Genomic DNA, 121,896 nt, shown 5'->3' on the forward strand with positions numbered 1-121,896 from the left:
GATGGTTCTGGAAACTACTCCTGGTGCCCTTCCCAGGAAAGTTCACTCATGGTTCCTCCCTCTCGGGGCACCCATGCTGTCCCAAGGCCTTGCTATGAGCCAGGACGTCCTCCCAGTGACCCTGGGTGTGCACTCCCTCATCCAACACCACACAGGGGTGGAGAGCTTGGGCCACCATCCTCCAGGGAGTGTGGTGCAGGGTGAGACTGTCTCCAGGCCCTGAATCTGGTACTCTGGGTGACACAGGTGATCAACCTGGAGAAGCTGCACACAGGTTTCGATGGTCTGGGTGACCTCCTCACATTTTGGGGGCCTGAAGGTCAGGCTGGCAGAGTGGGTGGGAGATCCCCTCTATGGGGTAGATTCCCCAGCATGCTCTGAAATGATGGCCTTGCCATGGTCAAGGGCCCTGTCTGCTACTGTTAGGAAGTCTCTACAAAGGAGGTCATGTTGGTGATGTCAGGAAGACCAGCGGTCTTTTTCTGGCTCTGCCACTTTCTAGCTCTGTGATCTTGGGCAATTTCCTTCACCTCTCTGAGTCTCACTTTGCCCTTCTGTAAAATGGGACTAATCCCAGTCCCTACCTCTTAGGGCTCAATTGGGAATCGATTGAAAACCCATATGTAAAGCCCTGAGGGCATAGTAAGTGCTCGATAGACGGTAGTATGAAGGACCCTCACAGACAGATACATACCAGGCATGCCTCAATGCCTCTGCAAGGCTGAGAAGGAACACTTTTTGTTGTATGATATCTCTGCAGAGCTGGGGAAACTGAGTCACTGGGCCAGGAAGTGCCTGAGCCCAGGCTTCAGCCTGAGTCACAAGCCTAATTCTGGTGAAGCTCCCTGCAGCCATCTCCAGAAATGCTTTGGGTCACTGTCTGCTGGCTTAGTGCCTCCTTCGCTCCCCGCCTCATCAGCCAGGCAGGGCTGGGTCCCCTAACTCTGTATCTGATGAGTGAAGGATGCGCTGAGATGAACATTTATTGCCCCTTACAGCTGGGGGCCACACAGCTGTGTTGGGGTAGGAACCTGACTGGCCCCTGGGGTCATCCATCAGAAAAAAAATGCTTTGGTGGCTGCATTTCCTCAGGGCTGGCTCACACCCCCAGCTCAGGCCTGGGATCAAAGGCGACGCTGCAGGAAGCCCTTCCCAGCCCGACTTCCCCAGAACTAGGACACGCTTTGACGTCAACACGTCCACATTCCTGCCCTCCAGCCCCAGGGCGGGGGCACTGATTTCCTCCCACCAGCCTTGGCATCCCAAACAGGAAGCTGGGTCATGTGGGCGGGTCGGGCCAGGGCACCGGCAGGAGAGGGGCGGGAGTTCAGTCCAGGCGTCAGCTCCCAGCGGCACCTACCGGGCTTGGGGCACCCAAGAAGGGCCAGGGAGTCATGTTATACTATATCACCAGGGTCACAGTTGTTCCTAAGGCACTCATGAAGGGTCGTCAGTGACTTCGTCCCTTTTGGTCTTCACAAACTATTGCACTCATTGATTATGACTATCTTACTGATCAACAATAACGGCTACCCTAGGTTGAGCGCTTACTCCAGCCGTGAGCTTTACGTGGATTCTCTCACTTAATTCTCATAATTCTCTTATTTTCCTTTAACAGATGAGGAAACTGAGGCATTGGCAGGTTAAGTCAAAAAAAAGTCTGCAGCAGTGGGGAGTGGGCAGGGCAAGGATTTGGACCCTGTCTGGCCTGGAGCTGGTACTCGGAGCCCCAGTGGGTGCAGCAACCTCCCCAGCTCAGCCTCTGCCAGTGTAGTGTTGGAAAATGCAAATCTGATCGTGTCTCTCCTGGGCTAATCCCTTCCAAGGCTCCCGTTTAGCCCGGGGACAAAACTCCATGCTCTGAGGATGGCGCTCTACGCCCTTTTCCTCCTGCTGCCTCCACCTACCCAGCCACGTCTGGTTCCCAGAACTACTCTCGTTTTTCAATATGACCACATTTTATACAGGAGGAATCCAAAGGTCGAAGAGGGGACAGAAAGTGGGTCAGGTCACAGAACCAGTGAGGGGCAGAGTCAGAATTTACACCTGGTCTGGCTGGTCCAAATCCTTCCACGCCTGAGGTTCCCAGTGTCACAGTGCAGAGAAATGGCGGCGGCCCTGATGGCAGCTTCCTGGGCCCAACTAGGGATGCAGGGGGGAGGCCTAGAGATCATGGTCAGTGATCTCCCCAGGGGGAGTCTGAGCACCTCCTCCTCAGCCCTCTGAAGCTCCAGGGCTGTCTGAGTGGTCCCACTTATCACAGAAGCTGCAAGACACGCTATGGGGCTTTTCCTGCTGGTGGGTCCTGCCCTCCCAGGGTTCACGTGAGCCAGGGGCTACGTCAGCTTCCCGCTCCTCTTTCTTGGAGTCCCAAAGTGGCCCTCCACGCTTTCTTCCTCACTGTCCTCCCCTGCCCTCTGGGCAGGTGCGTTTCCCACACCGGAGGAAGGGCTGCAGCAGCCTGGGGTTCCCACACTTGACTGTGCTTCAGAATGCCCCAGAAGGCTTTTATTTATTTGTTTGTTTGTTTGTATTTTTGGCTGCGTTGGGTCTTCGTTGCTGTGTGGGCTTTGTCTAGTTTTGGTGAGAGGGGGCTACTCTTCATTGCGGTGCGCGGGCTTCTCATTGTTGTGGCTTCTCTTGTTGCAGAGCACGGGCTCTAGAGCACAGGCTCAGTAGTTGTGGCTCACAGGCTTAGTTGCTCCGCGGCATGTGGGATCTTCCTGGGCCAGGGCTCGAACCCGTGTCCCCTGCATTGGCAGGCGGATTCTTAACCACTGCCCCACCAGGGAAGCCCCCAGAGGGCTTTTAGATTGCCAGGCCCATTCCCAAATCTCTGGTTTGGCGGCCTGGGTGGGGCCTCAGAGCATGCATTTTTGTTTGTTTGAAGTACAAATTCTCCGAATATCTAAACGAGGAACTTTAGGTTTGTTGTATATCTTTAGCAATACCCGATCACCAATTTTATTGAGGATTTATTTCTGGGTCTTTTCTAGAATTTTCTTTCTTCAAACTTTGATGTTTTACATACATTCAGCCCTTCTCATAGCGAGTGTAGGGACCCCTGCTGCCCTGCCAATGGGAGGATATTATCCCTGATGGCACAGAATGAAATCATTCTGGGTCATTCAAGGTTACCCTTAATATAGGACTCTTTGGGTTAGTTTTAAAATTTCATTTGGAAAAATGAACAGAGGATCTGAATAGAAATTTTTCAAACAAAGACATACAGATAGCCAATAGGCACATGAAAAGATGTTCAACGTCACTGATCATTAGGGAAATGCAAATCAAAGCTACAAAGAGGTACCACCTCATGCCTGTTAGAATGGCTATTATCAAAAAGGTAAGAAATAATAAGTGCTGGAGAGACACATTCCTCCACAGTGTGGGAACCCTCCTACACTGATGGTGGGAATGTAGATGGGTGCAGCCGCTATGGAAAAGTTTGGAGGTTCCTCATAAAACTAAAAATAGAGCTACCATATGATCCCGCAATTCCACTTCTGGGTATCTATCCGAAGAATAGGAAAACACTAATTCAAAAAGATATATGCATTCTTATGTTCATAGCAGCCAATAACCAAATATGGAAACAACGTAAGTGCCCATCGATAGATGAAGGAATAAAGAAGCTGTGTTGTGTGTGTGTATATATACACACACAACATAATATTATTCAGCCATAAAGAGATGAAATCTTGCCATTTTGGGTAATGTGGATGGACCTTGTGGGTATTATGCTAAGTGCTGTAAGTCAGATGGAGAAACACAAATACCATGTCATTTCATACATATGTGAAATAAAAAGAAACAAACAAAATAAGCAAACCAAACTAAATAAAAACAAACACATAGATACAGAGAACAGAGTAGTGGTTACCAGAGGGGAAGGAGGGTGGGGGGGAGGGCAAAATGGGTGAAGGGTGACAGATGGAAACTAAACTTTTGGTGGAGAGCACATTGAAGTGTATTCAGAAGTTGAAATGTAATTGTGTACGCATGAAACCAATATAATGTTATAAACCAATGTTACCCCCCAAAAAACCCAATTCACTTGGTATCATAATGTATCTCAGAGGTCCTACACGATCGCTAGCAATCACTGAGTGTATCACTCAGACAGACAGTTTGGGAAGATGGATGGTTCCAGGGGGACTGTATACCTCTGGGTGGAGGCGTGGATTTCTAACACCTGCCAGGACCATGCTTCTGCTGCCAGCGGACCACACTTTGAGAAGCACTGGCGTGGAGGAGGCCAGCTGGAGGGGTGGTCAGCTGGCAGGCAGGGGGTGAGCAGGGGCTCACCACGCTCCACCCGGTACAGCTGCGCCTCGGTTTCCTTTTCCATCACACATGGGGAACAACAAGACAGTCCTTTTTCAGGCTGGTTTCTTCCACAAACGTTTTGGAGCAAATACATCTGTTTCCGCTCCCTGAGGTTCTTGGGCTCTGGTTCTCACAAGGGCAGCGGGGACTTCTGCCATCACCCTGAGGTCTGTGCGAAGGGAAGCACCAGCTCCGTGGGGCGGGCGCTGCTGATTTTCCAACCCCACCTGACAGATGGGGACACGGAGGCTGAACGTCCACTGCTCACACAGCTGGGAAGCCGCAGGGAAAGGAGTCAAACCCGGTCTTAGTTTCCAGCTGCTCTAAGTGCTTCTTGGGGAGGCCACCGCGCTCACCCCTGAAGGAAGAGACCCCAGGCTGCGGGGCCGACCTGAGTCCGCTGGGCGATTTCTCAGGTGACAGCGCCCTCTCGTGGTCGGCGTGCAAAGGCGAGGAAGACCCGGAGCCCGGCCCCAGAATCTGACAGCCCCTCTCTGCCAGGGATTGATCCTTTGGTTTATTCATCCCTTCAATTCTACAAACACTTTCCGAGTGCCTACTGAGAGCTCGCCGGCGACACGCTGGGACCAACAAAGACACAGTGGTTGCTCTGGCCTCACTTACAGTCCATCTGGAACAACAGAGAACATATCCACGCTGATGTAGAAATACAGCTTGTATTAAAAATGCATGGAGGAACAATTCAGGGTGTGTGGGAGTGTGTGCCTGAGGCACTGGCCTGTGGCAGAGTCAGCCAAGGCCCCTGGGAGGAGAGGCGTGATTAGGAGTTAAGTGGGAGAAGAGGGTGGAGGGGGAGTGGGCATCAGTGGGGAGTTTTGCGCAGAGGACACAGCATGTGCGAAGGCTCTGAGCGGAGAGGAAGCCTGGGGAACGTTCAGGTTGGAGGACTCTAGCCAAGCGGGGCGGGTGGGAGGGGGTACCGTGCTGGGAGGAAAGCTGGGGCGGTGGGCGGCCGACCTCACAGGGCCTTCTGAGCCTCAGCCAGAGGGTTTCTTGTGCCCTGGGGGCATCAGGATGGTGTCAAGGTTACAGGTGTGGGCTGTGGCCCCAAGCTGCCTAGGTTTGAATCTTTTCTCTGCCTTTTGCCAGCTGGGTGACCTTGGGCAAGTTGCTGAAGCTCTCTGTGCCTCAGTTTCCTCCCTCTGATAATTGGGATGGTGGCAGAGCTCCCCTCATAGGGCTCCGGTGAGGAGTAAATGAGTCTGCACCAGGAACATGCCTGCAACAGTGCGCGGCCCTTGAGTGCTGGCAGATATTATTGTTGTTGTCATTGTTATTGGAGGGGTCTGGGGTGGGGTGACAGGATCAGAATCTCAGTGACAGGAGGACTCCAGGCTCTGATGAGGACGGCTTGGAGTGGCTGGAAGCAGGGAGACCAGGGAGGGGCTGCTGCAGCCTTCCTGAGGGGAGCTACACTTTTGATTATTGTTTGCATGATGTTTTTCTTTCCATATTTTTACTTTCTACCTTTCTTATCCTTATATTTAAATTGTGGGGTTTTTTTAAAGTTTTAATCTGATACTCTTTGTATTTGGTCTATTTAAAAATTTTTTTAATATACTTTTTAAAATTAATTAATTAATTAATTTTTCGGGGCGGGCTCTGTTGGGTCTTCGTTGCTATGTGTGGGCTTTCTCTAGTTGTGGCGAGCGGGGTCTACTCTTCATTGTGGTGCACGGGCTTCTCATTGCGGTGGCTTCTCGTTGCAGAGCAAGGTCTCTAGGCATGCAGGCTTCAGTAGTTGTGTCTCGTGGGCTTAGTTGCTCCGCGGCATGTGGGATCTTCCCGGCCCAGGGGTCGAATCTGTGTCCCCTGCATTGGCAGGTGGATTCTTAACCACTGCACCACCAGGAAAGTCCCTGGTCTATTTTTTTTTTAATAAATTTATTTATTTTATTATTTTATTTTATTTATTTATTGTTTCTGGCTGCGTTGGGTCTTCGTTGCTGTGTGTGGGTTTTTCTCTGGCTGTGGCGAGTGGGGGCTACTCTTCACTGTGGTTCGCGGGCTTCTCATTTTGGTGGCTTCTCTTGTTGCGGAGCACGAGCTCTAGGCGCGCCGGCTTCAGTAGAAGTGTCACGTGAGCTCAGTAGTTGTGGCTCGCGGGCTCTAGAGCGCAGGCTCAGTAGCTGTGGCACACGGGCTTAGTTGCTCTGTGGCATGTGGGATCTTCCCGGACCAGAGATCGAACCCGTGTCCCCTGCACTGGCAGGCAGATTCTCAACCACTGTACCACCAGGGAAGCTCCCTGATCTATTTTTATTTCATCAAATTACTTAATGTATTTTGAGTTTATGTCTACCATATTAGTATGTGTTTTCTATTTCTTCTAATTAGTCTATGTTCCTTTTTCTATCTTTTTTTGCCTTTGTACCAGTTTCCTAGGGCTGCCATGACAGAGTACCACAAACTGAATGGTTTTAAAACAATAGAAATCTATTCTCTCACAGTTCAGGAGGCCTTCTGGAAAAGCAGGGTGTCACCAGCATTGTTTCCTGCGGGAGGCTCTAAAGGAGACCCCCCCCCACCCCTTTCCCCATGCCTCTCTCCTAGCTTCTGGTGATGGCCAGCAAGCCTTGGTACTCCTCGGCTTGTAGATGTCACTCCAATCTCTGCCTTCGTCCTCACCTGGCATTTTCCTGGGCCTCTGTGTCTTTACATGGTCATCTTCTTATAAGGACACCAGTCTTATTGGACTAAGGGCCCACCCCACTCCAGTCTGTCTTACTTAATTATATCAGCAAAGACTGTTTCCAAACGAGGTCAGATTCTGAGGCACTGGGGGTTAGGACTTTAACATATTATTTTTGGAGGACCCAATTCAACCCCTAATAGCTTTCTTTTGAATTAAATACTTTTTATTACTCCATTCTGCTTCTGTTAATTTCTTAGTTGCACATTCTATTACTATGTTTTTGGTGATTATCATAAAGATTGCAATATGCACCCTTTAAGTATAATATTAATTTAGTGTTTTTGCCATCTTGGACAATGCAAGGACTTTGGAGCACTGTTAACTGCATTTTCTGTCACACTTTTTGTGCTGTTGTTGCCAGATATATCTTAACTCTACATACATTAAAAATTCTATGCAACATTATTATTCCTGTTTTATATAGGCAAGCTTCATTTACACAAAACCATATAATTATCTTTTCCATGTGTATCTTCCTTCCTCTGATGCTTCCGTCTGAACTTATTTTCTTTCTGCCTGAAGACGCTCCTTTCGTAAGTCCTTTACTGGGCGTCTACTGGTGACAAGTTATATATTTTAGTCTCCCCTGCAAAATTTTGTCTTCATTTTGGAAGGCAATATCCACAGCATATCAAATCCCAGGTTGCAGGTTTTTAAAACATTTCACCTCTGTTAAGATATTTCATTGTCTTCTATTTCTATCATTACTCTTAAGAAGTTAGCTGTCGGTTGAATGCTCTTTTGAAACTAATGTGTCTTTTTTCCTTCCAGCTACTTATGAGATTCACTCTTTGTCTTTGATTTTCAGCCATTTTTCTGTGAATTGCCTAGGTGAGTTTGTATTTGTTTTGCTTGGAGGTTCTTGGCATTTCTTGAAACTTTGGCTTGAGGTCTTTCATAACTTCTGTAAAATTTCAGCTACTATCTTTTTGAATATTGCTTCCACTAACCCCAAGTACCTCTGAATGCGACTGTATTTGGAGGTAGGGCCTTAAAGAAGACATTAAGGTAAAACAAAATCAATAAATGGAGAATCTGTCTTATAGGAGCTCCCAGGAAGGTTCCAAGACAACTACTGTGCGTAGGCAAGAATGAGAATGGCACACAGTAGGAGCTCAGTAAATGGTAATTGGACAAGTGATCGAAGGTAGCAAAGAAGCATGGAGGGGGAAGTGTGAAAAATCACTTTGAAAGGTAAAGTTAGATTTATACTTTAAGAGTTAAAGCAAAATAAATTCTAGATGATTCAATTATCTAAATGTTAAAACTGTATAAATGTACTAGAAGATAATATAGGTGAATATTTATATAATCTTTGAGTTGGAAAGTTAAAGCTTCACAAAAAAGGCAAAAAACATAAAGGAAAAGACTGATAGCTTTGACAACATCAATTAAATTTTTTTCTTCTATTAAAAACCATCTAAACAAAACTTGAAAGTCAAATAATAAATGATGAGAAATATTTTCAACATATACAGCCAGCAAAGGATTGTTGTTTTTGCTAGCACTCTTACTAATCAATAACACTTTGCCAGAAAATCAGCAAGGGATAAGGAAAAGCAATTCACAATAAGATAGCCCATATTCAAATAATAAAATGTATATGCTTGCCAATAATGAAATAACGGTATAATGCAACATTAGTGAGATGCTATATATTTAAATATCTAATTGATCAAAGATGAAAAATAAATAATACCCAGAGTTGGTGAGGTTACAGGGAAGTGGATATTCCCACATTGCTGGTGAAGTTGTAAACTGTTTCAATCTTTTCGGAAAGCATTTTGGCAGCGTGGATCTAACAGCTTAAATCTTTGCATATTTTTTTGACCTAACAATTCCTCTTCAAGGAATTTATCCTGTGGAAGCAGTTGTAAGATGAGCAAAAACTTCAAGGACCTACATGACAGTGCTGCTAATAATTGAAAGAATTTGCATACAATCAAAATGCTCTTTAATAGAGGGATGATGAATAAATTATGGGTCATCCAATCAATGGAATAATGTGAAATACTTAGACTTGATGATGAAAACATCCAGTAGCAATTCAGAAGATGCTAATAGCATGCTGTGGGACCATGAGGAGCCGTTGCCCTAGAAACCAGCACTCACTTAGGGCCACAGGAGTTGAACGGGGTCAAATCCATTCCCCCACCCAGGACCCTCAGGATAATCCCCTCAATGCCTTTAGTCATCTTCCAGACTTTCTCTCATCCCCGTCCTGCCCTGTACAGCCCCTCAGCTGACCCAATCCTGTCCATCTTCCCTCTTCTCCCTCCCTCCCTCCCTCCCTCCCCCCTTCCCCTCCCCTCCACAAGAAACAAACCAACCCTCTCTCCTGTTCACTCACACACACGTACTCACACACCTACACACATCCACACTCATTCACAGGCCTTCCCATACGCTCACCTTCCCCCCACACTCACACTCACCCACCCACAAGCACACACTCACACTTACACACAGTAACCTTCACCACTCCTATGTTCACATGCACCCACACTTTCACTGTACCCCCAACACTCACACTGGACACATCCACACTCACCCTCTCACACCCACACACGTTCACTCTCACACTCATTCATGCTCTACACACTCATCCCCATACAAGCACACACTCACCCACATTCACCCACACACCTTCACTCACTGACGCTCACACACACTAATACCCACCCACGTATCCTCACACACACACTAACGCACACCGTCCACACACACTCCTACGCTGACACTTGACACATTCACACTCACACTCACCCATCCACGATCACTCACTCACACTCACTTACACATGCCCCCCACACCTCCTGTTCTCTCTGAGGTCCGCAAGCCCACCTCTGCCCACGGCTGGCGGGCAGCTGCTCTGAGCCGTCCCTTCCCTCCTGCCTGATGGGACTCGGGCTGCCCCGGAGGATGCGGCGCCCTCTAGGTACCCCAGGTGGAAGGTGTTTCCACCCTCACACCGGTGCCTGGGGGCCCGGGGATGGATTTACAGGTTCCTGGCTCCCTGTCCTCCTTGGAGACTCTGCCATCTGGCTCTGTCAGACGCTGCCTCGGGGCTGCCATCGCCAGTCCCCTGGACGCCCCCTAATTCGCAGATGGCTGAGGACACCTGGGGAGACCTGATGCTCCTGGGAGTGAGTGACCCACCCCGACCCCAGGCCTTGCAGCTTCGCCCCCTCCACCTCCAGTGACCTTTCCGTCCCTCCACCTCAGCCATCCACCCCGCTGCACGGGACTCTCATCTCAGAAACCGCATCGCCATCAACCCCTCACAAGTCCAGGTGCCCAGCTCCTGGACAACGCTTCCCGTCCTGCCAGCTCACATACCCAAGAAGCTCACTGTCCCCATTAACCCAATGGCCTCAGCCTGTCCTCACTCTCCTCCCCCCCCGCCCCCTCCCTCCTTCCCCAGCTTAGATTTCAGGGCCCATCATTTACTTCCCCGCCAGCACCCTTTGCGGCTTGGCCCCCTCCTCTCCAGCTTGCTTGCCTGGCAAAACCCTAACCCTGGTGAACCCAACCCTTTGCCTTCTGTGGGCCTGTCCCTGAGCAGCTGATCAATCCCACCACCCAGCTGACGGAGCTCACTTTCAATTTAGTTTTATGATCCGAGCGGTCAGACGGTCCCTCGCTGCCATGCCACCCACCGTGGCTCTCTAGAAGGTTTCCTGTCCCGTTCCCCCTGGGTCTCTTTCCTCAAAGCCCTGACTTCTCTCACGCTCTCAACTGGTGATCTCAGCTCACTCCACAGAGTAACAGAGGTCTCCGGGGGCCAAACTCACATCGCCGCCACCGCACCTACCACCTTCCTGCATCTGCCCCACGGAAGCACACGTCCTCCCCACTACAGCCACTATGCCTCTGGGGCTCTGGATCCCTGCTGGCTTCCTCAGGAGCCTTGTTTATTTGGTTTTCTCTCCCTTCAGCATCACCAATGCCTTCTTCTTTAACTGGTCCCCACCAGCATGCAAAATGCCAGCGCAGGGGTCCACAAACCTTGGCCCATGGGCCAATCCTGGCCTGTCAACTGCGTTTGTAAATAAAGTTTTATTGGCACAGCCAGACCCATCTGTTCAGGTACGTCTATGGCTGCTCCTGCACCACAGCAGCAGAGTTGAAAGGTTGTGACAGAGACCTGATGGTCTGTAATGCTGAAAACTTCTACAGTCTGGCCCGTGACAGAATCAAGTTGCCCACCTCTGAGCTACAGCATTGGTTTGTGGCTGTGTTTTGGTATTGCACATGAGGGGGCTTTTGGAAATAGGGGGATGGTTTTTGGTTGTCACTCTATTTGAGGGGCTCTACTGGCCTGTATTGGGAGGAGCCAGGGTTGTTCAACATCTGGTGATGCCCAGAATAGTCCTGGGTCACAAAGAACTCTCAAATGCCAAATACCATTAAAACAAATCCATCCATCCATCCATCAATCGTTGAAACAAAAATCTCATGATACTATACACTCCCTGCTACCCTATTTCTCTACTCACCTTTACAGCCAAACTTGCAGAAAGATTGGCTGCGCATTTTCATCTTCCTTTCCCCGGTCTCTTTCCAGGACACTTTCATCAGACATCTGTGTCCACCGTTCCACTGAAATTGCTCTTGTCAAGCTCGCCAGGGCCTCCCCATTGCTAATCTAATGGCCCGTCCCTGTTCTCATCATAAGAACCTTCCAGCAGTATCTTCGCAGTTCACTTCTCTCTTTGAGAAGCTCCGCTCAGCTCAGGACACCACGCCGGCCTGCTTCTCTGCGGGCTGCTCTTCCTCTCCTGCTCTCAGATCCCGGGGATCCTCAGTGGTCCTGAGCTCCCTCCTTCTCTCCACTTATATCGTCTCTCCAGCTGAGCCCATAAAATCTAGATTTCTATTTCTATTTCAAATCTAGACTGTTCCCCCAGCTCTGGATTCATATGTCCAGCTGCCTAAGCAACTCCTCCTCTTGAGTGTTTCACAGTCAGCTCAACACAAATATATCCCAAACATAAAGTGTAGGCTCTCCCCTAAGACGTGCCCTCTCATCCCAAGTCTACTGGCACCACCAACCACACAGTTGCTCCAGCTGGAAACTTAGGGGTCATCCTTGATTCCTCCTTTTCTCTCTCCCAATTTATCAGCATATTCTGTTATCTCTGCCCCCAAAACACATCCTCCCTCTGTCCATTTGTGTCTACTGGCCCCGTACCCCCTGAGCGCAGACCGCCTGCATTTCTGCCCTGGATCACTGCAGTAACCCAGCACGTCCGTCCGCTCGGCTCTCCCCCACCTCAGGTCATCGTCCAGAGCCCCCTTCAAAGACTGACTGAACACCTACCATGTGCCGGGTGCCGGGGATAAAAAGTGAATGAGATAAACTGTCTCTGCTTCCACTCACCTCTGATAGGGCGAGGGAGAGAGAGTAAACCGACAGAACGTGGTAAATGCTATGGAGAAAATAAACAAAAATCCGCATAGCATGGTCATGAAGAGTATTCTGAGTAAATGACATTCAAGCTGAAACTTTGAGGTGGCAAAGCCTTGTGGGCCCCCTGTAAGGAGCTTTGGGCTTCATACGAAAATCTTTGAAGGATTTTAAATAGAGGAATTATATAATCTGGTTTAAGTCTTAAGAAAATCCTTCCAGCTGCTCCGTGGACAATGGATCAGGGTCGGGTGAGGTCAGAGGAGGTGGAAAGCGCTGACTGGCCAGGCCATGTTCACAGCTCTCAGCCAAAGCAAGGAGATCAGCCAGCACTATCCACATGGATGGGGTGGGGTAGGGTGGGGTGGATTGGAGTGGGGTGGGTGGCTCCCCTGAGGAAAACTGAGGTGTTGTTTCCAAAATAAGGGGAAAGGGACTTCCCTGGTGGCGCAGTGGTTAAGAATCCGCCTGCCAATGCAGGGAACACGGGTTCAAGCCCTGATCCGGGAAGATCCCACATGCTGCAAAGCAACTAAGCCCGTGCGCCACAACTACTGAGCCTACGCTCTAGAGCCCGCAAGCCACGAATACTGAGCCCGCAAGCCACAAATACTGAGCCCGCATGCTGCAACTACTGAAGCCTGCATGCCTAGAGCCCATGCTCCGCAACGAAGAGTAGCCCCCGCTCGCCACAACTACAGAAAGCCCACGTGCAACAACGAAGACCCAACGCAGCCAAAAAATAAATAAAAAATTTTTTTAAAAATTTAAAAAAATAAGGGGAAAGAAGGCTGGGCAGGAAAAAATGTAATAGCAGCCCACTTCAGGGACTCAGGTGGAGTGTTATCAAAGGGAGTATTCTGCAGATGAAGAGCTTAAGAAAGTAAAGGGCCTTCCACACCTGGGATATGTGGGGACTCAAGAAAACTTTACTGAATGAAGAGCTAACATGGGTCTAAGATATGAAGGGCTGTGCAGGCCAGGAAAGAGAAATCTCTTCCCTTCCGCTGATTCGGGAGGAGAGTGAAAGAAGAGGCAAGAACTCTCTATCGGGGTTTCTCAAAGATGTAATGCTTATAGAGCTGTGGTCCATGTGGTCCAGTCTGAGAAAATTGCTGTGGGATCAAGACCAGAGTCCAGCAAACAAAAAAAGCAGTGTCAACATAGTACAATTCTTCCACTTGTATCTCTCAGTCACCATCAAAAGGATTAACTTCCTACCTTCCTCTTCCACCCATAGGTTCTCCGACCCTCTCTTCCAAATTCCTCCTGCATGCCTCTTGTGCTTCCCCCCACTCTGCGTTTCTTCTGAGAATCTTCCCAAAAAGTGGGCAGGGGGGAAGTAGGACAGAGTCAGCAGGTAGGAGGCAAGAAAGGTTCAGAACACAGTCACAGAGGGGCCATGGTCCCTGGGCATGGCCCAACCTTCCCCAGGCTTGTCTCCCTCACACACCATGTAGTCATTTGTTTAAGTGAAGAAGTATCTGTGGGATGCCTACCAAGAGCTGGACGCTGTGCTTAGCATCTGGAATAAAAGATGAACTAGACATTTCCCCGGCCCTTGAGAAGCTAATGGTTTACTGAAGGTGATAGAGAAGTAAGCAAATTATCGCAGATTAACGCAGCCTGGTGGTGTCGGGGTAAAGGGTGGGATCTGCCAGGGAAGGCTTTCTGGAGGAGGTCATATGGAAACTGTGAGGTTTCAATGGAGAGCAGGTAAGTAGGCATGATCCAGGCAAAGTGTGTGTGAGTGTGTGTGTGTGAGTGTATGCACTTGGAGTATGGTGGGGGAACATTCCAGACAGAGAGAGAAGCATGTGTACATGACCCACTCCATTAACCCAGGCATGTGTGAAATGAGCTGACTTTCCCCACAGCTTCATTTCTATTTTGAGACCCCATTCCACTGGGGTTCTCTACCTTTCCGCCAAGGTCATGGCCGAGTTCCAGGGGTTTGTGTCATGCCAAGATGTTGATGGGAGTAGCTGTACAACACAGAGCCAATTCTCAATTCCATCTTTCCACGTGGTAGCCCTAGATTGGTACTAGAGCATCTACTGTGCACTGGGTCCTTGCACCCTAGTTGCTTTCTGCCCTGTGGCATCTTTCCTTTGAGTATGGAGGGAGGGAGTGGTCCCAGGTAAGGGAGGGAAGTGCCGGGGGTCAGGGAGACTCAGTTAATATTTAAAACGTACAAGCCTTCCACATTTGTAAGGCAGTTTACTCTGGCTAGCGCAGAACAAAGTGGGGTGGCAGGGGTCGTGGGAGTGGAGGAGCAAGAGGGGGGCATGGTCACGGTGGACCCCACACATCCTCTGTCCTTCATCCATGAAGAAGGGGGTGGCCTGAGCCTGACACATGTCACTGCTCTCTCCAGCGGAGGTGGGTAGGCTTTTTAAGGCCACATGGGGTCTCACAATTTCACTCTACCCAGATCATGCAGTGAGAAGTCTTCTAGGCTGTTTGGGGCCATCATGTATCTATTCAGTTCCCGGAGAAACTGAGGGTAACAAGCGCCAACGACTCTGCTGGGGTCACGGAGCCAACAGAGCCCACATGTCACCCCCAACCCAGGGCATGACTTCTTCCCTGGCAGACAAGTAGGGAATGATATACAGCCCTGGAGATGCCCCCTTCTGATTTAATCAAACTTAGCATTAGCTGGGCAATTTGCAATTTCTCAGGGAAACCACAGCTCTGGGGAGTGGTTTAACAGGTGAATCAGAGCTCAAGTGTTTTCTATTCTATGTTAAGTAGGAAGGAAAAATAAAAGGGACTATTTAAAAAAATATTCAAAAGCTATCCTCAAGGTGGAGTATACCATCCTTTCCAAACTGGCTCCTTCTTATACCTTTGGTGGTTTTGTTTGTTTGGTTTTTGGCCGCACTGCACGGCTTGCGGGAGTTCCCTGACCAGGGAGTGAACCCGTGCCACAGCAGTGAAAGCGCTGAATCCTAACCAGTAGACCACCAGGGAACTCCTGGTTTTGTTTGTTTGTTATTGGCCTGATGAGCCACCCAGGCTGGAATGAAGCTGCCTCAGGGCCTTTGCACATACTGTTCCTTCTGCTTGGCAAACCGTCCATCCTCTTCTGCACCTGGAGACCATCTGATCCCCCTTCAAGATGCTCCTCAAGGGTTCCCTCCTCCTGGAAGCCTCCCCCACCTTCTCAGCCTTGATCAGAGCTCCCACATTCTCCTGAGCTTACCCCAGTCATAGTGCTGGTCACTCTTGTACCATTTGCTTCCATGTCTGTCCCTGCTCCCTGACCATGAGACTGGTGAGGGCAGAGACTGCGTTGTGTCAGATAAATTGGCTTACTCGCTGGACTCCACTTTGCTCACCTTCTTTAGAAGATCATCTTGTCTTGCCAGCTGTCTTTTTATGCCCACTGTCCAGACCCTTCTTGTATTAGACAACTACAATAATATTTTTCTTATTATAACAGCAGTATATGTTCCTGATAGAATTTTTTTATTTTACATGCAGAGAAGCCAAAGAAAATAAAACCACTCAGTTCACCACCATCATCTCTCCATCACAATAACCACTGTTCACATTCTGGCGTATTCCTTCCAGCTTTTTTTCTATGTCAATTATTCATGTATATTTTAATGTTATCAAGTTGTTTATAGATAGGATCTGTAGCTCTTTTTCTTCCCTTTATAATTTGTCAATATTCTCATGTTAAATGTGTTCCAGTGAGATGGAATCGCAGGTCTTGAGCTGTAAAGATGGAAAGAGGAGCTCTGACTAGAAGCTGAGCGGATATGTCTCTGGGTGGTGAGGGCTGCCGTGTGCAGAGGCAGGGATAGAGCTATGGCGCTGTCATTGACACACCCCATCCAGCCTCACCCACGGGCGTTCCACTCCACACCCGGCCATCAGTACCATCCACTGCTTCCATGATGCCGGCTACTCATGCTGGCATTCTGCCCCTTCTACCCAAAACATGGTTGAGTTTACTGTCTGCAGAGCTTGTCACAAACCCAGACCAGACTTCCTGACTGGCTTATTTCACTTAGCATAATGACTCGAGGGTTTCTCTTGATTGCATTTTCCTTGTTTTGTTTTATTTAATTAATTTATTTATTTCTATTAATTTTTTTATACAGCAAGTTCTTATTAGTTATCCCTTTTATACATATTAGTGTATACATGTCAATCCCAACCTCCCAGTTCATCACAGCACCACCACCCCCCTCCACCGCTTTCGCCCCTTGGTGTCCATACGTTTGTTCTCTACAGCTGTGTCTCAATTTCTGCCCTGCAAACTGGTTCATCTGTATCATTTTTCTAGGTTCCACATACATGCATTAATATACGATATTTCTTTTTCTCTTTCTGACTTACTTCACTCTGTATGACAGTCTTTAGATTCATCCATGTCTCTACAAATGACCCAATTTTGTTCTTTTTTATGGCTGAGTAATATTCCATTGTATGTATGTACCACATCTTCTTTATCCATTCGTCTGTCGATACGCATTTAGGTTGCTTCCATGACCTGGCTATTGTAAATAGTGCTGCAATGAACATTGGGGTGCACGTGTCTTTTTGAATTATGGTTTTCTCTGGGTATATGCCCAGTAGTGGGATTGCTGGGTCATATGGTAATTCTATTTTTAGTTTTTTAAGGAACCTCCATACTGTTCTCCATAGTGGCTGTATCAATTTACATTCCCACCAACAGTGCAAGAGGGTTCCCTTTTCTCCACATCCTCTCCAGCATTTGTTGTTTGTAGATTTTCTGATGATGCCCATTCTAACTGGTGTGAGGTGATACCTCATTGTAGTTTTGATTTGCATTTCTCTAATAATTAGTGATGTTGAGCAGCTTTTCATGTGCTTCTTGGCCATCTGTATGTCTTCTGTGGAGAGATGTCTAATTAGGTCTTCTGCCCATTTTTGGATTGGGTTGTTTTTTTTAATATTGCACTGCATGAGGTGTTTATATATTTTGGAGATTAATCCTTTGTCCGTTGATTCGTTTGCAAATATTTTCTCCCATTCTGAGGGTTGTCTTTTCGTCTTGTTTGTAGTTTCCTTTGCTTTGCAAAAGCTTTTAAGTTTCAGTAGGTCCCATTTGTTTATTTTTGTTTTTATTTCCATTACTCTAGGAGGTGGATCAAAAAAGATCTTGCTGTGATTTACGTCAAAGAGTGTTCTTCCTATGTTTTCCTCTAAGAGTTTTACAGTGTCCAGTCTTACATTTAGGTCTCTAATCCATTTTGAGTTTATTTTTGTGTATACTGTTAGGGAGTGTTCTAACTTCATTCTTTTACATGTAGCTGTCCAGTTTTCCCAGCACCACTTATTGAAGAGACTGTCTTTTATCCATTGTATATCCTTGCCTCCTTTGTCATAGATTAGTTGACCATAGGTGCATGGGTTTATCTCTGGACTTTCTATCCTGTTCCATTGATCTATATCTCTGTTTTTGTGCCAGTACCATATTGTCTTGATTACTGTAGCTTTGTAGTACAGCCTGAAGTCAGGGAGTCTGAGTCCTCCAGCTGCATTTTTTTCCCTCAAGACTGCTTTGGCTATTCAGGGTCTTTTGTGTCTCCATACAAATTTTAAGATTTTTTGTTCTAGTTATGTAAAAAATGCCATTGGTAATTTGATAGGGATTGCATTGAATCTGTAGATTGCTTTGGGCATTATAGTCATTTTCACAATATTGATTCTTCCAATCCAAGAACATGGCATATCTCTCCATCTGTTTGTATCATCTGTAATTTCTTTCATCAGTGTCTTATAGTTTTCTGTATACAGGTATTTTGTCTCCCTAGGTAGGTTTATTCCTAGGTATTTTATTCTTTTTGTTGCAATGGTTAATGGGAGTGTATCCTTAATTTCTCTTTCAGATTTTTCATCATTAGTGTATAGGAATGCAAGAGATTTCTGTGCATTAATTTTGTATCCTGCAACTTTACCAAATTCATTGATTAGCTCTAGTAGTTTTCTGGTGACATCTTTAGGATTTTCTATGTATAGTATCATGTCATCTGCAAACAGTGACAGTTTTACTTCTTCTTTTCCAATTTGTATTCCTTTAATTTCTTTTTCTTCTCTGATTGCTGTGGCTAGGACTTCCACAACTATGTTAAATAATAGTGGTGAGAGTGGACATCCTTGTCTTGTTCCTGATCTTAGAGGAAATGCTTTCAGTTTTTCACCATTGAGAATGATGTTTGCTGTGGGTTTGTCATATATGGCCTTTATTATGTTGAGGTAGGTTCCCTCTATGCCCACTTTCTGGAGAGTTTTTATCATAAATGGGTGTTGAATTTTGTCAAAAGCTTTTTCAGCATCTATTGAGATGATCATATGGTTTTTATTCTTCAGTTTGTTAATATGGTGCATCACATTGATTGATTTGCATATATTGAAGAATCTTTGCATCCCTGGGATAAATCCCACTTGGTCATGGTGTATGATCCTTTTACTGTGTTGTTGGATTCTGTTTGCTAGTATTTTGTTGAGGATTTTTGCGTCTATATTCATCAGTGATATTGGTTTGTAATTTTCTTTTTTTGTAGTATCTTTGTCTGGTTTTGGTATCAGGGTGATGGTGGCCTCATAGAATGAGTTTGGGAGTGTTTCTTCCTCTGCAATTTTTTGGAAACGTTTGAGAAGGATGGGTGTTACCTCTTCTCTAAATGTTTGATAGAATTCACCTGTGAAGCCATCTGGTCCTGGACTTTTGTTTGTTGGAAGATTTTTAATCACAGTTTCAATTTCATTACTTATGATTGGTCTGTTCATATATTCTGTTTCTTCCTGGTTCAGTCTTGGAAGGTTATACCTTTCTAAGAATTTGTCCATTTCTTCCAGGTTGTCCATTTTATTGGCATAGAGTTGCTTGTAGTAGTCTCTTAGGATGCTTTGTATTTCTGCGGTGTCTCTTGTAACTTCCCCTTTTTCACTTCAAATTTTATTGATTTGAGTCCTCTCCCTCATTTTCTTGATGAGTCTGGCTAATGGTTTATCAATTTTGTTTATCTTCTCAAAGAACCAGCTTTTAGTTTTATTGATCTTTGCTATTGTTTTCTTTGTTTCTATTTCATTTATTTCTGCTCTGATCTTTTTTTTTTGTTTTTTTGTTTTTTTCGAGTTAAGCTTTCTTTTTTTTTAACCTCTTTATTGAAGTATAATTGCTTTACAATGGTGTGTTAGTTTCTGCTTTAAAACAAAGTGAATCAGTTATACATATACATATGTTCCCATATCTCTTCCCTCTTGCATCTCCCTCCCTCCCGCCCTCCCTATCCCACCCCTCTAGGTGGTCACAAAGCACCGAGCTGATCTCCCTGTGCTATGCAGCTGCTTCCCACTAGCTATCTATTTTACATTTGGTAGTGTATATATGTCCATGACACTCTCTCACCCTGTCACATCTCACCTCTCCCCCTCCCCATATCCTCAAGTCCATTCTTTAGTAGGTCTGTGTCTTTATTCCCATCTTGCCACTAGGTTCTTCATGACCTTTTTTTTTTTTTCCCCTTAGATTCCATATATATGTGTTAGCATACTGTATTTGTTTTTCTCTTTCTGACTTACTTCACTCTGTATGACAGACTCTAACTCCATCCACCTCATTACAAATACCTCCATTTCATTTCTTTTTATGGCTGAGTAATATTCCATTGTATATATGTGCCACATCTTCTTTATCCATTCATCTGATGATGGACACTTTGGTTGCTCCCATGTCCTGGCTATTGTAAATAGAGCTGCAATGAACATTTTGGTACATGACTTTTTTTGAATTATGGTTTTCTCAGGGTATATGCCCAGTAGTGGGATTGCTGGGTCGTATGGTAGTTCTATTTTTAGTTTTTTAAGGAACCTCCATACTGTTCTCCATAGTGGCTGTATCAATTTACATTCCCACCAACAGTGCAAGAGTGTTCCCTTTTCTCCACACCCTCTCCAGCATTTATTGTTTCTAGATTTTTTGATGATGGCCATTCTGACCGGTGTGAGATGATATCTCATTGTAGTTTTGATTTGCATTTCTCTAATGATTAATGATGTTGAGCATTCTTTCATGTGTCTGTTGGCAATCTGTATATCTTCTTTGGAGAAAAATCTTTTTAGGTCTTCTGCCCATTTTTGGATTGGGTTGTTTGTTTTTTTGTTATTGAGCTGCATGAGCTGCTTGTAAATCTTGGAGATTAATCCTTTGTCAGTTGCTTCATTTGCAAATATTTTCTCCCATTCTGAGGGTTGTCTTTTGGTCTTGTTTATGGTTTCCTTTGCTGTGCAAAAGCTTTTAAGTTTCATTAGGTCCCATTTGTTTATTTGTGTTTTTATTTTCATTTCTCTAGGAGCTGGGTCAAAAAGGATCTTGCTGCGATTTATGTCATAGAGTGTTCTGCCTATGTTTTCCTCTAAGAGTTTGATAGTGTCTGGCTTTACACTTAGGTCTTTAATCCATTTTGAGTTTATTTTGGTGTATGGTGTCAGGGAGTGTTCTAATTTCATACTTTTACATGTAGTTGTCCAGTTTTCCCAGCACCACTTATTGAAGAGGCTGTCTTTTTCTCCATTGTATATTCTTGCCTCCTTTATCAAAGATAAGGTGACCATATGTGCGTGGGTTTCTCTCTGGGCTTTCTATCCTGTTCCATTGATCTATATTTCTGTTTTTGTGCCAGTACCAAACTGTCTTGATTACTGTAGCTTTGTAATATAGTCTGAAGTCAGGGAGCCTGATTCCTCCAGTTCCATTTTTCGTTCTCAAGATTGCTTTGGCTATTCGGGGTCTTTTGTGTCTCCATACAAATTGTGAAATTTTTTGTTCTAGTTCTGTGAAAAATGCCAGTGGTAGTTTGATAGGGATTGCATTGAATCTGTAGATTGCTTTGGGTAGTATAGTCATTTTCACAATGTTGATTCTTCCAATCCAAGAACATGGTATATCTCTCCATCTATTTGTATCATCTTTAATTTCTTTCATCAGTGTCCTATAATTTTCTGCATACAGGTCTTTTGTCTCCTTAGGTAGGTTTATTCCTAGATATTTTATTCTTTTTGTTGCAGTGGTAAACGGGAGTGTTTTCTTAATTTCACTTTCAGATTTTTCATCATTAGTATATAGGAATGCCAGAGATTTCTGTGCATTCATTTTGTATCCTGCTACTTTACCAAATTCATTGATTAGCTCTAGTAGTTTTCTGGTGGCAGTTTTAGGATTCTCTATGTATAGTATCATGTCATCTGCAAACAGTGACAGCTTTACTTCTTCTTTTCCGATTTGGATTCCTTTTATATCTTTTTCTTCTCTGATTGCTGTGGCTAACACTTCCAAAACTATGTTGAATAATAGTGGTGAGAGTGGGCAACCTTGTCTTGTTCCTGATCTTAGTGGAAATGGTTTCAGTTTTTCACCATTGAGGACAATGTTGGCTGTGGGTTTGTCATATATGACCTTTATTATGTTGAGGAAAGTTCCCTCTATGCCTACTTTCTGCAGGGCTTTTATCATAAATGGGTATTGAATTTTGTCAAAAGCTTTCTCTGCATCTATTGAGATGATCATATGGTTTTTCTCCTTCAATTTGTTAATATGGTGTATCACATTGCTTGATTTGCGTATATTGAAGAATCCTTGCATTCCTGGAATAAACCCCACTTGATCATGGTGTATAATCCTTTTAATGTGCTGTTGGATTCTGTTTGCTAGTATTTTGTTGAGGATTTTTGCATCTATGTTCATCAGTGATATTGGCCTGTAGTTTTCTTTCTTTGTGACATCTTTGTCTGGTTTTGGTATCAGGGTGATGGTGGCCTCGTAGAATGAGTTGGGGAGTGTTCCTCCCTCTGCAATATTTTGGAAGAGTTTGAGAAGGATAGGTGTTAGCTCTTCTCTAAATGTTTGATAGAATTTGCCAGTGAAGCCATCTGGTCCTGGGCTTTTGTTTGTTGGAAGATTTTTAATCACAGTTTCAATTTCAGTGCTTGTGATTGTTCTGTTCATATTTTCTATTTCTTCCTGGTTCAGTCTCGGTAGGTTGTGCATTTCTAAGAATCTGTCCATTTCTTCCAAGTTGTCCATTTTATTGGCATAGAGTTGCTTGTAGTAATCTCTCATGATCGTTTGTATTTCTGCAGTATCAGTGGTTACGTCTCCTTTTTCATTTCTAATTCTATTGATTTGAGTCTTCTCCGTTTTTCTCTTGATGAGTCTGGCTAATGGTTTGTCAATTTTGTTTATCTTCTCGAAGAACCAGCTTTTAGTTTCATTGATTTTTGCTATAGTTTCCTTCATTTCTTTTTCATTTATTTCTGATCTGATCTTTATGATTTCTTTCCTTATGCTAGCTTTGGGGGTTTTTTGCTCTTCTTTCTCTAATTGCTTTAGGTGCAAGGTTAGGTTGTTTATTCGAGATGTTTACTGTTTCTTGATGTAGGCTTGTATTGCTATAAACTGCCCTCTTAGAACTGCTTTTGCTGCATCCCATAGGTTTTGGGTCATCGTGTCTCCATTATCATTTGTTTCTAGGTATTTTTTGATTTCCCCTTTGATTTCTTCAGTGATCACTTCGTTATTAAGTAGTGTATTGTGTAGCCTCCATGTGTTTGTATTTTTTACAGGTCTTTTCGTGTAATTGATATCTAGTCTCATAGCATTGTGGTCGGAAAAGATACTTGATACGATTTCAATTTTCTTAAATTTACCAAGGCTTGATTTGTGACCCAAGATATGATCTATCCTGGAGAATGTTCCATGAGCACTTGAGAAGAATGTGTATTCTGTTGTTTTTGGGTGGAATGTCCTATAAATATCAATTAAGTCCATCTTGTTTAATGTATCATTTAAAGCTTGTGTTTCCTTATTTATTTTCATTTTGGATGATCTGTCCATTGGTGAAAGTGGGGTGTTAAAGTCCCCTACTATGATTGTGTTACTGTCGATTTCCCCTTTTATGGCTGTTAGTATTTGCCTTATGTATTGAGGTGCTCCTATGTTGGGTGCATAAATATTTACAATTGTTATACCTTCCTCTTGGATCGATCCCTTGATCATTATATAGTGTCCTTCTTTGTCTCTTGTAATAGTCTTTATTTTAAAGTCTATTTTGTCTGATATGAGAATTGCTACTCCAGCTTTCTTTTGATTTCCATTTGCATAGAATATCTTTTTCCATCCCCTAACTTTCAGTCTGTATGTGTCTCTAGGTCTGAAGTGGGTCTCTTGTAGACAGCATATATATGGGTCTTGTTTTTGTATCCATTCAGCCAGTCTATGTCTTTTGGTGGGAGCATTTAATCCATTTACATTTAAGGTAATTATCGATATGTATGTTCTTATTCCCATTTTCTTAAATGTTTTGGGTTTGTTATTGTAGGTGTTTTCCTTCTCTTGTGTTTCTTGCCTAGAGAAGTTCCTTTAGCATTTGTTGTAAAGGTGGTTTGGTGGTGCTGAACTCTCTCAGCTTTTGCTTGTCTGTAAAGGTTTTAATTTCTCCATCAAATCTGAATGAGATCCTTGCTGGGTAGAGTAACCTTGGTTGTAGGTTTTTCTCCTTCATGACTTTAAGTATATCCTGCCACTCCCTTCTGGCTTGCAGAGTTTCTGCTGAAAGATCAGCTGTTAACCTTATGGGGATTCCCTTGTGTGTTATTTGTTGTTTTTCCCTTGCTGCTTTTAATATGTTTTCTTTATATTTAATTTTTGATAGTTTGATTAATATGTGTCTTGGCGTGTTTCTCCTTGGATTTATCCTGTATGGGACTCTCTGTGCTTCCAGGACTTGATTAACTATTTCCTTTCCCATATTAGGGAAGTTTTCAACTATAATCTCTTCAAATACTTTCTCAGTCCCTTTCTTTTTCTCTTCTTCTTCTGGGACCCCTATAATTCGAATGTTGGTGCGTTTAATGTTGTCCCAGAGGTCTCTGAGACTGTCCTCAGTTCTTTTCATTCTTTTTTCTTTATTCTGCTCTGCAGTAGTTATTTCCACTATTTTATTTTCCAGGTCACTTATCCGTTCTTCTGCCTCAGTTATTCTGCTATTGATCCCATCTAGAGTATTTTTAATTTCATTTATTGTGCTTTTCATCGTTGCTTGTTTCCTCTTTAGTTCTTCTACATCCTTGTTAAATGTTTCTTGCATTTTGTCTATTCTATTTCCAAGATTTTGGATCATCTTTACTATCATTATTCTGAATTCTTTTTCAGGTAGACTGCCTATTTCCTCTTCATTTGTTAGGTCTGGTGTGTTTTGACCCTGCTCCTTCACCTGCTGTGTGTTTTTTTGTCTTCTCATTTTGCTTATCTTACTGTGTTTGGGGTCTCTTTTTCACAGGCTGCAGGTTCGTAGTTCCCGTTGTTTTTGGTGTCTGTCCCCAGTGGCTAAGGTTGGTTCAGTGGGTTGTGTAGGCTTCCTGGTGGAGGGGACTAGTGCCTGTGTTCTGGTGGATGAGGTTGGATCTTGTCTTTCTGGTGGGCACATCCACGGCTGGTGGTGTGTTTTGGGGTGTCTGTGGCCTTATTATGATTTTAGGCAGCCTCTCTGCTAATGGATGGGGCTGTGTTCCTATCTTGCTAGTTGTTTGGCATAGGGTGTCCAGCACAGTAGCTTGCTGGTCGTTGAGTGAAGCTGGGTCTTGATATTGAGATGGAGATCTCTGAGAGATTTTCGCCGTTTGGTATTACGTGGAGCTGGGAGGTCTCTTGTGGACCAGTGTCCTGAAGTTGGCTCTCCCACCTCAGAGGCACAGCCCTGATGCCTGGCTGGAGCACCAAGAACCTTTCATCCACACAGCTCAGAATATAAGGGAGAAAAAAATAGAAAGAAAGAAAGAAAGAAGATAAAATAAAATAAAATAAAGCTATTATAATAAAAAATAAGAAAAAAAATTATTAAGAGTAAATGTATTCAGAAAAAATTTTTTTTTAATTTTTAAAAATAGATTTATTAATTTTTATAATAAAAAATAAGAAAAAATTATTAAGAAAAAAATTTTTTAATTTTTTAAAATAAAAAATATGAAAAAACTTATTAAAAAATTTTTTTAATTTCTAAAAATAGAAAATAAGGAAAAAATTATTAAGAAAACATATATTAGGGAAAAAAATTTTTTTAAGTAAAAAAACAAAACAAAAAACAAACAAAAACGGACGCACCTAACCCTAGGACTAATGGTGAAAGCAAAGCTATACAGGCAAAACCTCACCCAGAAGCATACACATATACACTCACAAAAAAAGGAAAAGGGGAAAAATTAATATATCCTGCTCCCAAAGTCCACCTCTTGAATTTGGGATGATTCGTTGTCTATTCATGTATTCAACAGATGCAGGCACATCAAGTTGTTTGTGGAGCTTTAATCCGCTGCTTCTGAGGCTGCTGGGAGAGATTTCCCTTTCTCTTCTTTGTTCGTACAGCTCCCAGGGTTCAGCTTTGGATTTGGACCCGCCTCTGCGTGTAGGTCACCTGAGGGCGTCTTTTCCCCGCCCAGACAGAACAGGGTTAAAGGAGCAGCTGCTTCAGGGGCTCTGGTTCACTCAGGCCGGGAGGGAGGGAGCAGTACGGAGGAGGCGGGGCGAGCCTGTGGCGGCAGAGGCCGGCGTGACGTTGCACCAGCCTGAGGCGCACTGTGCGTTCTCCCGGGGCAGTTGTCCCTGGATCACGGGACCCTGGCAGTGGCGGGCTGCACCGGCTCCCGGGAGGGGCGGTGTGGAGAGTGACCTGTGCTCGCACACAGGCTTCTTGGAGGCGGCAGCAGCAGCCTTAGCGTCTCATGCCCGTCTCTGGGGTCCGCGCTGTTAGCCGCGGCTCGCGCCCACCTCTGGAGTTCGTTTAGGCAGCGTTCTGAATCCCCTCTCCTTGCGTGCCGCGAAACAAAGAGGCAAGAAAAAGTCTCTTGCCTCTTCAGCAGCTGCAGACTTTTTCCCGGACTCCCTGCCGGCTAGCTGTGGTGCGCCAACCCCTTCAGGCTGTGTTCACGCCGCCAGCCCCAGTCCTCTCCCTGCGATCCGACCGAAGCCCGAGCCTCGGCTCCCAGCCCCCGCCCGCCCCGGCGGGTGAGCAGACAAGCCTCTCGGGATGGTGAGTGCTGCTCGGCGCCGAGCCTCTGTGCGGGAATCTCTCCGTTTTTCCCTCTGCGCCCCTGTTGCTGTGGGATCCGCGCTGATAGCCGCGGCTCGCGCCTGTCTCTGGAGTTCGTTTAGGCGACGCTCTGAATCCCCTCTCCTTGCGCGCCACGAAACAAAGAGGCAAGAAAAAGTCTCTTGCCTCTTCGGCAGCTGCAGACTTTTTCCCGGATTCCCTCCGGGCTAGCACCGAAGCCCGAGCCTCAGCTCCCAGCCCCCACCCGCCCCGGCAGCTGAGCAGACAAGCCTCTCGGCTGGTGAGTGCTACTCAGCACCGATCCTCCATGCGGGAATCTCTCCGCTTTGCCCTCCGCACCCCTGTGGCTGCGCTCTCCTCTGTGGCTCCGAAGCTTCCCCCCTCTGCCACCCGCAGTCTCTGCCCACGAAGGGGCTCCTAGTGTGTGGACACCTTTCCTCCTTCACGGCTCCCTCCCACTGGTGCAGGTCCCGTCCCTATTCTTTTGTCTCCGTTATTTCTTTTTTCTTTTACCCTACCCAAGTACGTGGGGATTTTCTTGCCTTTTGGGAGGTCTGACGTCTTCTGCCAGCGTTCAGTGGGTGTTCTGTAGGAGCAGTTCCACGTGTAGATGTATTTCTACTGTATCTGTGGGAAGGAAGGTGATCTCCACATCTTACTCTTCTGCCATCTTGCCCCTCTCTGCTCTGATCTTTATAATTTCTTTCCTTCTACTAACTGGGTTCTGTTTGTTCTTCTTTCTCTAGTTCCTTTAGGTGTAAGGTTAGATTGTTTATTTGAGATTTTTCTTGTTTCTTGAGGTAGGATTGTATTGCTATAAACTTCCCTCTTAGAACTGCTTTTGCTGCATCCCAGAGGTTTTGGATCGTCGTGTTTTCATTGTCATTTGTCTCTAGGTATTTTTTGATTTCCTCTTTGATTTCTTCAGTGATCTCTTGGTTATTTAGTAACGTATTGTTTAGCCTCCATGTGTTTGTGTTTTTTACGTTTTTTCCCCTGTAATTGATTCTAGTCTCATAGCGCTGTGGTCAGAAAAGATGCTTGATATGATTTCAATTTTCTTAAATTTACTGAGGCTTGATTTGTGACCCAAGATGTAATCAATCCTGGGAAATGTTCTGTGCGCACTTGAGAAGAAAGTGTAATCTGCTGGTTTTGGATGGAATATCCTATAAATATCAATTAAATCTATCTGGTCTATCGTGTCATTTAAAGCTTGTGTTTCCTTAGTAATTTTCTGTTTGGATGATCTTTCCATTGGTGTAAGTGAGGTGTTAAAGTCCCCCACTATTATTGTGTTACTGTCGATTTCCTCTTTTATAGCTGTTAGCAGTTGCCTTATGTATTGAGGTGCTCCTATGTTGGGAGCATATATATTTATAATTGTTATATCTTCTTCTTGGATTGATCCCTTGGTCATTATGTAGTGTCCTTCCTTGTCTCTTGTAACATTCTTTATTTTAAAGTCTATTTTATCTGATATGAGTACTGCTACTCCAGCTTTCTTTTGATTTCCATTTGCATGGAATATCTTTTTCCATCCCCTCACTTTCAGTCTGTATGTGTCCCTAGGTCTGAAGTGTGTCTCTTGTAGACAGCATATATATGGGTCTTGTTTTTGTATCCATTCAGCCAGCCTGTGTCTTTTGGTTGGAGCATTTAATCCATTCACGTTTAAGGTAATTATCCATATGTATGTTCCTGTTACCATTTTCTTAATTGTTTTGGGTTTGTTTTTGTAGGTCCTTTTCTCCTCTTCTGTTTCCCACTTAGAGAAGTTCCTTTAGCATTTGTTGTACAGCTGGTTTGGTGGTGCTGAATTTTCTTAGCTTTTGCTTGTCTGTAAAGCTTTTGGTTTCTCCATCGAATCTGAATGAGATCCTTGCTGGGTAGAGTAATCTTGGTTGTAGGTTCTTCCCTTTCATCACTTTAAATATGTCATGCCACTCCCTTCTGGCTTGTAGAGTTTCTGCTGAGAAATCAGCTGTTAACCTTATGGGAGTTCCCTTTTATGTTATTTGTCATTTTTCCCTTGCTGCTTTCAATAATTTTTCTTTGCCTTTAATTTTTGCCAATGTAATTACTATGTGTCTTGGCATGTTTCTCGTTGGGTTTATCCTATATGGGACTCGCTGCGCTTCCTGGACTTGGGTGGCTATTTCCTTTCCCATATTAGGGAAGTTTTCGACTATAATCTCTCCAAATATTTTCTCGGGTCTTTCTCTCTCTCTTCTCCTTCTGGAACCCCTATAATACAATTGTTGTTGCGTTTAATGTTGTCCCAGAGGTCTCTTAGGCTGTCTTCATTTCTTTTCATTCTTTTTTCTTTATTCTGTTCCACAGCAGTGAATTCCACCATTCTGTCTTCCAGGTCCCTTATCCATTCTTCTGCCTCAGTTATTCTGCTATTGATTCCTTCTAGTGTATTTTCCATTTCAGTTATTGTATTGTTTATCTCTGTTTGTTTGTTCTTTAATTCTCCTAGGTCTTTGTTAAACATTTCTTGCATCTTCTCGATCTTTGCCTCCATTCTTATTCCGAGGTCCTGGATCATCTTCACTATCATTATTCTGAATTCTTTTTCTGGAAGGTTGCCTATCTCCACCTCATTTAGTTGTTTTTCTGGGGTTTTATCTTGTTCCTTCATCTAGTACATAGCCCTCTGCCTTTTCATCTTGTCTATCTTTCTGTGAATGTGGTTTTTGTTCCACAGGCTGCAGGATTGTAGTTCTTCTTGCTTCTGCTGTCTGCCCTCTGGTGGATGAGGCTATCTAAGAGGCTTGAGCAAGTTTACTGATTGGCTCCTTGTTTTATTTTAATGTGCCTGACACAGGGTTTCATGTGTGGGTTAAACAGAGCCTGTCAGGTTAGTGGCCTGAGGTGGGAACCAGAGTTAGGAACCACGTACCATCCTCCCAGCATTGTGGGGTCTTGGGAAGGAACCTGTCCTGGTCCCAGCCCCAGTCCACCCTCACTGTGTCCCCCACCTCAGTGCCAGCCCAACCCCAGACTCAGATGTAACCTCAGCACAGCCTGTCACCCTAACATGCCCTCCTCAAGCTTACCCGGATCCGCAATGCCATTTGCAGGAGCCTGGCTTCTCAGGTCACGTGGTGACATCTGAGGATCTGCTGAGGGTGGGGTGTGGCGGGGCAGTAGATCCATCAGCACTTGGACCGTGACTATCTATCTGTCCAGTAGTTTTTCTGCTTTGGTTTTTGCCGCCTCTCACCAAAGCCACTAGAGGACGACAGTGCTCCATCTTCTAGAAAGAAACAGCCGATCTCTCCCAAGGAGGAGCCCAGAAGGCTACCTTCTCTGGACCTCAGGACTTCTAGGGTCACTGCCTCATGCTGGGAATGGGGAAAATGTGGTCCCAAGGGGATGGAGCCCTCACCCAGCATCACATGGCTATCCTCTCTCCTGACCCCCTGCCCAGGCTACTCCACTGCCCTTGGCCCATTCTTCTGTCCCTTCTGGAGACTGGCCTGTGGGAGGAAGCCTGTCCAGGAGCCACCAGCGAGGGGAGTCGTGGGAACCTCTGGAGGAAGAGAGGCTGGTTGTAGCAGAAGGAAGATGTCTCTGGGGACCTTTGCCCCACCCATCATGCTGCCCACAGCCTCTGTGCTCACGCCGCACTCTGCTGCAGACCATCCTTGGGCTGATCCCCTCTGCCGGCCAACCGCTGTCCACCCTCCGAGGCCCAGCTCTTGGGTGACCTCCCCAGGGAAGCCTCCCCCAGGACTGGCGCCCCCGAGAACAACTCCGGCTGAAACAACCCCGGGGGCGGGGAGGGGGTTAGACAGCAAGGCCGAGCTGGGAGGGACGGCTCTAGACAGCCTTGGGACCACATGTTGGGGGACAGGGGCTTGAGAGAGACCTGAATTGCTCAGAATAATGGAGAAGATTCCTTTTTTTGTGGGGTTGGGGATAACACTGGAAAAGGCAAATCAGCTAGCACTGGAAGCTGGGGTGTGGATGGGAAAAGCCAGAGACATGTCCCTGGGCACCTCCCTGCATTTCTTTCCTGTGGTGGCATTGGGCATCTTCTCCCAGACCCCCGTCCCTATCCCTCCCTGGTGGGGCAGGTTCCCCTAGGGGACGCCAAGGTGGGCGTGGTCCAGCGCCGAGGCTGCTGCGGGGATGAGCAGGCCGCAGGCAGCTCTCCGCTCAGCTCAGCCGGGGGAAGCCTGGCCCTTCCCACGCCCCTCCTGGAATGCAGGGCTGCTCCGGGAGTTGATCGAAAGTGTGACTTTCCCTCCGGAGTCTGAGGTCAGTCAGCCTCCCAGGCCCGGGCCAGCATTCTTGACAGGGAGCCAAGACAAGCAAGGGGCGAGGGGCCGGGGCCAGCTCAGAGGCCTGGGAGCCCCTGCCATTTGATTGCCCCTCGCTTTCATTCCTTGTGGGTAGGAGGTGTGCTAATGCCAGATATTCCACACTTGGGGGAGGGAGATGTTGAAATCAAGGTTCTACTATTTGGGAGACCTGTGCTGATCACCTGTAGATGCTGCTAGCCGTGTCACAGGCCCACTGCTTGAGGCAGTACAGGGCCTGGAGGGAGGCCCAGGGGACTGTGGGGCGACAGAGGTGGTCCCTGGCCCAGCTGGGACAGGGAGGAGTGGGATGAATGGGGGAGGTGGTGTAGCAGGCCTGCAGTACTGGTAAAAACCGTAACCACCTACTGAGCACTTCCTAAGTGCCAGCCATTTCCTGACACGGAGCGTCCTGAGCAGTCCACCATGGGGCTGACACCCTCTCGCCTCAAAGATGCAGAAACCGAGGCTCAGAGAGGGTCAGTAACTTGCCCCACAGCAGAGGCAGGCCTGGATCCCAGGCTTGTCTGTCTCCTGAGCCCGTGCTCTCATCCCCCTATGCTAGACTCCATCACAGTGGATACCCTGCTGGGAACTGACAAGCCGGAATGCATCCTCCTCAGGACCTGGGGAGTGAGTGGTTCTACAGCCCCACCTAGAGGCAGGGAAGTGAGGTGCATCCACACAGACTTCTAGATGAACAGCACCCCCAGAAGGCACCTTGGGCAGACCAAGTGCCCCAGTTTGTTGGGGTTTGAGTGTGGATGTGAACTCTGGCCTGTCCGGCTGACTCCTGAGCAGTTCCTCCAGAGTCCTCAGAGGATGGCTGAAGCCTTTCCCTGGCATCGGGGAGAGGCAGGAGGGGAGTCTGAGGCTCTCAATTGAGAGAGAAAGGTTTAGACCTGGGCAGGTCAGAGCCAGGAGGGGAGGGGGCTGAGGAAAGGGGACCAGCCTGCCCAAAGCACTCTGATGCAGCTGCCCCAGGGACTTCTGGAAGCTTCCCCTGGGTACATTTAACAGCCAAGGTTGGGGCTCTGTTCCCATAGCTGGATGCCTGGAAAGTTCATGTTTTCCACATCCCTGTGTGGGAGCCAAAACCAGCTTGCAAGAGCCAGGAGACTTGAGCCTGAAGGGAGAAGCAAAGATTCTCTGTCCCTGGAATTGGGCTAATAGACGTTATGTAAGTTGAGGACCTGGCTTGACAGCTTTTCTCTCCTTGCCCTTCTAGGTGCTGAGTCTGGTTCTCTCCCTTCCGCTTCTCTCCCCTTCCCTCCTCTCCCACCCTTCCTTTTCTTTCTTCTCTTTCCTCTTTCCCCTCCTCCTCCTCCTCCTCCTCCCCCTCCTCCTCCTCCCCCTCCCTACAGTTTACTCACAGAGAAGCCACGATGCCATGGAAGGAGCCAGATGTGGTTCACAGCCTGGGCTCCACAGCTCACAAGCTGTGTGATTCAGGCAGGTCATTGCCCTCTCTGAGCCTCTCTTCCCTTACCTGTAAAATTGGACAATAATACCTACCTGAATGGCTGTTTGTAGGGCCAATGAAAACACAAGTGAATATGTTCCGTATTCAAGGAACACAAGTGAATATGTTCCATATTCAAGGGCCCATTTGCCCTTGAAAAATCACTGGGTTTAGATTCTGGGAAATAATTACAAAAAGAAAGAGAAGAAATCCTTTTGTATTTGAGAGGCCATGCACAGTGGGATAAAGTTACTTAATTTCTCTGAGTCTTGGTTTTCTCTCCATAAATGGGAGTAATGATGGGATCTACCTCAAAGAGCTGTCATGAGGATTCAATGGATGTCCTTAGCACATAGTAAGTGGTCATTAAATGATTTGTTTATTATTATTATTACTATTAAGGATTGTTTGTCCTGCGGGAACCCAGGAAATGAGGGAAAGAGAAGTCTTTATATATATTTTTTGGCAAAACTCCTCTGAGGCTAGCTGCATCAGGGATGCTGAGGGTCAGGGCATGGGCTTTGTACACTGAAGCTTTAGACAAGAATATTATGTGCCTGGGAGTATGGCCCAGGCATTGGTAAAAGCCTGAACATCCAGGAGAAAGAAGGATGCTTAAATTACATCACTAAATGATCCAGAGCTTTTATGCCTTGGATTTGATCTGTCCCAGCAGCCTCAGAACTACACTAGTCTGAACATGTCTGTTTTGGGGTCCGCCTTCCCTTTCCAGATTGGTTGATTCTTGAGGGTAAAGGCCATGTCATACTTGATTTTGTATCAGGTGTGGGTGTGTGACAGAGATTGGTTCGGGGATTAAGCTTTTAGATTAAGTTCTGGGCAGACTCTGCCTCTGAGACCTAAGGGAAAGGGTGAAAATGTGCCTCTGAAAGATTTTGCCTCTTTACTCTGGAACAGGCACACCTGGGGTCTAATACTACTTCTACCTTGGAGGGAGCCTGGTCTCCTCCCTGTAAAATGAGGAGACAAATATTGTGGTGAAGTTTCATTGAGAGAATGTGTGAAAATCACGGTTTCTTCTGCTTGATAAATGCTGGTTCATTTCTCTTACCCTGTTGTTTCCAAAATTCAATGTCACCTAGCTGGGCTGTTCTAACAAGCCAGGAGGAACAGCCCTGGGCAGCAACTTCTCTTCTCCCTTCCCCCCAGTCCTGATACCACTGCAAGGCTCCACCCCAGAAATCTGGGCTCTAAAGCCTGGCCTGGAGGAAGCCCAACCAAACTGGTTAGCCTGGCCTGGTCTCCACTAGAAACTCACAAGCCCTTATCTCCACCGTGACTAAATTTGGATCTCAAACGCAGACAATCAGCCTGGGAATTCCTGATGAATTCTAGCAAGGGCCAACTGTTCCTGTTGGTTTTTGCAGAGTAGGGAGATAATTTTTCCAAATAAGTTTAAATTAAAAGTAATAACTGGTCATTATAGAAAAATTGGAAAACATGGCAGAAAAAAAGTTACCAATAATGCCATCACCCAGACACAACCCCCATGGACATTTTGCTTCTTTTCTGTTGGTCATTCCAATGCATGGTCAGGTTTTAGGGCTATTGGTTGTTGGTGGTGGTTTGTTTTGTTTGTTTGTTTGTTTTACATCCATCCAATCAAAGTGTATGTGCAGGGTTGTTTATGAGTTGTTTTTTTGTTTGTTTTTAATTTTTATTGGGGTATAGTTGATTTACAATGTTGTGTTAGTTTCAGGTATACAGGAAAGTGAGTCAGTTATACATATACATATATCTACTTTTTTTTTTCTTAAGATTCTTTTCCTACGTAGGCCATTACAGAGTATTGAGTAGAGTTCCTTGTGCTATACAGCAGGTTATTATTAGTTATCTATTTTATATATAGTAGTGTGTATATATGTCAGTCCCAATCTCCCAGTTTATCCCTCCCCCCACTCCCTTATCCCCTGGTAACCATAAGCTTGTTTTCTACATCTGTGACTCCACTTCTGTTTTGTAAATAAGTTCATTTGTAGCCCCGTTTTTTTAGATTCCACATGTAAATGATATCATATGATACTTGTCTTTCTGTGTCTGACTTACTTCACTCAGTATGACAATCTCTGGGTCCATCCATGTTGCTGCAAATGGCATTATTTTGTTCTTTTTTATTGTTGAGTAATATTTCATTGTATAGATGTACCACATCTTCTTTATCCAATTCTCTGTTGATGGACATTTAGGTTGCTTCCATGTCCTGGCTATTATAAATAGTGCTGCAATGAACATTGGGGTGCATGTACTTTTTGAATTATGGTTTTCTCTGGGTATATGCCCAGGAGTGGGATTGCTGGGTCACATGGTAGTTCTATTTTTAATTTTTTAAGGAACCTCCATATTGTTCTCCATAGTGGCTGTACCAATTTATATTCCCACCAACAGTGTGGGAGGGTTCCCTTTTCTCAACACCCTCTCCAGCATTTATTGTTTGTAGATTTTTTGATGATGGCCATTCTGACCGGTGTGGGGTGATACCTCATTGTAGTTTTGATTTGCATTTCTCTAATAATTACTGACGTTGAGTATCTTTTCATGTGCTTTTTGGTCACCTGTATGTCTTCTTTGTAGAAATGTCTATTTAGATCTTTCCCCATTTTTTGATTGGGTTATTTGTTTTTTGTATGTGCAGTTTTATATCTTGATTTTCCCAGTATTTTTTAATGTAAACATGTTCCTGTGTTATAAACTCTTTGCTGAGTACCAGATGCTGTGCCTAGCACATCACCCACATGATCTCAATAATGCTCACATCCATCCTAAAACCAGGAGCTCCTATTATTCTTGCTTTGCAGATGAGGAAACTGAGGCACAAAGAGTTTAAGTGTCTGGCCCAATGTGGAGGTGAGGACCAGGCTGTCTGGTTTCACAGCCCATACTATTTCCCAGGGATATATCTGTATCATGTTTTATTCAACCTTTCTTAGACATCTGTTGTTCCTCCCTGCCCAGCTTTCCTTCTACATTGCTCCAATTTTCCCATGGGGCCTCTGATTCCCACCCCCCAACCCTTAATTCAACAGGTGCGGTTATTGGGTGGAGGTGAGCACAGGTCCTGGGTCTGACCAAGCAGAGCCCCGGATCTCCCCAGCTTCCATGATTGGCTAAGGAAGGGGCACGTGATCCAGTTTGGTCCACGCAGGGATTGCTCAAAGGCAGGATGTAGCCTGGACCTGCTGCCAGCTGTCTTGAGAACTTGGGTGGGAAGGAGGGACAAAAGAGGGCAGAAGCAGAGGGGGAAAGACCACATCCTCTTGCAGCTTTTCAGATTCTGGATCGAAATGCACCCGAAGTGAGTTCTTGGGTTTTGATACTGGACTTCTCAGTTACCTGAGCCTTTTAATTCCCCAAAGCCTGCTCCAGTTGGGTTTCTGTCACTTGTAACCAAGAGCTCTTGGCAAGTACAGTTGGCCCTCCATATCCGCAGGTTCCACATCTGTGGATTCAACCAGACTCAGATGGAAAGTATTTGAAAAAAAATTCCAGAAAGTTCCAAAAAGCAAAACTTGCATTTGCTGTGCTGGCAACTATTTACATAACATTTGCATTGCATTAGGTATTATAAGTATTCTAGAGATGATTTAAAGTATATGGGAGGATGTGCGTATGTTATATGCAAATACAACACCATCTTATATAAGGGATTTGGGCATCCGTGGATACTCCAAGGCAGGGTGGTCCTGGAACCAATCCCCTGATGATAGAATGGTGAGGGACAACTATAAACCCTGGTTGTTGGTCATCAGGCTTGCTTCTAGTTTTTTATCATTATAAATAATGCTGCAATGAACATCTTTACATATAGAGCTTATCCTCAACAAGAATTATTTCCTGGGGATATTTTCTCTGGAGTTACTTGGCAAAAGGTTTGAATATTCTCAGGCTTCTATAGACATTTTTCAAATTGTCTCCTCAAGGCTGGCAATGATTTGTATCCCTCACCTCCACTCCCCAACTGTGTAGGCAACTGTGATTTTTAAAACTGAGTCCTGAAGAGACTTTCTTAACAAGCCAAAGTTGTATTTGTTTTTTTAAACAGGAAAATTATGTTAATATAAAACAGATAAAAACAGACAAAAATCAAAACACACAACACGCAAGAGCACAACACACAGGACCAGTGCAAACCCTTCCCCACCCATTCCCCCAGGTTTTGAAACCTTTATTACAGATCCCCAAAGATTAGACTGTATTGGAGAGGTCACAGTATTGAATCAGAAAGAGAGACATTTTTAAAAAGGTCTGTACACAGGTAGTGGTGTGGGGCGGGGGACGTACACTTCCTCACTCCAACATCAAATACACATTGCAGAAGGGTTTCAGTGATGAGCACAGATTTCTAGAACACTACCACGTATGCTAGTCCCCGGCCCACTTTTTAAAGTTGCTTTCAAAAAGGATTAAAAGTGCACAGACACTTTCATAAGGCACAGACAAATTGTTGCACGAGTCATCTCACTAGGGACTTGAGAAAGACGGTGAGAAAATTAAATACCGAGAGATGCCGGGAGGCCACGTGTTCCTGAGCCGGAGTCCTTCTGCCAGAACCGGGGCAGAGACAGGATTGAGAAGCGGAAGGTGATTGCCTCTCATTCGCCAAGAGTTTGCACAACCCTATTCTGGAACTGACTGGGGGTTCTCTGTCGACTTGGGGATTGATTTCCAGCCACCAGGCCCAAGGCCTGAAAGTAGCAGGTAGCTATCTCCCTGTGTCTCCCTGGCAAGACCTGAAGGCGATTATCGGTTGGTGGGGCTCTTGAGGGTTCTGCCCAAGGCCATTTCGGCAGCAACTCAGTGACTACAAGATGCCCGGCATTCCTAATGCAGAGAAGGCTTTCTGAAGTGTGCAGGGGGCTCTGGGTCTGGAAAGCAGCTGTGTACTCACTAAGATAGACCCCCGAGGCAACAGAATGGCCAGGAAAGCCCATGGACTCTGCCCCAAATGTCTCATAATGTCACTCCCTCTGACATCAGAGCTTGGGTCCTGTCCTCTCAGCTCCGTCCTCCCGGCACCCCACACCTTGTGGGCACTCAGCAAATGTTTGTTGAATGACTTTGTGTGCATGTATACATGGTGTTTTACCAAACCCCTGGAGACTCATAACCTGATTTCTGATTTACTCAGTAAACCTTTAATGAGTACCTACTAAGTGCTACCACAGGACCCAGCACTGGATGGGTCAAATACAAGTTTACAAATCTGCCCATCTCCTGCTCTGGAGTGCAAGCTCCCTACAGGCCTTGTCTTTAGACCCGGTTCCCATCCCTTTGTCCAGAACACAGGCCACACTGACCAGTGGTTGTCGGATGACTGAAAAAACATTGCTGTAGTTAGGGGAACAGCTGCCCTGGGTAGCTAAATCCCAGAAGACTCCCAGTTCTGCGAATGGGCTAGAAAAAGGAGTTTGTCTTGACTTGGAAACAGCTCAGTTTCTCTGGTGGTTCAGGATGAACAGGCACCAGACCACAACAAAGGCGGCATCCTCTGGTCTTCCTGTCCTCGCGCTGGGGGCCCTGCTTAGGGGGGTGGTGGTCATGAGGCCCAGGAAGGTGGTGGGACAAGTGTCTCCCCAAAGTTGCCCCTGATGGGCACCCCCATGTAACAGGAGGAGGCCCTGGGGTTGGACCCAAGCTCACACGTGGCTCAGCTCTGCCGGGAGAAGGTGGGCAGTAGGCAGATAAGCCTGAAAGGAAGGACACTTGTGCTCCCAGGGTTCCGGGCGGCACAGGGGCCGCAGTCTGGGGCTGGAACCCTCACACAGGGGCGGGTGCCCAGCTCTCTCCAGGCGCTGCCCAGGTGAGCTTCAAGGAAGAAAACTCAAGCAGTCTCGAGCTTTCTGGGCTCGGGGCCAGGCAGCAGAGAGCATGGGTTTTGGCATCAGGCACTCCTGGGTTTGAAGCCCAGTGCTGTCACCTCCTGCTTCACTTCCAGCACCTTAGTTCTCTTACCTGCCAACTGGGGATAATATCGTATTTCATTGATTCTAGGAGCACAGCTTTTCCACTTAACACGTCGGAGTAAAATGAATCGAATAGCTGTGGCATCTTACAGTTGAAATTGGCAGTGTTTTTCCCTTAGTGGTACATAAAATGGTGTGTTTTGTCATCAGTAGTGTCTTTGATACGACTCAATATGGTACTAAGACCTACCTCACAGGATTGACATGGGGATGCACCTCCCCAGCCCAGTGCCGGGCACACAGTGATGCCAAATAAAGAAGAGTGGTTCCCTTCCCTCTTCCTCCTGCCCCCTCTCCAGACAGAACCTAGAGGGCGGTGTGGGCAGCTCCTCTGCAGCGCTGAATAAATCAGTTTAGAGCATCAGGAAATGTCTGGTTTTTAGAAGATAAACACTCCCTTAATTCCTCTTGGAAACAGGGAGGCTATTTATAGCAGCTGCAGAGCATGTTAAACAGGCCACCAGCTCCTTTCTTCCCAGGTAATAGGTCACCAGGCGCATGGCCTGGTCCACCCTGGGTCCAGGCCCTCGATCCCTGGATTCCTGGCAGTGGTTGCACTGACCCTGGCTGGAACCCGAGGGGACAAGAGAGAGGAGCTGGCTCCCCCAGGCCGCCGAGACCACCGGGGCTTGTGACTATGGCTCAATCCAGTCAGGGGAGCTGCTGCCTGGAGAACCACCGTCCTGGGGGTGACTAGCCCTCTCACATGGGGCCTGTGCGTGGCCTTGCCCATACCCAGCACGTGGGGGAAATGGAAGGCTCCAGCAGACCAAATTCAGCTGGGTGCCGAGCGCTGCCTAGGTATGCAAACTCTTATCTTGGCAAATGCTGGGGTGCCAGTCACTCCCATAAAGATTCTGCTGCAAAATTAAAACCTGGGCGTGTTTCCCAAGTTCATAAGGGAAAAAGAACCAATCAGGGATCCTTGCAGGGGCAAGAGTAGGGTTTCTGAAGTTGAGATCAGGTCGGAATACCAGGCAGAGGAGAAGCAGATGGTCCAAGACCTGGAGCATCACAAGGGCACGGATTGACTGGCCTTATGGGCCTTGATCTGACGAGGGGGACCCCAGACAGGTAAGAAACAGTTGCTATATGAACGCAAAAACTGAATGTCCTCCCTTCCCTGCCTCCCTCAACAGAAGAACAGATTAAGAATTGGACTAAAAACGATACCTGCTCTTTGCAAGGTGTCCTGGGCCTTTTAAAATGTGCCAGTCCTACCAAGAGCTCTGGAGTGGGCAGGTACCAGGCTTCCTCTTGGACAGATTGGGAACTGAGAAACAGAGAGGCCCAGGGACCTCCCTAAAGGTACAGCACAAGACAGGGCAGAGGTGGGGCCCAGAAGGGAATTGCAGGCCTGCCAGCCCATCAGCCTAGGTGTGGTCCGGGAGTCTGCAGAGATGGGCCCAAGCAGGGGGGAGGGGGGAGGGGTTTGGGGCAGGGCCAGGGTCCCAGGAAATGCCCAGCAAATAACCCTGGGGAGGGGGAAAGTCCCAGTGTCAGCATTTTCAGCGAGTGTCTCAGTCCCTAGTTAACATCATCCTAATGATAAGTTAACATCTTAGTAATGACCAGGGGGAGATAAGCTGAGAATCAGAACAAAGACGGGTTGCAAAGCCCTGCTTCCTTCCCCTACTTGGCCAGCAGGTCATCCTGGTGATGCCCACAGCTGCTGGCAAATGCCAGGCCCTGTGTTTCAGCAGGAAATGTGGAGAGTTGCGGAGTGACCCTTTCCAACCCCAGGTGGCTCACTGGCATCTAGGATTCTTTCCCGCCCCCAGGAAAAGGGAACCTGTTGCTTGTCTTCTCCTTGGAGATGGTGAGGATGCTACAGACTAAAAGCATATAGGGATGGAGTCAAGGGGTGGTGTGCTTGTAATTAGGCTGTCTGGGGCTGAAGGGGTGACAAGGCTTCTGGAGAAGACACCACCCAGAGCTCTGGCCCCAGCACCCAGTCAAAACTCCTCTCCAAGACTGAGTTAGAAACTGAAAAAGCAAATTGTTCTCTTATGTTCTCCGCCCAACTACTCCCCAAGGAGTTGCCGCTTTGGAGCTGTAAACAATGAGCTATTTTTTCCTCGCCTTAGAAAATCTGAGTGTCCCTTTTCTATACCATCTGAGGGAGTTCTGTTTAGGTGCAGGCTTTGTACATTCAAAACCAGCTGACGTCACAGCCCCGTAAAGTGAACAACTTCTAGTCACGCTACCGTCTGGGCTCCGGATTGCACATTCCTTAGTGTTAAATAACCTCCTAGAGCCAGGATCCCTGGATAAATACCTACACGTTCTCTCTAGGTCATTCTCACACACTCGCCCTCTCTGGACTGTCTCCCTCCCTCCCCTCCCCCTCTCTCACACACACTCAACCCAACCCCAGCAAAAGGCATTGCACAGAGGACGCCATTTCTCAGCTGAGAGGTCACCGGGGGACAGGGCAGTCTGCCAGGCAGTTCCTGAGCTTGCTCTTAGGACGGCCTTTTGGGGGCAAAGCACTTTCGAGCCAGAAGCAACCCTCGCTTGGACTGAGACCCCCGGGGGCCTCGTGTCCACGACTGTCACGCCTTGCCCACCACTGGAGAGCGGCAGGCAAGACAGCTGCTGCCCTTGGACTCCCCGGCAGCCATGGTGGTCGCCCGGCCCGGGGTGGGGGTGGGCTTCAGAAAGGTGACCTTGCTCTGGTCAAGGCCGTTGGCGGGCCAGGCTACGGCCTGTAGATCTTAATGACGTCCTTGATGGGCCGCCGGCAGATGGGGCAGCAGGCCCGGGCCTGCCTCTTGAGCCGCAGGCCGCAGCCGTGGCACAGGCACATGTGTCCACACGTGTAGATGACTGTGTCCACTTCGCCATCGAAGCACACCGCGCACTCGCTGTTCTTGCTGCCCGCCAGCTCCGGTGGGGAGAACACAGGGGACACTGGTGGGCTCAGTGGGGAGCTGGGGGCCGTCACTGCAGAAAGGGAGAACAGGCAGACCTTAATCCGTGGTTCTCAGGTGGGCTCTGCTGGGGCAATCCCAAGAAGGCAGGGCTTCTATGGCAGAATCCGTGGGGGGACAACTTTGGGAGACACCAGTTTTGGTTATTCTCCTGGGTTTTGCCCCCTTTCCTATGCTCCTACCCCCAAGCATCAAGCACCATTATCACCCTCTGGGATGCCATATCCAGATGTTTCTCCTCCCTACAGCTGAAGAAGGAAAGGATGCGGGGGAAAGGCGGCCACCTTATTTAGCCCCAGGAAGGGCTGGTACAGCCACCAGGGAGAGCCCCTGTCTCCCTGCACCCTCCACTCCCCCATCCCTGAAGGTGTGCCCTTCCTTACCCAGGGATGATTCAGATGCCGAGGAGGACTGGTTGACACTGAAGGCCATATCGGAATCGCTATCGTCCTGGGAGCCGCTGAGGGATCCTGATGGGGATGTGGTCGCAGGGCTGGACTGCAGGGTGCCTGAGACCAAAGAGACTCCATCAGGGGCAGTGGGAGGTGGGCTCTGCTCTGCTAGTCCCTGGCTCTCCACTGCTTTGCACCTTCGCTTCCTCATGTATCTAATGGGAGGACAAGAACTGCCTCACAGGGTTCTGCTAAGAACTGATGGAATCGTACAAGTGTGATAGACATTTGGTCTTTGCCACCTAGCCTCCATTCTTGTTTATTTCAGAAACAGCACTGGAATTTTGTTTGAGACACTACTTCACCCTCACACACACGATCCAGGCCAGGCCAATAAGAACTTCCACCCTTGGTCTCAGTGGTGGTTCAAGCAAGGCCTGCAAGGCCAAATTCTGTGACTGTCACTAGAACTACTAGGAAAGAAGGCACCCATTCCACTGGGAGATGAGCCTGGTGCTGTAGGGCCTGCCTGAGAGTCAAGCCAACACAGAGCAAAGTACAGCTTTCAGATGGAATCCTGATGACATCCTTTCAACACCTAGATCCAGCTGTTCCTGAATCCATCCAATATACTCCCAGACTTCTGAGGCATGTGTGTACCCCCCAAATTCCCTTTTTGCTTAGGGCACTGTGAGTGGGGTTTCGTTACTTGCAACTACAAGACTCCCAACTAGTGTTCAACATGGATGGGTCTTCTTCCCTGAACTCACTGTTGGTTCAGACAATGATGGGTTATCTCTGATGTGAAGAGACAGGCCCCTTCCTTTACCCTACTTGAGGATGGATGGACAGATTACAGAACCAGGGCTGCTGTCAGACGGGGATCAGGAGGGCAAGTCCCTGGCCTCCAAAAGCAGTCACTTCCTTTCTACCTTCTCCTGCCTTCTCTTCCTGACCACTCAAAGGCTCATCCTGGTTCTTCTGGAGGTGCTGGGGAGGGGGAGAGAATGACTCTAGGCTTAGTTCTTGCAAAGCCCCAGTGGGAACTTGGGCAACTCATCTCAGGCTGAAATGATGACTATTGTCTGATGGTCCCTTAAAAAAAAAACAACAAACCCAAACCAACCAAATTACAACCACCACTACCCTGTTCCTCCTCTGTCCTCAGTCAAACAGCAACAGTCACTGTCGTTACTATTGCTACTTATTAAACATGCTGCATGTGGCAGACACCTGCTTAAAAACATTATATGCACCTTTTCATTTCATCCTCACAATAACCCCACGATGCAGGTCATCACTCCCTTTCTACACTGAAGGAAACTGAGGCTCAGGGATTCTCTGATTTGCCCAGCATCTTCATGGCTGACCAGCCACGTGACTGGGACATTTATTTAATCTCCCTGTGCTTCAATTTTCAGGAGGATAAAACTGAATGAGGTGACATATGAAATGTTCATCGTTTCTGTTATCGTTCAGACTTTACTTCTTGAAACACGAAAATGGAGCTGTGCTCTCTGGGAACCTTCCCTGATCACCAGCCCCCCTCCACCAAGTTGGCGAGAAGAGAAGCCCCTCTGCTGTAGCGAACACCACACCGCGCAAATCTCCATTTGGGTGTCTGTGAGGACGTGAGGGCGCTCCACGGTCTGTGTCCTCTCCTCTGCCGTGCCCCATCCCACGAGCTCAGGGCCTGGCCCACAGCTGGAGGAGGGTGCTGCGTGTCTATTTGTGGCAGAATGAAGGCAAGAAGCAATCTCAAAACGGGATGGTTCAAGCCTGCGTTCCACTTTCTGTGGACGGTGTTATTCTCATTTTCCTCTTTTAAATGTAGTTGTATTTTCTTTTTCTCCTACACTTAATATACATTACATGTGTAAAAAATATTTATAATAAATCATAATAATGGAAATAAAAATTGCACCGACAATTTACCTGCCAGGCCCTGACACCAGCGGGTACTTGGGTTGGTGTGGACAAAGTGTGGTCCAGGGAGCTGCGACAAAGGCATCCCCGGGGCACTGGTTAGAAACGCATCTTCTCAGGACCCACCCCCACTGAATGGGAAACTCTAGGTGGAGGCCAGGTGGTTCTGATGCGCGCTCAATTTTGGGGGACCACCGGCTGGGCTTCAGCAGCGGCTCCGGCTACCTATCCAGTGGCGCCAGGATTCCCGGGGCGAGCCCCGCATACGCGCGGTCGGGGGACTCACCGAGGAGGCGCAGCTGGCCTGCGGCGCCGCCGCTCACGGCGAAGAAAGCCCAGAGCGCCTGCGTGGTGTCCACGCACAGCAGGCGGTCGCGCGGGCGCCCGTTGACGCCCAGGAGCACGTCGCCGCCGGGCCGCAAAGTGAAGCTGAGCGCGTCGCCCCCGCTCGGCACGGGCCCGGCGCGCGCCACCACCCAGTACTCTTTGCGGTCGAGCAGCGCGTAGGGGTCGGTGGGCAGCTCGGCGGCGCGGAGCCCGCCCGGGTCGCATGACGTGATGCCGAAGGCCAGCGCGCTGGGCGCCGCCAGCCCCGGGCGGCCCACCTCCACGAAGAGGCTCTCGCCGGGCCGCAGCGGGCGCTCGGAGAAGACAAGCGTGCGACCGCCGTCGGGCCGCGGCGCGCAGGCCACCTTGCGGTCGAGCGACAGGCTCACGTCGGGCCCGCGCGTCGCGTGGAAGCGCAGGTCGGCTTCTAGCAGCGCCGGCGACGACGAGGGCCGCGGGCGCTCGCGGGGCCCGCACGGGATGGCTGCGGCCGCGTGGTCGGCGAGCGGCGGGCCCGGGGCGCGGCCCAGCGCCAGGTGGCCCAGCTTGGCCACCACCTGGTTGTTTTCGAGCTCGTTGTTGTCGAAGTTAGCCGCGTCGTGGCTGCTGGGCGGCAGGCAGGCGCTGAAGCGGGCCTGGCCGAGGCGCGCGGGCGTCAGCGTGTCGGCGAACCCGCTCTCTGCGCGGGGAGGGCAGAAGAAGGGCAGTGAGGGCGCAGCCGGCCAGGAGCCCCCGCCTTGCCCTCCCCGCGCCCCCACCCCCACCCCCACCTGGGCCCTCCCTTTCTTTTTCTGATTCCTTCGTGACGTTATTTAAGATCCCCAGGTGCACAGAATTGGATCAAGCATCGTCCCGAGAGCACTTGACTATTCTTATCTTTGGGACGGGCAGATGAGGCCCTTCCTCCCTTTTTCCTCCCTCCTTCTCTTACTCCCATCCCTCCATCCTTTCCTCTCCCTCTTTTCTGCCTTCTCGTCTTCCTTTTTTTTTCTTTCCCCCTTCTTCCTTCCTCCCGCCCCCCTCAGAGGTTTTCATACTTTTGAAGATTTTTTTTTCTTTTAATTGGTGTGTTCGTTTCTGCTTCATAACAAAGTGAATCAGCTACACATACACATATTTAAAGGGCATTTAAAAATCATTATTGTCTGCTTCCCCAACTAGAACATAAGCTCCAAGGGAAAGAGCAAACCCTTGGGTTTGTGGCCTTAATGTGTGCCAGGTTATTATTTTAAGCTCCTTTTCACAGGTTCTCATTTAGTCCTCATACAACCTGTGAGGTCTGTTATCACCTGTTATCACCCACCATTTGGTAAAGAAGGGAGCTGAGGCACAAAGGGGCTAGGGAGCACGACCAAGGTTGCACGGCAACTAAGTGGCAAAGTCAGGACTCGAACCCGGGGCTGTCTGGTTCCATGCTGCCTCTGAAAGAAGGCGGGGCATGGGCCTGTCCTCCTCACTGCTGTGTCTGCAGCAGGGAGCACCGTACCTGGGTGCCACTCCACCTTTGAATGTGTAAGGTTTCTGCAAGAAATGGCCTCATTGTATAGGACAGGAAACTAAGGGGGCATTTTTTAAAAGTCACAGTCATGAAAATATTTTTGAATAATTTTTAGTAACATGAAAAAATGCTCTCGATCTATATTAAGTAAAAAAGCAAATAAAAATAGTGTTTGTCATCCGGGTAATACAGGCCTTCATACTTTGGTATCAAGAGATTACTTGTGGACCGTCCCTAACTAGAATGTGAGTCCCTGGAGGGCAGTGTCTGTGACAGTCTGTTCACCACCAAGTTTCAGGGCTTAGCAGAGTGCTTGGCAGATAGCCTTCATTATTATGTAGTTTACTGGATGAATAAACGAATGAGGTCTCTAGCAGAGACTGACTGCTTCTCTGAATAACAAAGATATCAGGGAAAGAAAGTATTTTGAAGTTGTTTTTGTGATCAGAATATTCTTGTTAACCAAAGCAAGTAAAGGAAGCAAGAAAAAGTGTTACTCAGACTTTTTAAACCAAACCACTCTAGCTAAGATTTTGTTACCATTCTGTAATTTATATCATGGGGGAAAAATATTTCTTCCTCTTCAGTTTTCCAAATATAAAATTAAATCATAATAACAAACATGGTTTTGCAAAAAAAATGCCCTAACCCCTGGTGAGAGGCTCATATGTTACTCCCCACCCCCGCTCCATACAGGGCAGAGTTTGCAAACTGGCCATCCAAGTTCTGATGCTGGCTTACAGACCTGTCTGGTTGGCCTACTAGTGTTTGGGGTTTTTTTTCCTTTTTTTAACTTTTTATTTAAAAATAACCAAACATATACAAATAGTATAATGAATGCTGTTTACCCAGATTCAACAATTAACATTCATGGCCAATCTTGTTTCACTGACGCCCCCATCAGGTCTCCCTCCTATATTATTTTGAAGCAAATCCTAGACATGCCATTTTATCTCAAAAAATTTCAGTATGTCTCTCTAAAATTTAAAGACTTCTTGTCATATTGTGTGTGAGAATATGCTTTTTTCCCAGTTTGTTTGAATGAAGATCCAAATAAAACCCACTCATTGTCACTGGCCTCTTTTAAGCCATGGTTGCCTCTTCTTTTTTCCCCTTCCATTGGTTTGTTGAATAAATCACCCCTTGGTCTTTCAAAATATTTTTTGAACTTGTGGCCAGTACTTAAGAGTCAGGAGATTCACTTTACACGGGATTTATAGCCTCTCTTGGAAAATCAGGTCTAGTGACACAGGACCTGAATTCTTGCCTGTCATCAATGGGTTACAGCTTGCCCTTTTGCTGAGGTTGTTTGCTTTCCTTCCCCATGGCCCTGAGCTGGCCCCTTCACCCATCTCAACTACTTGCTTGGGATCTGTGGACATTTGAGTTTGTCTTGCATTAGAGGATGCTTCCCCACAACCTGAGGGAAGAAGTAGGATTTCGGTTTGGTCCTTTTAAAAAGTATATATGTGTGCATGTGTCTGTATCTGTCTATAATACTATATGTGCATAGGAAATCAAGTTCTAGAAAGACATACAACAAAATGTTAATGGTCATTATCTCTCAGGTAGGTGAGGTTATGAGGGATTTTCTTCAGATTTTTCTGTATTTTCCAACTTTTCTACAGTAAACATATACACTGCAAAGTTTTATCATCAAAAACCCCAATATTTTGAAAAATCAAGTTTTCAATTAATATTTAACAATGGGGGGAAAATGCCTGTGATATAATATTAAATGAACAACAGAGGATACAGAACCGAATATACGATTTGATTCTAATTATGTGGGAAATGTATGCATGGGATACAGATGAAAGATATAGGAAGGAAATACATAGAAATTCGAGGGTGGTTATCTCTGGGTGGAAATTTGCTTCTTTATGGTTTTCAGATTTTCTCATTTTTCGCTAATGAACATGCATTGATTTTGTAATCAGAAAAAAAACATGAATAAAAGTAGACTAAAACAAGCACTTTTTTTGAAAAGGCATTTTAGACAAGTGGATGTTTCTGGGAGCCTCTTGGCGTAATGCATTTTCCCAGGGCTCGCTGCCCTACTACAGTCATCCAGTGAGGCCAAGCCTGAAGGCACTGGCCGTGGCTTGCCCTGGGCCTCTGCTCTTGCCAACACACTCTGCTTCTGTCCCCCACCCCCAAAGCTCTTCCTCCTGGCCCCTAACAGCTCCACATAAGAGCCTGTCCTTCAGTATAGCATCCTAATTGAGAGCATGGCTTGGCCCCTAACAGCTCCACATAAGAGCCTGTCCTTCAGTATAGCATCCTAACTGAGAGCATGGCTTGGAGATGGGTACTTAGGTTCGAGTCTTGGCTTCAGCCCTTCTTGGCTATGTGACTTTAGGTAAGTCACTTTACCTCTTGAAGTCTCAGCTTCCTCCGCTTAAATATCGTATATTAACACATATATGTGGAACCTAGAAAAATGGTACACATGAACTGGTTTGCAGGGCAGAAATTGAGACACAGATGTAGAGAACAAACATATGGACACCAAGGGGGGGAAGTGGTGGAGGCGGTGGTGGTGGTGGGATGAACTGGGAGATTGGGATTGACATGTATACACTGACGTGTATAAAGTGGATAACTAATAAGAACCTGCTGTATAAAAAAATAAAATGCAAAAATTTTTTTAAAAATGGAATAATGATGATACCTGCCCCCCCCCCACTCCCACCCATGTTGTTATAGAGATTAAATTAGATGCTTTTATAAAGAGTCTGGCACAGGGGTCCCAACCCCTGGGCCACGGACGCGCTATCAGTCCCCATGGCCTGTTAGGAACCAGGCAGCACAGCAGGAGGTGAGCAGCGGGCAAGCCAGCGAAGCTTCATCTGTATGTACAGCCGCTCCTCATCGCTCACATCCTGTCAAATCAGCTCCGCCTCCTGTCAAATCAGCGGCAGCATTAGATTCTCATAGGAGCGTGAACCCTACTGTGAACTGCGCATGCGAGGGATCTAGGTTGTGCGCTCCTTACTGAGAATCTAATGTCTGAAGATCTGAGGTAGAGCCGAGGCAGTGATGTTAGCACTGGGGAGCGGCTGCAAATACACATTATCATTAGCAGAGAGGTCTGACTGCACAGAGACCATAATCAATCAATGCACTTGAATCATCCGGAAACCATCCCCCCACCACCCAGTCCATGGAAAAACTGTCTTCCACGAAACCAGTCCCTGGTGCCAAAAAGGTTGGGGACCGATGGTCTAGCACAGAGCATGGTACAAAGTGCTCAAAACATGGTAATTATCATTATTCCTTAAACATCTATTAACAAAATGTATAGCGCACTTGCCATGTGCCAAGCCCTGTGCTGGGCACTGGCTGAAGAGGAGAACAAGCAGGCATGGCCTCTGGGTCCATGGAGCTCTCATTCCAGTGGGAGAGACAGATTTTAATGAAGCAACTGACAGAAAACTAAGTCTTCTTCCAAACTGTGATGAGTGCCACCAAGAGCTGCCATCTCACGATGCTCTGAAAGACGGGCACGTTCCAGTGGGGAACTCAGACTCCGAGAGGCAAGGTGAGTGACTCCAAGTCACACAGCTAGGAAGTGATAGAACTGGGATTCTCTGTGTGTGTCAAAGGGGGACTTGGTCAGAAGTGGGGCCTGAGAGTGGGTCAGAACAGCCCAGTCTCTGACCACGGAGCTATGACACGAAGGCTGAGGGAGTGGTGGCTGGGAGGTGGAGTGTAAGCATTTCAGGCAGAGGGCACAGCATGTGTGAAGTCTCTGAGGCGGTGAAAGCTTGGTATGTTTTTGAGGCTGGTGTTACAGAGTATGTGACGGCACTTAACGTGGGACCTGGCACACAGTAGCCCCTTGGAGAAGCTTGGGTCTCCTTCCTTTATATAAGGAGTTCTGTCCCTATCAGGCATTGTCCCTGAGTGAGACAGGCCCAAGATAGCCGAGTGCTGACCTAGGCCCGACACTTCAGAATCCACCTCTCAAAGCTTCTCTATGGAGAATCAGCCAGCTGGCTACAGGCAGAAATCCAGCCACGTCAAGAGGCCATCAAGGAAGCTTATCAAAACTTCCTGGCTCTAACCTGTGACTCGTCTCCAAATCCACTCCCTGGACCTGATGAAAGTATACACAACCATTTACTTGAGCACCTACCAGAAGCAACTCCATGCATTCATTACCCTTATCAATCCTTACCACTATCCCATGCGGCTCTGCAAAATGGGCACATTTCACAGTGGGAAAACACCGAGGCTTTGAGAGATGAAGTGAGTTATTCAAAGTCACACAGCCAGTGGTGACAGAAATGGGATTCCATCTCAGGCTATGCAACTCCAAGGCTGGGCTCCTTATGACAAGCAACGCTGCCTCCAAAATTCAAGCTGTCCTTGTTTAGCTCTTACAGCTGCCCAGCATGGGGACTCAGCCTCAGGCCAAGTGGAGTTGTGGTCCCCAGGGACCTAATATCTCTGAGAGGAAGGGTCCAACAAGTGCCCCCCCCCACCCATGATCATCCACCAAGCACCATCACGCAGCAGCAGTCCGAGGCCAGGCGCGCGGAGGCTGGAATGGCTGGGATGGGCGCCCTGACCTCCCACTCTCCCTGGGCCACCTCCAGGGCCTGCCTCTGGCCTGGGATGGAGCTCAGTTCTTCCCTTTCTTTCTCTTCCCTGGCTCTCTCAGGTCAACTGTGTCTGGGCCTGGAAGTAAAGCAGAGTTTATGCCCCAAGAGAAACCATCTGTGTGTGAAGATGAAGATGAAGACTGGACGAACTGGAGACAGAGGGGACCATCCATCAGTCACTTCAGTGTCTCAGAAGGACTGCTTTGGGCCGTGTCCTGGAGGCAGAAGTGACAGGACACGCTGACAGAATGATTGCCAGGGGAGGAAAAGAGGAGTCCAGCATGACCCCGGAGGTTTTGGCTGAGGCAACACGTGGGTGGTGCCATCCACGGACAACAGGGATGGCTGTGTGAACGTGTTCCATGTGGGAAGCCTCTCGGACGCCAGAAGGAGGTGTGAGTAGGCGGAGGGAACTCTGGAGTTCAGGGGAGGTGTCAGGGCTGGGAATATGGATTTGGGAGCCAACAGCTTAGAGATGGGACTCAAGGCCCAGCGACAGGCTCCTATCATCTGGAGAAAGAGGGTAGATGAGAGAAATGGCCTTGCCTCATTTGTTTGTTAAATTCTACAGTTGTTTAGGCACTTTTCTACATGCATGTTGTATTATATGATTTAAAGGTAAGAAGGAGGGCTTCCCTGGTGGCACAGTGGTTAAGAATCCGCCTGCCAATGCAGGGAACACGGGTTCGAGCCCTGGTCCGGGAGGATCCCACATGCCCCGGAGCAACTAAGCCCGTGCGCCACAACTACTGAGCCTGCGCTCTAGAGCCCGTGAGCCACAACTACTGAGCTCACATGCCACAACTCCTGAAGCCCACGCGCCTGGAGCCCGTGCTCTGCAACAAGAGAAGCCACAACAATGGGAGGTCTGCGCACCACAACGAAGAGTAGCCCCCGCTCGCAACAGCTAGAGAAAGCCCACGCGCAGCAACGAAGACCCAACACAGGCAAATATAAAAACACATAAATAAATAAATTTATTAAAAAAAAATAAAAGTAAGAAGGAAAGAGAATGAAGAGGGCCTAGGACAGAATCCTGGGGCTCTCAGCATATGGAGACAGGCAGGGGAGAAGCCAGCAAGCGGGCCAAGGAGGAGAGGCTCAGGAGGTGGGAGGAAAAGCAGGAGCTTTGGAGGCCCGGAGCCACGAGCAGGTCAGAGAGGCGGGGAGAGGTGTCCTGCGGCAGCAGGGAGAGGCCCGGTGAGAGGATGGAGACGACAGCTCTGGATTTGGCAGCACGAGGCTGAAGGGTGAGCTTGCAGGCTGAAGTCCAGCGAAGCGGTGCGGACGGCTCTATCGCAGCCAGGTTTTAGCACATTAGGGAGGAGTTGGATAAAATTGGAGTGAGAAAGGTTTCTGATGGTCCACGAGCACTGGCCACCCCGTGTATTACTGCCACAGCTGGGAACAACTTTCTTCAACGCACCTGGTGGTGCCCTAAGCCAGGAGAAGATGAAGTTGAAGGGCTAAAACTCTCACTGGCCGAGATACTGGGGCATCAAGGTGAGTCCTGCCAGACTGGGTCACTGATGACTACATGGGTAACTAGTAGCGACCAAATGTTGAAACTGCTCAGTATCCATATATTCCTGCACATATTACAAAGCCTAAGGAATATAAGCAGTTGTTTTTGGTTTAACTTCAAGAGAAAGCCTTGTTTGCAGAACCTAAAAATTACAAGCTGGTAGCTGCCCCATTGTTTGAATTGATGATTCACCAGGCTACGGACCCACCATTTCTTGTCTCCCTCAGCTTCTGAGCGGGTTCTATTTTACCTACAACTGCAATCCTGTGCCAGTGCAGAGGTAGAAGAAGCTGTCTCTGGGAGCACAGCTATATGCAGTGTAGAATAAACATGGTAGAAAATGTGCTTTGGGTATATCTCTTCCCCAGTCCTTAAATTGCCAACTATACTTTCTGTTGTTTGAATAGTAAATAATATGAAGAACCAGAGGGTGGTGTAAACAAATGTGATAATGTTTCATTTCCTTTGGGGCCTACTCATACTTTTTTGTATAATGTTAAAGAGAATTGATTTCTTTCTATTTGTGTTTTCTTTTTGATTTCATATTAAACATTTTTTTTAATCAGAAAAAAATTTCACGGTGGCACAGTGGTTAAGAATCCACCTGCCAATGCAGGGGACATGGGTTCGAGCCCTGGTCTGGGAAGATCCCACATGCCGCAGAGCAACTAAGCCCGTGTGCCACAACTACTGAGCCTGTGCTCTAGAGCCCGTGAGCCACAACTACTGAGCCCATGTGCCACAACTACTGAAGCCCACGTGCCTAGAGCCTGTGCTCTGCCACAAGAGAAGCCACCCAATGAGAAGCCCACGCACCGCAACAAAGAGTAGCCCCCGCTCGCCGCAACTAGAGAAAGCTGGTGCGCAGCAACGAAGACCCAACGCAGCCAAAAATAAATAAATAAAATAAATAAATAAATAAATGTATATATATATATATATTAAAGAAATTTTCACTGGGATGAGCTGAAGAAGGAAATGGGAGGGGGTGGTATAGACAACACCTTTGAGAAAGTTTCTCTCTGAAGGAGAGCAGAGAAATGGTAGTAGCCCGTGGAAGAGATTGTCAAGGGCAGTTTCTTTTAAAGAAGGGAGCTACCAGAACCCTTGTGTGTGCTCATGGGGATGATTCTGTGGAGAGGGAAAGAGAGGCTAGAGAGAGGGACAAATGACAGGAGAATGTCCCTGAACAGGCAGAGGGGACAGGAGCAGAGCTCCTTCTACCATGGCCACAAGAGGGCAGGCAGAAAGGCAGGGGTGTTGGGGATGGAGAAGAGAAGGTGAGGATGTTGGGCACTGAGCCCGGGCTTTTCCAGATGCCTCCCTGCTGCCAACCAGAGAAGACTGGACCAGGGCAGACAGACCTCGGCTGGTCCCTGGCCAGTGCTGTTTGTGACCTCAGCTTCCTTCTGCAATTTGGGGAGCTTCACACCTGCCTCACAGGCCCATGGGGAGGACTAATGGCAGGGCTGTGGAAGGAATAACCACGTGCCGGGTGCCACGCCCGGCACAGAGTGGGCCTTTAGGGGCCCCTCGTACGACGTGGCCACAGAGTGGAGCTCTCACTCCTGACTGGGAAAGGATAAGCCTTCGGGGTACCCTACCAGGCAAATGCCTTACTGTGGGGCTGGGAGCTGGGCACTGATCTGGGCTGTTTGTAAAGAAAACATTAACTGCAAAAGCCGATTACCCTCTGCTGCTCCCCACTGGGGCTCCGGATGAAGCCAGCTGAAGCCGCTCCTCCCTGCCTGATGTGGTGCTCACAGGTCCCACGCCAAGGCACCTCTCAGGTCCTGGACCAAAGCCCCTTGCCCACCACAGCCACTGATCAGCTGGGTGACCTCAGGCAAATCCCTGCCCCTCTCTGGGCCTCTGTTTCCTTATCTGCAGCATGGAGAGGTGCACTCAGACCTGCAGGCTCTGATTTCAATCTACAACTTCAAGTCTTTATCAAACAGTTTGTTCATAATACTAGTGAACAAATACTGAACCACCAACTGTTAGGTGACCTTGGCCAAGTTATCCATCCATGCTGGGCCTGCCGATGGGGATGATACTATTTCCTATCTCACAGGGTTCCTGTGAGGACTAGAAGACATCACCCAGATAAAGCCCTCAGCGTGGTGCCTGGCACAGAGTAGGTCCAATAAATTAACGAAAGGGCTCAAGTCTTTCAAGGGGGGTTAATGACTCCCTTATGAGGCCTCTGGAGAGCCACTGTTGCTGGCTATCTGGCACCCAATCCCCGCTTCTTCTGGTCTCAGCACCCAACTATTCTTTTGAGGGAACTCCCCCTGCCCCATTTCCACTCATTGCCTTGAGGAGGGAGTCTTAACTTGGCCAGTCACTCTATCCCATCCCTCTGGCCATGGAGATCAACGAGGTTAGATCTTGAGATTTTAGCTAGACCTTGTGGGAAAGCAGCTCTCCTGCTAGAGTTGTTAAGTTCGTGGGACATGGGACTGGAGCTGCTGGTGGCCTTGCCCCCAACCCAAAGGGAGAGCCTGATTGAGGATGACACCAACAAAAAGTACAGCTGAGCAAGAAATAAAGGCAGGCCAATATTCTGGGTGCTATTTCTTGGGCCTCTGCATCAAGCCAGTCTAACAGGGAGCTGTTCCCTGGAATTTTCAGTCACAGGAGACATTAATTCCAACCCCCCCTTTTTTTTTTTTTTTTTTTGCTTGAGTGAGATTGAACTGGTTTCTGTCACTTGCAACCGAAGGTTTCTGATAGCATAGCCTGCAATGCCATGGCCCTGGGCTGGCGTTCCATGTTCAGTCTGACCAGCCTTCTATCGCTTGGCAGAGGAAGGATAATGAGGCCATGACACTGACCACTCCTGAGCTGCCTGGAAGTGGGACAGGGCTGCCTCAGGACAGCATGGGGCCTGCATTCCAGAGCTCTGGAAAAGGGCTTCCTTGGAGAAAAAGGAGCCGGGAGAGGTGTGCATGACCTGGCTGAACCTTCCTCTCCTGGGTCCAAGAACTACTAAAATCAGCAGAAAGTAACTTGTCTTTGGCCCAGAGGAGCATCCAGAGAAATCAAGGCTCTCAGGATGGACCACTCCAGGCCCCAGTAAGCCCATCCTGGTTGATGCCCCTGAGAACAGTAAACTAGCAGCCACAGGGCAGCCTTGTGGGAGAATGTATCCAGCAATGCAGTTTGCATGGGGGCAACCCAGGTGTCCATCAAAGCGGGAGGCCATTAGAGAACAAGGAAGCAGAGAGACAGATACAGATAAATCTTAAAATGGGGCAAGTGAACAAAGAAAAATAGAATAAGATCCTTAGCACAATACCATCTACCTATGCATACAAAACAGCTCTACATATTTTTAAAATATACACACGCCCAAGGGCTGCCAAACATCAGACTGATGCTTATCTGGGCAGGGGAAGGCGTGAATGGGAGTGGGGATTGGAGATGAAGCAGAAAAGTCAAAACAAGAGAAGGGGCTTGTGTGATGATACCATGCCCTGAACTGAGAGGTCTGAAGAGCTCAGCTTGGTACCAGGCAGGGCGGAGGGACAGGCACCCATGCAAAGAGGGCTACTGTGATCACAATCCTGGCTGCACCCTGGGATCACCCGAGGAGCCTTTAAGAAATCTGAATGCCTGGGAGCCAACCCCGCCCCCCCCCCACCTCCCTGAGGTTCTGATCTAATTGGTCTGGGTATAACCTGGGAAGTGGGGTTTTCAGAGCCCCCCAGGTGACCTCAATGTGCAGCCAAGGCCGAGAACCACTGAACTAAAGCGTTCTAATCCTGGCTCTGCCACTCACAAGCAAGTCACTTCCCTTCTCCAAGCCCTGGATTCTTTATCTAAAAGGGGCTAAGTTGCCCTATCTTGAGGAAAGACTGAATGTCACAAGAGGGGGCACCTCAGGGTCTGGCCACAGAGAAGCAGCGCTCTCTGCTGCAGCTGGACCCCCCTGCAGGAGGAATGCTGGGCTGAAAGCACAATTTCATCAGGTGAGAGAAATAGGCAAGGCCTATGAATCTCTTTTTGTTTCTGAGACTTAATTTTGGCTCAAGTTCCAGGGCAAATACAGTGCACCCCTGTCCCACCAGATGGGGAGGACACTTCCCAGATGAGGGTTGCCAGATAAAATATAGGATGCCATGTTGCATTTGAATTTCAGATAAACAACAAATTCTTCTCTACCCAATATTCTGTAATAACTTATATGGGAAAAGAATCTGAAAAAGAATGGATATATGTATAAATGAATCACTTTGCCTTACACCTGAACCTAACACAACATTGTAAATCAACTATACTCCAATATAAAATAAAAATTAAAAAAAGAAAACAAATTCTTTTATAACTATGTCACAAATATTGCATGGGGTATACTTGTACTAAAGAAATTATTCATCATTTTTCTGAAATTCAAATGTAACTGGGCATCCTAAACTTGACCACCTTACCCAGATGCTGCTTTAGCTTTGTGTTGAGTGTCTATCCAGTGTGGTCTGAGAGAGGTGAGGGAGGGATAAGGGGTCCCTATTCTGGAGTTTCACAGCTGAGACTCTCTAAGGGAACTATGTTACCCCCTTGTTCCTAGTGAGGAAAAGGAGGCCAGAGGAATTTGCATGACACTAACATCAGTTGCCTTTTATTTATCCACTTGGTACTGTGGACACCACCCTCAGAAGCCCAGTTCTTCCAGGAACTGGGAGGGAGGGACCCCCTTTATGGTGGGATTTCTGTGGTTCTTACGTTGTGCCAGCAACAGCAGAGTATCTATTACCCAGGCTCAAACCGTACAAAATCATGACTGTTTCGCTTTCTTCTTATTTGTATTATAACTTTTTTTTTCTGATTATAAATCATTGTTGATAACTTGGGGGGAAAAAAGAAAAAAAACACCCATAACCCCTTTACCCCGATGCAACCAATGTTAATCTCCTCTTTCCCTGGGAAGGAAACATTTATTGAGCCTTGATCACATGTCAGTAACCTCTCCATTATCTCATATAACCTTTAGAAAGAAAAATAACTTTATTGCCCTTTCTGATTATAAAAGGTTTTTTACATATATATTAAAAAAGATAACTCATAGAGGTATGAAGAAAGAAGTGAAATTCACCTATGATCCCATCACCGAGAGATAGCATTCCTTCTAATCTCATTTCCCCATCTGTATGTAATTGTGAACATCGTCCCGTGGCACCTGTGCTAGGTGCTCCCTGTCAACCAGCTCATTGCAGGCACTACGGGCAGATAAGGAAACTGAGGCTCATGCCTGCCACCTGACACTGATGTTCCAGTGGGCCCTATCCTTCCCTCCAAGGGGCGTGGGATGCTGGAGGGGCTCAATAAAGGCTTGTTAAGTGAACAAATGAACAAGGGTAAGAGTCTGTGACTCCTCACAGGCTTGTTCAGTCTCATTAAGTCATCAGAGGCTGCTTCCAATTTGTATTTTTTAAAAATCCTAATCCACTTGCACTGATTATGGAGTGGCTGTGATTTCTCGGCTGTTACCCTGAGGCATGGGCTATCTGAGGGAGCAGGTGAATGAGGCCTGATTGTTTTCCTGCTCTATAGGAATAAAGAGCTCCAAAAAAGAGTGACAGGAGGTCCAGAGGAGGTTTTAGAAACCTACATTTCCTGGAGGTGAAATACCAAAATCTTCCATGGAGAAGAGTGTGGGGGGCAACACAATTAAAATGCCCAAGTAAGGCCCCGGCTTGGAGGGTGGGTAGCTCTTCATAATTTGGTCTTCCTAAGCCTGGATTTCAGGCATGTGCTTCAGCCCCCATGCAAACGGGCAGAGATTCTTACTTCTCAGCTGTTATTTCTTGAGCGCCTTCTATGTGCCAGGTGCTGTGCTGCATCCCTTTCATACACCATCTCATGTTCCCCTGCCCAACAATCCCACGAGGTGGGTGCTATCACGAACTCACTTTACAGATGAAGAAACTGAGGCACAGAGAGGGTTCGGTCACCTGGCCAAGGCCACATAGCTGGCAAGTGGAGAGCCAGGTGTGGAGTAGAGATCCGTGTGACTCCCAACCCTCTGCTCCTAACTGCTCAGAAATTCTGCTGCCTTTCTTCTCCCGGAGAGTTGGGGAGCCTGAACGCATGCATCTCCCCTCCCTGCCCAAAGGTGGTGTGGGTGGTGGTAGGCAAGGAGCCCGGGGCCAGAGTTTTCCCTCAAGATGCAGGATTGAAAGACCAGAAACAGCCCAAACATTCAGATATACAAACTGTGGTGCATCTGTATCACAGAATACTACTGGACAATAAAAAAGGAACAAACTTCTGATACACCATCAACATGGATGAATCTCAAAGACCTCGTGCAGAGATTAAGAAGCCAGACACAAATGCATATACTGTATGATTCCATTCATGTAAAGTTCAAGAAGAGGCACAATAATCTACAGTGAAAAATCGGAAGAGTGGCTGCCCCGGGAGAGAGGGGGGGCTGCCTCAGAAGGGGCAGGCAGGAACTTTCTTGGCTTATGGACAGGTGTATAAATCTGTCAAAACTCAAACTTTAGATCTGTGCGTTCACTGCAGGTAAATGACATATAGGGCTGTGTCCCCTGAGAAGCCTGCTCTCCTTTTGCTCCCCCAGAAATGGAGGCTGGGTTTGCTCAGGTGCAACCTGTGACTTCAAGAGCTAAGGTCGCAAACAGAAAGCAGGTCAATGGCTGCCAGGCGCTGGGGGGAGGGGAGGATGGGGAGTGACAGCCCAATGGGTGTGGATTCCCCTTTGGAGTGATGAAGATGTCTTGGAACTAAATACAGGTGATGGTTGCTGTACACTTTAAAATGGTACTTTTGTGTCATGTGACTTTTACCTCAATTTTTTAAAAAGTTTAAAGAGAGAGAGAGAGAAATAAGGTCTTAAGAGCAACAGACTTGTAGCCCCATGAGTTCTCACCATCTCCTCTGTTAGAGCCAGAGCCACACTTATTTGCCTGCTTCCCCAGTGGACCCTGAGCCCCTTAACCGTGGGCCTTGATTCGATACATATTGCCGACTGCCTGGGCAGTGTAAATACTAGAAGACTAGGTCCTATGTTTGACTGCTGTACGAGTAAATGGATTGTGAGTGAATGAACGAGCAAATGAATAAACACGTGTGAGTGAGTGAATATATGAATGAGTGAATGAATGAGCGAGCAAAAGAACAAATACTTGCATGAATGAGTGTGTGAGCAAGTGAACAAGGGAGTGAAGGAATGAGCACAGGAATGGATGAAAGAATGAGTGAGTGAATGAGCACGGAACTGAATGAAGGAGCAAGTGAATGAACCTGGGCCAGACCATGGGCTCTGGACCACACCGTGTGGGTTCCAATCCTGGCTTTGCAATGCAAGTCATTTAACCACTGCGTGCCTCAGTTTTCTCATCGGTAAAATGGGGGTGGTAGGTTTTCGCCAGAAAGAAATGAGTTGAAATGTGTCAACTGCTTAGAAGACTCCTGGCAAAGTGAGCCCTCGGTATTCGTGAATGTTACAGAAATACACATTCATGCGCGCGGGGACCCGCTGCCTGGTCCAGGCGGCGCCGCCCTATCCCCCTGCCAGCGGGAGCCGCGACCTACCGAGGAGCTGCACCTCGTCGGTGATGCCGTAGACGTCGATGAGCGCCCAGAGAGGGCCGCTCACGGCCACACCGCAGTGGAAGAGCACGGGCTCGCCATCGTTGACGCTGTAGAAGACACGGCCGTGGCGGTCCGCCCAGTAGGCCAGCACAGTGTCGCGCAGCGCCAGGTTCTCGGGCAGCGCCTTGGCCCAGTAGCCGGGCCGCGTGACCAGGTCGGGACAGGCGTACTTGGGGATGTCCTGGGCGCTCATGAGCGATGGGTCGTGCGCCGTGAAGCCGAAGCGCAGCGCCCCGCTCCAGCCCGGGCGCACGGCCACCAGGCGCAGGCGCACCTGCTCGTATAGCCGGATGGGCCGCTGCGTGAACGTGACCCCGTTGCAGAAGCTGTTGCGCCGCGTGGCCCGGCGCGAGTGGCCGTCCAGCCGCACGTTCTTGCCCTTGGCCTGTGCATGGAAACGCGGCGCTTCGCCCAGGACCGGGCGCCGCTCCGGGCCGGGGCCGCAGCAAGGCCGGGTGGCCAGGAGGCGCGCCGGCGGGCTCGAGTCTGCGGGAAGAGACAGGCAGGAGGGTTAGGCGCCCTCGCAAACTGTTAGGCCCCTCTGAAACTGTTCAGAGCTGTTTCACTCCCAGACAGGCCAACACCAATGAGCTGGTCACAACAGCCAGGCTGGGGTCAACTGACTTCGCCATCCCCATCATATACCTCCACATCTAGAGGCTTCCTCCAAAAGCCACTTCAGGGCTGCAAAGTCCCTCTAAAGGGAACAGCGGCCTTGGATTCTTGGGGAGTAGTGGGGAGTCTTTGGTTGCTTTTCTCTGTGTAATTTTTATTAAAAAGCAAGGCAATTTGGGCGCACTCTTGGGATCTCCAGTGCATCCTGGAATCTCAGCTCTCTGGCACTTCCTGACTGTGTGATATGCAGGAGATCCTATCACTTCTCTAGCCTGTTTCCCTGCTTGTAAAATGGGGACATTGCTTAACTCACACAGCTGCTAAATGAACATGTGGATGAAGTTCCTAGAATACTGCCTGGCACAGAGCATGTGGTTAATAAGCGACTAATAACATGATCATAATACTGAGGTTCCAAAGGACACCCAAGCCAGGATTCTGACTTCCCTTCCCCTTTACCCAAAGAAGAGGAAGGCATTCTTTATAAGCAAGGCTGGCTTTTCTACAACATACACCTTTCATAATTCATTTCTATGGGAATTTTGCCCCAAAGGACCTGGAGAATCTTGGGATAGTCTCCTTTCAAAGGATCTGGACACTGGCCACAAACCCAGGTGGCCCCGTCTGGAGGTGGGGGCGTCATCCTTCCCACCTTTCCTCCTCCATCCCTGGTTACTTACCATGCATTTCCTCATTTAATCCTTATAATAACCATATGAGGTAAGAACTACCATTATCCCCTTCATGCAGATGAAGACATGGTGTTTCAGAGAGGTTGATTTATTTGCCTGAAGTCACACAGCTGGCTTCACTAAAGGCAGAGCTTCAATTGAAGCCATGTTTGTGTGACCTCCATCCTGCCTTTTTAGCCATTTTTCCTTATTCTCTCTGCTGTTTAGGAATCAACACAGGATGGACAGAAGGGCTGGGCTGTAGACCCCTGACGTAGGAGAGGGATGCAGAGGCCACCTGTTGATTCCTTGTACCCCTAGGCAGGCCTGCTAGGCATTGAACTGGTGGAGGAGGGCAGCAGGCAAAATGCTCACTCCATTATTCATCCATCCATCCATCCATCTATCCATCCATCCATCCATCCATGCATCCATCTATCCATTCATCCATCCATCTGTCCATTCATCCATATATCCATCTGTCCATCATCCATCCATGCATCCACCCAACCATCCATCTTTTCTGCAGATGCATCTGCTGGTGTGAAGCACTGAGGGAGCACAGGTGATGATACAAATCCTGCCCTTGTGGAGATCTGAGTCTCTCCGTGGAAGAGAAGACACACAGATGAATAGACATGAACATTAGGGACCAATAATAACAATAGAGACCACATTAGGCATTGGCACTGGGGGGCTATTAGGCCCAGAGGAGACCCCAGACTCAGCCAGGGGCCGGAGGGCAGGGGGTGATGTCCACAGAACCAGGTCTTAAGGGAGTCTACATTCCAGGCAGAGGGAACACTAGGGGCAGAGGTGGAGGCAGCTGGACTTGGAGGGGAGGGTAAGTACTACAGTAGGTGTGACAGAGGGCATCTGAGGTTGGACAGCCACTGCTTTGCAGGGCTGAGGTGTGAGGGTGCCATCGCATCATAGGGACCAGACAGGAAGGCCCTGAACGCCGGCCTGGGAGGCTCAGAGTGCACAGCATGGGGAGAGGGAGCCACTAGGGGCTTCCAGTGGAGCAGGCCGGCACTGCCTGTTAGGGAGGACCCCTAAGGCAGAGAGGAGGGTGGACACAGAGCCAGGCTGTGGGCCATCTCCGGAACCACAAGGATAAGAGTGAGGGCCCACTGGACAGCAATACCAGCAGGACAAAAATCAGACGAGTGGGGGAAATACTGCCCGGGTGTAAATCATCAGGGGAGGCCACCCAGTACAGCAGAGCCTGCGTTCTCCACGCACGCTGTGGCCTTGTACCAGCCACCCAACCCTGGGCGGCAGTTTCCTCCTGTGTCTAACAGGCCGGATTCTCTCCAAGGTCTCTGCCACTGGCAAACTCTCCAGGAAACATTAAATAGGACCAGAGATCAAAAGCACCAAAGACCGCAAGCCACTCTTATTTGATTATTTTTATCTCAGCTCCCATCACTGTTGTTTTTCCAACCTTATCTCTCAATCAGAGACTTTCTTTACAAAACTGGCTTGGGAATCCTAAGCAGATGTTCCTTCAGAGTGGCCTGGCGATTTCAATGGATGCCGGGGTGTGGAGAGACACTGCTTTGTTACTACAAGGGGATGTTTCCTGCTAAACCAGCTATATGTTAGGATAAAAGGCAGCCAAGTAACCAGCGAAGTTTACATATTTGTTTAATTTTGATTATATGATCCAACTTCCTTCAGGGAATGAGGGATAAACACTACTTTTCCCTCCTCTGAGGCCAGAGTCCCGATGTGAGATAAAGAAAACCAGAGTGAAAAAGTCTCTAAGAGGATGTGTTATTTACACAGATTGAAAATGCTTAAAATGAAAGAACAAAAAGCAATCTCCAAATTGTACACCAGCGTCTGCTTTTAGCTTAGCTCAGGGAAAACAGCTTCTACATGAAACAGAAAACTGTGGCCATGGACCCCCACGGGCCTCAGAGAACATCCTAGTTCAGGGATGTCAACGGAAAACCTCAACTTTGTCATTCAAATTACAGCAATAAACACTACAGCCATATTAGAGAAAGTTTGGGAAGGAGGAGAAAATTTCCCCTCTTCTCTCCACATTCACACCTTAACTCACATTGCATTTTTCATCTTCCCTGCCTGGCCCTTATCCACGGAAGAACCACTGGCTGTGCCCTCACTAGGCGCCATGTCTTGGGCCGGATGTTTTGATACAAGGTTGTAGTTAATTCTCAATACAAATTCCCACCCACAGGATTATTGTCTTTATTTTCCAGGAAAAAAACCTTCCTGCGGCTACAAGGAGATGTGAACCCAGCTCTGTCTGACCCCAAACCAGTGCTCTTTCCTCCTGTCCTGACTTTCCTCCATAAGTAGCACAGAAGTACTAAGCCCTAAGTAGTACTGAGTACCTTTTCTAACTTCCTTGCAACCAGAGCACACATTTAATTTTGCCTCCTGCCTTTTCTTTCCTAACTCAACATTACATAAAAAGCATTTTTTCCCACATGGCTCCCAAGCATTCACTGTTCTGTTTCACGACTGCAGAATATTCTACTGAGAGCCAAAATGTCCCCTGCCGTTCCCCTCCTGGTGATCACTTCAGCTGTTCCCCCACATGGCTGAGTCCATGGGCACAGAGGTTCCTGGCTGCTGGTGCCAGGACCAGATTTAAATGGATACCCTGTCACTGGTGAGAAGGTGTCACCTTCTGCCAGGGAGGGGCCCCCAGCCCACGCCAGGGACCAGACCCTTTCCTCCCATGCAAGGCCGAGTCCCCACTGGCCTCGTGCGGGTGTGCCTCCCTCTCTCTGGCCAGGAACTGGGTCTAGAGACTCTAAGAACAAGGCAGGGGGAAGGAGTTTCTATGCGGTGGGAACCGAGGGGAGACCTCTGTAGTCTCTTCCTGTGTGTAGGAAGGAGGGGACAGTCCTGGCCCACCCCTTATGGTTAACCAAAGGCTGCTCCAGCCCCTCCAAGACCAGAGGGGAGGGTCTTTCCAGCGTTTAGTCAAGGAAGCAATGCCCCACTCGAAAACGTACGAGTACAGATTTTGGAGGGTGGGTGATGAGTGGCTGTGGGGATTTAGGGAGGAGGGAGCTCTGTTCTGGCTAAACAAATGTTGCCACTGCCAGCCTTGGGCTAGTCCTTCGGGAAGGCAAGGGGACATCAGAACCGCTCCGCAGGCTGCTGCTCTGTGGTTTACTCACATCAGTGCTTTAGAACGGCCCTCACGAACTCTGGGTTCGAACCCGTGCTTTGCAGCTAATTTGTCTGAGGGGCCTTTGGACAAGTCACCATCTGTGAATAGTGTGTGAATGCAGAGCCTCGTCTCAGGCTACTGGGAGGGGCGATGAGAGCACAGAAAGCTCCCAGCAGGAGTCCCAGCACACGATGGATGTGCACTAAACGTTCATTCCCTCCCCTGCAGGGAACATCAGGTCCAAGCCCTGGGTAAGCCCCTCACTCCATCTCTCCCACACTTTTATTTTCTAAATCTCAATGTGAGAGGCGGTTAAAAAGAGCACAGGCTTGGAGTCAGACAGATGGGGGTTTAAATTCTGGTTTTGTCGTTTCGTAGCTGTGTGATCTTGAGGTACGTGCTTAACTTCTCTGCCCCGCCCCGCAACCAGACCTAGGAAACTGGTAAGAGTCATCTCCACCCTGCACGATTGCTGTGAGGACGAATGAGGCCAGCTGGTCAGACTCGGTGTGTGGCACGTAGTAGGTGTTCACTTAACACTGGGTTCCCCCCCCCCACCCCCTTTAGTTACCTTATTTAGTTTCTTTGCCGAGAAAAGGTTTACTCCTGGGTCGAAGATGGCTACTTGTAGGGTCAGGGGAATATATCCTGCAACGTTTCTCCCATGGAGGGTTGGTAACCTTGGCCAGGAAAGGCCTCTTGAAAACCCCAGGGTCACTTTCCCTGGGTGTCCAAGGACAGAGGCCTATTTTTAAGCCATCCCAGCAGCGTCCCAAATGTGCACTGTGCCACCCCTGAATGATGCCCGCTCATCGCCCCAACCCAGCCTTTCCTTTGATCTAAAAAGAGCCCAAGGAAATGGCATTTACTGCCAGGAGGGTGGCAGGAAGCAACAGCTCCAGCTTCTCTGGCTGCCGAGATGACGGCCTCCAGCTTGCTGGCATTCAGCAGATGGCATTCTGGCTGAAATTTTCAGCAGATTCCGCTCCACCGGGAAAGGCAATTGCCAACTGCGAGGACAGTCTATTCTGCCCCCTCCCTCTCACCAGAGGATTTAACTAGCCTTTTACTGAGCCTTCGTTATGTGCCGGCATGGGCCTTTGTGTATTGAGTTTACATTCTTACAACCCTGCAGGGTAGGTTTTACCACCTTCATTTTCCAGAGGAGGAAACCAAGGCAGCAAAGCTGGGCAGTGGCAGGAGAGGGCCAGGCTCTGGCCCTTCCTCCCATCCCTGCCCCCTCTCCAAGGCGGCCGCCTGTGGCCTTTGGGGGCGGGGGTCGTGTGCCTTGCTAAGCGCGATGACAGCTGTACCGGCCCCTCTCCCACCGAAACACACCCACACTCCACTCACACAATTTGATGTACAACTTCAGGGGCTTTCTGAACCCGCACAACATCCAACCTCAGACTGTGGACCTTCAGTAACAAGTCTCTGGTTCAAGTGACAGAGGTAGGAAGCAACAGGGTGCACGTGTGTGCGCGCGCGGGCTTTAGAGAGGAAAAGGCAAGGCTGGTATTTGGCAAGGCTTCCTGTCACCCAAAGCAGGGCAGGGATATCAGTCTCCTCTGGCAACAGAAAGCAACTTTTCTATTGGTAGGTTTGAAAGTGGATTAGAAAAAAATAACCAAGCCTCCTTCACCTCTGCCAAAAAGGGCAGTGACATGCACCCAGCAGACAGACGCCAGCCTAACGGGACTTTGTTCTCTGTTTCAGAGGCCTGGTCGGCCAGCACCCAGGGTGGAAAGGGGCCAGCCCACACTTGGAAACCACCACCCGCCTCCTCCCCGCTCCTATTCTCTGCAAACAGAACCCGGTCAGCGCAGTGCAGCCGGAAAGGCACAACACTCCTGTCAACAGCTGCAAGGAGGCCCAGGAGAGAGGCCGGAGGTCACACGACACTGCTCGTTGGGAGAAAAGCCCTCTCCTTCCAGGTCTAAGTGGCAGCCCTCTTGGCTCAAGTGGGCTCAGATGCACTGAGTTCCCAGGGGGTGAGGTCATCCCGACGCCCCCTCCAAGCGTGTTCAGCAGAGTTGGGATTCCCAAGCCGGCTCCGACCCTCTGCTGGGCCCCTCGGTCGAGGTCTCTTCTTGATAAAGGGACCCAGGAAGCTCCAACTTCAGAAGCGCCGGCTCCCAGGGTTAGGACCCCACTGCTGCAGAGGGTGGGGGGAAACGTGCCCTCATTCTTTTTCAAGTACATCACTTCCTCCTTCATCTGACATTTAAGGAGCGTCTGCTCCATGCCAGGGCCGCGCTGGCTGCAGGGACGCACGCGCTGACGAGTCACACACAGTCCCTGACCCCAGAGCTGAGAGACCAGCAGTGGGGATGGACACAGACACCAGGACTGCACAGAGTGGTCAGCACGGAGGGCTGGGGCCATGGGGACGCTTCTCAGAGGGGCCACTCTGCAGTCTGAGGAAGAAGTGGCTGGGGGTGGGGCATGATAAAGGATGGGGAACTGTGTTTCGGGCAGAGGGAACAGCACAGGCAAAGGCCTGGAGGTGAGAACAGGCTGAGCGCACTTGGGGAACTGCAGGGAATAGAGTGTAGAAGGGAAAGGGGAGGGTGGAGAGGGAGTCAGGAGCTACATCACAAAGGGTCTTAAAGGCCTAGCAGAGGAGGTTAAGGCCCTCAAGAGGGCTCCGGGGGCCACTGAAGGGTTTGGAGAAGGGAAAGAGCCTCTGAGGATCCATCGCTCTGAAAAATGAGATTCAAGTCCTGGGTCGTCCCATAGAAACTGCCCGTTCCTTTCTTCCCTGCCTATCAAAACGATCCGGCACAGCAGGAGCGGGAAAACCAGTCCAGGTTTCAAACGTAGCTTCCAACCGCTGGCACAGTCTTGTCCCTTGGCTTCTCCTCCAGGCAGCTTCTGGCAGCTGCCTGCTAAGCCAGCTGATGGGCCAGCTCTCTCCTTCTCTTTGCCCTGATGGCAGCCACTCCCCCAGCCTGGGTGGTGCCCAGAAGCCTGGCTGTTCACTATCCTCAGCCCTAGATGGGCACCTGCAGGGTCCCTGTCCCAACTTTGAAACAATAGGTCCACTGGCCCTGCTTTTCAGGCTCAAAAGCCGCTGGAAACTCTCCTAGAACACCAACTGTTCTCGCCTCTGGAGCTGAGGAAATGCTCTTCACAAACCCCATGGCTGGGTGGTGTTTGCTGGCCCCGAGGGGTGGGAGCCCACCTCTGTGGCACTCCCAGTGTGTGCCAGGGGCTCACCACATGGCCCATTCACTCATGGCCACACCCTGCCAGGTGGCTTCCAAGTGAAGAAACTGGGGCCCAGAGAGGCGGACGTCCTGGCCAGAGACCACCCAGCCTGTGAGGCTAGTGCCTGTTTTTGAATCTGGTCCTGTCTGACCCTGAAGGTTGCATCCTTCCTGTTTTATGCCTCATTCCTCCCAAGGTCTCTCGCTTACCCCCTGACCTACAAGGAAAAAGTAGGCTATGTACAAGAGGCGTAAGCCACCTTCTGGGACAGAGGTGGAGTGAGGCCCTGGCTTGGTCTCAGAGAGGGGCAGGTGTGGTGGTGGATGTCATCAATCAGACTGTTTTGAGCAACTCAAAGGCCACAGGTTGGCAGAACTTGGGATGAACAACAAGCAGCATCTTAAAAAGGAAAGCGTGGCAGATTATAGCAGGGGGATGGAGGGGGGACTATTTGGTCCTATTGCTCCTCTCCTTTTCATCAATTTCAGGAGCACAGATTCCTTGCCTTCAAGGAATCCAAAGTCACCTCGGGCAAAGAGGGTGAGACATGCCCATTTACAGAGTCCCCATCTTATGTTGGCTCAGACTTCTCATGGGGTCTCCTATTTATTCCTCATCACAGTCCCATGAGGGGGTCACCATCATTCTCCCCATCCTAAAGATGGGACATGAAGGTTCAGAGAGGGGAAGTGACTTGCCCAGGGTCACTTGGCTTACATATAGAAGAACTGAGGTTTGAACATGAGACTACCTCCAGAACCAGTGCTCTTTCCACCATCTCTCTTGGGATTCCAGCCAAAGACCCCATCTGTAATCTCTGTGTGACCCTTGGCAAGGCTCTTGTCCTCAGTGTCCTGATCTGCCAAATGGGAGGTGGGACATGGTGATTCTGAGCATTCTCTGAATTTATGCAATGGGTGGGCATCTCCTTGGGGAAAAGGAAAGAAAACACGAGCCTGAGGGATATAATTATGATGTAAACAATGTGTAATGTTGAGGATGTAAACAGAACACACTTGTTTAATAGCTGTGGACCTTGTGCCAACTGCCAGTACTGCCCCAGAAACCACCACCCCACCCATATCCCCAGATGGTTTACTCATTAAAGAACTCTCTCCCCTCTGCCCAGAGGTGAGACAAGAGGCCAGCTCTGAGCTGCCCGGAGTCCTGGTAATAAGGAGAATGAAGGGGAAGGGATGAGAGCGAGCTGGCACTGATATCCAAGAATGGCTGCTGCTCAGAAGTACCTGCTGTTAAGTGTGGAAAAGTGCTGAGGCTGGGAGGTCACAGGGGAGGGAACAGACCCAGAAGGGGGCAGGTGGCTTCATCTTTCTGTGCCTCAGTTTCCTGATCTATAAAATGGGGCTAAAGCCTCCCAACATGCAGAACTGGCAGGGGGATTAGAAAAGTCAGAGATTAGGAAGGGCCCTCCATGCGTTCAGCAGATGAGCACTGGCTAGCACTTCCTATAAGACCCCGGGGTCAAAAGACACCTTAATGGACAATTCATCCCGGATCCATCTGATGCTCTAGTTGCCTCTACAATGTCCATGTCAAGTCCCAATTGGGCTAAACACCAATGCCACTCTGGCAAAGGGTACTTTCTCCCCCACTGCCCTCATTCCACTTCCAGATAGCTTCCACAGTTAGAAAGTTCTTCCTTTGTCTGAGCTGAAATCTCATGTGATGTCCACACACGTCTGGTCATGTCTGTGTTTAGTCCACAGTACCCTTCCCTATCAAGTCTGCTCCCCTGCCTCATGGATCTGCAGGCAGCTCTCAGGTTCCAGGGGTCTCCAGGCTATGTTGCTGGGGATCCTTTGCCCCTCTGGGGCTGACATGGCCCTTGCTTTGCTCTCGAGAAAACTCCCAGGACATCAGTCGTCCCCTGGCCTGCCTTGAAAGGGGGTTGGAGAGCTACACATCAGACTTTGGGAATATCAGCTGGGGTCCCCATAAGCTACCGGGAGAGTGGCCCCAGCCTGCCATGCCTAAAGGTGGGATGTGAGATAAACAACCTCAGAAGTAGGTGAGCAACTGAAAAGAAATCTGCCAGACAAATCTAAATGCTCACAAGTTTCTGCTCAATACTATGAAGGCTTCCAGGGCAAATGTGAAATGCCCCCCACCTGACCCCCTGTCTCGACCTGGCAGTCATCCATCCCACCTCAACATTGCTTCCTTCTAGTGGGAATCATGTTGGACTACCCAAGCTGTGTGCCCTTAGGCAAGCTACTTTCCCTCTCTGTTCTCTCAATAGTTATACGGGACTAAAAATAGTAGCTCTCTCACAGGGCTTGTCCTGAGGGCTAGATGCAGGTACCTGCTGAGAACAGTGTCTGGCACAGCCTGGCTGAGTGACACAAGCTAGTGGTTATTATTATTCTTTTGTGTCTGTCTCCCTTGGGAGTACCAGGCCCAGCAGGAAGCAGGGGCTTGTTTGTCTAGTGAATACATAATCATAACAGGTGCCCCCTGTGAACACTCACTATCTGTCAGAAGCTTTGCAGGCCTGAGACGTAACATCATTATCTCCTTTCTGCAGAAAAGGGAATCAAAGCTTAGAGAGGTCAAGTCGTTCGTCTGGATAATAAGGGGCAAAGCCAACACTCAGACCCAGGGATGGAGGCCCCCAGCCTGTGCCATTACCAACTCTGTTAATAATGACAGCACACCAGGGAGACAGGATGCTCCTGGCCTGCAGGAAAGCCTGGCTGCAGGGCGACAAAGGGCGCTCACCCTGGCCCCAGGCCCTTGCTCACCGACTGGTAGGGGCTGCCTGGAGCTCTGCGTAGCAGCCGGGCTCAGGGGAAAGGATGTGGGTGCATGGTGACACCTGCCAATGGGGGGTGGGGATGGTCGAGCACGGGCCAGCTTTTACCAGGCAGACACATCAGGAGCCTGAGCCCTAGTCAGGCAGAAGGAAGGGGTGCAGAGCTCCCATTCACCCCTTCTCCTCCAGGGCAGGATTCCCAGAGGCCACCTCCACCTTTTTAGTTAGAGTCTCCAGGCCTGGGGTGAGGTGAGCAGGGTTGGTGGATGGACATTTTCTATGGGCAGCTTCATTCTGGCTGCTGGGGACAGAGGCGATTCACCTTCCCAGGACAAAGAAGGTAAGGTGGTGTGCCTGCAGGAAGGACAGCTTGTGGGGAGGGGGGGCTCAGGAGCTCAGGATGAGGCCAAGGGGCAGCAGCCCCAAGAAGCCCCAGTGGGTAGCGCCCCATAGTGATGGAGGAAGGGGCTTTGGGGTCAGGTAGGCTTGGGATCAAATTCTGTTCTGCCACTTCCTAGCTGCCCGACCCAAGGCAGGTCTCATGACCCTTCTGAGCTCAGTTTCCTCATCTGTGAAGTGGGAGACTACTTCTGGAAGGCTCGTCCTGATGGTTTAAAGGGGATGAAACAGAAAAAGGGCCTGGCATGGGGCGGGCATGCTGCAGCTCTGACCACTTGGCTACATCCCCCAGGTGGGCGCTCACAACCTACCGCACGCTGGGCCCCTTCCTCTTCCCTCTCTGCTTTAAGCTCTCACCACACACCTGGCTTCTGGGCTTCTATTTTAAGCCCTCATAGAGCACCACCAAGTACAGAAAGCCCTTTGGTCCAAAAGAGGACAGAGCTGACTCTTCTTGCCCATGGGGAAGATTAAACAGCCTGTTCTGAGCAGCCTTTGCGGCCCAGACCAGCAAACACAGCACATCATCCTGGCGGGGAGTGTGGCATCTGAGAAAGCTAAGTCTTCTGAGTGCAGGCTGGCCTGCAAGAAACCCCTCTTCCTCTGACCTGACCTCTACCCACCGCTCTGACCTCATATTGCCACCCCCACTTGCACTGGGACCCCCGAACTCTGCAGCTCCCCCTTCACGTGCCCCGTTCTCCCTCCCCTCAGGCCTTTGCACATCTAACCCTCTGCCTTGAACAGCCTTTCCCATTCCCTTGTGGCTAACTTCTCTGCTTTCTGGTCTCAGCTGGATAGCACCTCCTCCAGGAAGCCTTCCCTGCATCCTCCTCTAGGCTCTCACAGCCCCCTGGGCTTCTCCTCCCCCACTTACCAAACTGCCCTGTCCCTGTTAGTCTCTCCCACTAGACCTGGAAGTTTGGTGAGCCAATGCAAACTGCAAAATGCAACCTGCCAGGCAGATTCTTCTCCTCAGAAATGAGATGTCTTGGACAGGGCTCAAGGAACCCTTGGGAACTGCTGTCAGTGCTATGAAAGGGATGCCTCCCAATCCAGCCCCTCAGCTCGGGGCTCATGGTCATATGGGGCAGAGCTTTCAAGGCAGGAAGTGAAGGGCATTTGTCAGCCAGCCCCGTCTAGCAACCCCAGGGGCAGGCCTGAGGCCTCTCCTGTCCATGGTGGCAACAATAACCATGACAGCGACTGCCCTGGGCATTGTGCTAAAGCCTCCGCCCGCTCTGTTCCGTTTAATGTTCACTCCCACCAACTGCGAGGGAGCTACGCATCCTCCCCATTTGCAGGGAGGAAACCGAGGCACAGAGAGGGGAGTCCTGGCCCAACATCACTCCCCTGGGAAATGGCCGCGCTGAGATTTGAACCCAGGTAGCCTGACTCCAAGACGCATGTCTAGACCCGGACACCAGACCTCCTGCTGCTGTAGACCAGTGAGTGGGCTCACCATAGCCCTTAACCACTGTGACCCACGGAGAGAAATGCATTTGACATTGTGACACGCAACACGCACAGGTGCACGCACACATGCACAACTGAAGCCAAAGTTTCTGAGGCAAAAATACTCTTCCTATGTGAATGCACTCGATATTTTATTTTTTATCTTATTCTATGTCATTCAGATTTTTTGTAAAAGGTGGTCGTGCACGACCCACAGTAGACAGACAACAAGGCCAGGCCTTGTTCGGGGTGTGGGGCATCGGCCCCTCCTTCTTTGAGGCACAGGGTAGCAGCACCTTATGCTCTGCAGGGATATAACCAGTCACATGACCTGCTCTACTAGAGCATTCTATCCCTCTCCCACCAGTGGCCAGCTCCACGGGGCCCACCTGTGGCTGTCCATCCCATTCAGGGCTGAACCCCAGGGCTGGCACACGACATGTGCCCAACAGATGTCAGATAAGTGAACGAAGGTGCATAGTCAGGAAAATGCAGAGCAGAGCACACCCCAGGGTCACCCAGCCTGGGTGCACGGCACTTAAGCGGAGCTCAGGATGGCTTTGGTGCAACTGAGCTACAGAAGACCCTAAAGGCAGGCAGAAAAAGATGACATTCGAATGGGGGAGGCAGACATTCAGTTGGACTTTCCTTCAGATGTCGCCTCCTCCAGGAAGCCTTCCCTACCCCCCTTTCCTGCCTGGGGAGAGAGAGAGGGAAGGGAGAAGAGGTGGGATCAGGAAGAGGGTAAAAACAGAGGGAGGCCCTAGTTCCTTCTGGCTCCAGATTCTCCACAGGCAACTTCTCCATGTTTCCTATACATTGGACAGACCCATTCCTCTTCCTCACTTCCACTGATGGATAAGACTGCTCCACCCTTTCCCCCAACGCCCACCCCAGCCCCCAGCATCCTCGTAGGCCATCACCAAGGAACCTTGACGAGTCAGGGCCCCTGACCATGTGTTGACAGCCTGGTAGGTTTCAGGGCTGTTGGACAAACCACTATCACTTTGAGAGGCTCAGGCTCAGGCCTCTTGCTCAACGGGGAGGCTATAAAAGTGATTCTTCATGACCCGGTGGGAGAGAGGCAGCTGGGGCCAGATAAGGCGGGCAAGCCCAACCTAACTTTACGTTGTGACTGGGTAAAGGAGGAAGAGCGGTGCAGAGAGAGGGGAATGTCACTGGTTGGGTCACCCATGCAGCTGCCGTGATGGCTGTGAGAGTGACAAAGGCTGCTGTCCTCCCTAGAGCTGAGACAGTCCAGATCCAGGGAAAAGAGTGGCTGCCGGGCCCTCGGAGCATTACCGCCCACTGCCAGAGGGCAGCAGATCTGACCCATGTAGGCCCAGTAGCCACCCGGTTCCGTATTCAGGTCAAATAAAGAAAGAGGCTCTATAGGGAAGGCATCTGAGTGGCCCAGTAGGAGCAGGTGCTTCTGGTCTGGACGTAGCATTTGCAGACTGACCATCTAGGTTAGGAAGATCGGTCCTCCCCCTTGAGCCTTTGTCCTTTACCTCTCCAAGCCTCCATCTGCCTCCCTGTAAGATGGGGATACATATAGCCCCTCTAAAGCGTTGTCATGAGGATCTGGCATAGGTAATGTGGGTAAAGCCCTTGACTCAGGGCTTGGCACAGAGCAGGGTCAACACGCTTCCCTCACTCCAGGGCTCCAGGATACCACTCACTGAACTAACACTAGAAAGGGTCGTTGACTTGGTCAAGCATGGACAGACTTAATGATTAAACCCAACCAACAGTTTGAATTCAGCCTGTTCTCCAACCAGAACTACGGGTGAGCCCCAGAGGCGTGTGGAGGGAAGGGATTGAAACGTGCTGGTGGGAGAAGGGGGAGAGTTCCTCCGCCCCATCCCCCTCCCTGCTAGAATTGTGCCCTCCTCTCCCCCCCACCCCACGCGTGTTTACACTTTTCTTTTTTTGCTTTGCAAAACCCAGATTAAGGCTAAAGGAGCGCAGAAAAAAGGACCATGTAGTATTACGAACAAGACAGACCTGGGTCTGCTAAGCCCAGCTTTACCACTGCCTTACTGTGTGAGTTGGGGCAGGTGTCTCAACCTCTCTGTGCCTCAGTCTCCTCATCTGTAAAATGGAGGAGAATGGCACCTTATTTTGCAGGTCTGAACTGCAACTAGAAAGGGAACGGGTAACGCACACAGTAAGAGCATAGCAAATGCGAATTCCCGTGCTGACCCCTGCACACTTGTTTACAGGGCATTGATCTGAATTGCTGATGCCCTTTGCGAGGGCCACCAAGGGGCTTCCCCTCAATCGATCATAAAAGACATTCCTTTTCGGGGGCATTTCCTTATTGTATACAATAGCATGCCAGGTGTACTCTGGGGCACCCAATAAATGGTATCTGAACCATGGATGTCAGGGGAAGACTGCAGGACTTTGGAGCTAAATAAACCTGGATTCAATCCTGGTTCTGCCAACCGGATGACCCATGTGAAATGGGATGAGTCATTTTACCTCTCTGAGACTTGGTTTCCTTATCTGTAAAATGGAGATGATAATCCCTACCTTGCAGGGCTGTTGCAAGAACTAAATTCATTCATTCAGCAAATATTTACTGAACATCTACTATGTCCCAGCCACTGCTCCAGATGCTGAATATACCACAGAGAATAAAACAGGCAAAATCCTCCCTGGGGAGACAGATGATAAAGAGCTAACTACATGTACAGCGTGGCACATGGTGAGCCATGCTAAGAAAAAACACAAAGCAGGGGAGAGGGAGTGGGAGACGCTGGGGGCAGGGGCCATGGCAGGAGCTGCGTGGAGCAGAGACCTGAAGGAAGCAGGGGGAAACCATGTGGAGATCTGGGGTAAGGATGTTCCAGGCAGAGGGATCGGCAAGTGCGGAAGCCTTAAGGAGAAGCATGCTTGGCATGTAAATGAAGCCACATATGCAGGAAGCCTGGCATGGAATCCAGGTGCTCGGCAAATGCCAGCTCTCTATTTCAAGTCCCGTAGAAGGAACCCCACGCATGTGTCCTTTTCCTGAGAACGAAAGCACAAGGATTTCTACAGGGCAACACTGAGCCAAGTGTTCTTTCAGCCTAAGATGCAGGCAACATGTGAGCTCCACCACCAGTTTTTGGGCTCCTGCCAGGCACCAGGCTCTGGGCTGGGTAATCAGGGATACAAGACGATCAAGACGTGGGCTCTGTCCTCAGGCAGCCCCAAGGCGAGTCGTAGAGACGGGTGATGACAATGCAAAGTGGTCTGATGAACAAGCAGAGACAAGAAGGTATTTAGGTGGCAGAGCAAAGGTGTGGGTGGTCAGGGAAAGCTTCCTAGAGGAGGTGACAACTGAGCTGGGTTTTGAAAGATGGACTAGACAGTGAAAGGATATTCCAGGTGTGGGGAGCATCACGTACTGAGCACAGAGGTGCAAAAAACGGCACAATGTGTGTGAGAAACTAATTACAGGCAGGTCAGAAAACAATAAATGGTTCTTTGTGGTTTTGACACCTACAGCCTGATGTGGCACAGGAATGCCAGTTCCATCTCCTTCCTCAAACTCAATGCAAGCTTCAGCACCAGTGGAGTTTGAATTTTCCACGATTAGCTACTGCCATGAGTAACCGACCTTAACCCCAGGCTCCCAGCCCGGGGTGGCCCTGTCCACAGAGAGAGGGCCGAGTGGGATGGAGACTACATAAATATCCAGCTATATTTAGCCCGCCTGGCGTGCCTCTGTCCCTTCATCTACCCCAAGGCTGACCCACAGGTGGCAGAATGGCTTTTCTACTAGAACAGCATAAACATTTCTTAATTAAGAAATCCCACAAAGGGGCTCATGTCTTTGTGGCTGGGAGGACATCTGCTGCTCTATTTGCCAATATCCCTGGACACCTCCAGACTAGGTGGCGGGTTCTCCCCATCCCCATCCCCATCCCCATCCCGTCAATAGCCCTGGCCATAGGAGGCGTGGCCACTCTCAGGTAAGAGGACCTGGATTCGAATCCCACCTCTGCCACTGATTAACTGGTGACGCTCTGCTGGTGACTCCGCCTCTCAGAGGATTTGTGCAGTGGCCTGAAAGCTGCCCAGGGGCTTATAAAGTAGAAGGAGGGGCTCCTCTCCTATAAGCGGGCCTTGGGAATGTGGGGCTCAGCACCATCCATTTCAATCCCTTCCAGGGGAAGAAATAATTATATTTTGATTATAATCATGAAGGAGAGAGCTATATGGGACTGTTAGAGCATAGAGGAGGTGATACCTCCCTCTCCTCCTAAAACCTCACATATGTGTCTCTCACCTTCTGCCTAAAGGATGCTACAAATGCCCAGCCTTAAGGCAAAATAAAGATCTATTCTAAAGACTTGGCAGGGAGGAGGGTGGGCAGGCAGACATGGGTCCCAATCCAGACCCCCTCCCCACTAGCAACATGGCCTTGGGTGTGTCATTTCGCCTCCACTGAAACTCAATTTCTTCATTATAAAATTGGAATACACACCTTTACTGTGAAGCTTCTTTGCATACCGCGCTGGGGTATGCAGAGTGCCAGACACTGAGACTCCAAGCCTTTGAGCAGCGCTGATCTATTCCCACAATTACCAGGTATTTTCTAGCAAGGCCTCCTCTGTCTTCACACCCCCACCTCCTCCCAGCTCTGGATCCCCTTACTCTGGCTCCGGAAATTCTGGGGCGGTGTTAACTAGGGGGCGATGCGCTCGACAGCGGCGACTGCAAGGGGCTAGAGAGCTCCCAACTGAGCCGACACCAGAGGGGGGCGCAGCCAGGGTGCGCGTGGGAACGTGGCCAAACCAAGGCAGCATGTACCGCGGGGGCGCTGAGCGGCTGGTAACTGAGGTACCCCTGCGAGCACCCCCCCACTCTCAGCCGCTGCAGTCTCGGCACAACGGGCGGCTTTTGGCCGTCGGAAGCCCTGCGGAGCCTGATTCCATTCACCCCCCCGGAGCGCCCCGGGCTCCTTCATCAGCGCCCTTGGGCTGGAACAAAGGCAAGGGGTCGCGCAGCATCGCCCCAACAGCCCCTTCGCGCATCTGGCCAAAGCCGGGAGAAAGAGCACCGGGGTCCCCAAGGTAACCAGGACGCGGTACCCGCCCTCCCAGAGCGCAAAGCTCAGCCGCTCCGCGCGCGCTGAGCCGGGAGTCGGGAAGCACCGGAGGTTCCAGCCCGCCGCGCCCGCCGAGGGCTCCAAGGGTAGGTGGGGTGGCTCTCCGGAAGTCACCCAGAGCGTCCCCCAAGGAGAGAAGAACCCCAGCGCCCGCCTCCCGGGTGGGGCTCCCCGGCGTACCTGGCAGGGTCCTGTGCACAGTGTTGCCCATAGCTGCGTCGGGGCGCGGCGTTGCGGTGGCGCGCTCGGGACGCACGAGGCTAAATACGCGGTGGGCCGGGGACCCGGGCCGGGGTCGGGCTCGGGCTCCGGGGCATCGCGGCTGCACTGGCGAGCCGGCGGGCTGCAGCTGGGGAGGGTGCGGTGAGGGAAGCAGCGGCGGGAGGAGGAGGCGGAGCCACCGGCCGGGGCCTGCCGGCTCCGCCCCCGCCTCCCGCCGCCTCCAACCACGCGGAGAGGGGCGGGGCCGCGGCCGCAGCATCTTTTGAAAGTTTGCACCGGGAGGCGGGAGGGGAACGGCCGAGCCTCCCGCCCTCGCGGCTCCCGCGCCCGGGGCAGGAAGGCGCGCTGGGCAGCTGGGTGCCTTCAGGGTGCCAGGTTCGTTAGCCTGCTGGCCTTTCTGTCATTAATTGCAACATTTTAAGAAGGCCTACTGTGTGCCAGGCGCTGGGCCACAGGGGGCCAAGACCTCACCCTGCGGAGCTTCTCTGCGGGGTGTTGAAGCTGCGGGGGTAGGGGTGGGGGATGAGGAGGTCCGGGACGGAAACACAAGCACAAGGTCACCTCGAACAGTGTAAAGGGCTTGAAAACAGTTCAACCAGGGTGATGGGTTGGGGTGGGATCTCGTGCCTAAAAGTAGGAGAAACCTAGGCAGTGTCCAAAGGTTGGGAGGAAGGGAACCTATATTCATTAATTCACTCACTCGCTCATTCATTAAAATATTTATTGAGCACATCCTATGTGCCACAGGCTGTGCCGGGCACTGTAGATACAGACAAGCCATGCTAGTCTAGTGATGAAGACAGAAATAGCAAGCAATTAAGATCACATAATATAATGATCAAAGCCAGGAAGAAAATAAAACAAGATAAGACTGATGGGGTGACTCTGCGGGGCTCAGGGAGAATCTGGGGGCGTGTCAGCTCCATCTGATGCACAGCAAAGAATCGGCATGGGAAGAGCTGGGGACAGTGTCTCTGGCAGAGGGAGTAACAGGCATTCCTTATTCATTCATTCACCCCACAGATCTCAGTACCTTTCCTGTGCAGGAACCCAGACCACACTCAGTGGGGCATGAAGCCTGCTAACCCCTGCCTTCATTGGGCTCCATTTTTCAGATCAGAACACTGAGGCTTAAGAAGTGAAATGACTTGCCCAAGAAGACCCAATTCCAAACCAGTTTTTTTTTTCCAGCTTTACTTTCCATGCTCTTGTATCCTTTATGACCTTATGAAATGTGTTATTACCCCCAGTTCACAGATAGGCAGATTGAGGCTCAGAAAGTGGAAAACAGGTGCTCCAAATTTCCCAGTAAGGGGCAAAGCTGGCCTGGAGATATGTGATTGAAAGGTGGGTATCTGGGAGAACAAGCCCCCGCCCCCGCCCCCCCCCCCCGCAACCCCAGCTCAGTTTCTCTGGTGCCTCGAGTGCCTCGAGTGCCTGACCCATCCCAAAAGGGTTCTTGTCCTTCAAGGTCAGCTCAAAGCCTCCACCTCTGGGAAGCCTTCTCTATTCCCCACCACACCCTGATTTATCATATACGTCTGAACATAAGGTTGGCTTGTGTTTGAGTCACTAATTTCTCATATTACAGGTACTCTGTCAGTCACTTATTTTTTAAACACAAAGTCCTGTTTGGGAAAGGTACATTAGTTCCATATACCCTCAATCCATGTGAGTTTGGGATGCATATAGAGGTCAGTATTGTTATAAAAGGAGTCTAGGAAATTTTACTCATATAAAGCAGTGCAGTGCAAATGGGATTTTGTAACTGCAAGTGTCACAAAGGGAGGGTCATAAAGGGTGACGGCAAGGGAGGTTGTCTTAAACAGGCCTTTTAAAGGTCACTTTCAGAGCACTCAAATAAGTGGCAGGGTTGTGCAGATCACAAATGCACACCTGCAAATGAAACCCCAACTGTCCTAATGCAATGCAGATGGTACCTGCAGAGGGAACACCGTGTCCAGTGGTCACCTCACACTTGGATCCAAAAGGGCTGTGTTTTAGCATCTTGGTCCCTGTGATTAAGATGTGCTCTGGAAAACCAAAAATTCTTTCCCCCCACCCTCCCACCAGCTGATGGTGACACTAGTGTCAAAGCCACGTGTAAAGAATTTGAACCAAGTAGTTTCTTGAAATTTTAGATTGGACAAAAGCAGTCTTTCCAAATTAATATTTTATTAAATAAATGAAATATTAAAAATTTAAATATATAATAGTGATTTAAAATATATCTCTCTCAGTAAAGAAATACAATAGCCGTTTGACTATTTCGTCTCCACACCTTAAAGTTTATATTATTCAACTTTACTGTGCATCTTCTCACTGGGAGACTAGGGATTGCCCTTAACCTTTACTTGGGTGGCCTAATATTTGGGCATATATGGTAGTTGCTCACCCCTCTGAGGTCCCTCTGCACTTTGTCTTTTCCGTCAATTACACCCTCAGGGCAGGTGCTTTAGCTGTTACCCTTCCGTCCTCTCCATTGGCAGATGGGAAGCCTCCTGTGGGCAGGCTCCAGGACATATTCACTTATGAATCCCCGGTACCCAGAGTAGGAGTAGCATGCACAAATGCTCAATACACATTTGAAAAAACTGACTGCGGAGAGGCATTGTTCTAAAATGGGAGAAGAAAGGAAAGAAGGATGGAAGAAGGGAGGGAGGAAGGGACGGAAGAAGGAAGGGGTAAAAAAGAGTTGTGAAGGAATGAGTTTTAGTTGATAGCAGCCCTGGACTTGGGTGTCATCAATAGTGATATGTGTGGGGAGAGACAAACAAAATAGGGATGCATTAACAGAAGTATAGTCTGTAGAGCAAAGGAGGAGCTTGCCGCTCCAGTGCATGATTAGACCATTCTGGGAGAAGTTGCTTTGGTTCTGGGCACCACACTTGAGAAGGAAGACAAAGCTGCAGGTGGCTTTGGGAGAGAGGGAGATCCCAGTCACAGGAGGTGTGCAAACAGAAGCAGAGGATGCGGGGCATCCTTGGGCCAGGACAGCAGCCTCTAGTCATAACCTCTCCTAGCCTTGACTTCCACACTGCCCCCCACCCTTAGCCACATCTAAAATTGTGGAGACAATGCTACCCTCCCTTGGCACCCGTGCTTGGGTTGCAGGGACCCCTGGGTGGGGCTGCCTCTCTTGATTGTGCAGTGTTGGCACAGTCTCCCATGGCAGTGGGTAGAGCGAGGGCCCAGGCTCTGCTCCCTGGCATTGCTCCCTCTGGGCATGCCCTAGCAGATCCCGCCCCATGCATGGCAGGCCGTCAAGTGTACCTCATAAACAGGTCACGCACTGAGCTGGTGGGGGTTATGACCACTGCAGACTCCTGGGTAGAAGACCCCTTCCTCCAGGGAATCCAAGGGCCTTTGCACAGACTTGTCCTTGCAACTTAAGAACTGAGAATCCAGGCTACAGTCAAACCACAAAGCTTGGTTTTAAAATTGCTATAGGAGGTCTCTACTTTTCAGCAAACTCTGCCCATCAAACCCTCGATTTCCAAACCCAGCGGTCTTCACCCACAAAAGCAGTATATTTTCAGTTCCTGGTTACAAAGTGCCAATCATGCAGTGGGCACCAGGCTTCGCCCTTTGAGTGATCCTCCTCACATCCTAGTAGCATGCTCATTAACATAATTCCCGTTTGACAGGAGAGGAAACTGAAGCGAAGGGCGAGGAGGCAACTGCCAAGTTCACACATCCAGGAGGAAGCAGAACTCAGAGACTTCTAGCTCTCTCTCTCTTTTTACAGAGGAGGAAACAGGCTCAGAACCACAAAGCCACTCATCCAGTGTGGCACAGTGGTGAACAGAGGAGCCAGGTGTCTTGAGTTTTTCTGGCTCCCATACCTATGTTCATGCGGGGCCGCCCTCAATGAGCAAATCACGTTTGTGTGGTACTAAATCTGGCCACAGTTTACCTGGCAGCCAAGGCAAAAAGGGAAAGAAGCCCTGGCACATGGCTTTCCTTGTCCTGTTCCCTTGCAGATACATACTTGGTGCTGGCATCAGTTCCAAAGGGGAGCTCATCACTGGTGCACAGGAAGGCTGAATGGACAGAATCTTCCTCTAGAGTCTACCCAAAGCCACATCAACAACATTCAGATGGATGGGTCCCATGCTGGCCATCCGAAAACGCCAAGCACTGGCATTTTCCCGAAATCCAGTGGAGGCATCTCTGCCACAGGCTGGGGTCATGGGTGTCCTGGACTCAGCTTTCTCGTAACACAAGGACAGAGCTTAGATGCTCTGAGACACATGGTCATGATGGCCATGCGGTGGAAGCCTGAGGCAGGGGGTGAATTGAAATCAATTTATGATCCGGATAACTTGCATTTACTGTGCAGTTACAATGATAATTATGACACAGTAATAGCTAACATTTATTGAGTGTTGGATGCTGTTTTGAGTCCTTTAGATGTATTAAGCTAACAACAACCCTAGGAGGTAGTAGTATTAATATGCGCATTTTATAGATGGGGAAACCAAAGCCCAGAGAGTGTAGGTAGCAGGGCCCTGGTCAGATAGGCAGAGAGCAGTATGACTGAACATGTTAGGTTCTGATTTGTTTAATCCTCATAAAAACCCTATGAGTGAGAAAAGGAGTTAAGGGTTGTTAAGGAGTTGTTTGTATTTGTTGCCTTTTAAAACCTTCATCCCCTCCAGCAGAGGTAGGGGCCGTTATCATCTCCATCTTATATGACATGCTGGGAGGCTCAGAGAGGTACAGCAACTTGCCCAGGTCTACGCAGCCAAGAGGTCAGGACCCGAACAGGAAGCCAGCCTGCTCTGACCCCAGAGTCTGTGCGTTCCTCCTGTTGGCCCCTCAGGTGGCTGAGAGTTTGCAAAGAGCCCAGCCCATCCTACCTAGAGCAACCTGAGGGCAGGCTTGTGCTGATCCACCCCAGGGTCCAGTGCACAGCTTGTCCTGGCCCTGGGAGAGCCCACTCTTCCCTGCTGCCTTCCTAGAGCTGTGGAGAACCCACCAGGGGGACATGGACTTTTAAAGAAAAACTGGAATAATGAATGTGGAAAGGGCCAAATCCTAGCTAGGCTACTTACTTAATTACCTTGAATCTTGTTGGCTACGTGTCTCTGCACAGTTACTTAACCTCTCTGGACATCAGTTGCCTCATTTGTAAAATGGGGACGATGATAACGCCTACCTGATAGGCGCTATAAACTTTCAATGAGATTATGATTGCAAAGTGCTTGGCACAGAATAGGTGATCAGTAAGTGTTTAATTAATGAATGAATTGATGAGTCAATAGATAAACCCCAGGGACAGGGGTTGGATCTCATCCACAGATGATGTGCTGGCTAAGGGCTCAGTCTCTGGAACCAGACTATCTGGGTTCATAGTCTGGCTTCCCTCCAATCTAGACGTGTGACCTTGAGCATGTTACTCAAATCCTCTGTGCCTCACTCCCCTCGTGTAAAATGGGCTAATAAGAGTACTAGCCTCATAGGATTGTTTTGAGGATTAAATGAGATAATACATGTCAAGTGCTTAGAACAGTGCCTGACACATGGTAAATGCACAATAAAACTAAGCCACCATTATTATTAATTATTAACTATTGTTATTCCTGGGGTCAGTTGCTTGGGGAAGAGGACATTTCTTCTAGAGGAAGGGAACAGAGTGGGGACATGGGGGTGGGACCTGTAGAAGAAGCTGCTTCTCTTGGTCTTGAACACTGCGGTGTCTCATGTCCTGGGGGAGCTCCTCAGAGCTGGGTCAGGAGCTGCCAGGTCAGGGGAGCCTGAGCAGGGCACCAGAGGGGTTATGCCAGCCTGGGGCCCACTGGTGCCACTGCAGGCCATGTGAAGCGTGGGTTGTGCCTGGCAGGCCTGGGACGCTTGGCTTCCTGTGACCCTGGGATCTTTCAGGAAATCTTCACCTTCCTGGCCATGATGCTTCTGAAGAGTTTGGAGTCACAGGAGAGAAAGCTTATGACATAATGTTAAATGAGAAAGGCTGAACAATGTGTATAAAAACAAGGTGAAAGGAAATGCATCAAAACATGACAAGTCATTTTCTCTGAGTAATAAGGAATATGGGTGGTTTTTTCCCCTTCTATCTGTGGGCAATTTTTAAATGTTCTGTAATGAGCATGTACAAAACTTTTCTAATGGTAAAGAACTCAATAGACTACTTTTCAAAGATAGAGTTTTATCTAGTAGCTGAACCACTGCCTGACAGGTCCTTAGCATTTTGGCATGGATTGGATTGTCAGTTTTCAAGCAATGAGTTGAACGCTGTGGGATGGGAGCGTGACAGGTAGTGCTTAGTTCATGCATATTTACTAAGTCCCAGCCCTGGGTCAGCTTCAGAGTGTGCAAAGTGTGCAAGGGAAGTGGGCCTTGGGGGAGGGCCCAGGCACAGCTTGAAGTCCCTTGATACCAAGCTGGCAGGAGGTACCAAAAAATATTCTGGGAACATTGCTGTCTTCATGATTTTGCCATATCCAAATGTTGCCTGTACTATCACTCACTTCAGAGTTTTAAAAAAATTGGTTCACCTAAAAAATACTCAGAAAACTGTAAAACATTATTGAGAGGAATTCAAAAACTAAATGGAATGATATATCACATTCATGAATTGAAGATCCCGTATTTTAAAGAAGTCAATTCACCGCAAACCAATTTATAGATTCAATGCATACAGCCCTAATCAAAATCCTAACAGGCGTGTGTGTGTGCATGTGTGTGTGTGTATGTAGTATGTATTATAACTTGGAAAACAGTTTGTAAAACCTGTGTGGAAACACAAAGGGTGAAGGATAGCCATTTTTTGAAAAAGACATTTTTTGATAAAAAGGAACAAAGTAGAAGGATTTGCTCTACTGGATGCCAATACCTATTATATAGCTAAGCAACTAAGATAGTGTGGTATTGGTACAGGATAGACAAATAGACCAACGGAAGAGAGACAGATGCCAGACATAAATGGACTCATGTTTTTTGACAAATGTGACATTACCAAGTAGTGGGGGAAAAGGAACATCTTTTCAATGACTAGTGCTGTGCCAATTGGATACCTATATAGGAAAAAAAAGAAACTTGATCCCTACCTCACACCACTCACAACATCAATTTCAGGGGAATTATAGATCTACATGTTAAAGGCAACACAGTAAAACTTCTAGACGATAACGTAAGAGAATGTCTCGATGACCTCAAAGTGATAGAAAAATTCTTTAACAAGACACAGAAAGTACTGACCATAAAAATGGATTGATAAAATTGACTACACTAAAAGTTAACATTCTTTTTGTCAAAAGATATTAATGAGAAAATTAAAAGGCAAGTTACAGAGTGGGAAAAATATATCAAACACATATAACCAACAAAGGACTTATTTGTTTCCAGAATAAATACAACTACAAATTGATATGAAAAAGACTAACAACTCAATACAGGAATACTTCACTTTATTGAGTTTCGTTTACTGTGCTTGACAGATACTGAATGTTTTACAAATTGAAGTTTTGTGGCAACGCTGTGTCGAGCAAATCTATCGGCACCATTTTTCCAACAGCGCTTTTTCTCACTTTGTGTCTCTGTGTCACATTTTGGTAATTCTTGCAATATTTCAAACTTTTCATTATTATTATATATATATTATATGTATTATTATATTATAGTGATCTGTGATCAAGGGTCTTTCCTGTTACTCTTATAACTGTTTGGGAGTGCCATGAACTGCTAACACTATAAGACAGAGAACTTAATTGATAAATGTCGTGTGTGTTCTTACTCCTCCACTGACCAGCTGGTCCCCTGTCTCTCTCCCTCTCCTCGGACCTCCCTATTCCCTGAGACACAATAATATTGAAATTAGGCCAATTAATGACCCTACAATGGCCTCTGAGTGTTCAAGTGAAAGGAAGAGTCGTACATCTCTCACTTTAAATCAAAAGCTTGAAATGATTAAGATTAGTGAGGAAGGCATGTCAAAAGCTAAGATAGACTGAAAGCTAAGCCTCTTGTGCCAAACAGTCAGCCAAGTTGTGAATGCAAAGGAAAAGTTCTTGAAGGAAATTAAAAGTGCTAACTCCAGTGAACACATGAATGATTAGAAAGCGGAATAGCCTTCTTGCCGATATGGAGAAAGTTTTAGAGGTCTAGATAGAAGATCAGACCAGCCACAACATTCCCTTAAGGCAAAGCCTAACCCAGAGCAAGGCCCTAACTCTCTTCAATTCTATGAAAGCTGAGAGAGGTGAGGAAGCTGCAGGAAAATGTTTGAAGCTAGCAGAGGTTGGTTCATTAAGTTTAAGGAAAGAAACTGTCTCTATACCATGAAAGTGCAAGGTGAAGCAACAAGTGCTGATGTAGAAGCTGCAGCAAGTTATCCAGAAGATCTAGCTAAGAGAATTCATGAAGGTGGCTACACCAAACAACAGGTTTTCATGTGGACAAAACAGCCTTATATTGGAAGAAGATTCCATCTAAGACTTTCATAGCTACAGAGGAGAAGTCAATACCTGGCTTTGAAGCTTCAAAGGACAGGCTGACTTTCTTCTTAGGGGGCTAATGCAGCTGGTGACTTTAAGTTGAAGCCAATGCTAATTTACTATTCTGAAAATCCTATGGCCCTTAAGAACTATGTTCAATCTACTCTGCCTGTGCTCTATGAATGTAACAACAAAGCCTGGCTGACAGCACACCTGTTTACAACATGGTTTACTGAACATTTTAAGCCCACTGCTGAGATCTGCTGCTCAGGAAAAAAGATTTGTTTAAAAATATTATTGCTCATTGACAATGCACCTGGTCACCCAAGATCTCTGATGGAGATGAACAGCGAGATTAATGTTGTTTTCATGCCTGCTAACACAATATCCATTCTGCAGCCCATGGATTAAGGAGTAATTTCGATTTTCAGGTCTCCTCATTTAAGAAATACATTTCATAAGGCTATAGCTGCCATAGATAGTGATTCTTTTGATGGATCTGGGCAAGGTCAATTGAAAACATTCTGGAAAGTGTTCACCATTCTAGATACCATTAAGAACAGTCATGATTCATGGGAAGAGGTCAAAATGTCATCATTAATAGGAGGTTGGAAGAAGTTGATTCCAACCCTCATGGATGACTTTGAGAGGTTCAAGACTTCATTGGGGGAAGTAACTGCAGATGTGGTGGAAATAGCAAGAGAACTAGAATTAGAAGTGGAGCCTGAAGATGGGACCGAATTGCTGCAATCTCATGCTAAAATTTGAACGGATGAGGAGTTGCTTCTTCTGGATGAAGAAAGAAAGTGGTTTCCTGACATGGACTTACTCCTGGTGAAGAAGCTGTGAAGATTGTTGAAATGACAGCAAAGGATTTAGAATATGACATAAACTTAGTTGATAAAGCAGTGGCAGGGCTTGAGAGGATTGATTCCGGTTTTGAAAGGAGTTCTACAGTGGGTAAAATGCCATCAAACAGCATTGCATGCTACAGAGAAGTCACTCGTGAAAGGAAGAGTCAATTGATATGGCAAACTTCATTGTTGTCTTATTTTAAGAAATTTCCACAGCCATCCCAACCTTCAGCAACCACCATGCTGATCAGTCAGCAGCCATCAACATGGAAGCAAGACCCTCCACCAGCAAAAGGATTACGACTCCCTGAAGGCTCAGATGATGGTTAGCATTTTTTAGCAATAAAGTATTTTTTTCATTAAGGTTTACCGTTTTTAGACATAATCCTATTGCACACTTAATAGACTACAGTATAGTGTAAATATAAAATTGTATGCACTGGGAAACCAAAAAGTTCACTTGACTTGCTTTATTGCAATATTCTCTTTATTGAGATGGTCTGGAACCAAATCCTCAATATCTCTGAGATATGCCTGTATAAAAATGGGGGGCTTCCCTGGTGGCTCAGTGGTTGAGAGTCTGCCTGCTAATGCAGGGGACGCGGGTTCGAGCCCTGGTCTGGGAAGATCCCACATGCCGCGGAGCAACTAGGCCCGTGAGCCACAACCACTGAGCCTGTGCGTCTGGAGCCTGTGCTCCGCAACGGGAGAGGCCGCGATGGTGAAGAGGCCCGCGCACCGTGATGAAGAGTGGCCCCCGCTCGCCGCAACTAGAGAAAGCCCTCGCGCAGAAGCGAGGACCCAGCATAGCCAAAAATAAATATAAATAAATAAATAAATAAATAAAAAAGATTACTATTAAAAAAAAATGGGGAAAAAAACAGGCATTTCAAAATAAGAACATTCCAATGGCCAATAAATATACAAAACAGTACTGAATCTCATCAATAGTCAGGGAAATGAAAAATCAAATTCACAATGAGATAACCATGGCACCCCAGCTGGACTGGCTAAAAATTAAACTTTTGACAATACCAAGAGCTGGCAAGGATGTGGGGTAACAGGAACTCTCATACACTGTTGATGGGAGTGTAAAGTCATACAATCACTTTGGAAAATTATTTGATGGTATCTGTTAGAGTTAAACATACATGTACCCCCGTGATCCAGCAAAACCCTCCTAGATATAGTCCCAACAGAGACCTGTTTATGAATGTTCCTAGCAGTTTTATTCAAATAGCCCCAAACGGAGAACAACCCAAATGTCCATCAACAGTAGAATGGTCAATAAATTGGGATATACTCATACAATGGAATATCATTCAGTAATGAGAATGAAGTACAGTCCACATACCAACCTGGATGATTCAGCAACATAATGTCCTGTGAAAGAAGCCAGGCACCAGAGAGTACATACCACATGACTTTATTTATGTGATGTCGAAAAACAGGTATGTGTAGGTTATAAAAGTGTACAGAAAAGCAAGACGTGACTATCATAAAACTCAGAGTAGTGGTCAACTTTGAACAGGAGGGGGGAGTACCGTTTGGGAGCGGCCCAAAGAAGGGGCTTCTGGGGAGCGAGAAATGTCCTATTTCTTGACCTGGATGTTTGCCTTTTGATAAATTATTGAGCTGCACATTTTGGTTTTGTTGCAAGCTTTAGCCCCACACAATGTGGCTTCTCTGTGCATGTTATATTTCACAACAAAAAGTTTAAAAGAAAAAAAAACTTCCAGGGCACCAGAGGGAAGGCAATTTGAAAGAGTCCGGCTCCTGAGGGAGCATCCCTGGGACAGGAGAGCAAGATAGTGTCAGTAAGAAACACAGAAGACATCGAAGTCTTATTTTATCTAGGCGTCAAATGTCTTACCCATCTTAGAATTAGAAATAGAATTCAAGGGAGAGAGGGGCAATGCAGAGATGTGCATTAGCATGTTTACACACTGGAAAATAAATGCATATAGTTTTCTGACTGAAAGTCAGGTGGACCTGGCTGCACTGTTTGGCAGAGATGGTCAGCTGTTCAGTTTGCTAGGTGGAGTTTTTGGGAAAATGTATGAGTGGAATCTACACATCCAAAGGTGTGATGAGATTTTATTTAAAGCACGTGTTGGGTATACAACATGCTGGAAGTTACATCCTTTGCAACTATTTACTTCTATGATGAAAACATTTAGGTGCCAACTGAAAATGTTTGTGTGCTGTAGGTAGTTTTCAAAATTCTTTTAGGGGCTATGTGAGCCCCCAGTGTGAAGACCCCTGTATGAACAGACAAGTGGAAAGAGGCAAGCCGGGGCCTTCTAGGGGTGGTAGAGAATGGGCAGAGGCCTGGAAGGCCAGCTGCGCTGGGAAGGGGCTGGGGGAAGAAGAAGAATAGTTGTCTGGTCTGTAGGGGAGCCCTGAAGAGTCACCCCTGAGGGCCTGCAAGAGGGGGAGCAGGAAGAGGCCTAGGGACTGGGGAAGCAGAGCCCAGGAGAGCCAGCAGGAAGAAAAGGCCAGGGGCTGGGAGCCTTCCGGTGAACAGGTGGTCAAGCAGATGTAGGAGAAGAAAGCAAAGAAAGGGGGCATCCCTGGCCCCTCGTTGTGTGCGGCCACAGCTCTTGAAAAGACCCAACAAAGCAGGCCCCCTACTCTGGCAGCTGCCTTGAAAAGGCCTTGTGCCCACCCATCTGCCACCAGCTCCCATCCCCCACTAGCGCCAGGGTCTCCCAGCAACACTGGCCTTTCCTGGCCAGGGGTGGGGCAGGGGAGGGAGGTGGAAGCCCACCCAGCCACCTAGCCCTGTGCCTGGGGACAGAGACCACTGGGGGCGACTCTGTCCTTCACATTTCTCTTCGGAAAATTGTCAGTACAAAAGATAGTGGCTATAATAAAAATTGAAATTTCAAATAGTGCCAACATTGGCAGAAAGATCAAAGTGAAACTGTGCTCTCTGTAAATCTCCACTGCAGCCAGTTTGCTATGTATTCTTATTACCTCTGGTCAAATTCTCCCCAAAAGAAAATAGCTGGGTCTTTAGAGTCAGCCAGTTAGGATGTGCATCACAACTCTGCCACTGCTGTGTGATCTTGAACAAGTTCTTTACCTCTCTGAGCCTTATTTCCTCATCTGCTAAATGGAGCTAGGTTTAGTACCAGTCTCAGAATATTGATGCAATATTCTGGGTCCTCCACGGCATGAATCCCCACCCCCATCCCTCCTCCTCCCAAGTTGAAAGGGGTGGGTGTGTCCCTTGGGGAGGAGAGTGGAACACTCTGAGTACTGTCCGCAGCCCACCCACACACTCAGAGGGAGCTGAGGCCCCTGAACTAAGGAAAGTCCATTCTAGTGGATGAGACAGACAAGAAACCAGGGTGATACGTGGAATGAGGGAAAACAGATCAGTGGGATGGGTGGGTGGCAGTGGCCTTTCCAGCCAGGCAGTCAGGGAAGGCCTCTCTGAGGAGGGGACCTTTGAGGGAAGCAGGAAGGAAGCCAGGTGGACTTCTGAGGAAGGGTGCACCAGGCAGAGGGGCCTGCAAGGGCATGAGCTGGGAGGCAGCCCGGTGTGCTTGCACATGACATAGGTGCCACCTGAGGAAAGGGGGGGCTCAGAAGGACAAAGAATCTCACTCAAGGCCACCTAGGAGCTGAGTGGCTGAGCTAAGAGATTTCAATCCACATCTTTCTGACCCCAGAGTCTCTGACCCTGAAGCCTCCCCCAGCTGAATGCCGGCTGCCTAGCATCTCTCACCTTATCAAAAGGTCAAAGTCCTCTCTTCCCTGGAAGAGCAGGGGTGGGAGTGGGCGGGGCTTAGCGCAGGATGGTTCCCCCTCAGCCAGCCCTGGTCACAGCCCAGTGGAGCGCTCCCCACCGATCCCTCCAGGTTTCTGTCCATCCGGTCTCTACTGCCCCTGAGCTGGACCCTGCGGGAGGAGTTCCAGGATCAGGCATCCCTCTGAACTGTCCAGCCACCCTCGGCCACCTTTTCAGAGACTGGGATTCCTGCATAGCCCAGCTGGGGTCCTTTGGGGTCCTTGCGACCTCCTAGGACTCAGACAGCTGAGGGCACAAAGCCATCTCCGGCCTGGGCTTCCTGCCAGCGCAGGCCACTCTCTGGCCTCAGGTGCCCCAGTTGAGGACCAGGGCCATTGCTGAATATTAATGAGGAAATGAATGAATGAAGAGGGAGTGACAATGCAGCCGGGTGGCCTGGAGAGTGCTGAGAGGCAGGAGGCTCCAGAGAGGTCAGAGAGGGGAGGAGGTCAGAGGGGGACGCCAGGAAAGGTTAGACTCAGCTGGGCCTCCTTTAACCCCAACCCCGAGGCTCATGTGCCCATCTCTGAAATGGACCCATTATGGACTCTGCGAGCAGTGAGGGCCTCTCCCTCCCACTGACCCAATTCTGGCCACTGGCCAGAGGCCATCAGATTCTGAAGGCCCCTGGCCACACTTGAACTCCACAGCACTCAGGATTGCATGAGGGGAGCCTCTGGGATAAGCAGCTCTTGTTTGCGGTGCACATCCCAGCCCGGAGTGTTGGCACTTCCAGTCTCTAAGCAGCCCTCACAGTGGGCGCTACTGTCCCTGTAGTCTAGGGGCAGAAGCAGCCACTTGGACCTGGCATCCCAGCACAAGATTACACGGGGGAGTGAGAGCCAGAGTCACTCCTGGGAGTTGGACTCTGGAGGCCCTGGGTGCGCACTTGCCCCCGAGGGGGGGGCAGGCCCTCTGTGGCCGCAGATCCTTTCCCAGGCAAAGCTCATCCTGGGCAGGTCTCTGTGAATCTGTTCTGACCTTCAGCTTGACGTGGGGGTGGGAAAGGCGGGGGCTATATTTCAGGACCCATCACATGAAAACAGACTGAGAATCCCCCTATTTTTAGCAACCAAGCTGCACGTACCTGTTCCCTGCCCCCCCGCCCCACCCCACACCAGGAGCAAAAGCTCGGATAAACATTCATTCACACCAAATAATTCCGTAAATAAAGACAGCTACATTTTGGCATTCCCTGTGCTCGAAATATATGCTCCTTCGATTTGTAATATCACATGCAGTCTGCATCATTTTAACCCAAGCGCATCAGCTGTTGACTGTCTCATTATGTGAGTTCCCGTTTGGGGTCTTAAGATAACAGGAACAGACTGGCGGGCTCAGTGGGTGTGGGGATCCTGGTGCTCGATCCTGGTGGTCTGTGTGAGAGGTCTGGGTTCTCCTCATCCCCCAGGGAAGGGGCTGTAATCATAGTGAGGCCTACCACCTACTGAGCTGGGCTTCCTGTATCCATTCTGCTCACAGCCGGCAGAGTTCTCACCCCGCGGCATGCCCTGGCTGAATCCCTCCTGTGGTGTCCCCTCCAGTGCATAAAAGCTCACCTCCTGACCTGCCCACAAGGCCCTCTCTGCTCTGGCTCCTGAGGACCTTTCCAGCCCATCTCCCACTAGGCTGGCCTGTGCTCGCAGTGTTCTTTAAGTACTCCAAGCTTCAGCTGGCCTCAGGGCCTTTGCACCTGCTCTTCACCCTGCCTGGAATGTTTTTTCCCCAGATCTCCTAAGTGGCTTCATCTCATCACTCAGGTCTCAGCTCAAGTGTCGTGTCCTCAGAAAAGCCCCCTAGACATTGACCATCCTGACTAGCTGGACTTAACCTTCCTGCCCCTCTTCCCTCAGGCACAAGTTATCTCAGCCTTCTATTTTACTGTCTTCAAAGACTTTCTGTAATACAGATAGGGCTACTCGTTTATCGTCTTCCTAGGAGGCCAGCAACATGAGAGCAGGAATCTCAACTGCCTTGTTCACCGCTCTATCTTCAGAGCCTATGTGACACACAGCAGGTGTTCAATAAATATCTGTTAAACCAATGAATGAACCCTCAGCAATGCTATTGCTATTTCTCCCATGTTACAGAAGAAGAAACTGAGACCCAGAGAGGTTAAGTGACTTGTCTAAGGTCACACAGCCTGTACACAGGGATCCCCCTGGTCCCACGAGCCCCACAGTAGGTCTGGGGTTGAGAATCCAACCTGGAGCACAAACCCTCCTTCTCTCCTCAGGGAATAAACCTTGAGGGGCATGCAGTGAAAGGCTGAGCAAAGTCTGCCTAATTAACCAGTGCAGGGGCCGCCATGCAGAGAGGATGGGCCCTTGATCACAGCCCACGGGTGACAGGACAGGAACTCCACCCATAAAGACGATTGTGTCATTCAGGCCAGCGGCACTGACAAGCAGCTCACCAGAGCTTGCTCTCATCAAGTCAGGTTATTACACGGCGTTACTGTCACCATAAAGGGCCTTGGAATGAAGGTGACTGGGGAGAGGCCTTTTTAGAAATTTCTGAGCCAACTCCCAAAACCTTTCACCAGCTTAGGGGGAAGGGAGCTCACGCTTATTGGGTTCCTACTGTGTGTCAAATGTCACGCTAGGTGCTTTCCTTACATTTTCCCATCAAATCCTCCCCTCAACTGTGGGAAGCAGGTACTTTTGCCATGGTGAGCCGAAATTAAGATGCCATCCATCGTAAGATGCGTTTCGATTTCCGACACACAAAAAATGTGAACAAACATGCCTTGTAGAATCGATGAAACCTGGAATTATCCTCATCTCACAAACAAAGATGCGCAGGCTCAGAGAGGACAAACGATGCTCAGTTGTGGGCGGGGGAGGTCCTCCAAACTGCTTGGTCTGGTTCCCCACCCTCTCCACTGTGTGCCCAGCCACCAAGCCTTTCTGCTGGTCCTTCTGCCTGGAACATCCTTCCCAGTCATCTGCCCCACTTCAGCCCGGTGAGCTGCCTGGCCCAGACGTGACCCCCTCTTTGGCCCTCCCTGGCCTCTGCGCTCTGTGGATGAGTCTCTGTTGGCAGCTTGACCTGGAAAGCGGTTCATCAGTTCTTCCAGGGCTGTGACAGTCCGGTTCCCCATCATCTGTCAGCAGTGACATAGATAGGGTCACCTGAGGGGCTTTGTTCCTCCTTGTCATGGACTCTCAGACCTCAATGGACATAAGAATCACAAGGGGGAGTGTGTCTGACATGCAGAGTCCTGGGCCCTCCCCTTAGAATTCCTGATTGGCTAGGTCTGGGTGAGGCTCCGGAATCTGCACTTCTACAGTCCTGCCCTGTGATTCTGTTGTGGGAGACTTTGCAAACCACTGCTCTAAGCTTTAGAGTCTGAGGTCGTCTTGACTGGCAGGATGGCCCCCAGGGAGTTTGCCCCTGTGAACTGAGCAATCAGGGCCCTTCTAGTTGTAAAGTGGGAAAGCAATACAATAACAAACATACCTGCGCCAAACGTTTATTAGTATATTACACCATCCCACCCAGGCTGACCTACCTGTTTATCCCTACTGGAGTCAAAACTTACCCCTCCTAAATCAACTATACTTCAATAAAAAAAATAAAATAAAATAAAAAATAAGTCATGGGGATGTAACGTTCAGCATAAAGAATGTAGTCAATAATACTGTAATAACTTTGTATGGTGACAGATGGTTACTAGACTTATTGTGGTAATGATTTTGTAAGGTATTTGAACATCAAATCACTATGTTGTACACCTAAAACTAACATAATATTGTATGTCAACTAAAATTAAAAAAAAAAAAAAGCAGAAAAAAAAACTTACCTCTCCTATCCATGTATCCCTTAGAGTTCTGGTATTTCTGGTAGAGCTCCAGCTCCCTGATACCCCAGCCTTTTTGGGGTGCCAAGGTAAAGGTGTACAGTGTAGGTGTGAGTGTTCACTGCTCTGTGTTCACAAGGGCTGTCGGGAGATAACACCTTCATGCAAAGGAGCAACGCCAATGGTGGAAATCTAGGTCCGGTTGCAAGCCGCTGGTAATAGGTGCGGGACTGACAATGCTTCTGTGTATGTTCCTGGCACTTGGTACGTGGTCTAGCAATAGTTAATAGCAAAACCGAAGGGCCCGGACCTTACTCCTGAGCTCTCCTATTTACAGCCTTGCTTCATGTTCTTATGGCTCCTCAGACACCACTTACCAAAACGCAAGGCTGGAGGGGTGAGTGCGAGCCTGGATGGTCAGAGCCCTAGGCCTGAGAGTTTGCCTGCTACTCTAGGATAATGGGGATTTTGAGCAGGTGGCAAAGGGATTGGAGGACAGAGAGAGTGGAGGCATGTACCCCGGTGAGAAGGCCTTTGCAGTATTTTCTCCAGCCATTTATGGAGTGTATTCTGGTGGATGAGGAAGGTCCCTGCCTCGGAAAGCCCACAGTCTGGACATTCAGCAGTGCCAGAGGGCATCAGACTGTGGACAGGTGGGCATGTGGTTCCGTCATGCTCTTCCAGGAAGCACAAGTTTATTTTACAATTGATGACAAGGCCGAAAGAATCTGCCCACTAGAACTCTCCTCTATTCTCGTTCTATATCTTAGAGGCCAATGACCTGGGGACTTTGATTCTCCTCTCTTCTGCTTTGAACCTCAATTTCCACCTCTGTAAAATGGGTATCAAATAAAACCTGCCTCACAGACTTGTTGGAAGATTCAAAGAAGGAAACAGATATGTAACCACGCGTGGAGTGTAAGTGGCCTGTAAGGGTTAGGGGTGGGGACTATGTCGGGGACATGCTAGTAGAAAGAAGGAGAGGGGCAGACATTTCTACTAAGTCTCTCAATGAGTAGGAAGTGCAAACAGAGCAGAGAGACATTTGAGAAGGAGGTTGATTTTCCTCAAGACTGTACTGTGTGGTTGTTGCCCCAGTGCCTTCTACCTTCCCAGCTAGCCTGACCAAGGCAGCACTTCCAAGCTTAGAGATAGCCCCATGCAAACTGAAGCTCTCACCTGCAATAACCTTTTTTCTCCCCAGGACCTAGAGTCTCTTCCCCACAAATCTGATCATGTCATACTTCCGCTTAAAACACTTAAGTGGTTTCCTACCATCTTGGCGTCAAAGCCCAGTTCTTCCCTATGGCCCGTTGACCTTTGCATGGCCTGACCTCTGCTCATCTGACTTTATCTCATCCCTCTTGGTTCTGCCCATAGGATCTCTCCCTCCAGGTACCTGTTCTTCATCCATTCTGTTTCCTTTGCCTGGAACGCTTCCCACCCCTCCTTCTTCCCCTGGGTACAGCCCTCAGACCTCAAGGAAGCCTTGCCTTTACCCCTTCTCTCTCTCTTCTTGCTCTGAGCAACCTCCGTCCCCTGCCCCACCACACACACACTTTTCCTTTGTGGAACTTTTCAAGGGGACAAGTATGCATTTATTCATGAGGTTGTTTAGTTATTGCTTCTCCCCCTAGACTATGAGCTCACATAGGCAGCAACATAATCATCTGTTCAGTGCGGCATCCCTGGCTTCTGGCACAGGGCCAGCATGTAGTATGTACTCAATGAATGCTGGCTGAATGAACAAAGGAAAGGACAGACAGAGCACAGAAATCATTAGGGAGGAAGGACCTACTATGTGCACAGAGCTGAGTCGTGCAGAGGGATCCAGATGGGTGAGGGGAGGCTGGGAAGAGACCAACCTTGATTCCCTAGGCCAGTGGCTTCCACAAAGTACTCATTCAATCCCTTGCAGCCCCAAGAGGAGGGGACTCCTTTCCCATATCTGAGTCAGAGAGGCCTGGACCCACTTCCTTGGCCCGCACACAACTTTCTGTGTGACCTGGGCAAGTCCCTTGGCCTCTCTGGGCCTCAGATCCCTCACGTGGGAGATCATCACAGCTGCCTTCTGCATTGTCAGAGGTGAGCAATTGGAGGCAGATGCTGACTCTGTGCCGGGCACACAGTATGAGCTCAATAAACATTCATCCCCTCCTTGTTGCAAATAAGCTTGTAATTTAATCCATCAGGAGAACATGTTTCTCCCAGGATCTTTCTCTCTTCACATTAGCTAGTAGGTTTTAAAAATCCCATTAACACCATATTTTTAAAAGCTGTGTTCTTGGGAGGAGGAAGGGAAGGGAAGACATTTCCTTGTGAATTTGATTTAGTGGGAAATGATCTTTGAGTTAGGAAATTCTTGTTTGGGGTCCAATCGCATTAACAGTGAAGAAGGCATGATGGGAATGGCCAGTGGACCAAGGCCAGCTCTCGCAGCTCAGGGTATGGGATACAGCCCGTGCACCCATGGCGCCTACGGTTCTGCCGTTACCATCACCCTTTGCATTAACTGTGCTCTCTAGAAGTCTCTGTACAAAAATAACTCTTTGGTCATAATGGGTCCCTGGGGGGATGCAGTGGGGTTGGGGAGACACAGTGTGTGTATGTGTGTGTGTGTGTGTGTGTGTGTGTGTGTGTCTGTGTGTGTCTGTGTATGTGTGGAGTGGGGGGATTTTGTGTTATGCCTATAAAGCGTAAACCTCCTCTACCTGAAAGAAACTGATAGAAAAGCGGAGAGAGACCCACACACAAAGAAAACAAGCTAGGGTTTGTTTTTCCACAGCTTAGGAGAGACCGTGAGTCAGCGGGTGGATCAAGAGGGGGAAGGTTCCAGCTGGAGACGCACAAAGCAGCCCTCGGTTCTCTGAGGGAGACTCATGGGAGCTGGCCTCAAAGCTGGAAGGCACCCCCATGAGTCAGTTCTAAGGAAGCACCAACGCCATCCTGCTATGCCATTCATGTCATAAAAAGGAAGTACCTACTACATGCCACACAGTGTAACGTGACGGCCGCTTGGCACCTGGTGTCTGATTTAATCCTCACCACAGCCCTGAGAGGTGAGGGATATCATACTCTTTTTATCGATGAGGACACTGAGGCTCAGAGAGGTTAAGTCACTTACCCAAGGCAGCACAGGGAGTAAGTGGTGGGGCTCTGGGGGCTGTGTAAACTACCTGCGGACAAGCTGACAATATGCAGCAAAAGCCCTCAAAATGTGCCTGTTTTTGACCCAGTTGCCCCACTTTGAGAAACTGAGGAATATAATCAGGCAAGGGCCACCACCGCTCAGCTCTGTGCATGTTCTAGGAAGCGTCCTTCACCATGGGAAAAACTAGAGGCCATGGTTCAGCCATGAGGAATTTGTGAAATAAACTCTAACGATGGAATACTATGCAGCCATTAAAAATAATAGATGCATGCTGTTTACTGATGTCAGAAACAGTCACAAACGGCAGAGCCAAGATTTGAATAGTCTGTGAAGTCCCTGGATCCCAGGCTGGGCTTAACCACTCATCAGCTGTGTGATGTTGGACCACTGGTTAACCCTCCAGGCCTCTGTTTTTTGATTTTAAAGTGGGGATAAATCAAGAATTATAGAGCTTTTATAGGCATTGTAAGAATTAGATGAGTTAATGTGTGTAAGCACTTAGAATGGCACCTGGCACATAGCAAACCACGTGTAAGCAGTAGCTATTATTTCCTTGGTTGGGAAATTTGGGGCCATTATTTCTTCAAATAGTTTTTCTTTTACTCACCTAATTACACATATATTAAGCAGCTTGAAATTGTCCCACAGCACCAGTGGATGCTCTATCCTTTAAAAAAAAATTCTCCTTTTGTGTTTCATTCTTGGTAGTCTCTACTGCTGTGTCTCCATATTCACTAATCTTTTGCCATGGAGCCCATCCAGTGTAATGTCTCAGACTTTGTAGTTTTCATCTCTGCAAGTCTGTTTTATATCTTCCAAGTCTCTATTTAACTTCTTCCACATATGGAATGCAGTTATAATAACTGTTTCAATGTCCTTGTCTGCTCGTTCTAACATTCATGTCAGTTCTGGGCCAGCTTTCGTTGATGGATGTTTCTCCTTACTATGGGTCGTATTTCCCTGCCTCTTTGCCTGCCTGGACATTTGTGATTAGATGCCAGACATTGTGAATTTTACCTTGCTGGGAACTGCATATTTTGTTCTAGGATGAAATTAAATTATTTAGAAATGGTTTCATCCTTTCAAGTCTTGCTTTTAAGATTTGTTAGTTTGGACTAGAGCAGTGCTTAGGCATTAGGGCTGATTTTTCTCTGCTACTAAGGTAAGATCCTTCTATGTATCCTGCGTGATGGTCCATGCATCCTGAGGTTTGCCAGTCTGGGTGGTGCGAACGGGCACTGTTCCTGGCCCCGTATAAGTACCAGGCACTGCTCCATCTAATTCTTTCAGGTAGTTTTTTCCCCAACTCAGATAGCTTACTTGCTGTGTGCACTGGTCCAAGGAGGCCCGCTGAGTTTCCCTGGATGTCTCTCTCTCTGCAGCACCCTCCCGTCCAATACTCTCTTCTGGAAACTCTAGCCACTTGGGACTCCCTGGGCTCTCAATTCCATCTCTTCAACTCAGAGAGACCATCGAGATCTGCCTGTTTTCCACCCCTCCCTCTGCCCCATGCTATGGTCTGGGAACTCTCTAGCCAGTGAGCCTGTCCTCCTTTGTTTCCTGACACTGCAGAATCACTGTTGCCTCCTGCCCAGTGTCTTGAAAAGTGTTATTGTTTATATTATGTCCCGCTTTTGTTTGTTTCAGGTGGGAGGGTCAATCCAGATTCTGTTCCTCTATGGTGGTCAGAAGCAGCAGTCCCTGCATTAGCTGTGATTAACGACTATCATTAACCCCATGCTCTAGTGCCTTTTTCAGGGCCCAGGATCTTTGGCAAGGGGAGACACAGAGAGGTTAATTGACTTGCCCAGGTTGCACAGCTAGTAAGTGCTGGAGCCAGGATTCGCACTAGGCTTGGTTGATTCGAAGTCCCTTCCCTCTACTCCAACTATTGCCTCTGGGCAGAGAGCTGGCCTGAACCGGGGGTGGCTGAGTAGCAGGGGGGCAGGAGGCCAGCCTCGTGCTTCAAGCTTTGGGATTCACAATCACCAGCTGCAGGGTGGGCTGGGACTGAAGGCCAAGCTGAGGCAGGACAAGGCCTTCGCGGGTTCTGGAGCCCAGGTTAGCTGTCCTGCCTGTTCCCTCCATCCCCTGGACCTTGGTGGTATGGGAGTCAGGAGTGGGGCTTGCCCGGCCTCTGCAGCTGGGATGGGGTGCCAGTACAGGTAGCAGGCAGAGGCGAGGGCAGCAGGAGGGCCTGTGTGACAGCTACCCTTGCCTTCACCTATGGGGCAGGACCCCTTCTGGGTCCTGCATGGCTGTGGGGTGGGCTGATGAGCAAGGGCCACCTCATTCATCTGTGTATGGAAGGGTCAGTGGGTTTGCTGCTGATGAGAGGATGGAGAAGGGAAGGTAAAGTGAATTTCCAAAGACTGATGATTATCTCTTAGCCATGGCCATCCTGCAAGAGTCCCTCAAGTCTAGAAGGAAACCATGTCCTCCAGCATCAGAGAACCTGCATCTAAAGAAATACCTGGGCAAGTGTCCTCGTCTCCCTGAGCATCATCAACTGTTAAATGGGAAATATTCTCATCATGATTCAAGGCTTAGACACAACAGCTTGTCAGGTATCTAACCTGGATCCGCCCCAGAGGAGGTACCTAGGAACTAGGAGTGAAAGAATTCACTGAAGGAATGAATGAATGAATGAATGCATATTTGATCACAAAGCCACCCTGCCTACTCACCTCCCCAGGCTTGCAAATCTCATTTCCTTCCCAAGAGAGGCCTAGGCTTTCCTAAGCCTGACCCTCCCCCAATATCTACCCTCCCACCCTCACCTCCCAAAACCCATGCGATGGAGGCTGGTCACTAAATTCCCTGACCTCAAATCTGTCCTGAAAACCCCACAGCAGGAGTCAAGTGGCGCCAGCCTTTACTTGAACTCAGCGGTTTTGCCGGCTTCCCCTTGGGACCCTAGAGCTGGGAAGCCATTTTTCCTGTTATCACCATAAAATCTTGTTTTGTTCCAAATGGATACTATTGACCTATTAGAACTGATGATCCTCATTCTTGCAACACGCTCTTCTTCCTCTCAAAAAAAGACCTCACACGCGAATCAGGTTGCCATTTTTCTGAAATAGAATATTGTACTCGTATGCAGAAAGTTCAGAAAAGCATGAAGAAAAGGAAACACAAAAAATAAATAAAACTTTAAAAAAGTCCTCCATAGTCTCAGAGACAGTCCTGCTAACATTTTAGCATATGTATGTCCAGTCTTTTTTCTGTGCTGGAGTTAGAAAGGTGCAGAGTTACATTTTGATGAATGTATTTTTAAAAAGCTTTAAGGAAAGCATGCTCCTAATAAAATCTCTATGGTGAAAAGAGTTCATAGTGAGGGCTTCCCCGGTGGCGCAGTGGTTGAGAGTCTGCCTGCCAATGCGGGGGACATGGGTTCGAGCCCTGGTCTGGGAGGATCCCACATGCCGCGGAGCAGCTGGGCCCGTGAGCCACAATTGCTGAGCCTGCGCGTCTGGAGCCTGTGCTCCGCGACAAGAGAGGCCGCGATAGTGAGAGGCCCGCGCACCGCGATGAAGAGTGGCCCCCACTTGCCGCAACTGGAGAAAGCCCTCGCACAGAAACGAAGACCCAACACAGCCATAAAAATAAAAATAAATATAAATAAATAAATAAATAATTAAAAAAAAAAAAAAAAGAGTTCATAGTGAGAAAGTAAGTTCATCTTCCATCCCGGCCCAGCCCCCCTCTTTGCTCTCCCTAGAAATAACTCATGCTACACCTTCTTGTAGAGACTTCCATACAGTCTGTCGTTATAGAAGGGTGTGTGTGTGTGCATGTGTGAGCACACATATGTGTGTTTGATATCAGAATGTACCTACTGTTCTGTAGATACTTCTTCACTCAGCCTCCTTTGGGAATGTGTTCCCATGTCAATCAATCAACACTCCTTCCCACGCACTATTCTATTTGATGGCTGCACTTATTTATGGAACCAATTTCCAATTGTTGGGCATTTCAGTTGTTACCAATTATAAATCACCTTGACCACCCAGTGTGTTAAATGGGTAAATGTTAGGCTGTCTGCGGGGAGAAAAAAGCCCTGGTTTACAGTGCTTGCCCATTTCCATGGTGTAAATATTCCCATTCCTCTGTGGCTGATTTTAGGCTACTGAAGACCTCAAAGGAGCACAGCCCATGGAACCCTGTGTAAGCAGCTTCCAGCACACCAGAGCCCCGCCGATGACCTTTGGGACCACCTTGGTGCATATTCCTAATTCTTTCCTAGGAATAAATTCCCCAAAGTGAATGATTGTCAAAGCATATGCTCGATCCCAAAGCTGTGGATGAGCAATACCAAAGTGCCCTCCAGAAAGATGTTATCAGTGCATGCTCCCTCAGTCTAGTGTGAGAGATCCTTGCGCATCTCACCCTGCCCCTCCAACCATGCCTGTTATCCTGCCTTTTCACCTCTCCTGTCTGATAGATGAAATAATCGTAGCTCATTGCTAGTTTCATTTGCATTGTTTTTGGTGAATAACTCTTTTTCAAGCTTATAGTCAAGTGAAATTTTATTTGGGCAACTTTCAGAACATTTCACGAAGTCTCGGGATTATCAGTGTCCGGGAAGCAATTTGAGAACATGGCTTTTCTTGCACGGCTTTGTTTATGGATGAGATCAAATAGGAGATCCATTCACTCACCAAACAGCTTCAAAGCTTTGCCCAGAAGGCACCTTACTTGCTGTGTTACTCAATCTCATTTTGTCCCAGTCACTCTGCCCCCTACACCTTCCCCCCTCCTACCTTTGTCTCAGGCAAATACATCTGGAAATACCAGAGCATCCACTCAGCATGCTGTGGATACAGGTGCCAACTAAGAGCTGTGCTCGGGGAAGGTGGAGGTGGGCAGTATGAAGTATCTGAGGTGCTTTACAAATAAAGGAGGTGTTCTGGAGAGGCAGCTGTGTGGCCTTGGACAAGTTATGTCACCTCTCTGAGCCTCAGTGCCCTTATCTGCAAAATGGGGATAGGGGGTGAGGTGGCAATAGCACAGCCTATGCAAGATTGCACTGAGAATTAAATGAGCAAATGCATTTTAAGTGCTTAGCACAGGGTCTGGCATCTGGTAGATATGCAACAAATAACAATCATCATCATCATTATCATCATCATCATCATAATCATCATCATTTTATCACACTGTCAGAGTGCCTTGTAAACCACAGGGGTATATACAAATGTGAAGTAGTACCACTACCATCCTCCATGTTTCTTCTAGCCCCTCTGCTCTGATCAGAGAGGTCACCGTAGACCTCACATGTCCAGTTCCAAAGCCAGTCTTCTCTGGAATGGACTGGACCCCCTTTGGATTCTTTGAACACAGTGCCTTCATTTGACCAAACATGACTTTTCTCAGAGCAGAGCTAAAGGCTTCTTCAAGGACCTTCCTCCAAAAGGTCCTTTCTGCCTTTGCTTGGGTGGGGACAAAAGTGTCTTAATGGAGCTCTTACCTCCTGTCTCCCCCAGCCAATTTGTCCTGCCCAGATGTCTTCATGAGTCTTTCAGGACACAGCCTTTAATCCATCCAACCATCCATCCATCCATCCATCCATTCATCCATCCAACAAATTGATTGCTTACGTCTGTTCTCAGCTACAACACAGTATCACAGAAATCCAGGCACTTGCCAGGGGGTCTACTTTCAAGCAAATTTTAAAAAACAACCACACCAAATTTTACCCTGACCTTCACGATATGACCCTGCCCATCTCTCCGATTTCATCTGCTACCACCCTCCCCCTCATCCACCACATTCCAGCAACACAGTCAGCTGACAGTCTCTGGAACACACTCAGCTATTTCCCTACTCAGGGCCTTTGCCCATGCTGTTCCTTGGCCTGGAGGGCTTTTGTCTCTCCTCCTGGCCTAGCCAGTTTCTTTTCATCATTTCGTTTCCAGAGGAAATGGTATTTCCTCCAAGGCCACTTGCATTGCCCCACCCCAGCAGAAATCATGCCCCCTTCATGATGCTTCATTCACAGACTTATCATAACATGTGAAGTTGTGTTTTCTCTGTGTTTTTACTCATTTAAAGTTTGTCTCTTCTGGAAGATTGTAGGTTTATGAGGATGGGGATCCTGATTGCTGTGCTCATAGCGGTGGGACTGGAGCTTAGGACTAAGCCTGGCAGCGTACAGCCTCAAGATAAATGTGTTGAATGAGGGAGGCAATATTTAGCCAAAGCTCAGTGAGAGAAACAGTACTGAGCAAGAATTGCTTTAAAGACAGATTGTCCACCTTCCTTTCCAGATATTCTCCAATCTTTCCTGGAGGCAGCCAGATGGCAGCCATTTGGGAATGGCGACTCTCCTTGGGAACTGGGGCTGCAGACATGAAATGTGTGTTGCCGGGAAAGTGTAAATGCGTAGAGGGATGGGATAAAACATGAAATTCCTCCTGTGCCTACTGCAAGAATGTTGGTCATTACACACCATCCACACTTGTGAGAATTCTTGGGAGAGATTCTTGTCTTAGAACCACGAGATGGATTAGAGCTGAGGCTCTGAACTTAGATGGTCTGTATTCCAACGTTTGTTCCACCAAGAGTATGACTGGGGACAAGTTTTGGATCTTTCTTTTCCTGTTAGTGAGGATAAAAATAGTGCCTCCCTTGTGAGAAGTACTAAACACCTAATAGACGCTAGCTATTATTATAATTCTCCTGGGTAACTGGTTTGTTCAAATGGCATGATCATTGTGATTTATGTCACTGACCAAATTTCCCTTTTCACACTGGCTGCTAGGAAGCTCAGCATCAATCTTGTTCCCCAACCATAGCAAATTTCTAGAACCTCATGTGTGCTTTTTGTAAGTGAGCTTTAGTTGTGGTTTCATTTGTGTCCCAACTTTGTCATTTGTTTCTTCACTTGCTCTACTATTTATGTGTGTAGCTTGCTCTAATTTATGTGTCCTTGGAAACTGCCTTTAATCTTTCCAGTAAGAGCTCTGGTATCTTGTATGAGAAGTTTCTGCTTGCATGTGGCTACTTTTTTCTCCTTAGTGAAACGATAGTGCATTCTAAGCTGAGTGGACGAGCTGATAAAATGTTAGAAAGGCAAGGAACTCAAAGAAGCCCCCTGCCTTAGCCCCAAGAGAGGATATAGCTGACCCAGGAGATCTCCGCTCTCTCAAGTGTCCATAAAACTGAAAACAACTCCATGTGGGAAAGGTCAGTGACCAATGGGCACGTTTCCTGTGCTTCAAAACCATAGAGAGCAGCGAGGGTGTCTGGAAGAAGGAGACGGCAACTAGGGGGAGACTTTGGTGGTCCAGGAGCTGCCTCCTTGGTTGGCCAACATGAGGAATCAAGTTCCATATTGATTCCTGGGAAGGGTAGAGATTCCAGTGGCTAATGGCTCCCTCACCGACATCTGTGTTACCCTCTTCTTTCTGGATTCGGAAGACTCAGATCATATATTTCGTATCTTCTCATGAAAAATTGGACCATTGGGCAACTCTGGGCCCCCAGTCCTATGTGGCAATCATTGGTGCCTCTTCTGATGGGCACAGATCTTTGAGTGTTGTGCTGGTCCCCACTGCCTGGCCTGCCTCACCTACCCACTACCTCTGCCTGCCCCAGTTGGCATCTGAAGCTAAGCCCTGGTTATGGTGAGACCTGGGCAGCTTTCCTGTCTCCTTGGAGAATTTTACCACCCTGGCAGGCCCTCGTCCTCTCAGACACCCTCTGTTTTCCCATTTGTAAGTTGTAGTCTTCTCCGTGGCAACTCCAGTCCCTTCAGACAGCCATCCTCACCCCACCCCATTCAGCCAAATCTTTCCTGTCCTTCAGACTTGAGACGTCTCATTTCTGGAAGAGCTGCCAGGATCCCCAGGCAACCCTGTCCACATACCCTCATGCTGTTCTGTAATTATTAACCCATAGTCCTGCCACAGATCCATAGACCTCGCACCCGCTCGGGGCTCAAAACATGCTTGTTGAATGAATGCACGAGTTAGGGAATGAACCAAAGCATGAGTGAATAGATTAAAGCTGCCCAAGTGCACGTGGGCCCAAGAAGCAGAGCCCAGAGTTGAATATAGGACTCAGAATCCTGTGCTCTCCTACAGCATCACTCGGCCGGGAGACCCTGGCCCACCTGCTGTCCCCCTGACTGTCTCTCCAATGTCAGGCTTTGACGGCTGAGCCACTGTCAGCCTGGCCACCCTCCCCAGGCTGATGTCCAGGGGGGAAAGATGTCACAGCACTGGACAGTCACACAAGGGCCCCTGCACCCTCAGCTGCCTTTGCTGAGAAGAGCCGCCCCCTCCCCCTACCAAGGAGTCTTTCTTTTCTCCTCTCCTTCCCCCCTCACCCAGTCCTCTGTTTAATTGCTGTTCTAGGGAGCAGGAAGAATGTCGTAGATGGTGCATCTGTTTCTCTGGAAGACTGTGGAGCCGCATTAAAATATGTGCTCTGTGCTGGGGCCTCTCTCACAGCTTAATAAGGGGGGTGAGCTGAGGAAGGAGGAAATGGGAGGGGCAGACAGAGAAGGGGACACTCAGAAGTAGAGAGAGAACACAGAGAGTGACAGAGACTCAAAGAGAGATGGAGAAAGAGAGAATCAGAGTCAGAGTAAGAAACAGATGAGAGAGAGAGAGAGAGATGGGAGGAGGATTGTGAGCTTGTGGCCATCGCCACGTTCCTCTGATTTTCCGCATTTTTCTAACAGGCCCTGGACAGAGATTTACGAGGGTTTATCTTAAACATCTGCAGCACGAGGCTGACAAGATACACATGGCATTTATTTTCGGGAGCAGCCATGAGCTGTTCATGGAAACCCAGACGGGCCAGGGCCCTGAGGCTGCTGCCCGCCTCCCTGGTCCCCTCTGTTTCTGTGTCTTCTCCGAGATGCTGGCAGGAGACAGGACTGAGTTTCCTTCAGCGTTCACGGGTTCGAGTCGCCGAGGCTGGGAGAAGGCCCTCTGCGCAGGCTGGGCTGGTTTGCAGTGGGCGGGGGTGGGGCTGGGTTGGGGGGCAGCCTGGCCTGCGGAGGAGGGGCGCCTGGATGAGGGATGCCTAGAGGGATGGGGAGGAGGTAAGGAAAGTTGGGGAGCAGCCCAGGGGCTCTGGGAGGGAATGTTTTGTGAGTACAGACTGTACGTTTAGTCATCATCACTAGTCATGTGGTGAGAGTCATCAGTCCCCCCATTTCACAGACAGAGAAATGGAAGCTCAGAGAGGGAATGGGTCTGCCCAAGGACACACAGCCAGGAGGAGTGGGTATTTGACCATTGGCCTCTCAGTGACCATTCCCTGGGTCCCTCTCCCAGCAACTCCTGTTTCCATTTAGGGATCTGAGTGATTTGGGGATGTTGACTCCACTCGGAGTCTGGGAGGAGCCCGTGATCCAGCCTAGACAGGGGAAACCATTCTTTCCTTCTGGCAACAGTGGCTGTAGCAGCAGGCAGGAGGCAGGGCTGCAAGGATCATGATGCCTGGCCAAGGGGCTTGGACAGGGTCATATGGGGGCAAAGATGTCTCTCAGGAGGATCCTAAGCAGAGCCTGGAGAGGATCGGGGTGAAGGGGTGAGGTGGGGTGGGTGGTCAGACCAGGGCATGGGTGACAAAGGCAAACATTCAAATATCAATAAATCCAGTTACCAACATGCTGTCCCAAGCCAGGGTGTGACTGATTAAAAATAAATAATAATCCTACATACAAAGGCCAGAGAGAACACATAGTCTAGCTGTTCACCCATTTTACAGATGGAGAAACTGAGATACAATTTTATTCAGTACTGTGTGCTCAGAATTGTCTTAGAGTAGTTCATCAAGAAGAGTGAGGTGGGGGTCTTAATGATTTCTTACACACCATCCTCTACACTCTCTCCATCCTAGTTTTCACTCAACAACCCGCCCAGCTCCCCAGATCGTCTACCCTCCATGGAAGGCTGACACTCATCCCAGACTTGGGTTGGACCCTATTGCCTTAAGGCCCCTGGCAACAGTAATTGGTTAGGGGGAAGAGTGAGCCAAACATACCTAATCACAGTGAATCTCCAGAGTCTTGTTTGGAAATGCTAGGACAGAATGCTCTTTCTGACTTTTTGGATTTGCTTGAGGATGCATGAAGATTCCTTTTTTGGCAGATGTTAGAAGCCATCTGGCTACCAGGAGGGAAATCAGCTTAAGGATGAAGCTTACAGACACACAACGGAAGGTAGAACTGAGAGAACAACTGAAAAATGGAGTCGGAGCCCTGATCAAGCCTCACCCGAAGCTCATACACTCTTAATTTCCCAGTTATGTGAATCAATAAATCTCTCCTCTTATCTGCATCAGCTTGAGTTGGGGTTTTTTCACTTGTATCTTGAATGATGCATGTGGTATAGTAGAGTCAGGCCGCAGACCTGAATTTCAGACCTAGCTCCAGGTGTGGGATCTCTGGTGGGTCACTTCCCTCTCTGAGCCTCAGTTTTCTCACCTGTAAGATGATGATGGCAAGCCCCGATGGACTGGGCTGTTGGGAGAGACTAGCATGATTGGCACCTCTAACGTAGTGCTTGGCACCAAGTATGGCTCCAGAATTGCATGCTCTGGGACCTTGCCCTTGGGCTACTGACCAATCTTGCTTCTGGGCTTGTAAGAGGAGCCTCCTAAAATCCCATCCCATGGGCCTCTGGTAAAGCAGCTTCTTGGAGCAGGGGTGGGAGGTACTCTGATTTGGGCCCTGGGGGACCATCCAGAAACCTGGGTGCAGCACCCCAGCTGGCTCTCAGGCCTGTCTCTGGTAGGCCAGGTGGCCAAAAATAGCTGCTTTGCTAGGTTTTTAATGGGAAATTGATTCCAGGCCCAGGGAGAAGGACTTCTTGACCTGTCCTCTTGGAACGTCAGGAGCCTCTACACCGGCCCTCACAGCCCCAAGGCCTGCTTCCCAAGGAAGGCCGGGCCAGCCCAAGGTGACCAAATGCAGGGCGGGTCTTTGTTTTCATCATGAAAGCAACACGAGTGGTGAAAACTTTACACCCTGTACTTTATATTGAGACCTAGAGCTCCCTCTGTGTGCAGCCCCAGTGCCTCTCCTCAGAGCAGCCCTAGCAGATAGTGTGTTGGCGATACCTTTCCAGAGGATTTAATACCCAGACAAGCATACTCATGTATGTCTTTTTTTCTCACACATGTAGAATCATACTATAACTGCTTTTCTACAACCTGATTTTTCAAAGAGCTTTATTGAAATAGAATTCACATACCATAAAATTCACCCATTTAAAGTGTACAACTCAATGGCTTTTACTAAATTCACAGTTGTGTAACCTTCACCATAACCAGTTTTAGAATATTCTGTGTACTCCAGAAAGAAATCCCCACTCCTTAGCCATCACCCTCCAATCCCTCTATACTCCCACCCCTAGGCAAACACTAATCTACTTTCTGTCTATACAGACCTGTCTATTCTGGACATTTCATGTAAATGGAATCATACAGTATGTGGTCTTTTGTGACTGGTTTCTTTCACTTAGCATAATGTTTTTGAGGTTCATCCATGTTGTAACACGTATCAGTACCTCTTTTTATGGCTGACTAATATTCCATTGCATGGATAGACCACATTTTATGCATCCATTCCTCCACTGGTGGACATTTGGGTTTTTTCTGCCTTTTGGCTATGATGAATAATGCTGCAATGAATGTTCATGTACAAGTTTCTGTCTGGATATATTTCTCCTGGGTATATACCTAGGAGTGGAATTGCTGGGTCATGTGGTATCTCTTTGTTTAACCATTTGAGGAACTGCCAGACTGTTTTCCACCCCAGCTATATCATTGTACACTCCCACCAGCAATGTATGAGGGCTCCAATTTCTCCACTTCAACACCAACACTTGTTATTATCTGTCTCTTTGATTCTAGCCATCCTGGTGGGTATGAAGTGGGATCTCACTGTGGTTTTGATTAGCAACCTGGCTTCTTTTTTTTAACTTCATATATCTTGGTGGTGTCATGGACCCATTTCAACCTTTTCAATACTCACACAGTTTTCCTCTATAAGATGTATCCTATTTAATCACTCCCCTATTGATGGGCAGTTGGACTATTTCCTGCAAAGAACACCTCCAGGGCAGGTTCTTCCCAGGCCCCTAGGAGGGTGTTTGGAGGAGACCTCCTAGCCTCTGGCTAGTATCATCTCAGTGGCACAGAGAGAGGGCTCCCTGCCCAGTTCTAGCCCAGGCTCTGCCCCTGAAATGCTATGTGACCTTAGGGCAAGTCACACAACTTCTCTGGGCCTCCTTTTCCTTATCTGTAAAAAGCAAGGCTTGAACTAAGTCCCCCAGCATCTTGCTTTCCTATCCCATAGCCTCCTTATTCTGATAATCACCCTTATCTCCTTGGCAGATGCATTGAAAACATTTTTCCTTGCCATCTCTATCACAGACCCTCTGCTATAGTTTCATAGCCTCATTTGCCTCTCCCAGAACTCTTGAGACAGAGACCCTGCTGGGCTTATGGTCTTACTGGAGGTTCAGAAAGGTTCAGAGAGGGTAAGTGACCAGCCCAAGGACTCCCAGAAGGTATATGGACTCTTGTACCCATTTTACAGAGAGGAAAACAGAGGCCTAGAGAGTGAAGTGGCCTCCCCATGGACACACAGTGGGCCAGAGGTGGAACAGGGGTTTGAATCTAGGCCAAGGACATTTTCTTGGCAACTGTGCTCATGCTCTTGTGTTCTAGCCTGCTCACTGCAGGAGACAGGCTTGCAGTCAGCCATTCTAAAAATGGTGAAAGCAAGAGGCCAGCCAGGCCATGCATGGGGAGGGGACAGGATGGCGAGCCGGGGCTGGGGGCACTGGGGAATGATGCATCATGGGCCTTTGAAATAAAGTTGAAAAGAAGACCTGATTTATAAATAGAAAAAAAAAAAAAAACCCAAGGTAAAATAACAGCTGTCCTGCTTTTTTTTTTTTCTTTTTTCCATAGTTTCTGTTATTCCTAAAATCCAGCTGGTGAGGGGTGCTGCCAGCTTTGGAGGTTCCCTACTCTACCTGCGGCCTGGTCCCCTGCTTCTCCCTAGACTCACCATGAGAGGACAGACACCCCCAGTGGATCCCCGGTCAGCTCTGCAGTGGCCCCCTTGGCTGCCCCTCCCTGGATACCGCTGCACACTCGGATGAGTGGATGAGAGAATCAAGGATGAAGAGACAGGTTTTTCCCAAGCTTCCTTGCCAGTGCGATCTTCCCTGGTCACTCCATGTAGACTTGCCACCCCTCCCCCAGATAGGCAGCCCTTCTCCCACCCCCAGCCCTGCCTCTACTCTCTTTCCTCCACAGCGCCTTCCACACCTGATGGACCTTGAAGACCTTCTCCGTTCATCATTGCCTTTCTCCCACACTAGTGCAGAGGCTGAGGGCAGGGATCTTGGTCTATTTCATCCTTGGGCTGGGCCCAGCACAGGCCTGGTCCGAAGAGGGTCACCTCCTCTCTCCATCCCCCTCCTCACTGGTCTCCATCCTTGGCATCTTCTCTACAACCAGAGTGCTCTTGGTAAGATGCAAACATGACTTTGTCAATCCTCAGATCAAAACCGTTCTCCCTGCTCAGAAGGAAGCCCAGGTTCTTTAGCATCTTTGCAAAGCCCTCCATGATCAGGCCCTGCAGACCTCTGTGGCTGTCCCTCACCCCAAGCTGCCACCAGCCTCAATTCACTCCTGGCACCATGCCATGTTTCATCTCACTGCCAAGGCTCTGCCCTTCCTGGGGTATCTGACTCCTACTTACCCTCGGGTCCAGACCTCTCTTGCTCCAGGAAGCCTTCCTGGACCCAAGGCTCAAGAAATGCCTCCTGGGCCCCAGAAATTAAGAGCCTACTCATTTTCCTTGGTCTAGCTGTGGGTACTGTGAGGGCAGGAATCACACGTTTTCTGCCTCTTCCTGAAGCCGCTGACTCAGCCTGTGCCTGGCATATTAAGGGGCTCAGGTCATGGCTGTTGATCTGTATCAAGATGAAATAAACTGAATTGAACTGAATGAATCCAATCAAAGTGATCCGTCTAACTGGAAATTTAAGATAAAGCAATAGAAAGCAGTTTGGAATTCACATTTTTGATCCACATGCATCTAAGACCCTCATTTACAGATGGGGAAACTGAGACCCCGAGATAGTAAATATCAGAGTCCAGATGACATCCTCTAACTTATTTCTCCCAGTACAGGATATATATATTTTTTTCTTTCTTTTTTGAGACAGTGGCTACAAGGACCTACTGCTCCACCAAGCCTTCTGACTTTGAAAAGACCCTGAGGCAGCATGGGGGGAGGAAAAGCTCAGAGAGGTAAAGTGACTTACCCAACATCACACAACTAGGAAGTAGCTGAGCTAGGAATAAATTTGAGATCCATTTGACTCCAGAGCCCCTCCATAGGCTGCAAAATAATGTTCATAACAAAGGGTAGGAGGTGGACCTAAAATGGTATTATTCTGAGATTCTGCCTTCAGTCTACGTTTCCTAGCCTCATCTTGGCTGTTGTCAGTGATGCTGCAATGAACATGAGAGTGCAGATATCTCTTCAAGATCCTAATTTAGTTTCCTTTGGATGTATACCCAGCTATGGGATGGCTGGATCATATGGTAGTTCTATTTTTTATCTTTTGAAGAACCTTCATACTATTTTCCATAGTGGCTGCACCAACTAACGTTCCCACCAACAGTGTATAAGGGTTCCCTTTTCACCACACCCTCACCAAACCTGTTATCTCTTGTCTTTTTGATAATGGCCATCTTAAGAGGTATAAGGCAATATCTCATTGTGATTTTGATTTGTATTTCCCTGATGATTAGTGATGTTGAGTACCCTTTCATACACCTGTTGGCCCATTTGTATGTCTTCTTTAGAAAAATGTCTATCCAGGTCCTTTGCCCATTTTTTTAATCAGGCTCTTTGGTTTTTTTCTTATTGAGTTGTATGAGTTCCTTATGTATTTTAGATATTAACCCCCTATCAGATACATGATTTGCAAATATTTTATCTCATTCTATAGGTTGCCTTTTCAGTCTGTTGGTGGTTTCTAGTGCCCATGCTTTTGGTGTGATATCTAAAAAATCATTGCCCAGACCAATGTCAAGAAGCTTTTCCCTCGGTTTTCTAGTATTTTTATGGTTTCATTTCTTATGTTTAAGTCTTTAATCCACTTTGAGTTGATTTTTGTATATGCTGTGAGTTAAGGGTCCAATTTCATTCTTCTACATGTGGATATCCAGTTTTTCCAACACCATTTATTGAAGAGACTATGCTTTCCCCGTTGTATGTTTTTGGTACCCTTGTCAAAAGTCAGTTGACCATAGATGCATAGATTTATTTCTAGGATTTCTGTTCTGTTCTATTAAGACTAATGTATCTGTTTTTATGCCATTACTATACTGTTTTGATTATTGTATCCTGTTAGAATGGCTATTATCAAAAGGACAAAAGATAACAATTGTTGGAGAGGATGTGGAGAAAAGATAATCCTCAGGTACTGTTGGTGGAAATGTAAATTGGTACAGTCATTATGAATAAAAGTATGGAAGTTCCTTAAAAAAATTAAAAATGGAAAAACCTTATGATTCTGCAATTCCACTTCTGGCTATATATCTGAAGGATATGAAATCAGTATCTCAAAGAGATATCTATACTTCCATATTCATTGCAGCTTTATTCATGATAGCCAACATATGGAAACAGCCTAAATGTCCATCGATGGATGAATGGATAAAGAAAATGTGGTATATATTTACACAATGGAATATTATTCAGCCTTTAAAAAGAGGAAACCTTGCCATTTGCAGCAACATGAATGGACCTGAAGGATGTAACGCTAAGTGAAATAAGCCTGACACAGAAGGGCAAATACTGTCTGATCTCACTTATATGTGGAATCTAAAATAGTCCAACTCATAGAAGCTGAGAGTGGAATGATGGTTGCCAGGGCTGGGGTGGGGAGGGCAAGGGGGAAATGGAGAGAAGTTTGGTCAAGGGGTACAAAGTTTCAAGTATGCAAGATGGATAAGTTCTGGAGATCTTATGTACAGCATGGTGACTCTAGTAAACAATACTGTATACTTGAAATTTGCCAAGAGACTAGATCTCAAGTGTTCTCACCACACAAAAAAGTTAACTACACGAGGTGATGGATATGTTAGTTAGCTTGATTGTGGCGATTTTTTTCACAATGTATGTATATCAAGACATTGAGTTGTACACCTTAAATATATACAATTTTTATTTGTCAATTATGTCTCAATAGAGATGGAAAAAAAAAAAGACTCCAAGGACCACACCCTCTGAACAAGCCATCACACTCCAAGGATATATATACACAAAGCAGTCATGGAATACGGTAGATTCTCATGATTTGCAGTAGTCCTGTTCTAAGAAGTCACCCGAACACTGAATTAGCAAATGCTGAAAACATTGCTTCTAGGAGAAATACAGGGTGAGGGGCCTGCGAGCCTCTGGTCACAACATTTGATCAACTGATCAGTACATTACCTTGTTTTATGTGTGTTTCTGTTTAAAGACACCTTATTTAATATATATTGTTAATTAATTAACACTGAACCCACGGCCAGTGGCACTATAACTCGTGCCTGAAGGAAGCTTATCTAACACACGTATTTTCTCCATAAGGCACATCCCAGCCCTCTTGAGCTTATCATCACTGGACAGCACTTCAGTGCTAGGTTGGGGGGGCCATGTCAAAAAGCAGAATCACCAGCAAAAAGCACAAAAATGTGGAAAACGTGGCACTAAATAGATCGCAGAAAGAGCTGAAACAAGAAAGCTGACCTCCCCTCAGCTGGGGATGTCCGTGTGGGGTGACTCCCATTTTTTGCCGCTCTGCGCATGTCTGCCAATGACCATGAAAGTGCCGCAAGTATTGATTTTGAGACTGCAAATAAATTTTAGTAAGTAGGCAAATTCAAAAATATGGAATCTTTGAATAATGAGCATCAACCGTGTGCCAAAAAGCTGTTGATGGCAACACTGTGACAACACCACCACTGGATATGGCCTAAATGCCAATTCGTAGGGATTGATCAGGCCGAGGTTTCTCAGACCTTGGCACCATTGACATTTGGGGCCGGATAATTCTTTGTTATTGGGAGTGGGGACGCCGTCCTGTGTCTGGTAGGATGCTTAGCAACATCCTGGACCTCTATCCAGTAGTTGCCAGTAGCACCCCACTCCCTCCAAGTTGCGACAACCTAAAACGTCCCCAGACACCGTTAAATGAGAATCGCTGGGTTAGATAAACTAAGAGGCGGCCGCACAATGGAATGCTGTGTGGCCTTTCAGAAGGATGGTTTATAAAACGACTTGGAGAGATTTCCATGACATTTTTAAGTACAAAAAAAAGACGGGTGGCGAAAACTGGATGTAAACTAAAATCCCATTTTTACACACGTAGAGAAAAGAGAAAATGAGAGAGGGACGGTGAACACTTTTCTGCTTTTCTGCTGAACAAGCATGTTCCAGGCCTTTGCACCAAAACAAAGTCTTGAACCTGAATTTTAGGGTCTACTGGAGACACAGACTTGAGGGCCACAGCACTTGCTGCCCTGGACTCAGACCCTTGCCTAGGATGGTTTGGGATCTAGAGTCAAGCCTCGCTTCTCCCTGGCACTCCCAGCAGCTGTCAACAGCCCCTTGCCTGGTATGCAGGACCTCTTTGACATTGGCCTGCTCCCCACCTGCATCCCCAAGCCTTCAACCTGCTCTCCACTGTACAACCTTGGTCAGTGGTTCCCGCTCAGTTGGGACTCTGGCCCTCTGCTCAGCTGTGGCCAGCACCCTCCCCTGGGGACAGGATCTGTCCCTATTACCAGCCCCTAACTGGGGTTACCCTCAATAGATCAAAAGCCCTGGTATAGGCCATACTGCCTCTGCTCCCCAGCTGAGCCCTGCCCCCCAGTCTGGATGCCTTGGTTTATCTAGACGGTTCCCCAGCAGACCAGAGCGCCTCCTCACCATCTTCTGGGGCTGGTATACGCATCGATGCAGCTGCACCCCCCAGGGAACAGCCTTGGCAGCTGGGCTAGCTGGCCCACCCGTCCCCTCCAGTCTCGACAGCCTCCAATGGCCCCCTCAGACATGGTGGGCTCTGGAGCTACACAAGCCTAGACTCAGATCCTGCCTTGGGCACTTACAGCCTGTGTAGCTTTGGGCAAGTTGCTGTCCTTTCCTGAGCCTCACCCTCCTCATCTGTAAAGTGGGTTCCTCTCAAAGCTATGGGGAGGATTAGCTGAGCTAATGCGTGTAAACCACATAGTAGGTCCTCCATCAGTGGTAGCTTTACAGGGTTTCTGTTTGAGGTGATGGAAAGTTCTGGATAGTGGTGATGGTTGCACAACATTGTGCATATTCTTACTGCCACTGAATTGTACACTTTAAAATGGCTCAATGGCAATTTTTATGTTATGTGTATTTTACTACAATCAATCAGTCAATCAACAGTGGCTCCCTTCAAGGCCCTGTTGCAGAGTTCATGCTCTGGCCTGTCCAGGCTTAATCTTTGGACGCCTTTGCCTCCTCTTCCACCTCCACATGCTCCTTAGAAAACTGCCCTGACCTTGAAGCTAAGACATCCTGTTTTTCCCTCTTCCTGGAAGGCCCCGCCCCCCCCAGAGACCTTCCACAGGGCGGTCAGGCGAGGGGAAGGACCAGAGGAGGCACAGCTGACCCTCCTTCAAGCCCTGTGACTACAGCTGGCAGCCTGAGAGGGGAGGACCCCACCCAGCCCAGGAGTTTGGAACGAACCCTTTGTCTCTCGGGGCTGTGGCTGTCAGCAGCTGGGGGTCCACCTCAGGGTCGGTAAGCTAAGCCTGGCCTGGGGAAGCCCCCGCCTCTGACTCTGCCCCAGAGTCTCCTGTGTCCACAAGCCCCTTCAAGGCAGCCTGTCTAAACCAAGCTCACCCTCACCATCTCTGCCACTTCTTTTCTCCCGGGTTCCCATACCCAGGAGTGGCGCTGTCCACTCAGCAGCACAAGCCAAAAACCCAGAGCCCGTGTCTCCCCTTATGACCTCACTCCAGACACCCAGGACCCCAGAATTCTCTGCCCACATTTCCAGGGCCCGAGTCCCTCCTCCTGAGGGTGAACTGTATCACTGGCCTGTGGGTGCATCCCTAGACCTGAGGGGTGGACGAGGACAGCTGTTTGAGGCAGGGTAGGGCACTGCTTAGAACCTGGAAGTACAGGCTAAATCCACTACATGGCGGGGGCAGATGAAGGCAATGCAAAGAGAAGAGCGGCAGATCCTGGGCAGCAGCCTCTATAAAAGACTAGGGTGGGCCTGCCTTCACCACCCCCGAGGAGGGGTTGTTTCCTCCGTTCCCAGCTGCCCAAACTTCCCGAGCAGGAGGTGGGGCCTGATCCCCATCTCCTGGCTTCAGAAGGGTGGCTTTATGTCAGCTCCTAAGTGTTTAATCCTGTGTTTTCAGTGCGTCCATCACTCCACTTATCTCTGTGCCTTCCTTGGCGAGGAGCCAGGCTTCCCACCAGCGAGCCTGAGGCTTTGCCTGATGCTACCTGGGAGGTACCCTGCCAAGAAAAAGAAAAGATGGCAGTAGATGCTCTCTGGGCAGCTGTCAGCTGGGGCTGAGCTGGACCCACTCAAGGCATGGCTCCCACTTCAGCTTTCCCCAAAGACTGAGGGAGCAGCTGTTGAGCCTCCAGGCCTGACTGCTTACCCCACCCCCATTTCTCCTTGTACAACTGGTCAGCCTGCCCCATTTCTCCCCTGTCTCTCTGCCCCAGCCAGCTTTTCCCATCCACCCTCCATGCTGCAGCCAGAGTGTACTCTCCAGAATCAGCTCTCTCCCCGCTGACACATTTTCAGGGACTCCCTACTGCTCTCTGGATAATGCCCAGACTTCTCACAGGACACAGCCCTAGCTGACCTTGCCCAGCCACTCCCCACCTCTCACCATACACTATAAGCAGACAGCAAGTTCTCCCTCCCAGGGTGAGCTGGTCAGTGCTTTTGTGCCCTTGCAGCTACCGTATCCTCCACCTGCTTTTTCACCTGGCAAATTCTGCCTCATGCACGGCCATCAAGACCTGTGAGGTGAATCTTAATAGCATCCTGACGTAATAATATCTCAGAGGCATCTCCATTAAAGAAAGCAGCTTCAAGTATTAATCTGCTAATACTAGATGGGCCTGGGTGCAAATCCCAGTGTACTGATTATTGGCTGTGTGACCTGGGGCAATGTACTTAACCTCTCTGTATCTATTTCCTTACGTGTAGAATGGGACCAAAAATATTGCCCTTATGGGGTGGTCATGAGATTTACATTTACATGAGATATGCATGGACTTGATCCTGCCATTGTAATGGCCCCAAAAGCTACAGCTATGACCATATCGTTATTGTTTTCTGCATCCAGAAGGAGACGTAGGTAGTGGATTCCCAGATGTAATAGGGAAGATCTAACCCAGGGTGTGAAAAACAGCAATTAGAAAAGGCACTATATAACATCAGGTGAAATAAACAGATGCCAATGGTGCGCACAGGATAACTGAATCTTTGCAAAAACAATAACATATTTTTGATAGAGGGAAGAGCATCCCAAGATGTTGGAGTGGTTACCTCTGCATGAAGCAGATTTTAAATGATTTTATTCATTTATTTATTACTCTTCTGTATTTTCTATATTTTTTCCTATAATGAGTGCTGTGGGTTGAATGACGTCCCCCTACAAGATATGTTGACATCCTAACCCCTGGTACCTATGAATGTGATCATATTTGGAAATAGTTATCTTTCCAGATGGAATCGGGTTAAGATGAGGTCATCATGGATTCACGTGGACCCTAATCCAATATGACTGGCTTCCCTAATAAGAAGAGAAAAGACACAGAGACACACACAGGGAGAATGAATGCCATGTGACTGCAGAGGCAGATCAGAGCGATACGTGGACAGGCCAAGGAGCACCGAGCATTGCCAGCAACGCCAGCAGCTAAGAGAAAGCCAAGGAAGAGTTCTCTCCTAGAGCCTTCAGAGAGAGCACGGCCCTGCCGACACCTTGATTTCAGACTTGCAGCTTCTAGAACTATGAGGGAATGAACTCTTGTTGTTTTAAGCCACCCAGTTATGGCAATTTGTTACGGCAGCTCTTGGACTTGTCATACTTGTGTACTAGAAAGGGCTGAGAGTTTAAAAAAAGAGACAGGAGGAGGAGAGGGAGGGAGAGGGAGGGAGAGAAAAGCAGAAGCAGAAGCTTGAAGTGTGTCGGCTCAGGGCTCAGCCCAGAGGTGCAGGGAGTGTTTGTTGAATGAATAAATATATCTCCTTCATATAAAGTTGTCCTCCCTGTGCTGTCTCCCCACCCATCTCCTGCTCCAGCCCAGGGCTCCCTAGGCCTCCCTTGTCAGCCAGGAGCTCTCCCTTGAGGCCCTGCCCCGTGCAGGCCGGCACAGGGCGGGTGGGTGGGGGACTGAAGGAGCTGTGCCTCAGCCTCTCCACCACCATCGACCTCACCGGGGTCCCTGTGGGACACATGCCCTCCCCGCCTTCTCTAAGCATCAATCCTCTGCTCAGGCCTCTCAGCGGAGCCGTGGAGGGCACAGCCTTGCTCAGCTCTCCTTCCAGGAGGAGGGAACTGAGGCCGGGAGACTTTTAGCTGGATGGGGACTCTATCTCCAGCAGGGGAAGAAACAGCAGATGTCTTCTGCTCCCCTGAGTGACCCTGTGGGCCTTGAAGAATGGCAGGAAGTGGCTCTGGGCCCTGCTAATTAGCTTTGGCCGGCTTCCCTAAGGCCTGGTCCCCCTTGACCTGTCACCTTGGCCTGTCTTCTTCCTTCCAAATGCCCCCTTCCTCTTCCTTCTCCAGGAGGGAAACACATGATGACAAGCCTGCAGGTAGAGCGGTGGCCCAGGCAGAGGAAGCCCGGCTTGTCTCCAGTTTGGGTTTGCTGTAAACAGTTCTTTTCTTCAGCAGGGTTTTGAGGAGACCTCAGCTTGGTCAGGGTTTGCTTGTTTCTCAGGAACAGAAAACCCCGTCAAGATAACCTGGAACAACATGGCACACGAGGACCAGCCTACAGAGGAAAACTGTCAGACACCAAGGTGGCCACATTCTCCCTCTATCTGGGTCCACCTCTCTCAGCCCGTCTGCACCCTTTTTCTGATTCTTTGGAGATCAGTTCCCTTTGTTTACTCCTCAGAGTCCCCAGATGTCAGCCTTGTTCTCAGACCTTACAGGGTCCCCAGGCCCAGCCAACAAATCCAGTTTCTTCATACCTGGGAGTAAGAATACCAACTCACCTGACTGCAAACACACGGCCACAAACACTTGCACCCCAGTCGTGTGCTGGGCACTGGTCTAAGCCTTCGTATGGGCTTTCTCATTTAATTCTCAAAATAACCCTACAAGGCACATTTTATCAATATCCTCACCCTAGAAGGGAATAGAAGCTCAGAGTGATTGAGTAACTTGCCTAGGATCACTCAGCTCGTGAGTGGGGAGGTCGGGGTTTGAACCCTGACAGCCCAGCTCCAATGTCTCAGTCCTGAAATTGATTAGCCCCACTCAGCTTCTGAATGATTGTCCTGGATCAGGTGTCCCTTCCTGGCCCCATCAGCAATGGCCACAAGGATGGGGTGTCCCCTAGCACTACAGAGCTATGGAAAGAGGAGGGGACAAGGCTCTGCCCCAGGACAGAAGTTCCTCCAGGGCCGGAATTTTTGTCTGTGTTGTGCCCTGATGTATCCAGTGCCTAGAACAGTGCCTGGCATACTGTGCGAGCTAAGAGACAGTTTGCTGAATGAATGAACTCCAGCACCTTGGAAGAGACAGAGTTAGATGTAACCTTATTCGGGCTATATTTGACCATCTCACCCTTCAAAAAAAGATAACCTTCCTCTGCAGGGGCCTCCTTGTCACTGGTTTAATACAGGAGCACCCACCCAGGAGTTCTGCTCAAGGCGATGCCGTAGGATGTGAGTAGCTGTAAAAGGCAACAGGCTCTGTGCTCAACATGGTGAAACGGCCAGTCTGGGTTGAATAAGACCAGGCCTGCATTTCTTTCAGAGCCTTCCTTCACCAGCCTAATGAGCCCTGTGACTTATACGCATTTCTTCCCATAGTTATTTGACCATGAAACCCTCTGTTCCGAAGTCGTCTTGAGAGGCCAGTAGGATGAACAATACACTATGAGGAGTGAAATTTCAATCAGTTTTGTTGCACTGATTTCATTTGAACAGCACTTAAGTCCCTATTGTGTGCACAGGGATAGTCTCTAGTTCCCCCAGCTCCTCTGAGCTTAGAAGGGCTTCTGGAGCAGTCCACCACGCTCTCTGCCCACCTTCATTAACCTTGCTTGTTGGAAATCTCTCCTGGGAACTCCTTGCGCCTCCAGGCCTCCTTGGCCTCTGGTTGGTCTTGGAGATGGAGCTTCTCTTCCCACACTTGGGTTGCCTGGCCTCAACCCCTTTCTTTCACATTGCAGTTTAGAGTGCGATTACATTTCCCTACACAGGTTCTAGGCAGCATATTAAGCTCAAAAACAATTGCAGAAGATTGCACTAATTATTTTCTTTTCGTCTTGTGAATCTGGAGGTTGAGATCTTACATCAGGATATGCAAATGAACGAAAATGAGACAGCGTCTTGTCAGTTAATGGGTTTCTTTGGTTCCAGGTAGGTGGCTCCATGCTCTGGAGATTTACATCCTCAAGACCCTTTTTGCGTTCCTCTCAGCTGCCTGATGCGTGTATCATCTTCCGGAAGTTTCCAAGGCATGTTCTTGGAGTTGGCTATCCTTTGTTTTTTTCTTTATACATTGGTATAAAGAATTAAATCTATTATTATCAAAAACTTGTTTTTTGGGTTTGTTTGTTCTTAACCATTCAATCCAAGCAAAAATGATGCAGGTCTCAGTGTCCGCCTTTCCCCTCCCCCACTACCAAAGAGCATCCTGGCTTGGATGTCTGCTCTTTGTCTCTCCAGGCCCCTCTCCTCTTCCTACCTGGCTTGGTGCTGCACTGCACTGACCTGTGTGGACCTCATCAAAGGCCCTTCATGTCCTTTGACTTCCAGTTGGGTGGCCCAATGGGCAGCACTGGCAGGAAAAGAGAGGGAGGCAGGAGAGTGAAGTCATGGATAGAACCTTGGGGGTCTGCTGAGTGGCTGCCTCCCCTCTTCCCTTCAGCCCGAGGGTTGGTCACCCTGTGGTTTCCAGCATTTGCCTGCCCCTCTGCAACAGAAACTCTATAACCCCTCTTTGGGGGACTCACTTCCCTTGTACCATCTGTCTCCTGGGACCTGCACTGATAGGCCCACTTGGCTTCCCTCCCCGCCCCTCCCCTCCCAGGAAAGATATACCGCTGCTGACAATTCCTGGGGGCGGGGGGTGTATGATGCTGATTTGGGAGAAAAGAGGAGGGAGAGGAGATTCTGGCAGATCTGTGGGGCATAGAGGAGATAGGTGGAAGAAGAAAAGAGGATTTTGAGAAAAGTTGTTACACACTAGGAATTCCTTTTCTGGTGTTTGAGAAACACAAGCCAAGACACTCAGCTACTCTGAGCATCCTGTCTGGGCTGCACGGGGCTTCTGACCTCACCAGCGGGCCTGGGCCCAGCACGCAAATTCCCAAGTTAGCTTATTTTGCGGTCTCTCTGTAGTGGCTGAATCTCTAAACCCCTGCATCTATTTATCCTACCACTACCAAAATGGAAACCCCCAAAACTAAGCTTGATCCCCCCCCCCAAAGCAGGCCTTAGACAAATCCCCAGGCTTCAAGGCAACCAATGGAGGGCTTGGCAAAGGAAATTTCTCACACTGAAAAGAGTCACCTCTAACCCTGCATGTAGGGACATGATGTGTTTGATGAGAACCAGGGTTAAAATAGCTCCAGAACTGACTGTGCCCGGCACCCTACCCCGGGCACTGGGGAATCAGACAGCTCAGACATGGTGCCTGCTCCCCAGGAGCAGTGGAAGAGGCGGGTCCCCCCGGGCAACTGTGACATCGTGGAAATCTTGAGACAGAAGCCCTGCTGGGGCTGTGGTCTGACTCTGGGAGCATCTCAGAGGGGCCTGTGGCTTCCTGGAGTAGGAGCAAATGTCTATGCCAAGTCTTAACCCATAAG

At 48.5% G+C, this 121,896-nt stretch overlaps 1 protein-coding gene and 2 long non-coding RNA genes across 6 annotated transcripts; 2 read left to right on the forward strand and 1 right to left on the reverse strand.

Moving 5' to 3' along the window:
- Positions 1–36,337: 36,337 nt before the first annotated feature.
- NEURL1B (neuralized E3 ubiquitin protein ligase 1B) lies at positions 36,338–76,910 on the reverse strand. 3 transcript variants are annotated; one of them, XM_082456474.1, is made up of 5 exons: positions 76,697–76,910; positions 59,073–59,618; positions 43,836–44,555; positions 41,615–41,740; positions 36,338–41,244 (listed from the first exon to the last, which is right to left on the reverse strand). In XM_082456474.1, the coding sequence occupies exons 1-5, from the start codon at positions 76,725–76,727 to the stop codon at positions 41,000–41,002; spliced, it is 1,668 nt and encodes a 555-aa protein (XP_082312600.1). In that variant the 5' UTR covers positions 76,728–76,910; the 3' UTR covers positions 36,338–40,999. The 3 variants fall into 3 exon arrangements, with proteins under 3 accessions (XP_082312600.1, XP_082312602.1, XP_082312601.1); XM_082456476.1 differs by lacking the exon at positions 76,697–76,910 and adding an exon at positions 67,594–70,664; XM_082456475.1 differs by lacking the exon at positions 43,836–44,555 and having other exon boundaries at positions 76,697–76,908.
- On the forward strand, positions 76,488–108,881 carry LOC309658271. The gene is made up of 3 exons (XR_014262162.1): positions 76,488–76,602; positions 77,996–78,085; positions 106,910–108,881. It is a non-coding gene; the product is annotated as an uncharacterized lncRNA (long non-coding RNA).
- Position 108,882: 1 nt separating this feature from the next.
- LOC309658255 lies at positions 108,883–118,191 on the forward strand. 2 transcript variants are annotated; one of them, XR_014262144.1, is made up of 3 exons: positions 108,883–110,304; positions 111,008–111,092; positions 117,474–118,191. It is a non-coding gene; the product is annotated as an uncharacterized lncRNA (long non-coding RNA). The 2 variants fall into 2 exon arrangements; XR_014262145.1 differs by having other exon boundaries at positions 108,883–109,872; positions 110,091–111,092.
- Positions 118,192–121,896: the final 3,705 nt, after the last annotated feature.

Source organism: Balaenoptera physalus, assembly GCF_965194825.1.
Source record: "Balaenoptera physalus genome assembly, chromosome: 3".
Classification (NCBI taxonomy): Eukaryota; Metazoa; Chordata; class Mammalia; order Artiodactyla; family Balaenopteridae; genus Balaenoptera; species Balaenoptera physalus.

Coding starts and splice junctions, on each gene's coding strand:
- NEURL1B (XM_082456476.1), bottom strand. CDS start 67,888: ATGAGTAAACCATCTGGGGATATGGGTGGGGTGGTGGTTTCTGGGGCA. Junction 59,619..67,593: donor GGGTCACACAGAGATTACAG/ATGGGGTCTTTG, acceptor CTCTTCCCGCAG/ACTCGAGCCCGCCGGCGCGC. Junction 41,741..43,835: donor AGGCCAGCTGCGCCTCCTCG/GTGAGTCCCCCG, acceptor CTTTGGTCTCAG/GCACCCTGCAGTCCAGCCCT.